Source organism: Oryx dammah, unplaced genomic scaffold, assembly GCF_014754425.2.
Source record: "Oryx dammah isolate SB20612 unplaced genomic scaffold, SCBI_Odam_1.1 HiC_scaffold_26, whole genome shotgun sequence".
NCBI lineage: Eukaryota > Metazoa > Chordata > Mammalia > Artiodactyla > Bovidae > Oryx > Oryx dammah.
In genome coordinates, this window is record NW_024070210.1 from 92,133,603 (window position 1) to 92,277,781 (window position 144,179).

Here is a 144,179-nt window from a genome sequence, read left to right on the forward strand (position 1 = left end):
GTTCATCTTACCATTGGCTCAAATATGAAATGCTTAAGACAGGCTTTACTTAATGTAGTTTCTTGCAGTTACCTGAGATTAAATCAGCTTCATCACCCCGTCAGCCTTAGCGTACGTACTCTTTCTCCCTTTTGGTACTAAAGGATAAAAACTAAAAAGTGTCCCATACATTAAAAAATGGGTGGTTTTAACTGTGGAGTTAAACTGCTGATGAAAGAATCCTACTGAAGTAACTACAAGGGGGCTGATGTGTTAGGACTGATACTTCTCAAAGAACACTTTCTGGGTTTATTCATCACACACACCCCTAACAGAATCCACAGACCCTAATGGAATCTTTGTAAAAAAAATTTTTTTACTAGTTTTACCTTTGACAGTTGCTTCCTTTATCAACTACCTGCAAAGTCTGGATGAGCTATGGTCATCCATGCCAGATGAGTGCCATAATACTTTTAAATGAGGAAGCTGAAGCCCAGTCAGGTAAGCCCTTGTAGTTAGTTAGCTCAATTCCCATTATCAGTGAACAGCTTTAAAAAAAATATATGAATGAGAGAGAAAGGCTTATATGGTCACCCCTTGAGCAAAACCAAGTAATGTTCACAATAATTGTTTTAATTCACAATGAAAACAGATTTATGGAGAAATATAAAATTTACATAACCTCCATTTTATAATAGAAAAATTAGCACTGCCTTTTAGCCAAGATCGTTATTATGGCATAATTGAGTGTTACACAGAGGTACCTCTAATCTCACCCTGAAGTTGGCACATGGGTAGGATTCGTAACCAAGCCAACATGCATTTTGGTCTGAGTGCATCAGATTATTGATCAGTCATTTTTAGGCTTTTTTCTCCATAGATGGACTTTACCCTATTACTAATTAGCTTTTTCTTTGGAGGGTCTACATTATTAGGTCATGAGTTTATAAACTTTTTGAATTGTATAAGATATTCAATGAATTATAAAGGAATTCATAGATTCTTAACTGCTTTTTCTGATTTGTTCTGGATTAAGTGACAGCAGTCTATTCACAAGGGATGTTAGAAATCCTAGGTAAGTTTGGGGAGCAAATAGCATAAGTAAGTACCACTGTGAGTCCCTCTGTTATTAAAATTTAGAGAAACTTGATGGTTTTGATTTCATGAATGCCCTAAGGTCAGAGACAGGCAGAAACAACGAGATGGGAGAATCTAGCAGGGACTCATACTTGATGGCTGTTCACTAGCTGTATGGAGACTACTGCTAAAAGTTGAACTTTCAGATTAGAAGAATACTGTAACTGACATCAATATATAGTATATGCATTTTTTCCACTTCCCTAGTTTAGCTTTCAGTGCTGTTATATTTGCAACACCAGATATAATATCTGTACACTGGGCCTTGTCATTTTTACTTAAAAATACCCTTATCACTTCATTCTCTGGCTTATTCACATAAGAGCCTAAACTTTAGGGACACTATTTATCTTTGTCAAGTAGAGTGGCTTCGGATTGAATAGATGAGGCATCCTAACTCTGAAGGCAAGCATAATTTTAAAATCTTAAATTGGAAGTAAAAAAATAACCTAATTAAATTATAGTGTTATTTTTGGTTTGGACAACAGTGTTTTATAACTTCTGGTTCAGTAGTAGTAGCAGTAATATGACCTCTCTCTAAATGAGATTTTATTTTCCTAAATTAATAAGGCTCCCCTCAACAGAGAATATTTTAGTAAATAGCTTATTTACTGATTAGTAAATAAGAGACAATAATTTATATCTATCTGATACACATACCATCTAAAAGACTTTCTTATAAACTATTTTTAGGAATGCACTATGTAATTACCAACTCAGTGAAAGATTACACCATAGTAAATTACACTGGTAAATTACGCCATAGTAAATTACACTGGTAAAGAGCAGAGGTATGCTAAAGCTTTAGCTTTAGCAGTGTTAATATGAAATTAATTTGAAACTGAGTCAGCTATAATGTTCATAGAGAAAAATGTCAGACATCCGATGAATGTCACTTACCAAATGTAACCAAAAGCGAGATGGTCAGGAAAAGATTGTTGTCTCAAGCAAGCTTCTGAAGCTTAGGCAAATTGTTTAGCTCCTTAAAATGGGATTCTGACATCCTGAATTTAATGTGTTCTGAAAACAAAGTGTGTGGCTCATGAAATAAAGAACACTTAACCAAAAATTTGAAATTATGAAAAATTTAGGCCAAAGAGTTAAAATAAAAACAGCTGTTAGGAATGAAAAATGGCTGTAGGAATTTAGTTACAAGTACTTCACAAAAACATTTTCATCACATTTACATAATGCAGCATTACAATACAAAGCTAGCTGTTCCCCTGACCAAGCAAGTTCTCTTAGCATCTAACAAAAATAATTTAGGTACATTTCTTTCTTTGCATGGAATTGTCATATATGTTTGCATTTTTTGGTACAAAACATAGAAAAAAGCATTGGCACATTTTGTAGTGATTAAGTCATTTTTTCCCCCATGTACTAGTTCCAAGTATGCTGCATTCAGATTTTCATTTGAAAAAAAGTAACTACTGGTTCAGTTAATTTAGTCTCTGTTTATACCTCTTAGGAATGCAGCATGGAGTACAGAGAATTTAAAAGAAGAACAAAGATTTTGTTTACTAAATCTCTAATATTTATAATACACAGAAGGGTTGGCTGGTAAAAGAGAAAGGAAAATCTCAAGACTAACTTGATGTAGATCACAGAAAGTTGTGAAAAGAGCTGTATAAAAATATGCACTTGTGCTTTATAAGCTTTTAGCATACAATTAATAGCTTAAAATAGCATTTACTGCTTCCCCATATGCCTGTTTTCTGATATATTTACACATCTTGCAGTCTTTTTTTTTTTACATCATTAAAGCAAAATGGCATGATCGTAAATATAGATAGGTTAAAAACATCTGAACCTTGAAACTTTCTCTCACTCCTTGGTAACATGGCACAACATACTCCATGGACTTAAACCCAGAAAATTTAGATTGCTCTAATAAAAAATTTTAAACAGCAAATGTATATAAATTGTTTTAAAAAACAATCTTGTCCAAGGGTAGTCAGGTTAATGGCTTGTATATAATACACACTGTAGTGCCTTGTGACTGCCTCTGCAAACCAGAAATAAAGCTCTTGGATTACCCCCAAACAAGATGTCACTTCCTTCCCTTTCATGGATGGCTTTCTGTTAGGATGAATCCCTTTTTTGGGAGAGACGGCTATGCAGGCTGCTGATACCAGTCTAAAGAAGGCACTCACTAGGCCAAGGCTATATTCTAATTTGAGTGTCACACCATTAGCCAGAAGAACCACCTAGCCATGGAGGCTCTGAAACTAGTTTATCAGCAGTTTGGTCCCAGCTGTTTTGCTTGTTTTATATAGGTTTTTAAAAATTAGATGTTCCTAGGCATCTTTTAGATTGACATTCTTGAGGAAAATAGTCAAGCCAAACAGTGATAGAGACTTACATGGTAAAGGATGAGCTAAATACTAGCAAAGCTTCATGGTCCATCATCCACAGAGATGGTGGGCACGTGGGCACCAAGTCTTTGCTGCAGGTGTCCTGCTAGTTACAGTGAATCAGCTGCATGGTTTGATGAGAGCACATAGGATTACAACAGGGCAATGGATTTTGCCATGTGTGTGTTCTGTCATTAAGTGATTGTTCAAAAGAACATATATTAATGTTTTTCTTCACAGAACATAGTTTTCTAAAAATGAAATTTGGGAAGTTGAATGATTCAAGGTCAGATATTAAACGTTAGCTCCTTAACCTACATCTGTCATTTTCATTATGAAGGAATGTCTCTTACACTACTGTGATTCACAGTGCCCTTTGCAGATCCAGAGGTCACCTCCTCTGTCCTGGCTTTAACTGTCAGATGGAAGCCTCAGACTTTTGCACTTTAGGTCATCTAATGTCTTCCAGTGTTTGTAGTTATCGGCCAAATGTTGCATCAGCGTTGGCAGGTGTGCAAAAGCTGCAAGGACATAAAAAAAAAAAAAAGAAGCCTGTTAAGTTAGATTCTAGGAGCATCTGTAAGGTTGAGGCCCTCTGGGACAAATTTGGGATCAGAATTGGAAGTGAGGTACCCTAGGTTAGGCCTAAGGTGAATACACAAGTGTGAGAAGGATAAATCACTAAATACTGGTTTCTATAATAGGAACAGGTCCTTTTAACTAAAAATTGCTAACAAAAGACCAGAAAGAGAAATTAAGGAAACAATCCTATTTATAATCACATCAAAAAGAATAAAATACCTTGGAATAAACCTACCTAAAGAAGCAAAAGACCTAGACCTATACTCTGAAAACTATAAGACATTGATGAAAGAAACTGAAGATGACACAGACAGCTGGAAAGATACTATATTCCTGGATTGGAAGACTCAATACTGTGAAAATGACTATACTACCCTAAGGCAATCCCTATCCCTATCAAAATACCAATAACATTTTTTCACAGAACTAGAAAAATACTTTAAAATTTGTAGGGAAACACAAAAGACCCCCAATACCCAAAGAAACCCAGAGAAAGAAAAACAGAGCTGGAGGAATCAGACTCTCTGACTTCAGACTATACTACAAAGCTACAATCATCAAAACAATATGGTCCTGACACAAAAACAGAAATAGAGATCAGTGCAAAAGAATGGAAAGCCCAGAGATAAACCCACACACTTATCGTCAATTAATTTACAACAAAGGAAACAAGAATATATGATGGAGAAAAGAGTGTCTACAATAAGTGGTGCTGGGAAAACTGACAACTCAGTGTAAAAGAACCCAATTAGAATGTTCTCTAACACAATACACAAAAATAAACTCAAAATGGATTAAACACCTAAATGTAAAGTCAGATACTATAAAATTTCTAGAGGAAAACAGGCAGAACACTAGTTGCCACAAGGCACACCAATATCTTCTTGGATCTACCTCCTACCTAGAGTAATGAAAAAAACAGACATAAATGGGACCGAGTTAAAAGCTTTTGTGCAGCAAAGGAATCCATAGACAAATCGAAAAGACAACCCGCAGAATGGGAGAAAATATTTGCAAGTGAAGTGACTGACAAGGGATCAATCTGAAATATACCAACAGCTCATGCAGCTCAACATCAAACAGCCCATTCAAAAAATGGACTGAAATAGATATTTCTTCAAAGAAGACATACAGATGGCCAAAAAGCTCAACATCACTAAAATGCAAATCAAACCTACAATGAGGTATCACCCTCACACCAGTCAGAATAGCCATCAAAAAGCCTATGAATAATAAATGCTGAAGAGAGAGTGAAGAGGAAGGAACCTACCTACACTGTTGGTGGGAATGTAAATTGGTGCAGCCACTATGGAGAACAGTGTTTAGTTTCAGAAAACTTAAAGTAGAATTACCATATGACCCAACAATCCCACTACTGGGCATATATCCAGAGAAGGCCATGATTCAAAAAGATACATGCACCCAAGTGTTCACTGTAGTACACTTTACAATAGCCAAGACATGAAAGCAACCTAAATGTCCACTGACAGATTAATGAAGAAGATGTGGCAGATATACACAATTGGTGAATTTAACTCAGATGACCATTATATCTACTACTGTGGGCAAGAATCCCTTAAAAGAAATGGAGTAGCCATCACAGTCAACAAAAGGGTCCCCCCCCCAAAAAAATGCAGTACTTGGATGCAGTCTCAAAAATGACAGAATGATCTCTGTTCATTTCCAAGGCAAACCATTCAATATCACAGTAATCCCAGTCTATGCCCTGACCAGTAATGCTAGAGAAGTAGAAGTTGAATGGTTCTGTGAAGACCTAGACCTTTTTAGAACTAACACCTAAAAAAGATGTCCTTTTCATTATAGGGGACTGGAATGCAAAAGTAAGAAGTCAAGAAATACTGGAGTAACAGGCAAATTTGGTCTTGGAGTACAGAATGAAGCAGGGCAAAGGCTAATAGAGTTTCGCCAAGAGAATGCACTGGTCATGGCGAACATCCTCTTCCAACAACACAAGAGAAGACTCTACACATGGACATCACCAGATGATCAATACTGAAACAGATTGATTATATTCTTTGCAGCCAAAGATGGAAAAGCTCTATACAGTCAGCAAAAACAAGATGGGGAGCTGACTGTGGCTCAGATCATGAACTCCTTATTGCCAAATTCAGAGTTAAAGAAAGTAGGGAAAACCATCAGACCATTTGGCTATGACCTAAATCAAATCCCTTACGAATATCAGTGGAAGTGACAAATAGATTCAAGAGATTAGATGTGATAGACAAGAGTGCCTGAAGAACTATGGACAGAGGTTAGTGACACTGTACAGGAGGCAGGGGTCAAGACCATCCCCAAGAAAAAGAAATGCAAAAAGACAAAATGGTTATCTGAGGAGCCTTACAAATAGTGAAAAGAAAAGCGAAAGGCAAAAGAGAAAAGGAAAGATACACCCATCTGAATGGAGAGTTCTGAAGAATAGCAAGGAGAGATAAGAAAGCCTTCCTCAGTGATCAGTGCAAAGAAATAGAGGAAAACAGTAGAATGGGAAAGACCAGGGATCTCTTCAAGAAAATTAGAGATACCAAGGGAACATTTCATGCAAAGATGGGCTCAATAAAGGACAGAAATGGTATGGATCAAACAGAAGCAGAAGATATTAAGAAGAGATGGCAAGAATACACAGAAGAACTATACAAAAAAGATCTTCACGACCCAGATAATCACTATGGTGTGATGACTCACCTAGAGCCAGACATCCTGGAGTGCAAAGTTGAGTGGGCCTTAGAGAGCATCACTACAAACAAAGCTAGTGGAGGTGATGGAATTTCAGTTGAGCTATTTCAAATCCCCAAAGATGATGCTGTGAAAGTACTGCACTCAATATGCCAGCAAATTTGGAAAATTCAGCAGTGGCCACAGGACTGGAAAAGGTCAGTTTTCATTCCAATCCCTAAGAATGGCAATGCCAAAAGAATGCTCAAACTACTGCACAATTGCACTCATCTCATACGCTAGTAAAGTAATGCTCAAAATTCTCCAAGCCAGGCTTCAACAGTATGTGAACTGTGAACTTCCAGATGTTCAAGCTGGTTTTAGAAAAGGCAGAGGAATCAGAGATCAAATTGCCGACATCCACTGGATCATAGAAAAGCAAGAGAGTTCCAGAAAAACATCTACTTCTGCTTTATTGACTATGCCAAAGTCTTTGCCTGTGTAGATCACAACAAACTGTGGGAAATTCTTCAAGAGATGGGAATACCAGACCACCTGACCTGCCTTTTGAGAAATCTGTATGCAGGTCAGGAAGCAACAGTTAGAACTGGACATGGAATAACAGATTGGTTCCAAATCGGGAAAGGAGTACATCCAGGCTGTATATAGTCACCCTGCTTATTTAACTTATATGCAGAGTACATCATGAGAAATGCTGTACTGGATGAAGCACAAGCTGGAATCAAGATTGCAGGGAGAAGTATCAATAACCTCAGATATGCAGATGACCCCACACTTATGGCAGAAAGCAAAGAAGAACTAAGCCTCTTGATGAAAGTGAAAGAGGAGAGTGAAAACGTTGGCTTAAAACTCCACGTTCAGAAAACTAAGATCATGGCATCCTGGTCCCATCTCTTTATGGCAAATAGATGGGGAAACAGTGGAAACAGTGACAGACTTAATGTTTTGGGGCTCCAAAATCACTTCAGATGGTGATTGCAGCCATGAAATTAAAAGATGCTTGCTCCTTGGAAGAAAAGTTATGACCAACCTAGACAGCATATTAAAAAGCTAAAGACATTACTTTGCCAACAAAGGTCCTTCTAGTGAAAGCTATGGTGTTTCCAGTAGTCATGTATGGATGTGAGAGTTGGACTTGAAGAAAGCTGAGCACTGAAGAATTGATGCTTTTGAACTGTGGTGTTGGAGAAGACTCTTGAGAGTCTCTTGGATGGCAAGGAGGTCCAACCAGTCCATCCTAAAGGAAATCAGTCCTGAATATTTATTGGAAGAACTGATGCGGAAGCTGAAACTCCAATACTTTGGCTATCTGATTCAAAGTACTGACTCATTGGAAAAGACCCTGATGCTGGGAGAGATTGAAGGTGGTAGGAGAAGGGAACAACAGGATGAAATGGTTGGATGGCATCACTGACTCAATGGACATGAGTTTGAGTAGGCTCTGGGAGTTGGTAATGGACAGGGAGGCCTGCCGTGCTGCAGTCCATGGGGTTGCAAGAGTTGTACAAGACTGAACGACTGAACTGAACTGAATGTTACTCAGCCATAAAAAAAAGAATGAAATAATGTTATTTGCAGGAACATGAATGGAGCTAGAGACTATCATACTAAATGAAGTAAGTCAGAGAAAGAACTATCACTTATATGTGGAATCTGAAAAAAAAAGGATGAAAATGAACATATTTATAAAACAAGCTCAGAAACTTTAGAAACAAACTTATGGTTACCAGAGGGGAAACGTGGAGGGAGGGATAAATTAGGAGTTTGAGATTACCATCTACACACTACTATGTAGACAATAATCAATAAGAACCTATTGTACAGCACAGAGAATTCTACTCAACAGTAGATAATACTCTATAATAACCTATATGGGTTAAGGATCTGAAAAAGAATGGATATATGTATATATGTAACTGAATCACCTAGCTGTATACCTGAAAGTAACACATTGAAAATCAACTATTATCCATCATAAAATAAAAATAAAAACAAATCTCAGTGAAAAGCTGTTTATCAAGTGACATTACCAAAAGAATCTGTGATTCAGAGTAGACTTATATTTTGTGTTCTCTAGAATTTCCTCCAACGATATAATAAAACTCCTTTAAGCTTTGGAAATACGTCCTTTGAAGAGTTAAACACGTGTTTATCCAGTTATCGGCCATCCATTGAGTCTTCCACACACATCGTCTGTGCTGAGGATGCAGAAAGTGTTCATGTGCTCCCACCATATCTGGCCACAAGCAGGTGACATTTTTTTTTTTAAAGTAACATTTAACACCTTTAGGCCTGGCCTCTGTCATTAAAGGTAATCATTATAAAGCATAACAAGATATTCTGTTTGTGGGTAACATCTTACCATCCCAAGCGTCAAACATGTCTGTTATGAAGTAGTCAATAAAGGAGATTTGGGACTTGGGGATGCTACAGGTATTCCGGTCAAACACTGGCATCACTACGGGTAGCCCCTGTCTCTTCTCTTCATCCGTCTGTAAGAAATAATACACACAGGGCTGTAGGGGACATGAGGAGGTGTCACAGTAGCATCGAGTTTGTGAGAACCACCCTTTGGAAAGGGGTCATAATCCAGTTGTATCGATCAAGAAATAGGCTCAGCATTTCTCAGGGCTTACATAACAACTACCTGATGAGCTGCAGTGACTGGATTCAGGTCTTCTGACTCAAATGTGTGAGATACTACCTTACAGCTACCCACCCCCCACCCCGACCCCACCGAAGCACTGATTTCTGGATTCATACCCTCTTTTCTAAGATCTGTTTTCATGATTGCAAGGTCGACCACTTTCAAAGTAGCACTACTAAATACTAAGTGGAGTTTACACTGAGGGTAGAGGAGCAATGGTGGGTTTAAAGCTGCAGACGTCTCAGCACAAATCGAAGAACTGGAACCAAGCTGTATCAACAGACATTGTATTATTCACTGTTATATGCTTGCAGTTTAAAAAGAAAGTCAGTTTCACTTAATGTCTAAATGAAAGCAGAATTATTAATCTTACTAAACTTGGCCTTTGAAAATACCTTTTTAAAATATTCTGTGTGACAAAACCCGAAGTATACAGAAAGCCCTTGCGCTGCACATCCAAGGGTGTGAAGGTTGTCTGGAGGAAAAGCAGGTGGGCAGTTGAGCTGAACTCGATTCTCTTTTTCATGGAATAACTATTTTTACCTGAAAAGAATGACTGACAAACTGTTTGGCTGTCTGTACTGGTAATGCATGCAATTCTGATGATACGTGTAAATTGAGCATTTTGCACATTGAAGTGTATGTTTATAATGCCTAAGGTCCTAATTCACAGGACTGAAGTTAAAATCCACACTTACTGGTGGTGTACTGAGCCAGAGACCGGCTGGCCAGAAGCCTCATCTGTAACTCGAGTTTTAGGTCACATTGTCGTGTGAACATGTCCTTTATGGGAAAAGGACGCCTACACAGGCAAATTACATTAAAGAACTTAAAAGTGGTTCTTTCCCATTCCCCATTCACAGACTTTGAGACTATCTAGGAGTAGGATTTTAAGTCTTCTCTGTGGGTCCTGGAAAGCCCCATTAACGGTCTCCTACCAGTTTCGGCTCAGCTTGCTCATTTCAGGTCAGTCGATCAGGCAGCCTTAAAATATCCACTGCTGTTCAAGGAGAGGTTTGGGGTTTTTTTTCCCCCTTCTCTTTCTGGCAAGCTCAGAGCTGGCTGTCCTAATTCCCATGGACTCTCTTCCTATCCTTGAAAGCTACAGCTAACTTCCTGCATCCTTAGCTGGTTTTTGCTCTGCCAGCCCTTCTAGACACCATTGGCTAGTCTTTACCCTGCCTCAGTAGTACATTCCAGTGATAGCGGCACTTCCCCTCCCCAAATAATTACTTGTAGCCACTTGGGATATGTTTGTCTTTCTGTCCCACATCATAAACATTAGTCCCTAAAGCCTCTTCTTTGGAAGTAGGCCTCTATTTCAAATGGCATCTTATGGTCTGCTACTTTTTAGGTTATTCTTCAACTCTTCACACTGCCAAAGTTCCTATTCTTATATAGAAATTCTATGTTTCCTCTTTACTAATTTTGGTCATAACACTTGGTTCTCTCAGAATGTCCTTTCTCATTTCTAAATTTTGAAATCCTTAAAAAAAAAAAAAAAAACCCAGCTCTAACACCTTTTCCACCTTTCTAGATAAAAGCCCTTCTTTTATCTAGGAAAAAAAAACCCAAAACCTTTCTGAACTCTTAGGACTTAACATATACCTTCTTTAGAAGTGTTTTCACTTAAAAAAATACATTGTGTGGACCTATTTATGGCTACATCCCCTACTGCATTATGAGGTACCCTCAGGCAGAGATGTATCTTATGTCTGTGTTTCCCACAATACAACATAGAGATGATAATCTGATGAATGAATGGATTTCCCAGTTTTTGTGGTAGTTCAGGATCTAAAAACTTGAGAATGAAAAGAATCCCAAAGGCTCAGTTTCTCTCCTTCCCCCTAGAGAGACTTTGAGTATGACCAGCCATACCAGTTAGTCTCTTGAGGACCAGAATTCTATTCCAGGCAGGGGTGAGCCATCTCTTTCTGAGGAAGAGTCATTTAACTTGTTCACTCATGGCGCTTCCCCAGAGAGGCAGCCCACCTGTGCAAAGTACTCCTCAGAGATCCTGCCAGCCCATTCAATGCACAGGTCCAAGGGGCGGCAGGGGTTGGCTACGTCCGCACACTTAATCATCATGCGTTTGATCAGGGTCTGGTTCTCAGGGAAGTTCTTCCCGGGAGGGCTGCACTCGCAGTCGCTGCTGTCAATCTGGAAAGCAGACAAGGGTTGGTTCAATACAATGGTGAAGCCCACAAGAGTCAACTGGCTAGATACTAGACGGCGGTCACCCAGGCCACCTCAGGCATGAGACGTGATTGAAGGAGGTGTTCCCAAATTTAATTCCATATATGGTACGCTGACATATTCAAGCAATACAAACACATAGGGCTTAAAAGTTCAGTGTTCCTATCACCACCCACCTTGTGGTTTTGTTTGCAACCAGTCACTCCCAATTTACCTGTCTACAGTCTTCAGATACTGATAGACATTTAATGAAAATCAACAGGAATATAATTCTTTAAAGCATCTAATTTTGAGGTCTCCCGAGAGCCCAAAGAACAGAGAACTAGAAGGGCTTTGAATCCTCTAAAACGCCACCATTTATTCCAGTCTCAGCTGTCTGCAGGGTCCTCTCATCGTCGTCTTTGGGCCTACTTCCTTTTGTCACCACTGGCTTTATTTCAGGGCTCTTCTTTCAGGGAGTTCAGAGTTGCTATGGACACTCAATCTGTTCTTGTTGCCAGGGGAAACAAGTGGCCAACACTTTCAGCCCTTCCCTACCAACTCCAAGTAAGTAGCCATCTTGTATTCAAGACGGAGAGAAAATGCTTTGAGGCCAGAGTATAGGGTTTAACGGAAATACACTCTGATGTGTATTATTACATGTGAAATGCTTACCTCAGCTGCCATTGGCTTGTTGATGCTGTTCACAAACTTGTTCACATGTTCAAAGTGTTTTGTCATCTCTGTTGCTAAAACCATGTCAATAATAGCTTGGCGCAGTGTTCGATAATGGTTCCTAAAATAACCAGAGGACAAAGGGCCTTTGTTCAAATCATGCCCCCTGAATTAGGACTGTTCTGCCATTTCACCACACTTCCCACAATCCAGGAGGAAGCTAGGGGCACTGAAGAAATGAGCGAAGACCACAAAAGAGTTTCCCTGCTCATCTTCCTACCAAACCAGGACTTGGTGACACTATACCATCTTTCCAAAGATAGCCGACCCTCATATGACTGTGAGTATTAAAAGAGGCACCACCTGTCACGTGGGCACTTATTTTACAAGGTGATGCCCTTCTGTCTGCCCTTGGCAACATCAGAACAGCAAGGCAGGAGGAAATGACGAGTTCTTCCCTGTGAGGCTGGCGCAGCAACCTGATGAACTGTCCCCTGGCTTTCACTGCAGACACAGTGATTCTTATTACAGAGAAGTCTTGTCATTTCCTTTGATGACAGCATTGGAAGAGTTTTCCGATTAACGAGCAATTGTCTACATTGCAGTTACACAGAAGTTGTAATGGGAGGAGCAGCAACCCTGCTCAGTCACGCCCAGTTCCTGTCATCTTTTTCTAAGTCCAGGAGCCAGAATGAGGAACTGAATCAAACTGGCTATCGGCAACAATTCCTCCTCTGAAAGTTTTAAAAACGGAACCTGATACTGACGAAGCCCTCAGCTGAAGGTGGAATAACTGAATATTTTCATATTATAATAACGAGATTTCCTCAGGTTTCTAGAGACCAAGATGATCGGTTCGGGTTCATGGTGACAAGTGATCACTGAGGCCCGAGCGAGCTCTGCACTCTCCTTGCACTGCCCTCTCCCGGGGGGGGGGGGGTCTTCTCTCCAGCCTGGCTGCTACTGTGTTGGAAGTATTCAGTCTGACTGCAGGGCCGTGTCAGGTGAGAAGAATGTCTCCTATCTGCTCACATGTGGCAAACTCACCAGAGGAGAGAGTATAACAGTGAGGGGGGAAGCCGCCCCCCCACCGCCCCCCGTGGACTCCAGGAGCTCTGCTGGGACTGGGGAACACCGTCTCCTCCTGAGTTAGGATTTTAAGTGCCCAAAAACTGAGCTGGGGAAAGCTGGGGAAGGATACATTTCCTCGAGTTACACCAAAGACAGGATGTCCTTTTGAGAGAGTAGAAATATCTGTTACATTTATCATTAGCAATAATCTATAGAAATCTTTGCAGTATATAAAGCATTTTTATGAACTCACTGGAGACCAAATGGAGTTTAAGAAGATGAAAACAGTCTAAAAAGTACAGTTAAGATGAGAAGGGCAAGGCTATTATTTTACTGTCTGATACAATGGGAAAACTATCATTATTTCCTCTTCCTCACCAAGAGGAAGCTAAGTACTTGGAGAAGTCAGGGAAAACTGAGTTTCCGCCTTACATTTTACAAACCCAATCACAAGAGCCTTAGCACACAAACCTGTCGATATTCTTGAAAATGTTGCATTTGCTGTCCTTGACCGTGAGCTGGAAGGCCAGGGCTGTGTGGTGACTCTCCAAGACAGCGGTGTCATTATAGAGCACAGCGAGCTCACTGCCCGCGTTGCACAGGAAAGAGTTGGTCCTTCCCGGGTGGTCCACGTCGTGGACTGTGGCAGCGATCAGGGCGGCCACCTCATCCAGCTGATCGAGGCTTCCCTGGGGCCCGGGGGAGGCAAGGTTGAGTGTTACCCACTGGATAATGGAGACCTACACTCATCCCTGTCTCCCAGGAGGGCATACGCCAGGGGATCCTTCTCTGACTTCCTAGAAGTTAAGAGGCCACCTAGGATACATCACATCACCTTGCTGTACCGTGGATTATCTGGAGGGAAACAGAAATCTGAGTTGCGGTTATAATGGATACCTAAATTCTTTCTCCAGAGTCCATTTACTCTAGTTGTCCTGCAGGAAAGTGACAAACAGGAGTGCGTGCAGTGTGGTCTAGTGCCCTGACTCTTCCATAAGCGGACGGAGAGGAAAGTGGCCTAGCATCACGAGTGTTACTTTACTTGCCTACTTCTGAACAGACTGAGAGTGTGGCAGCAAACAGCACAGATGAAACAACAGATAACACTCTCCACACACAGATAAAAGGAGTAGAGCCAAGTAACATAAGGGGATCAAGGGCAAGAAGAATTTTCCCAGGAAAACTGACGCTAACGGGGCTCTCACAGTCAAGAAACACAATTTCACTCTGGGCCAGCAGGTGGCAAAGGCAAAAAGGGAGACCCCTCTTCTTAACGCACTCATTATATAATTAAAGAACACAACCCAGAACATCACCCACAGGTTTTCTCAGCTCACAGCTAGAGGAAGAAGTTATCCAATGGCCTGCTGTTGTAGAAGACATTGTACTTTATGAATTCTTTCCTTCAGCCACCATTTATTGGAGGCTTGCTGAGCGCCAGCTGTCTTGCAGGCTGCAGGAGTTACGGTGGTGAATTACTCTGGCATGGTGTCTGTGCTAACACAGCTGGCCACTTACTGGGGAAAGCATAAGTAACTTACTGGAAGGTGGGCTAAGGAGGTACGTGCAGGTGCTTTGTGAGTGTAGCCATGAGGCCTGGTCTCGTTTAGGGCAGTGCTGTCCTTTCAGCTTTCTGTGCTGATGGAGAAGTCTGCATGTGGGCTCTCTAATACAGTAACCCCCCATCCCTCACGGCTCCTGGATGCTTGAAATGTGCCAGTGCACCCAGGGAATGCAATGTCTCATTCTGTTTTAATTAAATGTGGCTTCTGGCTACTCTGGATGATGCAGAGGGTGGGCAAGAATGGGGTCTCTGAGGGAGCGATTTTTATGCTGGAAACGGAAGGATAAGCAGGAGTGAGCCAGGCAAAAAATGGCAAGGGAGAGAAATCCAGGCAGATCAGTCAACATGATGCTTCTGATGCGAAACAAAGTGATTTACGAAGAGGGACCTTAAAAGAGCATCATTGTGACTGAAGGGTAGTGAGCGAGAGGAAAAGTGGTTCCCAAGATGAGGCTCAGGGTAGGGGGTGGCGTGGGCATAACTTTTGGTTTTCCCGAGTTGCTTTCCTAGGCTGTTGGAGGAAAACCCTGCAAACTGCTTCTCAGATGTGAACCGGTAAGAAACAGTGATTCTGAAGCTCAGCCCTGAAAACTTTTCTGAAAACTGTCCCTTCCAGAAGGAAGACATTTCCATTTTCAGACTGACCTCCTGGAGCTGGGGGACAGTCCTGGCTTGGCCTTGGTCCATATGAATCACCCTCTCAAGTGGGCAGAGCAGTCAAGGCCATTCTTGGTTCTTCCCAGAGACTGATGCTGTGATGCCCAGGGTGAGCAAACATGCCTAGCCCCCTTTTGATGCTGGTTCGGAGAGGCCATGGTAACCCGCAGGGACAGTCAGGGGCCCAGGCTGCCCCTGCTTGGCCTCCATGCTCACTGATTCTCCCTGTGCAGTGAGGCCTGTGAGGCCCAAACTTTGGGCCTCCAGCCAGTGCTCTTGGAGTGTGTTCTATCTTGCTTGGAGTACGGGGATGATTTATTTTAACATTCTTCAATGACATAGATTCAAGCGACTAGAGTAGACAACAAATAGCATTAGAGGAGACATGCCCTTCCAGCTTGCGCTGATTCGGACCCTGCCCTTTACAGTGCTATCAGGGCCATGCCCTGAGTTTTGGTGGGCACTGTCTATTAAGGCAGTGTCTGATAAATGCAAGGGAGGCAGGGAAAGAAGGCCAGGCTGCTCACTAGCAGATGGGAGGAGCGAGGCTCTTCCCACAACAGGGACGACTGTCTGTGGAAGAAACCCCCTGCCAAACCCACAGGAGGAGGAATGCAGACATATCTGCAGTGCTGTCTTCCTTCAGCCAGCAGGGTCAGAATGGACTCCATCCTAGATCAGCCTTTGCAACAGCTCGTTTACTAGGATAAACAGTCACACACAGTCAATAACAAAAGAACGCTGGCTATCCTGACCTCTCCGCTAAGAGTGGGTCGTAGGAACAGGTAAGGTGGGGAGGGGGCAGGGTCTGTAAGGCGCTGAAGGACAATGCCGGCTCTGCACACGATCTGGCTGAGGACGTGGAGCTGTCAGTGACGTTAAGAGCTTTCGCCTTCTAAAGAAGTTAGGGGTGACCGATGACATGGGGATTTGGTAAGATCATTTTTCTGACTCTTGAGCAGCGGAAGCAGGTCTGGTGGAAGAGGCCTCAGGAAGCGCTTCATAGTGGACTAACCAGTGATCTTGGGCTGCTACTAAACCTTTGAGCTCAGGAGTCCCTTCCAGCCCAATTCTCCAGGGTTCCTTGCCACTCTAAATTATTTGATTCTTTGGCCTCTTAGAAAATGTCTTTTGGATTACAAGCATTGTATCTAGTCTTAGACTTATTTGTATTGCTATTTGGGCATTTAATTAGACTCTGAATGCTCTAGCAGAACAAATAATTTAAAGAAAATTTCTTATTTTAGGGGAGGGAGAGTAAAGGAGATAATAAAGTGATTAAGCATTCCCTAATCGATCAAGCATTTAATCTATATTTTTTCTAGAGTGATTCTGTTTAAGAAGACTTCATCTTGAACTCAAGGCTGCAGTGCCTACAGGTCAGTTTGGTCTCAGTGTTAATGCCCAAGCTCCTGTCCTCGTTTGACCGTGTGCAAACTCTGCTGTATCATCTCTCATGTGGAAAATGGAGGGATGTGAAACTGGAGAGGAATCTGGAAGTGTTTTAGCTCCTCACAGAAGGAGAAGCCTGCATGTTGTGGCTGCAGAAGCCCAGGAGTGCCGCACTTAGGGAAAGCCTGTGCACCGCAACGGAAAGCCCATGCAGCCAAAAACAGTGCCATAGAAACAGGCTGTTATCACCTGTAATACCACCTTTTTAAAAAGAGAGAAAAACCTTACAAAAGCATCGTCCTTGAACCTCCCTATTTGCTTTCTTGCTGATGAAAATTAATGCCAGGGTCAGTCTTTGACAACACTGAGAAGGCAACACCGCCCCCTCCGTGTGTCAGTGCTTTTTCTGCCCCTTTTGCCTGCTCTCCTTGAGCACCTAGGGTCTAAGACTAAGTAAGGGAACGACTGCACGGTAAGCATCTGCAGGTTGATGTCAGTCTGTCTCTATAGCACTTGTTCCAAGGGTATGAACTTTCTAAGCTTCACTTCTAATTGTAGCAGCAAAGAATTACAAGCTGCACTGAAAGTGATGATAGCTGGAAAAGAGGGGAGCCGGGGATCTCTTGCAGCCACATGTGGGGTATACACAGAGCTGCCCTGCAAACCAGCACCTTCAACAATAGTGCTGACTTCTCGGACTAAGGAACTCGGAACTCTTCCAGAAGTATAGAAATCATTAGCATACAGATGAACACAATTCACACCTATACAGAACACATACATACGTATATAAATCAGAAGGACGCTGAACGGTTCATAGCTATCTGGACTATAACATACTAATGACAAAACTCTGATCTTAAAAATGTAATCTCTAGACCTAGTAACCATTTGCTCTAATAATTAAGTTCTGTCCTCTAAGCTGGTATCATGAAGGGCTCCTAGTGAACATTTGGAGAATGGGTTTATGGATCAGCCAGACATGTAAAGGAGTCCCTACGGCAGCATAAATTATTATTTTAGGCATTTGGGGGAAGGGAGGACTAGGAGAAAAGGCAGTGTCTTTACAACACTGAAAGGATCAGTCACTTTGGTAGTTCAAAGACTCTGTCAAATTGGGTCCAAAATAGCTGTTTGCTTAATATATTATGAAGGTCGAGTTCTGAGTTCTCCAAAAGCTGTGCAGGTAACTAGATTGCGCTATCAAAATTCTACCTTCACTCTCTCCTTGCCGAGGAAGAAGGCTGTGGCGTGCAGGACGTCAGCGGCATGGGTGGAGTTGTGGTAAGCATTGGAAGAGTGGTAGTTGGCTTCAATCACCTGGAGCCAGGCCCGAAGAGTAGTTTCAGAACAGTGTAGAAATTCACATACTCCAAACCGGGAGAAAACTTTCAAGCCCAGGTAAACCAATGGCCTGAAAAACAGGAACATACACTCTGATTCATTGTATTAACTGCTCCAGAAACTGCTTTCTTTGAAGATACTGGGCAATTGGTTCACCTCCCTCCGATGCTTACTCCACAAGCACAGGGGCATAAAAATCGTCCTGTCCAAATTAGAAGGTGATAGATAGAGCCTCTCCTCCTCACCCGTCACTTCTTTAAAACTAGGTGCCTCGTGGTGGCTAATCCAAATGACTTCTAGACTGTCTCCAAGTCATCTGCCCTTCACTGGCTCTACAGCCAAGAAAGGCCTCTTACAGTCCCTCCCTCTGCTTCTATGTAAGCTCCACACTTCTGTGTTCCCTGAGGAAGTTACTGAGCCTGGGGACAAAAGATGTGGCTTGTGTGGGCTCAGCAGAGTCATGTCAGAGAGTCACTTATTTACAGGTGAGTTTCATTCATATCCAACACCCTTGGAAGAAATGAACTTATGTAATAGGAGAGGACTTTCTGAGTTATCGGGTCTTTCTCCTGCCTATAGGGTGAATCCAAGGAAGAGGCTACAGTGCTCTCAGACTCATGCTGTAAGCTGGAACTTTAACAAGTTCAGGGCTGAGAATGCTTAGAACTCTTGGCTCACTGGCAGAAAGGATGACCTGGCTAGATCTGAAGAAGACACTCAGTATTTCTTCATCCCGGGTTGCCACCAGGCTGATCCCAGCTCTTACCCGCTGATACTCCCTGCTCCATAGGGAGCTCACTCCAGGGACCATGGCCTCTCTGCATGATTGAAACTCCTCCAGCATGGCATGAAAAGCAGAGCCTGGGTGGTCACCTGTGGCAAGGACTCATCTCCCTCACAGTTTCCAGATGTGAAAGCCTAGAGTATGTCCATCAACCCTCCCCTGCCGGCAGCCAGAGAAGCCACGTACCTTTTGTGCGTCACAGCTTCCAGTTCAAAGATGTTGAACTCCCAGCTTTCCTCATTATCAAGTAATTGGGCGATGGAAGGGGGGACATCATTGATGGTTACTGGCATCGCAAGGTGACTATGACTCTGGTGCACGTCTGAGCAAACAGATGGGGCAAGAAGGGTGGGTAACTGGGGACTCCTGAGCGCTGCTGAGCACCTGTCATCTTCATGGGTGCTGCTAGAAAGTAAGTCTTGAACTTCCAGGGGCAGAAAGATTTTCACCTCAGGGTTCTCTTATACTTCTGAACTTCAAGATCCCCCAATAGAAAAATAATTCAGCTTAACTGAATTAACTGTTTAAATATAGACAGATACTCTGACAGTGCACAGAGAAGTAATTTGTATTAGGAGACCTGGTTTCAAATGTAGACCATAGAGATGTTTAAACTCCAATGAGACCAACAGCAAGTATCACAAACACCCTCCCCAAACAATAATCACAACACCGAGGGAGACAGAAGGCCAGAGACAGGTTACCAGCCACAGGTGGAGAGAGGACAACTTACTCTTGGTGAACACGTACTCGTTTCCTGACAGCCTTCTCAAGCCATCCTGGAATAAAGACAGATGCTATGAGAAGCATGCTTTCTATGCCATTATCATTATTCTCTCAGTTCTTTAATTAGCCAAAGGGATGTGAATCCTGAATAACTCAGTCAATCTGAAACTCCAGGTTGAAGCTCAAAACTGGATCAGAACAACAGCTACAGAACAGGGGATACTCCTTTTCTTGGCTATTAGCTGCAGGAGATGCAGAACCGAGAATTAAGTGGCTCTGGCTGCATTCAGGTCTCTTACCTGAGCTGTGAGCTAGCTCTGTTCTCATGCCATCTTTCTTTTGTGACATTGTGAAGCCACATCGATGAAATCACAAAAGTAATCTTGTTTTGGGTGCGTGTTCATTTGAAAGGACCCCAGGCATCCTCATGAAAGTGAGAGTAAAAGTCGCTCAGTCATGTCCAAGTCTTTGTGACCCCAAGGACTATACAGTCCATGGAATTCCCCAGGCCAAAATACTGGAGTGGGTAGCCGTTCCCTTCTCCAGGGGATCTTCCCAACCCAGGGATCAAACCCAGGTCTCCCGCATTGCAGGCGGATTCTTTACCAGCTGAGCCACAAGGGAACCCCAAGAATACTGGCGTGCATAGCCTATCCCCTCTCCAGGGGATCTTCCCAACCCAGGAATCACAGGCGGATTCTTTACCAACTGAGCTATCAGGGAAGCCCTAGGGACTGTTACTTTGGTGTCCTTAGACTTACATCCTGGGGAGCCAAATCCATGGGCCACATTTGGGGTATGATTTAACGTAACGCCTTTAGCGTGCTCAGTTGCTCAGTTGTATCGACTCTTTGTGACCCTGTAGACTGTAGCCCACCAGGCTCCTCTGTCCATGGGATTCTCCAGATGAGAATACTGGAATAGGTTGTCATACCCTCCTCCAGGGGATCTTCCTGACCCAGGGATCAAACCCACATCTCCTATACTGCTGAGCAGATTCTCTACTACTGAGCCGCTGCGGAAGCCCCAAAGCTTTTAAAGGTTGGGTTAACTTTTGACTAACATCTAAATTAACTTTTTTCCAGTTATAGTCTCTATCTTCTAACATGAGCTTTGCTGTTAGCCTTCAAAGGAAGTTTCTGGACTTGAGGTCTTGGGAAGGGCAGCACAGGGAGTGAACAGAATGCCCATGTCCCCCCATTTAACAGGCTCTTGAACTTTAGTCCCCAGATGTTCTTCAGTGTCAGTTCCTATCCTCTACCTTCTACCCGAGTACCTAATTAACTAGATCTTTGCTTAAAAGTCATTTATAATTGCTTAAATTATAACTGCTTATTTGTCATCCTGCGAAAGTATGTGCTAAGGTTTAAAGTGTTAATGAAGGGCTCTCCTGAAGTCACACTTAGAATCTTCAGGCCAAGAGCTTAAACTTTCAGAACCAGATAAACAGATGAGGCATTACGGCCATAGCTCTCCTGCCTCTAGGGCGGACATCGCAAGGGGCTCCTCTGTCGTGGTTTTTATGTTTTCCTTCTGCTTCTAATTTGCCTTTGTCTCTTCTCTTTCCTAACACTTCCTAAGAATAGGTGGAAGCTTGCACTGGTTCCTCACTGCCTGACCTGGAGAGGAAGCCCATGGTCTAGCAGCAGGGAAAGGACAGCAGGTCACTTGTTCTGGGAACCAGAATCTCCCCACAGCAGCTCTGCAGTGGCCGGCCTCCTAATAGACCCTTGCCAGTCTTCCTTTGTTTTTTTAACAGAAGTATTGTTGACCCTCAATGTTGAGATAGTTTCAGGTGCGTGGCAAAGTGGTTATACATATATGTGTGTGTGTGTGTGTGTATTCTTTTTCAGTTTCTTTTATATTATAGATTATTATAAGATATTGACTATAGTTCCCTGAGCTATTCAGTAGGTTCTTGTTGCTTATCTGTTTTATATATAGTAGTTTGAATCTGCTAACCCTAATCTCCTAATTTATCTCCTCTACCACCCCTTTCCCCTTTGGTGACCCTAAATTTGTTTTCTATATCTGTGAGTCTATTTCATAAATAAGTTCCTTTGTATCATGATTTTAAATTTTACATATAAGGGATGCCATGTGATATTTGTCTTTCTCTGTCTGGCTTACTTCACTTAGCTTGATCATCTGTAGGCCCATCCATGTTGCTGCAGATGGTATTATTTCATTCTTTTTTACTGGCTGAATAATATTCCAGTGTGGTGTGTGTTTCCTTTAGAAACAGAGTCTACACTGCATTGGGATGGGGGACCAAGGCCAACCCAGGGCCTTGAAAGGAACAGGAGGGTACTCAAATCACGGGGGCATCAGGGACCTTTGGTAAGAACAAGGACAATGGACCAGAAAGCCAGGCAACATTCAGCATCTGGTGGCAGGGCTGGACAGAAAACTTGAAAGTAAAACTCTTTGGTGCCCCAGACTTTGTTCTCCCGAAGAATTCTTCCAGCTTCAGTCTCCAATAAGAAGCACAAATGAATAATTTGAACTTTCTTATTTTTCTTCACTTGCTGATAGATGATGACTACAGACAGACAGATCACGGCAACACCAATAGGCCAGGACAAGGTCCTTAGAAGTCAGCCACTTCTAGTGGCTACAGACGGTGGCCCCTCCCCTCCTCCCTGTACTGAGCCACAGCAGCACTACTCTGTTTTTATTGATTATAAAAGGAACGCCATGTAAAGCTTTTATTTAAAGAAAGGATTCTACAGATAAGATTTTGGAAACTAGTGCTGTCATCTAAGTACCAACCCTTTCATTATATAAAGAGCCTGAGGTCCGAGGAAGCCAAGGTCTCAATGGATAACCGTGCCAGGTCAAGGGGAAGAAGTTAACAAGGGCCCCACTGTGATAGCTAGCCTTCAATCAACTGTCCATTTACTCATTACTGCAACATGAATTCTGAAGGACAAATTATTCATTTGTGTTCCTGCCACTGCTTCTAGTTAGCTCGCACAGCAGGTATTTCTACACCTGCCGGTAATAGTTTATCTGTCACATGTACTCGGGAGTACATTTAATGTCATCTGCCATGCATTTCCGGTTTTTTCTCATCACTCACAGTCATCAGCCCACCCACGAGATCACTGGTGTGGGGATCTTCATCTTTGGTACCCAGCTGAGGGGAGTACAGTTCCGTAGTTCGTAAAATTTCTAAAACTCTGTCCAAGGCTTCTGCCACTGTGACAGGACTGTTTTCTTGGGCTGCGTTGATTATATTTATAACCTAAGGAAGGAAAGAGAGAGAAAGAATAAATTTGAAGAAATTAGGGTTCTGCTTCCCAAAAGTCACTCGTGAGCCCAGAATCTAAAAGCAATTAGATGATAACACATCTTATTGTCAAAATGCCCGGTGTCTTCACGGCGGCACCTCGTCGCACTGAGGCAAGCTTCTCTCGCCACCCTCTCTGGTGCTTCTCTCACTTCGGCAGCTACACCTTCTCAGGCTCCTCTGCTGATCTGTCTCCTCTAGCTCTCTGCTGCGAGCTGCAGTCCCTTGGAGACTAATGCTGGGCCTCCCTCTAGCTCTACAGTTCTCTCAGAGATGAGCTCTTTCCTTTCCACGACTCTGGACACATATGACCTGCGTGCTGAGGACTCTCCAAAATTACACCCCAGCCCTGAACTCCATTTTGACCTTCAGATTTATATATCCAGTTCCCTGCCTGACCTCTCTACTGGATTATCTTATTTACATGTCAAAAACTAAAGTCATGACCTTGCTCCCCTCTTCCCAAAGCAAGCAAGTAAACATTAAAAAAAAAAAAAAAAGACAAGAGCTGCACTCCTTTGGTTTCTACATTGCTGTGGGAAAAAACCCCACTTCTATTAATCTTGTGCTCAAACCAAAACCTGGGAGGCCCTGGTTGACATATCACTTTCCCTCAATTCTCGCCCTACCTGACAGTATAATTCATCATCAAGAGAAACTGAAGTTACTCCCCAATATTTCTTGATCTACTCATTTCTCTCCACCTCGACTGCTGTAATTCCAGTGCAGCTGGCACCGTTCCTTGCTTAGGATTCTGGAATAGGTCCATAAGTGGCTTCTTCTCTTTCACTCTTGTCATCTCCAGTCCATCCTCTGCATGGCAGCTGGGGGTTCTTTTCAGTAAACATACCAGGCCATGTCACTTCCCTCCTTTAAACTCTTCCGTGGTTTCTGCTGCACATAAACCAGAACATACACTTCCTCTGGCTCAGCTGGTCAGAACACACTGAGCCTAGCACATCGCTGTCACCGAGACTCCCCGCTGCTCGCCAAGATCCAGTCACGCTACTTCCCTTCCCGTCCTCTGTTGCTCCGTCCCCTCCTCCCACCTCGGTGCTCGTCCCCTGCCGCGCCTGCTAGACTCCTCTTCTCCTAACATTTCTGCATCCTCCAGGTCTTACTGCAAATGTTACTTCCTCTACAGAGACCCTCCTTGACCACCCCTTTCACCCAACCAAAACAGGGCCCTAACCTAATTCTCCCTCACAGACACCTGTTGTTTTCCTTTATGACAGCGGTTGCCATTTATAACTATGTATTTAGGATGTGTTTATTTGTTTAATGTGTTTCCTTTACTGTAAACTCCATGATATTGGAAGTACGCCATTCGTCACTTTATCTCCAGAATACAGCGAGGGCTCGGTGGGCCTGGCTGCAGAGCAGAGGCCGCAGCTGCCACTCACCTTCGTGATGGGAGCCTCGATGGTCATGGAGTGGATCCGCGCCATGGATGGGTAGCGACGGTTCTGCAGACTTGGTGCTGGAGAGAAGTCAAGAAAGCTGAATCTGTTGCTGGTGGCTCAGCTGGGTTTCAGTGCAGCAAAGGAACCCTTCATGGACCGGGGGCCTGATTCTCACAGGACTACTGTCCTCCATTGCACCCCACAAAGCAGTGAATTCACCCATCTCTTAAACTGCTGAGGGCTCAGCCACTACTTGCCAGGGACTGCAAAGGCTGCTCTGGCCTAGAACTTTGATGACAGGAAGGTTTCATGAGTCTCAGGCCCACAGGGGGATTTCAGAGAGGGTTGATGGGATCCGGAAACCTCATTTCAAGAGCCTGACGATGCCCCAGGATTCACTTTCCCTAAGTCACTAAAGCCCAACTTGGGCAGGTCCATCACTTTCAGCCTTCAGCCACAGATCATGTAGCCAAATAACTGCCGTGTAGGCGGGGAGGTGTGATCCGTGACTAGGGTGGGGATAGGTAGGAGAATGAGGCCCCCTCATTCTGAGTCTTCAGGGTCTTAACACCAAAAACTGATGGTGGGTCTGGCTCTCATCTATAAAAACTGAGCTAGTCCAGCTGAAATCCCCTCATCCATTATCCTCTCCATCTATCTTCACCCGCAACCCACTGGGGAAAATGTCAGTCCATTTTTGTTATTTCATTTTTGGTCCCGATCTCTTGCATGCTGTGTGCTTTAGCCATCTTTCTCAATGAATTATCCATCTTATTTCTTTGGTCCGTGTTAGGTCAGCCGCTTCCTTCATGCTCACGTTTCCCACTGTGACCTGAAGGATAGCCGCTAAGAGGAACTCAGCTATTGAGACTGAGCTGCTCCGGTGGTTATGTGTCCTAACACATACTAGGACAGAAAGGAACAAGCCTAGCGTCATTTCGTAGGGAAGACAAACACTATAAAAAGTAAAAAAGAGTAAAAAGGCCTAAAATTTTTCTGCCTACAGGAAAAAAAGCCGGTTTAGTCAAAATCTACTCTTTGGGATTTAGTTTATATGCTGACGAATTCTTGAATATATTCCTATGTCATTTCCTACACTTTAAAGTCAAGGAAATATGAACTTCTTACCATCACTGCCTCGAGATGATATTGATTTCACATCAACGGACTCTTTCCTCCTGTTCTTGTATCTGAATGAATGAGACTCTAAGGATTTCAGATTAGTAATAGAGAGTGATTAGTTTATAGCTTATTCACAGCAAAGTTTACACATATTTTTTCCCTCATTCTCCAAAGAAAACAAGGTTACTTTTTAAGCACTGTAAAAATATTTTTAAAGAAATAGCGGACCACTCTGCCTTTAAATCCTCAGCACACACAGTATTATCAATAATGTTAATTGTAAAAAGATGCCCTTTTCTTGCGGTACCATATTACATTGTAGTGCAGCTTATTATTAAGGGTTATTTAGTTCCATTAATAAATATCTTCTTGAAAATAGACATTAAAACATGGGGAGAATTTTGAGGAGTTGTTTTTGACTTGAAGGATAAAGGACGGGAAAGGCTTCTGTGGGGTTATCTGAGGAAATAAACTGCTAGTCAAATCCATAGAGAGTTGAATTTATTTGAGAAATCAATTTGGACCAGTGTTAGGTCCCTCTGAAAAGTCAGACCTCTAGATGGTTTTCTAAGTTCTCCTGAGAATATGCTTTCATCAAATGATGCAGATCCCGGGAATGAAGACAGGAAAACGCAATTTTATAATCCCAACAATTTCCAACCATTTAACTTTCACTTTCATCACTGTTTTCTGGTGGAAAAAAAATACTTTAAAAATTCTGTGTCTTTGCTGACTTTGAATTTAACCCTCAAAATGTGCTGTCACATTAATGTGAAATCTAATTAAACAGTGCTACCGATGCTACCAATGAGGACCAAAGGGTGAACATGTCAGAGGGGGGGCTTCAGAAAGATACATTTTCAGGGCACCTGCTGCTTGTACGAGTAACCCATGAGCAAGGAGAAAAACTTAACCATAACACAGAGTTTTCCCTCGCTGCACAAATGTGCAGGTTTCAGCAGGGGAAATGCTTTTCTCAGACACCAATAAGTGACCATATTTCAAGAGAGAAAAAGAGACGCAGTGAGTTTTACAGAATTGTCTAGTGACACCAAAAAAGTACAACAGAACACAGTAATTAACAGAACCAGTTTCAGAGCCAAACTGCTGAAATTCCAATCTCCACTGCGCCATCTGAAAGCAGTGTAACCTTGGGAATGTTCCTTCTGTGTCTCGGTATCCACAAAATGGGGATGATTACAGCATCTCACTCACAGATTGTTGTGAGATGTAAACGAGTTAATTCATACATAGCACTTGGGACAGCCAGTGCCTGCTACGTAGTAAGTATACAGCTCATGTCCGTTATTATGAATCACATCTGTTCATCTGCATGTATAACTTCTTTTCAAGCACACATGGGATCATATTACAATATTATTTTACTACTTGTTATTACTTTGTAATATGTCTTCAATAAGTCTCTAGGTCACCTTTTTAACTATTTACTTTAATGTTCTTAAATATCTGATTCAATTTTAAACAGTTTAAATCAGCAACTATAGATAGCACTTTAAAAAATCTGATTCAAGTTTTAAAAGTTTAAATCAGTAATAACTAAATCTGACATATTTATATAGCTTAAAGTGGAAGGTGCGTGTGTGCTAAGGCACTTCAGTCGTGTCCGACTCTTTGTGATCCTATAGACCATAGCCCACCAGACTCCTCTGTCCATGGGATTCTCCAGGCAAGAATACTGGAGTGAGTTGCCCTGCCCTCCTCTAGGGGATCTTCCCGACCCAGGGATTGAACCCAGGTCTCTTATGTCTCCTGCACTGGCAGGGGGGTTCTTTACCTCTAGCGCTACATGGGACGCCCAGAGTGGAGGGCAGAAGTATTACAAAGTTAATCTGAACAACAAAGCCTTAGGATCTTGCCTTAAATCGCCTAACTTGAAATATTTTACTATCCTTTTGTGTATTTTTCTTTCAGATCCTGCCTTAATAATTTTCCTGGCCTTGGATTTGCGCTTCAGTATTTCTTTAAAAGGTATCTAGAGTAGGCGGTACTTCAAGTGATATTGTTAGGATCATATTGCATCTTTCAAACCTGAGAAACTGATGGTTATTTGCAAGACACTGGTTTTGAGCCTATTCTGGAGCTTAATAATCATATACACCCATAACATTTGTTTATCAGATAACAAATTAAACCTGGCATTAAATATTTAAGATTAAATTCAGGATTAAAGAGCACAAGAGTTCCTCAAAGTGCAGTTTCCAAATAAAGCTAAACTAGAGAGACTATATACAGCCCAGGGTGGCTGGTTGAATTCTAAATCATCCATTAGAATTATTCAAAGATGGGAAATGCTTATTCTTTCAGACTTCATTTCAGCTAAAATTAAGAAAATCTTTAACAACAGAAAAGATCAAGGGTTTGCAGAAATTATTTCTTCAATAAAGGCCATTTAAATCAAAGAATTCATTTATTCCTTCAATCAACAGATGTTGTGGAATTTGAATTTAAAAAGACAGAGAAATGAAGGATGAGAGATTCAAGCAGCCATACTCAATGGCAAAAAAGGATATAGTGTCATCAATTTAAAAAAACAACAACCAGCTACCATATACTGAGCACCTACTATGCATCAAACATTGTGCTTTACTATTTACTTAACAATAGTAATTATATAATCATTACAACAGTTCTACAAGCTACTAAGTACAATCTCCATTTTACTGATGAGGAAATTTAAACTTGGAGAAATTGTGTGGGTAGCTCAAGGTCAAAGAGTTAATAAGTGGCAGAACTTCTGCTTTCCAAGATGGGATGGTTCCAGTTTATCATCAGTGTTCTGTATTTGTTGAGTGTCTATTATATGCAAGGCAATACTGGGCACCATAAAGGACATGAAAATGCTTGTAACAGTTTTTAGCTGGTAGGTTAGTTAAAACAATACTCTCACTAGGTTAAGGAAATAAACTAAACCATCTGTGAAAGAAACAGAGTGTGGAGGGAAGAGGAGAAAGATACCAAACAGTTAATTCATTTGACAAATGAAGAAACTGAAGGTCAGATCAGATGAAATCTTGCTGAGTCGGTGAAAAACACAGTCCACTCCAGAACGGAGATGGCAGAAAGAGGAACTAAAAAGCCTCTTGATAAAAGTGAAAGAGGAGAGTGAAAAAGTTGTCTTAAAGCTCAACATTCAGAAAACGAAGATCATGGCATCTGGACCCATCACTTCATGGGAAATAGATGGGGAAACAGTGGAAACAGTGTCAGACTTTATTTTGGGGGTCTCCAAAATCACTGCAGATGGTGATTGCAGCCATGAAATTAAAAGATGCTTACTTCTTAGAAGGAAAGTTATGACCAACCTAGATAGCATATTCAAAAGCAGAGATATTACTTGGCCAACAAAGGTCCGTCTAGTCAAGGATATGGTTTTTCCAGTAGTCATGTACGGATGTGAGAATTGGACTGTGAAGAAGGCTGAGCGCCGAAGAATTAATGCTTTTGAAGTGTGGTGTTGGAGAAGACTCTTGAGAGTCCCTTGGATTGCAAAGATATCCAACCAGTCCCTTCTAAAGGAGATCAGCCCTGGGATTTCTTTGGAAGGAATGATGCTAAAGCTGAAACTCCAGTACTTTGGCCACCTCATGTGAAGAGTTGACTCATTGGAAAAGACTCTGATGCTGGGAGGCATCGGGGGCAGGAGGAGAAGGGGACGACAGAGGATGAGATGGCTGGATGGCATCACTGACTCGATGGATGTGAGTTTGAGTGACCTCCGGGAGTTGGTGATGGACAGGGAGGCCTGACGTGCTGCGATTCATGGGGTCGCAAAGAGTCGGACACGACTGAGCGACTGAAATGAACTGAATTGAAGTAGGCCAGGGCCCACTATGTACTACGTAAGTACGCCTAAGCGGCTGGGAAGCCCCCAGCAGCGGGGAGAAGGTGCTGTCTGTACAGGAATGAGAGTTGTACATTGTTGGTGGCAGACTGATTTTTCCCTCTAATGATCAAAGAATTCCAGACCTTTCTGATGTAGAGGTCATTAGTTCAGCCCCCTCTTTTCATGGCAGAGGAAATCAGGAGTCAGTGAGTCTTGCTCAAGGTATGACGTGTGGGTGTGGGCAGCTGAAATGGTGACTCGCTGCCCCTGAGTCCCAGGAGGGCCTATTCACGTTTCACTGACTACTGCAGAGAAGGGGAGCCTGACTGTGGTGTGATGACAGTGTACTCTCTGGACCTCCAGGCCACGCTCTGTTTTGAGTTTATCTGCTCTCCATGGTTTCCAGGCAGCAAAAGAAGCCAGGATGGGGAAGGCATTCAGGAGAAAACCTTGCCAAGAATGAAGATTCAAAGCCTTTTAAGGGATCCTGCTTTTAACCTGGCTCTCAAACCTTTCATTATCAGCACTGAGGTATCAGTAATTCAAGTTTCTGGGGTGGTGAAACTGTCAATCCAGGCTTCTTCAGACTGATTCATAGACTTGAGCCCACAAATCCCACCCGACCGTGTAAGAGTGAAATTGCAGTATTCTCACCTGTCTGAGAATTGTCTCCTGAATCACGATGAATCTTGAGAATCTAAAGTTGTTCAGAAGTTTGGTAAAGCAAGAAAGAGAGATTTAAAATATGGTATTAGTTACATTTCCAACCAATTTCATTAAAAACTCTGACGAGTTCAAGAAAGGAAGACGTTGCACAGATAATATGAACAGATGAAAGATGTACACAGATGATAACACTGCAAATTCTCTGTTACATCCAGACACTTATAAAATGCCTGCATCTGAGAACAGGAAGACATCCAAGGGATGCTCTTGCTAAGCAAGACATCTAGATCTCCAGTCAGCTGTTTTCATTTTTGACAGTCTACAGAAATGCAAAAAGACAAAAAAAATTTTAAACAAGATTAAATATTTTTATCAGGCCATCATATGTACCCTGTTTTTATTTCAGACATGCTGTATATTTTTCCTGTAATATAAAAGCAGTCTGAATTTAAGCCTAGAATTAAAAATAAAAACCTTTCAAAAAAGCTCTTCAAACATACATCAATTATAGACAGAGTCAATTTACTAAACATTTCTTCACAAGGTCTTAACTTTAGATTCAGTTTGGCACCTATTTCTTTCTCAGTATCAATTTTTTGTGCTAATGCTCGGTAAATATCTGTCAAACGCTGAGTGAAGTCATAGCAGTAGAAATAATAACTATGCTTTCTTTGGGGGGTCCTGCATTTCTTATGTCGATAACTCAGACATTGATTCTGGGGCACATCTAGCTGTCATGATTATAATCAGGCTGCTTTGCTGCTAAATCCACCTATTTCTGGTTTCTAAAACCACGATACGCTTGTAGGCACTGAATGAATGGAGTGAGTTAACCTGAAGAGCAAGACAGACGAGTGTGTAGGACTGTTTATGGAGGAAGATAGTACGGTTTAGCAACATCAGCTGTAACAGCCAGAAGTCCCATATATTAATATATTAGATACGGGCAAAAATGTTCCAGCTTGATTGACCCATTGAAAAATAATCACATAAAACTGAAGTTTTGTACGAATTGTTCTGCACAGTTCATTCCATGTAACTACAAAAACAGTTTCATGGCCAGCCTGTGTGAGATCTTGGTCTTACAGGTGACCAAAGGGCTCTGACTCATTTATCCCACAATTATGGGATCTTTTTATTTCTTCTGTCTTTTTCTTGTTCTCCTTACATTTTATTTGGCTTCATTGGGTTTTAGAAGGAGCATGTAGGATCTAATTCCCCACCCAGGAATAGAACCCTTTGCATTAGCAGTGCAGTCTTAGCCACTGGGCCGCCAGAGAATTCCCTGTTTTGTTTTTTTCTTTACAAATGAAGACCATTTTCTCAAAGCTACTGAGTGCAATATGAATTTTTGATATACCAAATGAGTACAGCTTTTTCTCAGTCAACTTTTTAGCTCAAAAGCAAGTCATTGTTAAATGAAAGCTTTTCTCTCTGAATCACAATCCACCTTTCCTTAAGGACCAAAGTCCCGTGGCTCCCCAGATCACACACCAAAAACCCTTTCTTGTCTTTCACTGACCTCCCCAGGCCCGCTGATTGGACTGTGGCCCTCCTGGGAGGGCAACACAGGCTTTGTATTCAGTCTAATGGAACTCGAGTAAGCCCAAGGTCTAAGCGAGGCCCAGGCCAGCCCTGCCTTTAGCATGATGGGCTCCATGTTACGGACAGCAGCGAGACTGGAAACACTCCTCAACCGGCCGACCATCAGCGGCTTCACGAGCAGAGCTTCTGAGTGCCATGTCAGGCCAGGACTCACTTCACAGTCCTCTGTGGTCAGAACTGTGCCCGGCGGCAGCTGACCCCTCACACCTCAGCAGGGCTAGGTTTTTACTGAAGCTTCTGACTCACAATCCATGTGCCTCTCCCAGACACCTCCTTTTACAACCAAAGGTTCACTTGAATGAAAAAAATCTTACAGAATTGCAATTTTCTTGGAAGGCTACACCCACCCATCATTTATAACTTGGTATGAATGCTTCCACTACAATTATTTCCCCATAGTTCTCAGTCACTCAGTGAGAGCGGGCCTCCCTGGTGGCTCAGTGGTAGTGAATCCGCCTGCAAGGCAGGAGACGTGGGTTCGATCCCTAGGTCGCGAAGATGCCCTGGAGGAGGAAATGACAACCTACTCCAGTCATCTTGTCTGGGAAATCTCATGCACAGAGGAGCCTGGCCGGCTACAGTCCAGGGGGTTACCAAGGGTCTGACGTGACTGAAGTGACTGAGCAGAGAGGAAACACACAGAAAGTGAGCGGTTGTGTGCTTGGGCATTCACTGCTGGGCGGGCGGAGGAGGCTCGCGGGCAGCAGGAGAGGGGCCACTGCTCCCGTGACTACAGCAGCCTTCCCTTCCGTGTCTGCACAGTGCTAGCATTGGAGAAGGAAATGGCAGCCCACTCCAGTGCTCTTGCCTGGAGAATCCCAGGGACGGGGGAGCCTGGTGGGCTGCCGTCGATGGGGTCGCACAGGGTCAGACACGACTGAAGCGACTTAGCAGCAGCAGCAGTTCTACACCAGCAGCCTGCTCATTACAATGTCCCTGCAAGGGAGGGAAGGTCATCATTCCTTCTGACAGATGGAGAAGTTGAGGGACTTCCCTGAACCACGCAGCCAGCCCTTGGCAGATCTCAATTCCAAACCCGGCTCTCTCTAGATCTAAAGCCGCTTCTGTATGTCACGTTGCTCTCTACGGTTAGGCCCCAGAAGGGCAGCCTGGGGTTCAGGCTTGTTAAACTGGGGTCTGAGGACACAGTGCTCTGGTTCGGTGAAGGGCCTGTTTGAATATAATTCCCTTTGTAACTCTGGAGAAGACAAGACTCCGCTATGGGTAGATTCTGTCGTGCGCACGCTAAAGCGAAGCAAAGAATCCTAATTTAAAGGCCACGTGACAGCCAATCTCTCCAGAGTATGGTGTTTTGTTCCCCTTCTTGCAATGGAAATGCATCTATAAATGACTAAGAATTCTGGTTTCCTGTGTCCCACAGGATGCAGCACTAAGGTGCTGCAATATGAATGCTGCTGGCCCGGCCGGTGCCACGCCTGCCAGAGCTCAGAACTGGAATTTCTTATTAATAGCAAGGCCTTGGAAGCTTACAGCCTATTTGGGGGAAAAAAATTCATAATTCCAATGTTTTAGTTACCTAACATACAATAGGGTCCTGCAAGTGTTGCTGTCCTTGTGCTAAATGCTCTGTGTACAGACACTGGATTATGCTTGGCTCCTAAAAACAATGCAGGTTCTACATGTGTGTGTCCATGCACGTCAAGGTCATTTGACTGTTTTCCTCTTAAAGAATAACTGTTTAAAAAAAAAAAAGAATAACTGTTTAACAGTGATATTCTTGGGACTTCCCTGGTGGTCCTGTGGTTAGGAATCCACCTTCCAATGCAGGGGATGCAAGTTTGATCCCCGGTCAGAGAACTAAGATCCCAAATGCTGCAGGGCAGCTCAGCCGACTGAAGCCCACATGACTCACCCAGAGAGCCTGCATCCGGCAGTTACTGAGCCTGCACGCTCTGGAGCCTGTGTGCCACAACTCAGACCCAACGCAGCCAAATAAATAAGCATCTAAATAAATAAAATTGTAAAAAGACATTTTCTCTGCACATCCACCCGAACGCTTAAAACTAAAAAGAAATTCTGTCAAGTATGTGGAACAACTGCAACTCTTACACACTAGAGGGTGTATAAAGTTGTACAGTCACTATGAAAAAGGTCTGGCAGTTTCTTATAAAATTAAATGCATGCCTACCCTGTGACCCAGCTCTTCTGTGTTCAGTTCTACTCCTGAGTTATCTACCCAAGATAAATGAGAGCATATATTCAGAAAAAGACTTGTCTAAGAATGTTCCAAGGAATCCAAATGGAAAGCAGCTTACAAGTCTGTCAACAAGAGAAATAAACTGTGGTAGAAATAAAAAGAAAAAAAAATACTGATACATACAACATACATTCATGCTGAGTCACGTGTCTGACTCTTTGTGACCCCCTGGACTGTAGCCCGCCAGGCTCCTCTGTCCATGGAATTTCCCAGGCCAGAATACTGGAGCAGATTGTCATTTCCTTCTCCAGGGGATCTTCCTGACCCAGGAATCAAACCCACTTATCCTGTGGTTCCTGAACTGCAGGCGGCAGGTGGATTCTTTACCACTGAGCCGCCTAGGAAGCCCACGGACAACATAAGTGAATCTCAGAACATCGATGACGAATGAGAAAAGCCGACACAGAAGAAGAGACGCTCCAGGAAGCTCTGGAACAAGCGAAACTAACCTATGGTCACAGAAGTCAGAACAGCGTTACCTCCGGGGTGGGAAGGGAGGGAGTGGAGGCAGGGATAACTGGGAAGCGGGTGTAAGGGAATGTCTGGGGCGGGCGGGTTTGAAATCTTGAGGGGTCTGCATTACAGAGGCATATGCATTTGTCAAAATACAAGGACTGTCATACTTAGGGCTTGTACATTTCACCATATGTAACCTTTACTAAGAAATGAAAAAACTCTCAACCACATATTAAATTCAAATTAATAATATGCATGCCAAACTGCCAAGGGGTGAAATGTCCCGATGTCTGCAACTTAATTTGAAATCTATCAAAGAACAAGATGGAGTGATGGATGAATCGAGGGAGGGATAGATGGATTGATAGCACACAGATGATTGAACAAAGTGTTACAGAACCTAGGTGGTATGTATATGTGTATTTACTTACAATTTTTCTCTTCTGTGTTTGAAAAATTTCATAACAAAATATTGAGAAAATTGTATGTTCAACTGAGAATATAGATTGATAGCTAAAAATTGGAAGTCTGAAACAATTTCAAAATCAGTGAAAATAAATAAGATGAAGAAAATTGAGAACAGCCTGAAACTAAACGAGGTGAGTGACATGTCCCCATCCTGGGGACTCTGCTATGAACCTGGGCATGAAAAGGACGTTCCACTTCAAACCACAGCTATGGAACTGTAGACAGCAGCTGCCAATCTTAGAAGCATAAGATTTACCTAGGTAACTATTTAATACACTGATTTTAATAATTTTATTGATTGATTTTGTGTATTATGGAGTTATAAATGAACCTAAATCCTGATGTCTCTTCTGGGAGAAAAACTCTGAAATAACTTTTTTTAAAAATGGACAATCACAAGACTTTTTAGCAGTTAAAATGAGTCAAGGCCAGGATGACTACAATGACAAGCTACTAAGCAAAGAAATACTAGATACCTCCTTCAGTGTGCCTTTCAGAATCGCCTTGGGAGAGTGTGAACAGACCTTGGGTAGAAATGTCTAATCTGCTTTTGTCTCCATGGAATGACAGAGTTTTACGAGACAGCCGTTGTAATTAAAACCACCAGACTGCCCAGTATGTGAGCTGGGTATGTGTGTGTAGGGGGGGTGGTCATCCTTGAGGCTTCCTTTTCTCTCATCTTCACATCTAGTCCGTCATCAAATCTTGTAAAATCTCATTTCTAAACCCTTCTGGGATTACCCACTTCTCTCCATTGTCAGAGTACAGGCTACCATCAGTTCTCATCTGATCTCTGACCTCAACAATAACCTTCCCAGCTTAATCCATTTTCAACTTTTGAATCAGGATCCTGCAAAACTGTACATCTAATCCTGCCACTTTCCTGCTTAAAACTCATACTTCCCACCTGGCGTTGGGGTCAGCCCCATGTGACGACCTGGCTATGAGAGGCTGCAGTGTGGCCTGGCCCTGCCGTTCCCCAGAGGCACCCTTGACCCCTGCCACTCTGCCCTGGGCTCTCAGTTTGTGGGCTGCACTGCCATCCCCATCTCTCTGATTTTCCCATGCTCTTTGCTACCACACATATACAAGCCCGGAAGCTTCCCAGTCCACTCTCTTCCTTTTGCCCATCTGTCCTCCAAATCTGAGCTGAGGGTGGTTTCTCAGGGAAGCCTTCCCAGGTATTTCCTGCCCATCCCAGTCCCTCATTAGTTAGGTTCTAGTTTCACGGGTTCTCAATGGGCTTAGCCTTTATTGCATTTTATACAGTTCATAACGCTGGACTTATTTCATTGTCTGTTATCCTTTGCAACTACAAGTCCCACTTATAGCAGGAGCAGTGTCTCCCTTGATCACCCTTGTAAACTTGACTACCCCAATACTGACTGCTAACACAGCAACTGCATGCAGAAGCACACTAAATATCAGTGCACACAAGAGTGAGATTAATCAGGTTCTTCACCTTATAGCTTGTGGTGAACACACTATTAATGATTTGCCCATCATACTGGTTTTTGTTGATTATACTTAATACTGATGTCTCTAAAGTGCTTCATGGTACGGTTCAGTTCAGTTCAGTTGCTCAGTTGTGTCCGACTCTTCGCAACCCCATGGACTGCAGGACGGTGTGGCTTCCCTGTCCATAAACACCTCCCAGAGCTTGCTCAAACTCATGTCCATCAAGTCAGTGATGCCATGCAGCCATCTTATCCTGTCGTCCCCTTCTGCTTCCGCCTTCAATCTTCCCCAGCATCAGAGTCTTTTCCAATGAGTCAGTTCTTCACATCAGGTGGCCAAAGTATTGGAGCTTTAGCTTCAGCATCAGTCCTTTCAATGAGTATTCAGCTGATTTCCTTTAGGATGGACCTGTTGGATTGCGTTGCAGTCCAGGAGACTCTCAAGAGTCTTCTCCAACACCACCATTCAAAAGCATCAATTCTTCAGCACTCAACTTTCTTTATGGTCCAACTCTCACATCCATACATGACTACTGGAAAAACCATAGCCTCGACTAGATGGACCTTGGTCAGTAATGTCTCTGCTTTTTAATATGCTGTCTAGATTTGTCATTGCTTTTCTTCCAAGGAGCAAATGTCTTAATTTCACGGCTGCAGTCACTGTCTGCAGTGATTTTGGAGCCCAAGAAAATAAAATCTCTCAATGTTTCCATTGTTTCCCCATCTATTTGCCATGAAGTGATGGGACCAGATGCCATGATCTTCGTTTTTTGAATGTTGTTTTAAGCCAGCTTTTTCACTCTTCTCTTTCACTTTCATCAAGAGGCTCTTTAGTTCCTCTTCACTTTCTGCCATAAGGATGGTGTCATCTGCATATCTGAGGTTATTGATATTTCTCCCGGCAATCTTGATTCCAGCTTGTGCTTCTTCCAGCCCAGCGTATCTCATGATGTACTCTGCATATGTCAAATAGGCACAGTAACAGCCTTGATGTATCCCTTTCCCAATTTTGAACCAGTCTGTTGTCCCATGTCTGGTTCTAACTGTTGCTTCTTGACCTGCAGACAGGTTTCTCAGGAGGCAGGTAAGGTGGTCTGCTATTTCCATCTCTTTAAGAATTTTCCACAGTTTGTTGTGATCCACAGTCAAAGGCTTTGGCATAGTCAATAAAGCAGAGGTAGATGTTTTTCTGGAATTCTCTTGCTTTTTTTATGATCCATTGGATGTTGGCAATTTGATCTCTGGTTCCTCTGCCTTTGCTCAATCCAGCTTGAACATCCGGAAGTTCTCGGTTCACGTACTGTTGAAGCCTAGCTTGGAGGATTTTGAGCATTATTTTGCCAGCGTGTGAGATGAGTGCAATTGTGCAACTGAACAGTCTTTGGCATTGTTCAATTGGCATTGAACATTCTTTGGCATTCTTTGGCACTGGAATGAAAACTGACCTTTTCCAGTCCTGTGGCCACTGCTGAGTTTTCCAAATTTGCTGGCATATTGAGTGCAGCACTTTTACAGCATCATCTTTGAGGATTTGAAATAGCTCAGCTGGAATTCCATCACCTCCACTAGCTTTGTTCACAGTGATGCTTCCTAAGATCCGTTTGACCTCGCACTCCAGGATGTCTAGCTCTCGGTGAGTGATCACACCATTGTGATTATCTGGGTCATGAAGCTCTTTTTTGTATAGTTCTTCTGTGTATTCTTGCCACTTCTTCTTAATACCTTCTGCTTCTGTTAGGTCCAGACCATTTCTGTCCTTTATTGTGCCTATCTTTGCATGAATGTTCCCTTGATAGCTCTAATTGTGTTGAACAGACCTCTAGTCTTCCCCATTCTATTGTTTTCCTCTATTTCTTTGCATGGTAGTGTACTGATTGGGAATTTTCCCAATAAATGTGCTCCTATAGCGCCAAAACTGTGACCGCAGAACTGGTGGGATGGTGGGAAGTCAAACACCTGGGCGCACCCTCACCCCTGAACTAGCTGCTGCCCCTCTGAATCACTGCTGCTCCTCGTCATAATCTATGCACTTACAAAAGCAGTGGCTACTAGACATTCATTCATAAAGGAATGATGAGTGACTCTGAAAGATGTCTTGATCACACAGAAGAGTGCTGGCTTTGATCAGTTTTCAACCTCAGGCTTGGAAAAGGCAATGGCACCCCACTCCAGTACTGTTGCCTGGAGATTCCCATGGATTGAGGAGCCTGGTGGGCTGCAGCCCATGGGGTCGCGAAGAGTCGGACATGACTGAGCAACTTCACTTTCACCTTTCACTTTCATGCACTGGAGAAGGAAATGGCAACCCACTCCAGTGTTCTTGCCTGGAGAATCCCAGGGACGGGGGAGCCTGGTGGGCTGCCGTCTATGGGGTTGCACAGAGTTGGACACGACTGACGTGACTTAGCAGCAGCAGCTCAGCAACCTCAGGCTTTACATTATTTTCTTGTGTTCTGCATCTTCCCCTAACCCAAATATTATGAGAAACTGTACAAACCTGGTTAAGATGAAGAAAAGTACTATTCTCTTAAATACTCAGTGTAAGCAGTCTTTGAGTGAACATTCTTGCTCAGTGACTTCATGACAAAACCGAGTGCTTTGATGTACTTGACAAGACTTCAGTAATAGTGGAGGTTGAATGCTGGCTGAGAGATTTGATTATGGGAACTGAGTCATTCAAGACCCTCCCTTCATTAACATGCAGCGAAACTGACAGAGTAAGTGGTATAATACAGAACTTCTTTGATCATCTTTCTTTACTGAAAATACTTTGATGAGTTTTTCCTTGGAAGGTATGAATATCTGATGTAGAGATCAAATATCCTTTCTGTCTACTCTATTAAAAAAAAAAAAAGCCACTTGAAGATACACTTCTCAAACTTCCCAAACAGCAAAACAAATACCAAACAATAAACCCCAAAACACCAAAAGGAAATTCATGCAACATCCCCATCCTCAATGGTTACCTTTACATAAGCTCCCAAAGTCAGGGCCGAGTTGTTGCCATTGTTTTCATGCACTGAGTCTGGTTTCTCAAGATACTACAGCACCAAGACAGAGAAGTTGCATGGATGCCAGCCTTGATGCCTGCTGTCAGATCTCCTCACTTGAGGTAATTTCATGAGTATAACAGACTCAACATGACATTCTCTCTCCTCTTTTATCTTGATGGTAATTGAAAATGCTACTTATATCAAAGCTACATGCATTGGCTTGATATAAATGAAAATGCATACAAATATTTAAGATTACAGAAGATTAAAAACAAAGATCTCAAGCTGCTTTTTTTTTTCCAGGTCATCTGCTATATTCAAGACAAATGCAGAAATAAATATCTCCAGTTCTGGGAGGTAATTTTCTTGGGAAAATTTAAACACCCTTCTGTGCAATGTCTGATCTAGCATGTTCAGATATCACTGATATCCCTTGGTTAAAATTTCTTTTACTTCAGTCCTAGTATCCACTGGCCCTACATTCAACATGCACTTGCAGGAACCTTTACACAGAGAAAGACTCTCATTACGCAGCCCAGTGATAATCATTTCTGTATGCTTATCTCATGGGGAACACTTAATGCAAGCCCCTGTTCAGGTTTGGATGGTTTGTCTTTTTCCCCTTACCAGTTTCTCCTTTCAGTTCAGTTCAGTCGCTCAGCTGTGTCCGACTCTTTGCGACCCCATGAATCGCAGCACACCAGGCCTCCCTGTCCATCACCACCTCCCGAGGTTCATTCAGACTCACGTCCATCGAGTCTGTGATGCCATCCAGCCATCTCATCCTCTGTCGTCCCCTTCTCCTCCTGCCCCCAATCCCTCCCAGCATCAGAGTCTTTTCCAATGAGTCAACTCTTCGCATCAGGTGGCCAAAGTACTGGAGCTTCAGCTTTAGCATCATTCCTTCCAAAGAAATCCCAGGGTTGATCTCCTTCAGAATGGACTGGTTGGATCTCCTTGCAGTCCAAGGGACTCTCAAGAGTCTTCTCCAACACCACAGTTCAAAAGCATCAATTCTTCGGCGCTCAGCCTTCTTCACAGTCCGACTCTCACATCCATACATGACCACAAGAAAAACCATAGCCTTGACTAGACGGACCTTAGTTGGCAAAGTAATGTCTCTGCTTTTGAATATGCTATCTAGGTTGGTCATAACTTTCCTTTCAAGGAGTAAGCGTCTTTTAATTTCATGGCTGCAGTCAACATCTGCAGTGATTTTGGAGCCCCCCAAAATAGTCTGACACTGTTTCCACTGTTTCCCCATCTATTTCCCATGAAGTGATGGGACCAGATGCCATGATCTTCTTTTTCTGAATGTTGAGCTTTAGGCCAACTTTTTCGCTCTCCTCTTTCACTTTCATCAAGAGGCTTTTTAGCTCCTCTTCACATTCTGCCATAAGGGAGGTGTCATCTGCATATCTGAGGTTATTGATATTTCTCCCGCCAATCTTGATTCCAGCTTGTGTTTCTTCCAGTCCAGTGTTTCTCATGATGTACTCTGCATATAAGTTAAATAAGCAGGATGACAATATACAGCCTTGACGTACTCCTTTTCCTATTTGGAACCAGTCTGTTGTTCCATGTCCAGTTCTAACTGTTGCTTCCTGATCTACATACAGATTTCTTAAGAGGCAGGTCAGGTGGTCTGGTATTCCCATCTCTTTCAGAATTTTCCACAGTTTCTTGTGATCCACACAGTCAAAGGCTTTGGCATAGTCAATAAAGCAGAAATAGATGTTTTTCTGGAACTCTCTTGCTTTTTCTATGATCCAGCAGATGTTGGCAATTTGATCTCTGGTTCCTCTGCCTTTTCGAAAACCAGCTTGAACGTCAGGGAGTTCACGGTTCACATATTGCTGAAGCCTGGCTTGAAGAATTTCAAGCATTACTTTACTAGCGTGTGAGATGAGTGCAATTGTGCAGTAGTTTGAGCATTCTTTGGCATTGCCTTTCTTTGGGATTGGAATGAAAACTGACCTTTTCCAGTCCTGTGGCCACTGCTGAGTTTTCCAAATTTGCTGGCATATTGAGTGCAACACTTTCACAGCATCATCTTTCAGGATTTGAAACAGCTCAATTGGAATTCCATCACTGCCACTAGCTTTGTTCGTAGTGATGCTTTCTAAGGCCCACTTGACTTCACATTCCAGGATGTCTGGTTCTAGATTAGTGATCACATCATCATGACTATCTGGGTCGTGACGATCTTTTTTGTATAGTTCTTCCATGTATTCTTGCCACCTCTTCCTAATATCTTCTGCTTCTGTTAGCTCCATACCATTTCTCCTTTAATTGCTATCACATACCTACAGTGTAAGCACCACCTTGCTGCATACCTGGACAACACTGGGTTTTCTAATACGGAAATAGGATAGTGATTGTCAAACGTCCTCCCAGAACTGGATCTCTAACAACTTCCCCAGTGAGCTGGGGCCGCAAGTCTGGGGATGGCAGAGCAGTTCCTGAGGCCGCCCTCTTCAGAATGCTCTGCGCACCAGCAGATGGGAACACCCAGGAGCTTGTTAACTCTGCTCTCAGGCTCACGCTGAACAGAATCTGCATTCTAACGTGTCATCTCTAAGTGAACTGATTATAAGTACAGTTTGAGAAACACTGATTCAAGTGGAAAAATCATAGGCTCACCGACAGATTTTTTTTAAAAAATCTCCACTCGTAGCTGTGTAAACTTATGAGCTTCACTGAGTCTCAGTTTCCTTATGGGTAAACGGGGCCAATGCCTACTTTTTAGGATCTAGGAGGATCAAACGAGATAACATGCACAAAAGGCCTGGCCCACTAGCTCTCAGGCTGGTCTGTTATGTTGCAATCCCACAGAAGGCTGGGAAACCACACAGCTGTGCCCGCCCCCATGATGTCAGTAGGTTGAGGCCAGGGCCCCAGAACTTGTTTGAAATGCAAGGTCTGTGAGGCTGAGGCTGCTGAGTCAGTGGCCCTACTTTGAGAACCACTGGCCTGGCAAATAGTGGATGCCCAGATAAGGCTGGATCCCTCTGCCTGCTCTTGCACAGAGGTATCCTGTTTCCTGAGAATCTGGCTGCAGTGCCGCTCACTATGCCAGGGCTGATCTTAGTTTACGGAAATCATTTCCTTTAAGGCAGACACATAAGCAGCACATGTGTGTTTTTCCCTTTCATGCCATCATTTCTCTAGCCTCTGTCCCGTCACTGCTAGGGACAAAGAGAAACTTACAGATAAATCACCCCAGAAAAAATTTCATTGTGCTTAAAGCTTCTTGCTCTCAAGGAACTGTCCATGACTAATGGCACTGTTGCTAAATATTCCCTTGTGTGAACTCAGATGACTGCTAGATTTTGTCAGGGGAGGGAGGGAACTGCAACAATCTAACATTTTCCCCACTCCTGTTATTCCAGCACTGGACAGAATCATTAAACTGCTTAATGACACCCAGGCTTTGCTGGCACTGTGATTAGCAAAAGATAGAAGCCACCAGCAGGCCCCTTGCTTAATAAATCAGGCCCTTTGGAAGCTACCCAGAGGCGGGGACAGCACCAAAGGAAGAATAAGCAATAATGAGAGGACAGAATGGTGAAACAGCTTTATCACTGTGCCCTGAGGTTCTGAAAATGCTGTTCATCAGAATCTTTGCTTACATTTTGTGAAAAATTGCCCCTGGGAGGGAAAAAAGGGCATCTCTAATGGATACCGCTTCTTCTAACTTCAGCTGAAGAATCATTTACTGGTTCTGTGAGACAAAGATGTTTAGGACCTGCTCTCAAGGGGTTTACTGATAGGGGACAAAAACCAAGTACTGTCACAATGAATTTATTCATTCCATGTTTGATGAGCGTGTACTATGTGTCAGGCAATGTTCTAGACACCAGGAATGTGACAGAAAACAAAACATAGTTTTAGGAAGCTGGTTTGAGTGTCAAGATGGCATTTCACAAACGGTGTGATGCTGAGGGGTTAAAATTTAAGTTTGGGGCATTTCAAAACTTGATGCTAAATAGCCTGGACTCTCCTATTCAATTCATCTGTCCTCTAATGTTTTTCCAAGCCTTCTGGGTTTATCAAGGAGAAAGCCTCGGGTGGGTCCCAGTCTCCGAAATTTCAACCAACAGCTGTGGTGTCCGGATTTGCTAACACCGCGGGGTTTTTTCTACTCTGATCTGTTTTACTGTTACCTTCCATATGACTAGCCATTATGGCATTCCATTTTATGGTGGTGACTACCATGATGATACAAAGTATTGCAAGTGACTGCTTCAAGGAAGAGGAAGAACTTTCCCTACATGCAGATGAGATGATACTATACCTAGAAAATCCTGAGGACTCCAGACAAAAACTACTAATAAGCTAACAAGTGGATTCAGCAAAGTAGCAGGGTACAATATCAACAGGCACAATCAGTTGCACTTCTTTACACTAACAATGAAATATCAGAAAAGAAATGCAGAAAAATAATACCTTTTAAAATAGCACCAAAAAAAAAAAAAAATACCTAGGACTAAACTGACCAAGGAGGTAAAAGACGTATGCTGAGAACTATAAAACATTAATAAAGGAAACTGAAGATGATTCAAAAATGTTAAGATATCCCATGCTCTTGGATTGGAAGATAGTTAAAGGTATTGTTTAATATTGTTAAAATGGCAATTCTACCCAAAGCAATCTACAAATTTAATGTGATCCCTATCAAAATATCCATGACATTCTTCATTGAACTAGAACAAATAATCCCCAAATAAATAAAAGATCCAGAACTTCCAAAGCAATCCTTAAGGGAAAAAACAAAGCGAGAAAAATAACTCTCCCAGACTTCAGACAATATTACAAAGCTACAGTAATCAAAACAGTGTTAATGATACCAAGACAGACATATGGATCAGTGAAACAGAACAGAGCCCAGAAATAAACCTACACATTTACAGCCAATTAATCTTCAACAACGAAAGTAAGAATATAAAATGGGAAAAAGACAGTCTCTTCAGCAAGTGGTGTTGGGAAAGTTGGACAGTGCGTGTAAATCAATGCAGTTAGAACCATCCTCACACAATGTACAAAAATAAACTCAAAAGCCTTAAAGATTTAAACATACGACACCACAGAACTCCTATAAGAGAGCACAGGCAAACCATTCTCTGACATAAATCATACCAAAGTTTGCTTAGCTTAGTAGCCCAAGATAATAGCCACTCATTTGGAGCTGTTTCTTTGCTTTCTTTCCTCTTTTAAAAATTGTTTATATATTCATGGCTGTGCCGGGTCTTCAGTGCTGGGTGTGGGCTAGCCGCACTGAGTGGGGACTACTCTTCCTGCGGCACGCAAGCTTCTCTTGTGGTGGCTTCTCTGGTTGCGGAGTGTGGGCCCCGCAGTTGCAGCACTCAGGTTTAGCTGCCCTGGGGCCTGTGGAATCTTCCCAGACTAGGGATGGGCCCTCGCATTGGCAGGCGGATTCTCTACCACAGGACCACCATGGAACTCTCTTTGCTTTCCTTTCTATCTCAGCCCCATGATACCTCATTTGGCAGAAAATACGGATAATTCTTTGGTCAAAACAACTCTTCTGTGCATCTTTTCTTTTCCATGCATCTTTAAGATGAAGTCTATCCGTGCTCCTTTATTTCTCTGTTTTCCTATATCTGAGTATTGTCTATTTGACTTAAAACTAGAACAGAGGGTGTCTTTTTTCTTCTGGGCAGCTCATCAAGTCCTTTTCCAGTGATTAACTTGTAAGATATAATGCTGATAACTTAAGTATGAATTCAGATAAGCTAATTTAATCTGAGGGTTTCTCTGGTGGCTCAGTGGTAATGAATCTGTTAATGCAGGAGACACGGGTTCAATCCTTGATCTAGGAAGATCTCTTGGAGAGGGAAAGGGAAACCACTCCAGTATTTTTGCCTGGAAAATCCCATGGACAGAGGAGCCTGGTGGGCTACAGTCCCTGCCTCCTCTTCCCCTCCCCTTCCCCCACACAGAGAGTTGGACACAACGTCACAACTAAACCACCACAATTTAATATGAATGTGTCCACCACCTACCTTCTGCATAAGGCCCTTCAGGGAAGGGGCAGTCAACATGGAGAAGAAGCTGAAAGCTGCTTGGGGTGACAAGGGGAGGAGAAGAGAGCCTGGACAAGGCCTGTGTGATGCACCAGGAAGTACAGCCATGGCCTTCACAGTCCAGAGGTCACTCTGCAGGGGCCATGCAGCAGGACAATTCGATTCCTGTATCTGCCTTGTAATACATAACTGAGACTTTGGAACCAGAGTGAAGGAAGGTGCCAAAAAGCTGAGCTTTCTAGAGTGTAGGCTCCAGGGGGAGAGCGTGTCACAGGAGTGGCAGGGGCCAAGTTCTGGAACTATGTCACCTTGGCAGACCTTACAGGCAACAGAGAGCCAGTGGGAGTTTTTAAGGTAGAAATGAATGAGCTGAGTGGTGTCTGAGTTTGGCATCGTCCCAGATTCATCTCCTGGTGCAGGATGGACTGGGAGAGAAGGACTAGCTTCCACTCGGGAAGTGTGGAGAAAGGTCGTGTTCTCCTGGAGGAAGAAGAGAGTTGGATCTGAAAGACCATGCTGAACTTGCACTTGCTTCTCTAAATGCTGCTACTGAAAATGGGATGCTGAAGGTAGAGTTCTCTTGGGAATCAAATTATCTTCACACTGGAGGAACCCTATCCTCCCGTGGGGGAAGACTGGTCACAGGGGCCAGGCCATCTTCACTGGCTCCTGCCGATGGGCTGGAGGCGACAGTCGCATTCTAGGGGGACAGCCGTGGGAGCCAGCGCATGGACGAGAAGATGCGCAGATGACTCACCTAGGCCTGCGGCTCATTGTCATTACAGCCTCAGTGAAGTGCAAACTTCTCCAGGCTACAACTGGTATTTCCAGAATTAAAGGTCAGCGTGCTGCCAGCCAGACTAGCTGGACAGTGTGCTCTGGGCCAGAGATCACATCAGCCACAGAAGCCACAGCCCTGCTTCACGGTGCCCTCCACGAGGGGTGACGCCCTCGCTCTGTAGCCCTGAACCAGGAGGAATGCAGACCTCACCCCGGAGAGTGCATCAGGGCTCTGGCTCACCTTCAGCTGCAGAAGGACGAGATTCGTTCTGAACAAACCCAGACCAGTGGTTTTCCTTTCCTTTTTTCCGTTCCCTTTTTAGGAAAGATACTGTGTTTTCTCAGGAAACCAAATGTCAACACCCCCTCTTCTTTGTGCTTTTGAATTGTGGTGTTGGGTAAGACTCCTGACAGTCCCTTGGACTGCAAGGAGATCAAACCAGTCCATCCTAAAGGAAATCAATCCTGAATATTCATTGGAAGGACTGATGCTGAAGCTGAAACTCCAATACTTTGGCCACCTCATGTGAAGAACTGACTCATTGGAAAAGACCCTGATGCTGGGAAAGATTGAGGGCAGGAGGAGAAGGGGATGACAGAGGATGAGATGGTGGGATGGCATCACTGACTCAATGGACATGAGTCTGAGTGAACTCCAGGAGTTGGTGATGGACAGGGAGGCCTGGCGTGCAGCAGTCCATGGGGTCGAAAAGAGTTGGACATGACTGAGCAACTGAACTGAACTGAAATTGTGGGCTTTCGTACTGGCTCAGATAGTAAAGAATCTGCCTGCAATGCAGGAGACCTGGGTTTGATCCCTGCGTTGGGAAGATCCCCTGGAGAAGGGCCTGGCACCACTCCAGTATTCTTGCCTGGAGAACCCCCATGGACAGAGGAGCTTGGTGGGCCACCCTCCCTGGGGATCACACACAGATATGGCTGAGCAACTAACACGACTCTTCATAAGTTCACAAATAGCAGTAAATATTGTCTCAAACCTGCTTTTGAAAGGTCTTTTTTCCCCTATCAGTTTATTCTCCAGCTGCAAGGGAAGCTGATGAGTCGAGAGTCCCCCCACGGGCCTGGCCGCCCTGGTCCCCACCAGCCTCTGTCCTGCTCTGCTCCTGACACCCTCAGTCATGAGCAAATCCTCGAACCCTGAAGCCCCCACGAGTCCTGGTTAGGTTTTGTAAAGATGTTCTATTTTAATGCCGGCCAGAAAACAACTCTGGAACAGCCGCTGGAACAACTGCCCCTGAGCGCTCACTGATTTATCCAAAGGTAAGACAAGGCCCCGCATACAGGCCCAGGTCCGCCCCCGCCACGCCTCCGGTCAGCCGGCGGGCAGGGCCTGCATCCGCAGTAGCGCGGCCCCAAGCACGGGCGCTGCGGTTCTCAGGCCCAGAGGAAGAGCCGTGGCCACGGTGAGGGCTGATCTCCTCTGAAGAGGAAAGTTCCACTCCCCCAGAGCCTGGCCAGTGGGCACGGGTCAGTCCTGAGGTCAGCTCCGAGGCTCTGAGCTCCCAGGCCGGCTCCGCAGCATGGTCCTGGCTTCCCCCAGGGAAGCACCGTCCCCTCCGCACCACCGCGCGATCCTGGGACAGGAGCCAGGCCGCACCCTCTGACACAGACGCTTACACACGTTTGTGCTTCTGTGGCTAAAGGTGGCAGCCCCGGCAGGGGCACCACGGTGCCAGGGAAACAAGACCTGGCCTTTCCTCCCTGGAGAGCCATAAGGTGGATGATCTATGGAAAACACTTAAAAGAAGTCACTGTCAGGGCCTAAAGGGTACTGGGTGAATTTCCTTCATTTAAATGGAAACCGAAACCGAATCCCATGTACACCATTACTTCCCCAACCAGATCTCCTAGCCACGAAGTGTTCGTGTGGAAGAGAAATGGAAAAGAAGGATACTGCCAGTTAATATATAATAGGGCCTGGGATGCAGACCGTGGAACTAACTTCTGTTGCATGTGTCCCTAAGTCTCCCTGTGATCAGGAGGTCAGGTGCCTTTGGGGCAGCCCCTGAGGATACAGCAGCTCCTGTGCCTGGGACCAATCTGAATTCCAGGGACAAGTACGGGGAACATCACCCATCAGTTCTGGGGGCGTCCCTCACCCCGCCTGCGTGCCAGGCACCCTCTGAGAAGACAGGCAGGGTCTCCACCCCCACAGCCTCTGGAGCCAGCAGAGACAGCGCTTCCTCCAGCAGCCTTCTCTAGGGCCAGTGCCTGTCCGAGAAGCCCTTCCTGCCCACTTACTAGAACTCAATGTCAGTGCTGTGCCCTGGGCCTCCCGGTCCAGACGCCGCCTGTGGACGAGTCCCTGCAGAAACCTCCACTGCCACCCAAACCCCAAGGCTTCACTCCTGCAGGCTGCAAACACCCATTCCATGGACATTTTCTGTGTGCCCAGGCCCGGGGGGGACACGCAAAGATGAGGAAGGCTTGGCCTCACCCTTGGCAGTTCCATGGTGGCCTGGCCTCCCCTGTGTGAATTACACACAGGCCATCCTTCTGTTCGCTGACCTTTCCATAGTCCTCTAGTCAAACCACACTGCTACTGCTACTGCGACTGCTAAGTCGCTTCAGTTGTGTCTGACTCTGTGCAACCCCATAGATGGCAGCCCACCAGGCTCCCCCATCCCTGGGATTCTCCAGGCAAGAACAGTGAAGTGGGTTGCCAGTTCCTTCTCCAATGCATGAAAGTGGAAAGTGAAAAGTGAAAGTGAAGTTGCTCAGTCGTGTCTGACTCTTCGCGATCCCGTGGACTGCAGCCTACCAGGCTCCTCCATCCATGGGATTTTCCAGGCAAGAGTACTGGAGTGGGGTGCCATTGCCTTCTCCACAAACCACACTCCTCTCCCCTTATAAAACGTCCAGCAGAAAAGTCCCCAGACGAACCTAACCCGTCACACCAGATCCAAGCCACTCTGTAGCCTGGTGGTTCTCGACCTTGACAAGTACGTTAGAGTCTGCTGTGGAGCTCTTAGAAACCCCATGCCCAGTCTATATCCCAGCCCCTTCTATCAGAGCCCTGGGAGCTCAGGCATCACTGATTTTTTTTTTTTTTAATAACTCTCTAGGTAGTTCCAACATGCAGCCAAGACTCAGAACGACTGCATTCACCTAACCTGACCATCTTCCTCACCATTTAGCAAGAGTGCTCACAGGTGCAGCTGTTCACTCATGCTGGTGGGTGGCTGTAACATTCCTCCTGTAGGGACATCCGTGGTCCTGTGTTCCATATGGATTATCCTTGGCCTGTCCTCAACCTGCCTTCCTCTCCATTTGTAACTCCAGAGTCAACGCTGTGTGCTTAGGCCCTTAAATTCACTTTGATAGTTGTAATGCTCTGAAACTGGCTGACCAATCTCTCCTAGACTCAGAGACGCCTGAGAGCAGACTGCACCTGTGGTTTCTCTGCATTGTCCCATAGTTCTCATTCATCCTCAGGATATAGCAATTCAACCAGCACCCATGGAATAAATGGCACTGGGCTGAGATGGGCCGTTCATTTCTTCCCCTCTTGCCCCTGAGTACGTATCATACCTGTTCAGTTCTCTGCCCACAATCACCTTTCTTGACTAATAAGGAAAAGTATTATTTACCCTACTCCTTACACCGTGATGGGCTTCCCAGGTGGTGCAGTGGTCTAAAGAATCTGCCTCCCCAGGCAGGAGATGCAGGTTCGATCCCTGGGTCAGATCCCCTGGAGGAGAAAATGGCAACCCACTGCAGTATTCTTGCCTGGAAAATTCCATGAACAGAGGAGCCTGGTGGCCTACAGTCCATGGAGTCGCAGAGAGTTGTACATGACTGAGCAGGCACACGCGTTAGTTACACTGTGATTCTAAACTGAAGAATTGGGCAGACGTGAAGATAAAGAAGATGCTTTCTTCAGTGCCCTGGAGCCGGGCTCTGAAACCACAACCAGAAACTCAGCCTTCAGCAAACCCGAGTCAGATTTCTGCAGTAGTCAGATTTCTCCAAAATGGGGCAGAGCAAGTGTAATGGAAAACATGCCATTTACCATAATAATGGAAAAAAGCTTCCCCTTTCTTGCTCCTTTTTCTAGCAATGGTACTGGAAGAGAGCATACTTACTGGAATCTTCTTCTTAGAAATTATTTAAAAGAGACATCTTATCTGTGAAGGTCTACAAGCTGGAATAAAATCCTCAGAGACAAAACTCCACTCTGACCGTAGTTGAAACAAATGATCTCTTAGGCAAAGGACTTGGAGACACTGTGGTTGGGGTATTAAGCTTCGAGGCTGCGTATGTCCAAATATGACGGGAGGATGAATTCTGAAGCACCGCTTAGGTCTGACAACACTCAAAGGGCATTACTGCACACCTAATGAGTCCTGGCGCTTCAATAACCTTCACAAGCAGCGGACATACCAGGTGCCAGCTTTTCTCAAGCAGTTCCAGGCTCCTCTGTGGACACTTTGCTACCTTACCTTCTTATTCTACATGGGCCCCCAAAATGCCCTGATGTAACTTACTTTCATGGCACATCAAATGTACGCATAAACTCGATTTCATCGGTACGTGGAGGTTGGATTAGGGCATGGAGCACATAACATGATTTACTTTGATCTAAACACCCACCAGGATGTCCCGAGACCCTGATATGCCTGGGGGAGGGTACAGACTGTCAGAGGAGGGTATAGACAGGCAAAGGCGGCGGGGAGCTGAGAGGCTGGGCCCCAGCCTGACTCTCAGCTGCATCTCCTCTGGTCTACACGACACAGGAGGGCAGGGCCAAGCCACACCATTCCTGCTTATCCTGCCTCTGGTTATCTTTCTGCTCCTGGATGGGCTTCTTCTCCCCAAGGATGAATTCTATCCCACCTCAGTCAACACCTCCTCCATGAAGCTGTCCCCCAGCTTACCCAGTAAGAGTAGCCTTTCTCTTGTACGGTGGTGGTGGTGATTTAGTTGCTAAGTCGTGTCCAACTCTTGCAACCCCATGGACTGTAGCCCATCAGGCTCCTCTGTCTATGGGATTCTCCAGGCAAGAAGACTGGAGTGGGTTGCCATTTCTTCCCCAGCGGATCTTCCTGACCCAGGAATTGAACCCAGGTCTCCTGGATTGCAGACGGATTCTTTTACAAACTGAGCTATGAGGGAAACCCTTCTCTTGTGTAACTGCCCATAATATACACTTGTATTTATTTTATAACCTTAGTGGTAACTACTCTAAGATGTGCATTCTGGTTCTGTCACATAGCATCTACATGCCACCATTCCAGGCCTCAGTTTCCTCATCTGTAAAATGGGAGTCATTATATCTACCCTCACGGAGTTGCAGTGAGGATTATAGGAGTTAATATATGAAAAATGCCAGCAGAGTAAGGGATACAAAGTTTTCAATACATGATACACCTTATTGTGACTCAAAAACATAAGATCCTTGACAAGCTCCACTGATCAGAAGTTAGGACTGAAGGACATCCCTGGAGGTCCAGTGGTTAAGAATTCACCTTGCGACATAGGGAATACAGGTTCCAGCCCTGGTCAGGGACCTGAGATCCCACACGCTGTGGAGCAGCTACGCCCGGATGCTGCAACTACGGAAGCCTCACACCAGAGGCTGCGTGCCACAGTGAAAGAGCCTGCGCGACACAGCAGAGGTCCCACATGCTGCAGCTATGACCTGATGCAGCCAAATTAGTTAATTAAAAATGAAATTATCCACAAAGAATGTATTGAGTGAGTTCAGTAGCATCAGCAGGAAACGGGGAGGCAGGATGCTGGGACATGAGCAGGGTCTAGTGTGAAAAGGGAAGCCAAAGTATTAGCTGCTCAGTTGTGTCCAGCTCTTTGTGACCCCATGGGCTGCAGCCTGCAAATCTACAGGATAGACTGGCAGAGTGGGTGGCCGTTCTGGTCCACCGGGGCAGAGGGTTCAGAAGAGCTAAATGCACTCAGTAGGAGAGAGGAGGAGAGGGTGGCCAGGCAAACAGCACAGGGGGAAAACCTGACCTGGGTCAGGCAAGCAAGAGTCCCCCAGGAGGAAGGAAGAGTAGGTGGGGGGGAGGGGGGTGCGTAGGAGTAATGCCCAGACATGTGAAAAAGCTGGTGTGTTTAGGGAACTAGTAGAGCCTGGTGTGGCTGGAACAAAGTGCAGTGAAAGTGGTGGGGAGCAGGAGCACAGAGGACTTTGTTTGCTCCAGAAAGATGCCTGATGATTGCTTTTCAGACCATGAGGAGCCACTGGGGACACTTTAGAATGAGGACTATGGACTGGATGGGATGATGATCTATGTGTGTGGGTGAAGACTTAACAACTGGCTGAAAAATGCATACATATCCATAGCCACCTTTATCACACCTTCTACTGATGGAGAGCAGACAAAAGAAAAGTATGGCCCGGGGCCAGCCATCTGGTTTTGTAGATATAATATTATAGCAAAGCCTTGACCACTCACTTACACATCACCTATGGCTGCTTTCCTACCATAAGAGCAGAGTTGTGATGGGCAGAGGCAACTGAGACTGTAGGATCTAAAATATTTACCACCTGGTCCTTTAAGGGAAAAAAATGCCAACTTTCTAAAAAGATGTGTAGCACAGAGTTTCCAAATAATACTAGAATATAAAATACCCTTTACCATAAATTCCCTATAGTCAACTGATTCTCACAAAATACTTTTGTTGATTTTTCTCTGAGCTCTTGTCTGAGTGGCCTAAGTATGGTTGCAACTGATTAATGCGTGGATTTTCAACCCGAACATGAGCTGATACTTTGATGTGCAGTGAGCAGTAAGATGGAAGCAAGACACCAGCTGCACAGAACCCCACTTCCTCATCAACGATGCGAGAGACTTCTTTGTTGATTCACATAATTTTCGAATACTGGAGGGATATCTTTCTTTAATTTTTTGCACTATTCACAATGAAACTGCTACAGACTTGATGCCTATTTAAATTTAATCTGCATGATTAACATTCTCTCCACCACTTTCTTAAATCTAGAAAATCAACCACAAAATAAATCCTGGAAATTTTTAGGTTCAAGATGGTGACATAGGAGGGTCTTCAACTCATGGACACACTGAATCTACAACCACATAGGGGACAATTCCCCCTGGAAAAAATCTGGAAACGAGCTGAGCAACTCCTACACAAGCGAATGAGAAAAACTGCACACTGAAGCTGTGGAGAGAGGCTGGGCAACCATCTTATCACAAACCCTACTCCCAGCACAGCAACACAGAATCATGTGGAAGCCCCCAGCTTCTCCTGAGAAGCAAAGAGTTTGGATGCCACAGCTGGCCACTCCCTCCTGAGATATGGGACCCCAAACGTCTAGCTTTGAAAGCCAACAGTGCTATGGGAAACTAATGGTTCTCAAAGGGCCCATGTGAACTCATCATGGCTAAACCCCAGGGCCCAGAGCAGACAGCAAACAGACATTCACTCAGACTTTCTGTGTAAGTGGTCTATTTCTTTATCTTGAAGCTTTGATCTAAAGGGCAGGCTTCAAATTTAACATACATCTTGGGACCAACTGCAATACTATCCAGGGACTGGGAGGCCAGCAGAGGCCATTTTTGCACTCTCCCTCTGCTTCATGCTGCCAGCATCTTCCTGAAGTTAAAAGATGACTGGTCCTTGGAAAGAAAGCTATGACAAACCTAGACAGCATATTAAAAAGCAGAAACATCACTTTTCTGACAAAGGTCCATCTAGTCAAAGCTATGGATTTTCCAATAGTCACATACGTATGTGCGAGTTGGACCATAAAAAAGGCTGAGAGCCGAAGAATTGATGCTTTTGAACCGGGGTGTGGAGGAAGACTCTTGAGAGTCCCTTGGACTGCAAGGAGATCAAACCAGTCAATACTAAAGGAAATCAGTCCTGAATACTCATTGGAAGAACTGATATTGAAGCTCCAATACTTTGGCCACCTGAAGTGAAGAGCCAACTCATAGGAAAAGACTCTGATGCTGATAAAGGCTGAAGGCAAGAGAAGAGGGTGACAGAGGATGAGATGGTTGGCTGGCATCACTGACTCAATGGACTTGAGTTTGAGCAAACTCCAGGAGGTGGTGAAGAACAGGGAAGCCTGGCGTCCTGCAGCCCATGGGGTCTCAAAGGGTTGGACACGACTGAGCGACTGAACACCAGCAACAATCTCCTGGAAAGGAGCTTGTGCACATACACGGCACCTTGGTTTTTGTGGCTGCCAGCCAGGAGACACCCCTTGATTGCCTGGCTCTGGTAGCCAGCAGGGCTCTTTCAGAGGTTCCACAGGACTGCAACAATGGAAAAATAGTTCTTAACAGGCAGTCCCCCAAGGGCACAGCACAGAGGCAGCACAGAGAAACGCCCAGTCTCACCTGTAAGAGCGATGGTGATTTAGCCATTCAGTCGTGTCCAACTCTTCGTGACCCCATGAGCTGTGGCCCGCCAGGCTCCTCTGTCCAAGGGATTCTCCAGGCAAGAGTACTGGAGTGGCTTGCCATTTCCATCTCCAACTTAAAGAGCTGCTGCCTGAGGGTCCCGTTTCCAATCAGCCTCCATCTGGTTCTGACTAGATCCTCTCCATTGAGACACTGACAGGTCTTGGCACACCTTCAACTCTAGAAACCACTAACTCAAAGCAGGCTGCCCAGACAATCACACAGGCATGAGGGCCAACCAAGAGTTTGGGCAGGGTAGAGCATTAAGTTTTATCAAGCTGTTTTTTCTAACACATAGAAACCAATACGGAGAATCATTAAAACGAAGACACAGAGAAACATGTTCCAAATGAAAGTACAAGATAAAAAACCTCAGAAAAAGGCCTTAATTAAGTAGAGATAAGTAATTTACCTAATGAAGATTTCAAAATAACAGTCATAAATGTGTTTACTGAGGTCAGGAAAACAATGCCTGAACAAAGCGAGAATTTCAATAAAGAAAGAATATAAATAAGTACGAAGCATAAATCCCAGAGCTGAACAATATAATAACTGCAGTGAAAACTCCAAAAGAGGAGTTTCAACGGCAGACTAGATCAAGCAGAAGAAAGGATCAGTGAATGCAAAAGACAGGGTAATGGGCCCACTCCAAGCAGCAAAAAGAAAAAAGGCATGAAAAGGAGTGAAGGGCACAACCAATATTTGCATTACAGGAATTCCAGGAAGAGAAGAGAGAAAGGGATAGAAAGCTTAGTTAAGAAATAATGGCTGAAAACTTCACTAACCTAGGGAAGGAAACAGTAATCCAGATTCATGAAGCTGCAAAGGTTTCAAATAAGATGAATCCAAACAGACCCACACCAACACACATTATAATTAAATCCTCAAAAGTCAAAGACAAGGGCTCAATCTTAAAAGCAGCAAGAAAAAAAACAATGTTATGCACAAGGTAACTTCTATACGACCGTGAGCATATTTTTCAGCAGAAACTTTGCAGGCCAAAAAAGAATGGCGTGATATATTCAGAGTGCTGAAAAAAACAAACCAAAGCAAAACAAAACAAAAACTGTCAACCAGAATTCTTCAGAACTGAAGGAGATAAAGAGTTTTACACATAAGGAAACACTGAAGGAGCTCGTAACAACTAGACTGGCCCTGGGCTTCCCTGGTAGCTCAGCTGGTAAAGAACCTGTCTGCAATGCAGGAGACCCTGGTTTGATTCCTGGGTTGGGAAGATCCCCTGGAGAAGGGATAGGCTACCCATCCAGTATTCTTAGGCTTCCCAGATGGCTCAGATGGTAAAGAATCCACCTGCAATGTGGGAGACCTGGGTTCGATCCTGGGTTGCAAAGACATGGGTTGGGAAGATTTGCTGGAAGAGGGCAGGGCAACCCATTCAGTATTCTTGCCTGGAGAATCCTCACAGACAGAGGTGCCTGGTGGGCTACAGTCCTTGGGGTTGCAAAGAGTCACACACAACTGAATGACTAAGCACAGCACAGCACAAACTGGCCCTAGAAGAAATGTTAAAGACAGTCTTTAAGGTGAAACTAATTAGGAGAACTAATTAGTAGGAACACAAAGTATAAATCTCACTGTTGAGAGTAATATACAAAAAACAATCTAATGTTGTAAAGGTGATAGATTGTCAAAAGACAAAAGTAATAAAAATAACTATAACTAAAATAATTTGCTAATAAATACGTAAGATAAAAGGATGCTGAACAACAACATCCGAAAGAATAAAAACTGACCACTATTTTACGTTCCACAAAAAGTAAACTTGGAATGGATTGAGGACTTGAATTTAAGTCCTGAAGGCATGAAACTCCTAGAAGAAAACATAGGAAGTAGGCTCCTTAACACTGGCCTTGGGGATAGTCTGACACCAAAGCAAAAGCAACAGAAGCATAAATAGTCAAGATGGACTGCGTCACACGAAAAGCTCCTGCACAGCAAAGGAAACCATCAACCAGATAAAAAGGCAGCCTACAGTATGGGAGAGAACACTGAATATCTGATAAAGGGCTAATATACAAAATAAAGAACACATAGAACTTAATAGCAAAAAATAATCATCCAATTAAAAAATGGGCAGAGGATCTCTCTAGATATTTTTGTAAAAAAGATATACAGATGGCCAACAGGTACACAAATAGGTGCTCGATAACACTAATCGTCAGGTAAATGCAAATCAAAGCCACAACAAGATATCAACTCATATCTGTTAGAATGGCTATTATCAGAAAAGATAAGAAATAGCAAGTGTTGGCAGGGATATAGAGGAAAGGGAACCCTTGTGCGCTGTTGGTGAGAATGCAAATTGGTCCAATCACTTTGGAGAGCAGTATGAAGATTCCTCAAGATAGCAAAAATGAAAGTATCATATAATCCAGAATCCCACTTCAGGGTATTTATTCTGAGGAAACAAAATCACTGTCTTGCAGAGATACCTGCACCTTCATGTTCACTGCGGCATTACTTACAACAGGCAAGATGTGGAAGCAACCTCTGTGTCCCCTAATGAATGAACGAATAAAGAAAATCTGGGAATTAATACAGACAATCCAGGGAAGCCCAAGAATGCTAGAGTGGGTAGTCTATCCCTTCTCCAGGGGATCTTCCCGATCCAGGAATCAAACCAGGATCTCCTGCATTTATATATACAATGGAATATTACTCAGCTATAATAAAGAAGGAAATTCTGCCATTTGCAATAACTGGACCTTGAAGCATTATGATAGGTGAAATAATTCAGAGGAGGACAAATACTATGACATCTCTTATATGTGGGATCTAAAAACAAAAAGCCTGATCTCATAGTTGCAGAGACCAGACTGGTGGTTGCCAGAGGTCGGGGGTTGAGAGGTGGGTGAAATGAGTGAAGGCGATCCAAAGATACCAGCTTTTAGTTATGAGGTAAGCAAGTTCTGGGGATACATGTATAGCATACATTAATAATACTGTATTGTGTATTTGAAATTTGCTAAGAGAGTATTAAATTTTCTCATCAAAAGAAAAAAATTTCTAACTGGGTGGTGATGATGTTAACTTACTGTGTTGATAATTTTGCAATATATGTCTATCAAATCATTATACTGTTCACTTAAAACTAATACAGTGTTATTTATCAGTAATGTCTCAGTTTTAAAAAATCTGAGCCAATGCAGATAAAACTGTGATCTACACTAAGTCATATATGTAAAGTTTTTATATTTTTATCCATATGAACCGTGTCTTTCCTGAGCATTTTTCCTGCAGTGAGTTTCTCTGTTCAGAATTTCCCAAGGGCATATGATCCTGTAGAAAGATTTTTAAGATGTGAGTAGTTAGCAAATACTTAAATACAAATTAAAACATTCTTTGGAGGGAGGGGGAGCTCTCTGTTTGAACACTTAAAATAACAAACTGTGCTTTTTCTTTTTTTTAAAGTCCTGATTTATAGCATTCACTGATTTCCTTGGTCTAAAAATATTCCCACCATTGCTGTTTGAGGCTACCAACATGATGTCACTGAACATGGGTTGGGGAGATGTGAGCCACTTTCTATTGCACTTCCCCCATGAAGGTAAAAGAAATGTAAGTAACCTCAAGACCACAGACAATAGTAAAATGTAGTAACACCCAATAAGTTGTAGATTTTTGAGTACTTATTACCTGTTTTAAAAATTTATTTAACATCGTGATTCTATAATTTAATTTTAATAATGGCTCACAGAACTTCAGAAAATTAAACGGTCAGCTCTCATGAGCCTGTATGAGGCGGTCCCTGCACACCGCTAAGTGGAGACAGAGAGCAGCCAGGCCACTCCTGCAAGACAGCCAGAGGCCGCCATGGGATGGGATGAGTGGGGCCGCGGGGCAGAAGGGGGCGAGACACCGAGAGCTGCGAGGAAGACACCACCTTCAGAACTTGTGGCTTCACGAATGCAGGGAGAGGAGGAAAGTGAAGGTGCTCTGAAGTTGATTCCCAGGTTGGGGGTGGTGGGCCTGAGTGGAAGGGGTGGTCCCGTGAGCTAAGCCAAGGATTTCAGCAGATACGAGGTAGAACGTGGTGACTGAATTCTCACCCATCCTGTCTCTTCTACAGGCCACAGTGCTGGAAGGCCGTTGCTGCTTACGGAACACAGGAATGAATGCCCTGCTTAGGCTGAGCACACGTCCCCGAATGAAAAGTTCTCAGTGTAAAGTGAATTAATTCCTTCAGAGGAGGCAACCACCAACTGTTGCTCTGGAAAAAGAATAATTTCCTATCAATTGCTAATACTCATAAATTGCATAAAAACAGGTTAAGTAAAACTTGAACCTAAATCAGGTCTCAGTTCAGTTCAGTCGCTCAGTCGTGTCCTAGAGTGAAGTCAGGTCTAAGGTAATGCAAAAACCTCTTGTGCTGAATGATTTTAAGTCTCCACAGTGAGCAGATATTGCTCACTTAGATAATATACTTCTATCATTAGTGTGAATGACACCAATCATCCAAAAAGGCAGCCTTGGGAATTTTAGCTAGACTTTGAAAGGAAAGCCCTTCTTCTCAAAGACCAACAGAGACTTTCCTCTTTCAATCCTAGTTGTCTTAAATGTGTCAGAGATCAAGAGGCAACATCAATGTTTAAGAAATAGCTCAGCTATGTCAGTTTGCCATTCATCAGCAAACCTCTAGGCAAGGGTATCTTACTTTCCTTAAGCCAGACGAATCTGTCTTCCTGTTTAGGCCTCGGTATTGACTATGCCAAAGCCTTTGACTGTGTGGATCACAAGAAACTGGAAAATTCTGAAAGAGATGGGAATACCAGATCACCTGACCTGCCTCTTGAGAAATCTGTATGCAGGTCAGGAAGCAACAGTTAGAACTGGACATGGAACAACAGACTGGTTCCAAATAGGAAAAGGAGTACGTCAAGGCTGTATATTGTCACCCTGCTTATTTAACTTATATGCAGAGTACATCATGAGAACACTGGACTGGAAGAAACACAAGCTGGAATCAAGATTGCCAGGAGAAATATCAATAACCTCAGATATGCAGATGACACCACCCTTATGGCAGAAAGTGAAGAGGAACTAAAAAGCCTCCTGATGAAAGTGAAAGAGGAGAGTGAAAAAGTTGGCTTAAAGCACAACATTCAGAAAACGAAGATCATGGCATCTGGTCCCATCACTTCATGGGAAATAGATGGGGAAACAGTGGAAACAGTGTCAGACTTTATTTTTCTGGGCTCCAAAATCACTGCAGATGGTGACTGCAGCCATGAAATTAAAAGATGCTTACTCCTTGGAAGAAAAGTTATGATCAACCTAGATAGCATATTCAAAAGCAGAGACATTACTTTACCGACTAAGGTCCGTCTAGTCAAGGCTATGGTTTTTCCAGTGGTCATGTATGGATGTGAGAGTTGGACTGTGAAGAAGGCTGAGTGCTGAAGAATTGATGCTTTTGAACTGTGGTGTTGGAGAAGACTCTTGAGAGTCCCTTGGACTGCAAGGAGATCCAACCAGTCCATTCTGAAGGAGATCAGCCCTGGGTGTTCTTTGGAAGGAATGATGCTAAAGCTGAAACTCCAGTACTTTGGCTACCTCATGTGAAGAGTTGACTCACTGGAAAAGACTTTGATGCTGGGAGGGATTGGGGGCAGGAGGAGAAGGGGACGACAGAGGATGAGATGGCTGGATGGCATCACGGACTCGATGGACGTGAGTCTCAGTGAACTCCGGGAGTTAGTGATGGACAGGGAGGCCTGGCGGGCTGCGATTCATGGGGTCGCAAAGAGTCAGACATGACTGAGCAACTGAACTGAACTGAACTGAGGCCCCACAGGACGGGGCGGGCTGTTACAGGTGAGTGGGCGTGGGCTCTCACACAGAGGGAAACCAGATTCCCGGCTTGGCCTTAGGAACTCCTCCCCCTCTGTTTTTCCCATCCTCTGCCTCCTGGCTGTCCCCACCACAGGGTAGCCTGCTCGTGCTAAGTCACTCAGTCGCGTCTGACTCTGTGCGACCCCGTGGCCTGCAGCCCGCCAGGCTCCTCTGTCCACGGGGCTCTCCAGGCAAGAACACTGGAGTGGGCTGCTCTGCCCTCCTCGAGGGGATCTTCCCCACCCAGGGATCAAACCCCAGTCGCTTATCTCTCCTGCACTGGCAAGTGGGTTTTTTGACCACTGGCGCCACCTGGGAAGACCCATAAATACCTCCTGCTGTGGAGAAGGAAATGGCAACCCACTCCAGTGTTCTTGCCTGGAGAATCCCAGGGACGGGGGAGCCTGGTGGGCTTCCATCTATGGGGTCGCACAGAGTCGGACACGACTGACGCAACTTAGCAGCAGCAGCAGCAGCAGTGGAAGAGAGAACTGGATAAGGAGCAGCCAGGGCAAAGGTGCCCCATTCCAGTGGAGGGCAGACAGCCCCGGGCCTGCTGCCCTGCTGCCCACAAGGGACGGAGCGCCTGCGTCTACCTGAAACGAGGCAGCCTCCTTTCCCACGGTGCTCAGCGCAGGTACACGTGCCCAGAATATTCTCGGTCACTCCTCCCCCTTGTCAGCCAGATGACTCTCTCCGCTTCAGCCTCTGGGGTCTCATGAAGCTCGCTGTGCCCAGTGCCAGGCCTAAGGCCCCCTCTCTCTCCTGCGAGCCAAAGCTTTCCCACACACATGACCCACGGCTGCATCCTCAGCACCCTGGCCTGTTCCCTGTTGGGAGCTCAGGGCTGTCTTACCCTCAGACACCCCACAGATGCGCACCCCTCTCTGCTCAGGGTTTTGGCTGCTCCAATGTGGTTTCTCAGGAAAAGCTGTGGTTTTGCAACACCAGAGGCCTTTATTTAAATAGCTCCACGTAAATATGTACTAAAGCTAAATGGAAAAATTTTGTTTATTTAGTGGCTTTACCAAATCTATCGACAAACATTTGGGGCACCCACTGTGAGTCAAGGGCATCTGTACAGACGCGGTAGTGTGGTGAGGCACTGATGACATAAAGGACATCTCTAAACGTGAGCAGCCACGTTCAGGGACAACTCGAGCTGTGTCCTCAGCGGCAGTGTCCTTCTCTCACTTCCCCTTAAGAAGTCACCCTTGGATGCGCGCCATGGGAAAACACAGCAGATATTCTTCGTAGCAGCGTGTGATATGTGTACAGATCAAAACTCTGCATGCCATAATAACTTGGGACTAGACAAGGCTGTCCCTTTGATTTCCTATGCCTTCTGAATGGTACTGTACTAGGGAGTGAAAGTTAGCTTTCAAAATACTTCCCTGATATCTACTGGGCACGCACAGTGGCCCAGGGTGAGAATTGACCCAAAGCATACGGATGATACAGAAACACAGATTCACCATCACCCTCACCGTGGGGACAGAGGAGACAGGCAGGTTCAGGAAGGTTCTTGGAGGGGAGAGAACCTGGGTTGAAGGAAGCTGCAAAGGGTCTGCGTCATTCAAAAATGGGTGACTCAGACAACCCAGACAATACGCACTCAAAGAGGACATATTACATATCTGGGGGAGAGAAATGGGCCGGACGACCTTCCCAACGACTCGGTGATTCTGTGTTCTTATGGGCAGGAGAAGTGCATCTTGGATATATTTGCCACCAAAGGCAACAGTATAGAAAGTGAGGATAACATCAACACACTAATAAAATCCAAGTAGAATTAGTTGGATGCTGAGGTCCTCGACAGAGCAGAAACTTGAAGAATGTATTTTTAGGGTGCAGAAGTAGAATGGTGTTATAAATACAAAGAGGCATCAGTAATAAAGGCACTAAGGCGACGGAAAAAATTCTCCCCACCTTGTTTCCATGGATACATTTTCTATGTTAACACAGGAAATAGAAAACAAAAAATCCCCATGCGACACACCTCAAGTAGGGGGGATTGAGGATGCACTGAAAATGTGTTTTATCACCGGAGATCAGCAGTGACTAGAAACGAACAAGTGATTCTTCCCGTCTTTCCCTCCTGGGTCCCTGCACCCGCCACACTCTTCCGGTCTTGCAGAGAAGGCGGGTGAGGCTGTCTGAGCATTAAGCCTGTTTCGAGCACGCTGGGGGTAAGCACCCGAATCATGAGACATCTCTCAGCCGGGCCACGTGCCTGGAGGGGCAGGATGTGGGGAGACTAGAGGTCAGGGCAGCAAGAGGCGAGGCACACCCAGAGAAGCCGACCTGAGGGTGGGAACTCCAGGCCCATCGGGGGAGGGGGTTGGGGGAAGGGGGGGCCCCTTGCTCCCCACTGTCTACCCTACAGCTTTGGAAAGTGACAGCTAGATTTCTGCGGCAGTTTGAGAACGAACGAAAGGTGACCTTTACATCATCCCAAACAAAAGTCTGGAAGTCTGCTTCAGCACCCGTCACGTCCCGGGAAAGCATTCCTGGGAGGCTCAGTGAGTCTGCGCTGACTCTGGCAGGGGCTGGACTGTGTGCACAGCCACATGGGCCCCTCTATCGCCTGTGAGAGGGCGCGGGGAGCTAGCTCTGGGGTACGATTCAGCAGGGGAGAGGAGGGCCAGACCTCCAACAGAAATACTGGGAGAGCCTCACATGCAGGTCACATATATAATTTTACGTTTTCTAGTAGCTGCACTAAAAAATAAACAGGTGAAATTAGTTTAGTATTTTAAGCACAGTATGTGCAAGATGTTATCATTTCAACATGGAATCAACATGCGACTGAGATATCTTTAATGAGCTAATCTATGTTCTTTTTCATACGAAGTTCCTGGAATCTCATAATGGTTCACAATGGTTCACACTTGGAGAACGTTACCACTGGAGGAATTGCACTTCAGTCTGGGACCGGCAGGCATAAGCTGGGCAAACACAGAGCATGCTGGGGGTCGTCTGCCACACAGGATTCTGAGCCACCTGGGTCAGGGGCCTCAAGCTCAGGAGGGGACAGCTGGAGGGCCAGAAGTGAAAACCAGCTCCTGACTCTATCAAATCCAGAACAGCCTCTGCTCATCAACCTGTGATTGGAGTTCACATAACAGAATCTTGAACCATTCCTCTTAGCCAGTAGCACTTAAACTTCAGGTTGATTAGAAGGTTGATTAGAACAGGTTGGCAGGGGCTTCCCTGGTGATCCAGCGGGTAAGAATCTGCCTGCCAGTACCGGGAACACGGCTTCCGATCCCTGGACCAGGAGGATCCCACGTGCTACAGGAGAATGAAGCCCAGATGCCATAAGCACTGAAGGCCGCACGCCTAGAACCTGTGCTCCTCAACAAGAGAAGACACCGCGGGAAAGTCCACACACTGCAACTAGAGAGGGCAGCCCTCACTCACCACAACTAGAGAAAGCCCACACGCAGTAAAGAAGAGCCGGCAGAGCCACAAACAAACGAACAGGCTGCCCGGGCCCACCCGCTGAATTTCTGATCCTGCAGTTGAGCTGTGTCAGTCTGACAAATTCCTGGGGCCACGACTGCTCCTGGGAACCACATTTAGAGAACCACTGCTCTAGTCTAACCTCTGGCCAATGCATGACCTTCCTAGACAGCTTTTCCCACTGAAGGCTCAGTGTACTTCTATTTGATTACCTCCCATGGGAGTGAACGCACTACCCACAAAGGCTACCAATTCCACTTCCATTCTAATATTTTCAATTCTAATTCTTTCCCATGTTGAGCCTAGTATGATACCTTAAAACTTTCCACTGCTTCTGCCTTCAGGGCTGCATTTCTCCTTCCTCACTCAAAGTCTTTACAAAACTGAAGATCTGTTCCACTCCTTTTTCTCACTCCCTGGCACTCCACATCCTATGTATCTTGTTTTAGGCCATTATGACAGGCTTAGTATTATGCATTTTTACTACAGCAAAGTTCTATCCTCCCCTAATCTTTACAACAATTTCAAGGTTAAATAGTTTACTATAAAACAAAATACAGTCGTCCCTTGGCATCCATGGGACCCACCCCCCAGTCGTCCTCCACCCCCATGGATATCAAAATCCACAGATACTCAAGTCTCTTGTATACAATGGCATGGTAGCATGAACCCTGAAAAGCTTGTCTCAAAGCAAGGTTTCATAACTGCAAACTTGGCCAATTCAGTCCCTATTTCTGCCTCTACTATCCCCAAAGTAGGTCACGTGTGTGAAAGTGCTTTTAAAGCAGGCACTTCCAAATGCCTGTCCCCATACTGATGTTAGTCTGTGATGATGACTGCATCCGTTTTCACTGATAGAAACAAAGATTCCACTAAGCCAAATGGATCCACATTAAATAGCTCTCCTGCATTCAGAGATTATGTCCTTCCTATTTTCCAGGGCTGAAACAACCTTCCTGTCATGAGGGTGAGGAGGTGCTCAGTGAAATTCCAAAGGCAGGAACTTCTCTCATCTAGCTCTGGAAAGCCCTGTGCAAAGTCCAGGTCAAATTGGTCTCAGGCTGCTCGCAACCAGCCTATGTCCTGTAATGTTAATTAGTCAGAAAGCAGACCATCTCCTCTGAGGCCGGCCATGATTTTCTCCTGCTATACCCGGGGAACAATGGAGTCTTTTTGGGAGCTGCTCATTGGGTGGGCTGTGCTTTCTGACTTCACAACAAAACCACTTCCTCTTACTGGACATGAGACACGTGCCTCTCCCAGAGGCTTTGCTATGGCTGCGTGTCCCCCTCCTCCATGAAAACAGGGATAGGTGATGCAGTCTGACAGACCTCAGCAGCTGCAGCCCCGCACTCGTCCCAGGGCTCCAAGCCTGCTACGGATGCCTGGTGTTTGAGAGCACTATGCTCCCCAGCAAGAATACACAGAAGAACTACACAAAAAAGATCTTCACAACCCAGATAATCAGGATGGTGTGATCACTCACCTAGAGCCAGACATCCTGCAATGCAAAGTCAAGTGGGCCTTAGAAAGCATCACTACGAACAAAGCTAGTGGAGGTGATAGAATTCCAGTTGAGCTATTTCAAATCCTAAAATATGCCAGCAAATTTGCAAAACTCAGCACGACTGGAAAAGGTCAGTTTTCATTCTAATCCCAAAGAAAGGCAAAGCCAAAGAATGCTTAAACTACTGTATAATTGCACTCATCTCATATGCTACTAAAGTAATGCTCAAAATTCACCAAGCCAGGTTTTAGCAATACGTGAACCGTGAACTTCCAGATGATCAAGCTGTATTTAGAAAAGAGGAACCAGAGATCAAATTGCCAACATCCATTGTATCATCAAAAAAGCAAGAGAGTTCCAGAAAAACATCTACTTCTGCCTCATTAACTATGCCAAAGCCTTTGACTGTGTGGATCACAACAAACAGTGGAAAATTCTGAAAGAGATGGGACTATCAGACCACCTGACCTGCCTCCTGAGAAATCTGTATGCAGGTCAAGAAGTAACAGTTAGAACCGGACATGGAACAACAGACTGGCTCCTAATTAGGAAAGGAGTATGTCAAGGCTGTATATTGTCACCCTGCTTATTTAACATATATGCAGAGTATATCATGAGAAACGCTGGACGAGATGAAGCACAAGCTGGTATCAAAATTGCTGGTAGAAATATCAATAACCTCAGATATGCAGATGACACCACCCTTATGGCAGAAAGCGAAGAACAACTACAGAGCCTCTTTTTTTTTTTTTTTTAATATGGTCCCAACTACTTTACTTTTCAAAGTAGGCTTCTCTTCTCTTCCGTAGCTCTTCTGAAGTAGGATGTGAACCTGATGTCTGTGGGGTATCTTGACATCTATTTCTGGAAGTACCTTGCATACTGAGCTGAATGGCCCTGCGGAGATCGGCCTCTTCATCGTCCATGTCAATTTCTTGGCAACTTAGTGCCAGAGCCCTCTGAAAGTCCTCCTCATCCTCGTCTAACATTCCTGTCCCATCATTTACTTCTAAGACACGTTCTAGATCTGTTTTCTGGACTCTCTGTTCTTTAAGTTGTGCTAATTCTTCTCCAATAAGTTTTGGTCGATGCATCTGTTGGACCCTGATCATCTGTAGAAGTTGGTCAGCTTCACAATCTGGCAGATCACCCTTAACAACAAATATAGAGTAACCTTCCTGTTGTAACTGAGCCAAGAAAAGTGCAAGGTATGTGTCTGATATTAATTCTGGACCCGTCAAAAGAGAATTCAAGTTGAACCACTGTTTTCCTAATTTTCTAACTGTAAACCAGTGTTCTTTATAGTTGCATATAAATGATCTTTCATTTATGGGATCAATCCTGAGCCTCTGGTACTCTGGACTGTTAAACAGGATTAGTTCTAAACCCCAAACTTTCAAGGCATTGCTTATAACTTGAATAGAGAAAAAGCCACTGTCATCCATATTTCCAGAAGGCTGCTGCAAAAATGTGCGATAGTCTTCACTAGTAACTCCTCCTTCTGCCATTCTCATCCTCTCTTCCTCATCCAGCTGATGTGCAATTGAAGATAATTCCACAGGGCTGAAGTATTCTCCTTGTAGTAGGTTATTCAAGCAATGTTGAGCACAAAGTGAGCCTTCTTGTTTTTCGTGGAAGATGGACTCCATGTTTATTTGTCTGGAGCCAACGGCCCCCGCCTACAGAGCCTCTTGATGAAAGTGAAAGAGGAGAGTGAAAAAGTTGGCTTAAAACTCAGCATTCAGAAAACTAAGATCATGGCATCTGGTCCCATCACTTCATAGCAAATAGATGGGGAAACAGTGGAAACAGTGACAGACTTAATTTTGGGGGGCTCCAAAATCAGTGCAGATGTGACTGCAGCCATGAAATTAAAAGACGCTTACTCCTTGGAAGGAAAGTTATGAGCAACCTAGATAGTATATTCAAAAGCCAGAGACATTACTTCGCCGACTAAGGTCCATCTAGTCAAGGCTATGGTTTTCCCAATAGTCATGTATGGATGTGAGAGTTGGATTCTAAAGAAAGCTGAGCACCAAAGAATTGATGCTTTTGAACTGTGGCATTGGAGAAGACTCTTGAGAGTCCCTTGGACTGAAAGGAGATCCAACCAATCCATCCTAAAGGAGATCAATCTTGAATATTCAGTGGAAGGACTGATGCTGAAGCTGAAACTCCAATACTTTGGCCACCTCATGTGAAGAACTGACTCACTGGAAAAGACCCTGATGCTGGGAAAAATTGAAGGCGGGAGGAGAAGGGGATGACAGAGGATGAGATGGTTGGATGGCATCGCTGACTCAATGGACATGAATTTGGGTAAACTCTGGGAGTTGGTGATGGACAGGGAGGCCTGGTGTGCTGCAGTCCATGGGGTCGCAAAGAGTCGGACATGACTGAGCAACTGAACGGACTGATGCTCCCCGTATTCTAATGGCCAAGGCTTGCAGGAATGAGGATGTGGGCTGCGCTGAAACTGGGCTGGGGGTAGGCACTATGGGGGAGGCAATGTTGACACCCCCTCTGCTTTGACCAGGCCAGCTTAGGAAGAGCGGGTGTAAAGCTGGGATCCCGGAAGCCTCCTTCCAGTATACATGTCTGACCCCTGGACTGTGCTTTGCAGATCCCTGAAATCCCACAGGCATGGAGGGGGGCCTTTCAGGGGACTGGCAGATGGTCCCTGACCTCAGAAAGTAGGAGATCCAAGAAAGAAAATCACCTTTCAGAAATGAGGCAGGCCAATGTTTTTCTGTAAAGGGCCAGAGAGCACTTATTTTAGGGTTTGCTGGGCACACGGCCCCCACTGTACCTGCTCGACCCTGCTGTTGAGTAAAAGCAGCCACAGGTGCTATGTAACCAAGAGTGAGGCTGTGAGCCAATAAAACTTTATTTACAAAGCAGGCCACGTTTGGCCCGTAGCTTGTAGCCCTCTGTCCTAGAGGACACCTAAAAAATCCTAGGCAGCCTCAGTCGGTCCTGTGTTTTGTGCTTCTCCAGCACCCGGTTCACACCTCCCCACGCTGTGCTCTAGGAACATGTCCTGTTTATCTGTCTGTGGACCCCATGGCTTCTGGAGCAGAGACTGTGTCCCTGGAACCAGACAGAACAGCTGTTTAATATTAATACTTTATCTGGGGAGAAAGTGTGAGAGTGCTGCTGGGGGAGCTGATGTTGACAGCAGACAAACCTCTCGGCATTTCCAGCCTTTTGGCAAAAACCTACAGGAACAAGGGAATCTTTTCAGGAGATGCTTATTAGGTGGGCTGTGCTTCTAGGAAAGATCCAGGGAAAAAAAAAGATCTTTGCTGATGTCAAGCACCACCAGCAGACAGCAGCCTGGCTTCCAGTTTCATCCTGTGTTAAAATGCAGACCCATGGGGGGATTCTGACGTCAGGGCTAAACCCCAGAAAGCAGTGCTCCCGAAGCTGCCTGTAGACGGGCTGCTCCCACCCCCCAGGGAGCCTTCCTGTCACAGACCCATCACTATTCACTGCTGCCTCCTTTGATGAAGAGGAAAAACACCATGGCTGGCCAGAGATATAAAAATCCTTTGTTATCAGAAAGTCTAAAGTGTCCCTCCCGGCCAGTGCAGCACCATTAAGTGACGTCAATGGCTCAGGACATCTGAGCCCCGCGTTTTCACCCTTCTCAGAACAGCAGCTAATTTATGGCAGTAAAGACATTTCTATTTCGAGCCTCAGAAAAGAGGAGGTGGCCCCTCTTCTTCTGCATCCCTAAATCCTGTGCGAAGGGCTCGCCTCCACCCCGAGAGGCAAGAAGAGCTTACAGGTGGCAAGAAGCCAGGACCCGGACACTCAAGTCCATCCCAGCTCACCGACAGCTTAGGAACCCACTAAGGGCCAGGCAGCACAGGCACACAAAGACAAGCACAGCCCAAGGACCCTGCTGGAGAGAAGAGGGCAGGGAGGCACAGGGGTGGCATCATAAGGGTGGGCGTGACGCACAGCAAAGAAGGCACTTCAGGGGCTTGAGGTCGGAGCTGGAACTTGATGTTCTGGGGCTGGACCGTGGATGTCTGGCAGAATTTGGGTACATGGAGCTGCAGGGAGAATGATAACAGGAGACAGGGTCCCATTCACTAAAGGAGAAAGTGGCAAAGGAGAAGGAGCAGGGCCTGGCTAGCGGCAGAGGCTGCGCTGGTTTTGGATCTGGGCTGACTTGACGCGTTCCTGCAAAGGCGTGAATGAGCCCAGTGGGCCTGTGTCCTGCACTCTGGTGTACGGCCCCTGCGCTGGCTTGCCCCACCTGGGGTCACTCGTGTGTCTCCAAAAAGCCACCAGGATGTCCTACGGTTCTCCCTGCACCCATCTCCCCTCTCACGTAGACCGCATCCTTCTGCCTTCAATGTCTAAACTTGGAGGCTGAATTTTTTTTTTTTTTACCTATGAAAGTCAGTTCCCCTCCTTCCTCAGAGGTCTCCAAGGACTTGCTTCTCTGCATAGACTTACGGTATTAACACGTAACTGACTGGAGACGCAGTAACACCACAGATATCAGTTTCTACAAAAATCCCCCAGTCAATAATGTGTTTAGTGAAAACCGCTTGATTCCAGATGAAACTATGCTGATGGAGGCATTTTTATGGTGAACTAAATCTTTCCAAAAAGTACATGGTTGCTTTTGCTATTCTGGAATGCTTTCCTAATATTCTTAAGAAAGAAGAACAAAGCTGGAGGTATCACACTTTGTTATTCCAAACTATGCTACAAAGTCATAGTAGTCAAGACAGTATGGTACTGGCATAAAAACAGACACACAGATCAATGTACCTACTGATGCAGATCAACAGAGAGTCCAGATGTAACCCACATATTTATACGGTCAATTAATTTATGACAAAGAAGCCAAGAACATACAAAGAGGAAAGAACAGTCTCTTTAGTAAATGATGTTGGAAATTAAATACCCACATGGGAAAGAATGAAACGGAACCACTATCTTACACCATACACAAAAATCTACTCAAAATTGATTACAGTTTTGAACATAAGAAATCATGAAAATCCTAGAAGAAACCATAGGAGATAAGCTCCTTGGACGTTGGTCTTGGCAGTGATTTTTTTTGACAGCAAAAGCAAGGGCAAAAAAAGACCCCAAAAATAATTAACTGGGACTACACAAAGTCATCAAGAAAATGAAAGGATATCATACCAAATGGGAGAAAATATTTGTAAATCACAGAGCTGATAAGGGAGTTAGCATCTAAAAAATATAAAGAAATCATACAACTCAATAGCAATAGCAAACAAACAATCCAATTTTTAAAATGCGTGGAGGATTTAAACAGACATTTTTCTAAAGAAGACTTCCAGGTACACAAATAAGTTTTCAACATCATTAATTATCAGGGAAATACAAATCAAAACCATAATGAGATATAAACTCACACTCATTAAGATGGCTATTACCAAAAAGTAAATAAAAAACAAATAACAAGAGTTGTCCAGGATGTCAAGAAAAGGGAATCCTTGTGCACTGCTGGTGAGAATGTAAATTGGTGCAGCCAGTATAGGAAACAGCAGAGGAGTTCTTAAAAAAATTAAAAATGGGATTACCATATGATCCAGAAATTCCACTCCTGGGTATTTATCCAAAGGAAATAAAATCACTAGCTCTAAAAGATATATACAGCCCATGTTTACTGCAGCGTTACTTACAATAGCTAAGACATGGAAACAACCCAAGTGCCCATGGATGGCTGAATGGATAAAGAAAATGTGGTTTCTACACACACAATGAAATATTATTTAGCCACAAGAAAGAAGGAAATCTTGCCATTTGAAACAACACGGATAGACCTTGAGGGCACCATGGTAAGTGAAGTAAGTCAGGTAGAGAAAGACAGATACAATATATTATCGTTTATACCTGGAGTCTAAAACAAAAACTCAGACTCATACAGACAATAGTTTGGTAGTTGCCAGAGGTGGGGGTGGGGTGGGTGAAAGGGATGCAGGAGGTCAAAAAGTACAAGCTTCCAGTTATAACAAGTAAGTCCTGAGGATGGGGTGTATAACGTGGGCTACGGTTAGTAATGCCACGTTGCATATTTGAAATTTGCTAAGAGCTGGTATTCCACATTTTCATTAAAAGAATAAACTTGTAACCATGTATGGTGATAGATGTTAACTAGAATTACTTATATATATCACTTCACAATATATACAAATACTGAATCATTAGTTTCTAAAGAAGCATGGGCATGGATACCTTCCAAGGGTTTACATACCAGCTGGAAGCTCACTGTACTCAGCCTGTGTCCTTGGAAGCCACCTTCTCAGTGGGAAGAGCCCAGAAATCTTTAGTCTGCAGTTCTCTAGTTTACCTCCTTGCCTGGCCAGGCTTCTTCCTAACCCCAGTCACCTCCCAGGTCTCCGACATGCTACCCGAAAGGGATTATGCCCTGAAGCCCTTCATATCCTTGACAGACACTGTCCCTTCAATTAAAATCTTCATCTAGGTCAAAGGCCATGTTTGAAAGGTTTTAAAAAATAGATCACACACACACACACCCACACACAGTGGAATAGTATTCAGCCATAAAAAAGAATGAAATCTTGCCATTTGCAACAACATGGATGCACTTGGAGGGTATTATGTGAAGCGAAATAAGGCAGAGAAAGACCGTATGATATCACTTATATGTGGAATATAAAAAATAAAATGAATGAACAAAAAAGAAAGACTCAGGGATAGAGAACTAGTGGTTACCAGTGGGAAAAAGGAAAGGAGGAGAGGAAAACTGGGCAGGGAATTAAGAGGCATAAACTACCAGGTATCAAATAAATAAGCTAAATGGATATACAGGGATTATAGGCAATATTTTATAATAACTATAAATGGACTATAACTTTTTAAAAATTGTGAATCACTATGTTGTACTGAAATTTACATAATATTGCACATCTAGTATATCTAAATAAATAGATTTTTATTAAAAAATAGACCATTGGTAATTATGTTTGTTGAATAGCTTTTAATCAATAAACTTTAACGCATAAAGTGAAAATACACACAATCCAGTACTAAAGTATAAATCAAAAAGAAAAAATGACACACCATTGCTGTTCTCTATGATAAAACTACCTAAATAAAGTTCCTAAATATGGCAACTTATTACAATTCTGTTACTTCAGAAAACACTCAAATATATTGCTCTGCATGCTGCTGCTGCTGCTAAGTTGCATCAGTCGTGTCCGACTCTGTGCAACCCCATGGACGGCAGCCCACCAGGCTCCACCATCCCTGGGACTCTCCAGGCAAGAACACTGGAGTGGGTTGCCATTTCCTTCTCCAATGCATGAAAGTGAAAAGTGAAAGTGAAGTCGCTCAGTCGTGTCCGACTCTTCGAAACCCCATGGACTGAGGCTCCTCCGTCCATGGGATTTTCCAGGCAAGAGTACTGGAGTGGGGCGCCAGTGCCTTCTCCGATTGTTCTGCATGACATAATGGTTAAAGAAAATCGCAGTACTAATTGGAAATGATTTCTGGTTTTGACATGAATTCATAGGGGTGAAATGCTCAAATAAATCTATACTTTTCATATAAGAAATTAAGGTAGAAAATTAGAGCAGCTTTTATTTGGAAGAAAAAACATTTTATGATCTCATTAAATATATTGGTCCTGCGCTGTTCAGTCACAAGCTAAATCATAACCTATGTAGCATTACTAATAAAGTGCATAGGCTTGCTGGAGAGTCTTTTCTTTTACTATTTGTCTAAGGGCGTCATTTTGCCCCAAAGCCTCTAAATTGGCAACTACCGTAGATACAGAGAAAGACAGACAGAGAGCAGTGGTGAGAGGGTAACGGATGCACGGTCACGCCGACAAAGCACGTGGAGCAAACTGAACGCCTTACCTGCTTGTTTTTGTCAGTGGTACAACACAGTTTCTTGAGGGAGACGAAATGCCTGATTTTCCTAATAACATAAATAATCCATGATTAGTGAGTCAGATATGAGACAATTCAACAAGTCAGCAAACGAAAACATCCACAGAATCTTCAAGTAAAACTCCAGGGTCCATTCTGGGGCAGGTTTTAAATTCCAATAAAACACAATCGATAAAAGATGCATCTTATTTTATACACACCATCTATACCTGCCTTCAAAAACTGGGCTCTCCTTTTAATCATAGCTGGCTCAGAAACACTCCCTTAATGGATACTTCATTTCTAACTGACTCCTGAGGGCTGGCTCCTAGACAGCCTTGGTGACAGGATGAAATGCTACTCCAAACAAAATGGGTTTTAATTCTGCAGACATGAACACTTTTATAGCTTATATAGAAGGCCAAGACTCATCTGGACACTGACCAAACTCCGTGGTTGCTATTTTTATATTTAAGATTCCACATTCTCTCACAGCCCGGTCATCGTGCATGATGGCATTTTTCAGGGCAGAGAAAAGTCCTCTTATTTTCAGGTCATGGACAGAATCCCAAGACAGCCTGTGGTCTTGGTCATCACCACAAGGAGACGGAAAAGACAGCAGGTGCCTTAGCGCTATACAAAGATCAGCTCCAGGCAGACTTTTCTCGAGAGCAGCTAGAATTTCACAGGCCACGTTAGGTTTCACAGTAAGGAACCTCTTCTCTGTTTCTCTCTCTCTTTGATTCTGTTTTCTCTGGAGGACTCTGAAGAGAGAATCGAATATGCTGGTTATTCTGTATTGAGCTTCAGTAAATAGGAAGAGGTAAAAATGTCCCTACCCTTAATAAGACTTTCTTCTGATAGTTCACTGGGGGTAAATATTGGTGGTGGGGGCTGGAAATAACACTCCCTCTGGACAACAGAACTTCTTGTTCTTACCCGTAAAATCAGAAAGATCAGAAAAACTCATCCTGGCAGAAATCACCGAACAGTAACATGGTCTCCTCTGCTTTGTAAGCTAAGAATTCTGGTCACACACAACACACAAGTGTTTCTTAGGTTGAAAACACAGTCCCCGGAAGAAGTCGCAAACAATGACCGATGGCCAGCGTGGCCCTGAGTTCTGACCGCTGCTGGGAATGCCCCACGGAGGCCTGCGGGGGCGGGGGGGGGGGCCCTCGGGGGCCTTTCTCTGCAAGCTCGTGAGCCCCGCTCAGGGCCTGCTGGTGCCTCCGCCACCTGGAGGGAAGCAGAGCGGCAGGAAACATGGGACAGTGGCCTCTGAACTGAGCAGGAACAGTTTCAAAACTACCCAATAAGTGAAATCGGAGGGGAAGCACCCTATGGACACTTTGCTGGCTACAAAATGCTCTCCAACCTTCCCCAGTGGCTCAGACGGTAAAGAAGCTGCCCGCAATGCTGGAACCTGGGGTCCATCCCTGGGTCAGGAGGATCCCCTGGAGGAGGAAACGGCAACCCACTCCAGTATTCTGGTCTAGAGAGTTCCTTGGACAGAGGAGTCTGGTGGGCTTCAGTCCATGTGGTTGTGAAGAGTCGGACACGACTGAGTGATTAACACACACACAGTAAGTCACGGACAGGGCTCTCCTTCCTGGTTATTCACACCGTAACTGCTCTTTGTCCAAAACGTCACTCAGCAGCGTGTGTACCTTGTACACCTATACTAAGAGGCTGGTTGGTTGACTCTAGGCGCCTGTACAAAGTCTCCTCGGTGGGGTACTGTTAAGGGGGTCCTGTTTGGCTCCATAAACCTTCTCACCAAACAACTGGGAGAAGGAAAAGAAATTGCATATTTTCTTTGTTTCTCTGCAAATGAATAGGCTCCTCTGGTAAGCTGAAGTTACATGGAATCAGCTGCCTCAGCTTCTAGTCAGACACCTTTCTCTCCTAAGCATGACCCTCATGCTCCCTCCCCTTGTGAATGAGCCCCGAGGCCTGGAGAGAATCATCACAGAGCCGGTACCCCAAGGAGAGGAGCTCAGCTCCCAGGCGGGGCTGAGGCAGGGAGCCTCGAAGTTCTGTAGCCGCAGTGATGACAAGGGAAGGTCTAGAAATTGGCCCCTTGGGGCGTGGGGACAACCACAGACAACCAGGCGGAGGTGGACAGTTGGGCTGAGGCTTCAGAAGGCCCACAGGCAGGAGAAGAGGGGTGATTTGTTCAGTGGCTGCGTGGAGGCGGCCTCGGCATGCGTTATGCACACACCCAATCCTGTTGTATTGGTGGGTTTAACCCACGTGCATTTCCCATATACGAACCCGATGCCCACAGGGGCCCCTCAAGCAGCAGAGGCTAAGAGTTGGCGCTCACCCTCCTTGGCCGATCACCGGCGTGATCGTCACGTGCTGCTGGATGCTGTCACCGGATTTCCGTCTGGCGTAGTAGACCCCTTGCCACTCCTACACGGACAAAGAGAGCTCTCAAGATCCCTCCGTCCAGGTACTCAGCGGCTCCTACAGAGGGTCTCATCACGTTCAGCAGTGAAATTCCCACGTGCTTTTCCTACACCCCACAGGACACCGCTCTCCAGCTGCGCCCACCGTGGTGCTGACTACACAAGGCTTAGACTCACGGGGCACAAGGCCCACAAGGATCGAGCCCCGCCACTGCCAGGCTGCCCCTGCCAGGCTCTGGGCTCTCAGCCCCATGGGTGTGGTGGCACCAGGTCAGGGAGTTCCTTAAGGTCTCTCTTGAGGTCTTTATGACAACCTGCGAGCCTGGTATTCATCACCCTTCAGTTGCAGACCGAGGCTCAGTGACGCGAACTAATCTGCCCACATGAGGATGTAGAAAACGTGGTTATAAATCTATCTCAACTTCCCTGCTACTATCCTCTGGGGTCTCCAGTCAAGCCTTCTCTGGGCTTAGTCTGGCTCCTGGTAGGTTCCATGGATGAGGCAAAGGGGAGTATGAGGTTCCTCCCGCATCCAGACCCCGGGGAACTGGGCAGGACGAAGAGCCTGGCGGCCTCCAGGGGGAGCCTGCGGCACCTCCACTGCTTCTGGGAGGAAGTGGCTGAATCAGGACGTGAGATGCTCTGCCGCCTCTCCTCACCCAAATACTCACGCGGGAAGGCCACCTGGTATGCAGGCCGGGGCCACCGGGGTGGCAGCACTCTTCCAGCAGTATTCTTGCTTCCTTTTTGGTCTCTCTCCCCTAATATTCTTCTATTAATTCTGGCCATCATTTATAACCTAAACTTATTGTACTCCCATAAAATGGTCCCCCAGTAAATAAATGCAAAGCTATCGAACTCCTTCACATCAGAGAAAGCATCTGAGTGCTTCCAAGAAAATGCCCAGGCAGTTCCGGATCCAAGGGCCGCGGTCTGGAAGGAAGGGCTTGTGGTAAATGCCCACTGCATCCACACCACTGCCTTCATCTGCTGGGATGCAGAGGAGGCTGCCGGACAGATGCCGAGGTAGGGACGAGGGAGCTGTATGTCTCTACTCAACTGTGATGAGTAAAAAGAATAGGAAAAAAATGCTTGAAAAGTGGGCCTATGAAACATGTAAATACTGATACTAAATCCTAGTCCTTCAAACACTGGATAAACTAAACCCTGGGAGGAACCCTGCTTGGAGATAGGTATGAATTTCCAGCCATCCTAGGTGAGACATAATCACAGGAAGGAAGAAACTTCCTTGTACAAAATTTTCAGATTCTACATCATAGTGATAAGCACCAGACTTGCCTGCTATCCAAAATTAACTCAGATTTTAACTCATCTTACAAACAAAGAGATTTTTCACTTAACTGTAATATTATTAAACAAGCTCATGTGAAAGAGATGACATATTAGTTGGGCGGGGTCTGTGGATGGGTCTGGTTTCACTCACCTTGCCCTTCTTGATGCAGGTATTGATGGTGTCGAGAAGGTCTGCCCGGTTCTTGTCGCTTTTGGGCAGCTCGGCGAGTTCTTTCCCCAGCAGTTCACCTTTGTGGTAGCCCATCATCCTTTCGAAGGCTGGGTTGACATACTGTGAATGGGAAGTGGGTATGGGTCAGGACAGGATGCTGTGTGCCCACAGAACACTTGTCAGGGCACAGAAAACGTGCCCTGGGCCAGCGTTCTCTGATACGGGTCTAGACGAGTCCCCCGGCCCCAGTGGGTGGGCTCCCTCCTGACCAGTAATGCGCTTACTTTGCCATCCCAGCACCCTGGGCCCTCTGGAAACTGGAAGAAATTCTTCAGCAGTAAAAACAGCAAGAAACCTTTATCTACTAGTGCCAGCTTGCAATGGGCCTTATTCATCACCCACTGCCCATGAAATAAGGAAAAACGCAGAAAAAAAAGAACCCATAGAAATTAACTAGAGGGATGTCCCTGTTGACCCAGTGGTTAAGACTTTACCTTCCAATGCAGGGGATGTGGGTTCGATCCCACATGCCTTACAGCCAAAAAACCAAAACATGAAACAGAAGCAATATTGTGACAAATCCAATAAAGACTTGAAAATGGTCCACATCAGAAAAAAGTCTTAAAAAAAAAACTAACTAGAACTCCATTCAACAGGTCATGCCTTCTATCAGTCACATTTCTACAAGGAAGCAATTGGCTCTCTCATGTCTAGATAATATCAATAGATAATTGCCACTGTCTATTAACCAATGCTATGCCTTGGGGCCACTTCTGGTCTAACTGAAGCATAAATTCAGTTAAAAACCTTGGGCAGGAGGGAGTCCTTTTGCAGCTGGGCACAGCGCAGGCCTGAGGCATTGTCCCCACCGAGCACATGTTGGGATGGGCAGACTCAGAAGCTTCTTTCCAAAATTCTGTCCAGGGCCCTGGAATTTAGAGCTATCACCTTGGCTGCCTCCCAGCGCCCTGTCCACAGCCTCCCATTTCTTCTCAAAGAACAGAATCACCAGATGAGCAGCTGAGTGGAGGGGACAAGCAACAGGACTGTGGGGAGAAGGTCAGCACACCGCATCTAGGCCACGGGTTTCTTTGGGCATAACTAACATCCACGTGCTGCTTCAGAAACGGTCTTGCACATGGAATCACTTTTGCCCTCCACGGGGATGACAGCAGCGGGGAACACAGGGATGCAGGGACACGTGGGGAGCTGCTCCCTGGGGAAGCTGGCTTCTACTGGCACCGTCTGCCCTGGGAGGAGGGGCTGGGAGGTGGCTCTCGGGACTTCCAGGGGTCACTGAAGAGGAAGGGGCAGTGACACTGTCTTCACTGATCTTCTATCACTTTCCTGTGGTGGTCGCCGCCCTCCCTGGGCGGGCAGCAGGACCCCTGCTCATCAGGTCAGGCTCACAGTCCCCCAGCCCAGCCCTGCCTGCAGCTAGATGGCCTGGGCTTGTCTCCCAACCTGTGAGACTCTGCCCACCTGCTCTCTGCCTAGAGGCCCTTCCCCACCCTCCTGGTCATGTCAACTCTGAATTCCACCCGCCCCCAGCAAGCTGTCCTTAAGCCCCTACCCAGCTGGAGCCTGTGCCTCTCCGAAGACTCCCACCCTATCCTGTGCAGGCTTCTGATGCCTTATTACACTGGACCTAAATTCTTTTCTTTCTCTCTCCCAGACTAGACATGAACATCCTCAAGGGCAAAAGTTACTTCAGATTTGTCTTTGGATATTCAGGACTGTTCAGTAAAATAGCTGAGGAATGGATAATACTTGATAACGTATTGTTCTCCTTATTTGTTGGCCAAATGCTCATATTTCCCTATGTGTTTACCCTGCTTTTGCTACTAGGCTGTAAATACAGGTAGAAGTCATAGGCCTTCATTCGTGCCAGGAGACCTCACAATGCAACAGGTACTCCAGGACATGGACTGTGGAGCCAAGGCACTCAAGTTCACACCCTGGCTCTGGTCCATCACTAGCACCACGGGCGGCTTACTGATCCTCTCTGGACCTCAGTTTCCTCATCTGTAAAACGGCTCGGACAGTAGTACCTGCTTCACAGAATTGTTTTAAGAGATAAACGAGTATGTGGAAAATGCTAAGTACTGCGTCTGGCACATGGTAAGCACCACTTAAGTGTTTTGAAGCAAACATTTCAATGGATGGAAAGGGAGAGAGAGAATATTTACGAATGTCAAGTGCTTCTGCCACCTCACTAAGAGACACATGCCCTGAGAAGCGGAACTGCCCCGAGAAGGACTCTGGTACTGAAAAAGAACATATATGATGTAACTCACTCATGATGACACCTTTTAAAATCTATGGCACAAAGGCCTTTTAAATTTCCCCCTTATATTTAATATCTTCTCTTCAACTTCGTCCTTGTGCTTGAGTTTTATGTTTAGGATGCTGGCAGGCTTGTGAAGGGGCCTGGGAGGGTGCCTAAAGGGAAACTCTGCAATCAGTACAGTTTCCCTTTTAATACAAGGATTCCCCTAACCAGGCACCCACCGGACCCAGCCCCTGCTCCTTCCTCTTTCAGGTAAAGGCTGCCAGTGATTCATAGCTTGTGACACCATCGGCCTATCACCTCTCCCAGAGATGCAGATTTCCTGACCATCAGGAGCTAACTGGAGAAGGAAGGACTTGTCCATCTGTGAAAGGACTACCTGCAACACGACAGCTGGTAGAGAGCAGAAAGCCCCTTCTCCTCATCAGTAAAACCACACCCTGGCTTCCCTGTAAAAGCTGGAGGTGTGAGTTCACTCCCTTTCCCTGGATATCTCCTTGGTACCCAAGTATATATGAAGAAACTTCTGCTTTTCTCTTGTAAAGAAAGAAAAAAAGAGGGAGGTGCAAAACAAATGTGTTTCATGAACAGAACTGACTGAGTCCAGGTGGAAGTAGGTCTGTGCTCGGTCTATAGCAGAAACATGTCTGATTTCTCTAGTTCAGGGCAGGTCCGCGGGCAGGTGGGCCAGTGACAGGCAGCATCATGAGGAAGACTATAGACCCACATCATGGGACAGCCAGCAAAACAAAGTCCAAAAACACAGCCAAACAGGGAACCAGGTGGGAAGGCTCCGGAGTCAAAAAGACACGGGTGGATGTTTTGGTTCCAGTATTTATTACCAGGGTTTTCCTTGGAGGAATTCCTTGGCTTTCCTGGGCCTTGGTTTCCCCATCTGTGTTACTGTATGTCTCCTTCATGGGGTTCCTGAAGGGAAACGAGATAACTTCCTGAGCGTATGGGTGACCGGGCCCACACACAGTGGGTGACTGCTACCACTGACCCCAGGTGGGAGCGGGGTGTCTGTGTGGGCAGCAGGCTGTTTCACAGGAAAGCACATGAGAGGCTGTCGTGGGCGCTGTGCTGGGCACAGTCTTTATCTCTACCAAGGGCAGCGAGGCTCTCACACTCAGTGCCACGATGCAGACCAAGGGCGGCAGGCCAGTGCCCATCCGTGCAGAGTCTACGCTGCAGAATATTTTCTAAGTGTAAATGTCTTGTAGTGTTAGTTGCTCTGTAGTGTCTGACTCTTTGTGATCCCATGGATTTATTATAGCTTGCCAGACTCCTCTGTCCATGGGATTTCCTACCTTTCCAAAATAATAAGACAACTTTATTTCCACAAAGGTTTGTCTGCCAAATACATTTTCTTAGGAAGATGACTTTAAATATTATCTAAGCATACATGCCAAGTCACTTGAGTCGTGTCTGACTCTTTGGGACCCTATGGACTGTAGCCCACCAGGCTCCTCTGTCCATGGAATGCTCCAGATGAGAATACTGGAGTGGGTGGCCGTGCCCTCCAGGGGATCTTCCCAGCCCAGGGATCGAACCCCAGTATCCTGGATTGCAGGAGGATTCTTTACCACTAGTGCCACCTGGGAAGCCCGTGTATTATATAAGAATGCTTTATAACTGGAATACCAACTGTAGGCAAATCAATGAGGACCACTGATAATATTCTGTTCCCAAGGCATTTATAAATATTTACGGTTCTGACATACTTTGGTATAAACAATGTCTTTCCACAAAGTCTAAAGAATTTACCCCATCTCTGTCAGAGAAATCGCAGGTTCTGATCTGAACTAATTTTTATTCCCACTGAGTATCTAATTCTCAGCCGAAGAGTATCAGTTTTCTTTGCATACTTTGATGTTCCTTTCTCCAAAGAAAATGTGCTGAAATGTGAGAATTACAGCAAAGTGCTCAGAAAAGGGTGGCTCAGACTTGAAAGGCTCTCTTTTGATGTCTAAAGATAAAAAGTGCTCCCGTACCTGGATCACATGGTTGTCGCTTGTGATCTCTATGGCTTCGTGACAGTGGTCTAATGCTGTAAACACTGAATTACAGGCCCTGAAAGTTGCAAAAGATTCATGTTAGTCCTGCGAGAAAACCATGAGCATTTCATCTGTTACCTTATCAAAGTAGACAGTTCCTCAGATTCATTAAAACCAAGTACCTTTTGATATTCTGTTTTGGAGGGGAAAAAAAAGAAACCTAGCCTTTCAAATGAAATAAACAAACAATAGCAGATACTTCTACGTATATCACACAAAGAGAAGAAATCTATCCAGCCACTTGTCACGGGTCATGGAATGACCTCTGTGCGTGCTGGATGAAACTTTCATACTGACACAAGGAAAGAGACACGCAGAAGCCGGCCTCAGAGGCGCCTGTGTTCTACGTCAATGACATTCTGCCGTTCCATTCACAGCAATGTCACGGAGAAGTCCCGTCCCCATCAGCTTGGAAAACCTAATTAAACCCATATTGGATCTGAGGTATTCTGGCCTTTTGCAACAGGCACAGAAACTTTTTTTTTTTTCTTTTCTTACTTTGATGACCTTAGTTAAGAAGCCTTTATGGTACTTTGCTTTCAACTATACCCACTGTCTGATGAAAGGCAAAGAGGGAAGAATTCCTCTTGCCTGGTTCATTTTACAGGTCTCCAGGTGGGCACTATTCTTGATGACCTTCCTTGTATATCTGGAATATTTAAAATCATTTCAATTTCTCACGTAACATTCTAGCTACCTTAAAACCTAGAGCAACTCCAGATACAATAAGCTACTTACCATCTAACTCAGGAAGGATGTGCCTAGTTTCCAGAGCTTTCTTATTCATGCTGGCTGTTAAAACAAGTCCAGTGAAGGCTTTCTTACACATTACCCCCACAAAAATGTTAATTTACGAGACAGATGTTTCTTCTCATAAACTCTTAAAACATTATTCTTTTTTCTCTCATAAAGCATCTAACTTTGCCATTTTACTTTGAACTGTTTACAAGGCAGAGAGTAGAAAAAAACTGGGTGAAACTTGGTTCGGTATCTTGCCAGTTATGGGGCCCTGGGCAATATTTTCTCTTTGCTGTGTCCCAGTTTCCTCATCCATAAAATGAAGTGAGGTGTTAGTTGACCAGTCATGTCTGATTCTTTGTGACCCCAGGGACTGTAGCCCACTGGGCTCCTCTGTTCATGGAATTCTCTAGGCAAGAATACTGGAGTGGGTTGCCATGCCCTCCTCCAGGGGATCTTCCGAACCCAGGGATCGAACTTGGGTCTCCTACATTGCTGGCAGATTCTTTAATTTTGTTGTAAGACTCAACATAGATAGTTTATGTGACCTATGTCTCAAAGTACTTGGGACAATATAAGATTTCAAGACATAGTACTTAATATTATTTGCAAGATCTCAGAATAATTCTTTGTTCTCTAAAGCTTTCAAAGGCTGTTGGTGAGAAGAAAAGTTAATCCTAACCTATACTTTCTCATGAGTGTATCTGGAACATCAAACCAAGAACTGCTTTTAATAGTAGCAAGGCAACCTGCATGGAAAATGAAGGATTTCAGTCCACTGATGGGTGGTGTTCCTGTCACTGCAGAGATGAAGACACCGGTGTGGGAGGGTAGGTACAGTAAGTAATCATGATGGAGGTGAGAGGAGGAGAACATAAACCCCAATCAACTAAGATGCCCAATAGGGTAAGGCGTTTTCTTATTTAAATTGCTCCAAACTATATTTCTCAAAAAACTGGAGACAGAACTACCATATGATATAGAACCATCATATGACCCAGCAATTCCACTCCCAGGTATACATCCTTAAAAAACAAGCACACTAATTCAAAAACATACATATGCCCCAATATTCGTAACAGCATTATTCACAATAACCAAGATATGGAGGCAACGTAAGTATCCATTGACAGATGAATGGATAAAGATGTGGTGTAGACATACAATGGAATATTACTCAGCCACAAAAAGAACAAAATTTTGCCATTTGCAGCAACATGGATGTACTTGGCGGGCATTAGGCTAAGTAAGATAAGTCAGAAAAAGACAAATACTATATGATATCACTTATATGTGGAATCTAAAAAAATCAAGAAACCAGTGAATATAACAAAAAGCAATTTCACAGATATAGAGTACAAACTGGGAGAGAGGGGAGAAAGAAATACAAATTATTAGGTATAAAATAAGCTATCGGGATATACAGTATAATATTTTATTATAACTATAAATGGAACATAACCTTTCAAAATTATGAATCACTATATTGTAACACAGGGGCTTCCCTGGTAGCTCGGTTGGTAGAGAATCCACCTGCAATGCAGGAGACCCCAGTCCGATTCCTGGGTCAGGAAGATCCCCTGGAGAAAGGAGAGGCTACCCACTTCAGTATTCTTGGGCTTCCCTGGTGGCTCAGATGGTAAAGAATCTGCCTGCAATGTGGGAGACCTGGGTTTGACCCCTGGGTTGGGAGGATCCCCTGGAGGAGGACACAGCCTGGAGAATCCCATGGACAGAGCCTTCACAAAGAGTTGGACATGACTGCGCAACTAAACACAGCACATATTGTAACATACGGTACAGCAGCTGTACTCCAATTAAAGCCAAAAATAAAGTAAGTTGCTACAGCCTACCTAATATGAGCTGTATACTGTCCTGTTAGCAATGCTGTATTTGTAAACATGATCATTTAAAATGTGGAAAAGAATCAAGGAGGACTTTAAAATTGGTACCAAAGTCATTACTGCACCGCGTCTCAGGAAGAAGCAAGCTAGTCTCATCGCGAGTGTGCTCAGGGCTTTGGGTCCAGTCCCCAGCCCAGCACCACAGGGAAGCAAGCCCGGTCTCCAGCAGTCCCACACGGAAAGGCAAGTCTATGTGGGCCAGTTCCTTAGCGTTGGGAGCTGGATAAGGAAGCGCCAACACGTCTGATCAGATGATACATTCCCCTCGCACCCACGCATTTTCTTAAAGTACCTGTGTGGCTCAATTAAGTATGTAAACAACTCCCTCCGAGTATGACTGTTTCTGTCAATTCAAGAGGCTGCTTTCGTACAAGATCTTAGCTCCAGCTGCCAAAATGGATCTATCAGATGTTCACTACAAAGTGAGAGTGATACTCTCTGATGAGTATCATGCCCCATGGAACAAAGCAGATCTTTATCAACAGTTAAAGTGAAAGTATACTGGCAGGACCAGCAGATTACTGTCCCCGGCGACGAATGGTATGGGACGGCCATGTGTAAATCTAGGCTTTAAATCAATTTGGCTGATGGTTCTGTTTAAATAAACCTGTAGCAAAATGAAGTAATTACTTTGAATCATGTTCCTAGAGTTTGAGAATTAAATTTCCTCCATTAATTATTAATATTCTTCACATAGAAGAAATTTAGCTTAATTTTTCTGTTTTTATGAGCCATATAACACAGCAATGCGAATGTGGTTTTGTAGTCTTCAGGTTGAGAAGTTGAAAAATTAGAAAAAGCTCCAGAGAAACAGAATATTGTTGTGAAAAGCCAAGAAGTGCTGGTAATGTAACCATTTCCCCTTCATTATCTTAGTTGTCCATGAAGATCCACGTGAAGCAGGTAAATATCACAAAGCTATGATAAACCTAGACAGTGTATTAAAAAGCAGAGGCATTACTTTGCCTGCAAAGGCCCGTATATCAAAGCTATGATTATTCCAGTAGTCGTGTATGGATGTGAGACTATGGATGGAACATAAAGAAGGCTGAGTGCTAAAGAACTCATGGGGATGATCCAGAGAGATGATATGGGGTGGGAGGTGGGAGGGGGATTCAGGATTAGGAGCTTGTATACACCCGTGGTGGATTCATGTCAATGTATGGCAAAACCAATACAGTATTGTAAAGTAAAATAAAGTAAAAGTAAAATTAAAAAAAAAAAATAAAGAACTGATGCTTTCAAACTGTGATGTTGGAGGAGACTCTTGAGAGTTCCTTGGACTGCAAGGAGATCAAACAAGTCAGTCCTAAAGGAAATCAACCCTGAATGTTCATTGAAAGGACTGATGCTGAAGCTCTTCGGCCACCTGATGCAAAGAGCTGACTCATGGGAAAAGACCCTGATGCTGGGAAAGAGTGAGGGCAGGAGGAGAAGGGGACAACAGAGGATGAGATGGTTGGGTGGCATCACCGATTCAATGGACATGGTTTGAGCAAACTCTGGGAGATGGTGAAGGAGAGGGAAGCCTGGCGTGCTGCAGTCCATGGGGTCACAAAGAGTCTGACACGACTGAGCGACTGAAACAACACAACAGGTGGAAAGTCTACAGGGAACACGGTGCTACAATGGTGTGCAGAGTGCGTCTGACTTAACCCAGGGTGCCTGCACTCTGCTCCATCACTAGCACCTACATATCAGGCACCTGCAACCGTGCCAAGAGTCTCTCTGGCTCTCAGTGTTTCCTCCGTCAGCTGTGCTGGGGTGGTTGGGTTACACGATCTCTTGTGTTCCTAACAAAGGGACTCTAGAATCTACTCCAACGAAACATGCACACCCCTCTGAGACACACACACCGAGGCTGTAGAACCAGGGTACGATGGATTGCGCAAGGTGGTGGCGTGAAGGGTGAAGGTTCTGGAGACAAACTCACATCCCAGCAGGAGTGTGGAAGTGGCAGGGAGGGAGTGATGGGCGTGTTACCAGCCAGCACCGCTCCTGGGCAGCAATGCAGCACAGGCTGGTTACCTTAAGCCATCACAGCTCGGTTTCCACTCCTGTAACACACGACTGTCACGCAGAGCCCACGTGAGGATAAAGTGCTCTAAAAACATCCGTTGGTAATGAGAGGTGTAGTGTTCTACAGAATACCAAGGTTTGCGCATCAGGAATTGATTCTTTCTAAAATGGAGGACTGCTATTGTCTTAAGACTTGGAGTAAAATAAACTGATCCAGGTGTGAGCCTTAGATAATGGGTATCAGATTGCCTAATGACGAAACAATAGCTCATCCTTCATTCATGTAAACTCACAGTCCATAGGGTCGGGCATGACTGAAGCGATTTATCAGCTTAAACTCCCAAACTGATATTTTGGTTAACATAGTTCTTTTCATGATAAAGAAGCACAAGAACGTAAGTGATAAACGGTCATCAGTTCTTCCTTGTCTCCCTAGCCATTTCCCCTTTCATGAATTCTTCTGTTCAATAAAGCGATCCGCCACATGTACACAGAAGTATGATTCTGTTCTATCTTTGAAAGTTATTCTCATATAATGGAATTTCTAGATTAGGTAGCTTACGTTTGATTACATGATCTTTTTTCTTGGTTAAGTAAATATGGTCACCATCCACGAAGACTGGACAGAAGTGTTTGCCTTCAACACCCAGTATTATCCATGCAGTACAGCATGTCCTTGCTGAATGCTAGTAATGTCACATATTTAGCTGCAGCTGGGGGTGGAATTGCAGGGGAAAGTATTATATAATTAGACTATAATTATTCTGGCATTGTATAACACAGAGCCTCGCTTCCCCTATCAACAGCAAGTCACAGAGTTGCCTGTCAGCCCCTGGGGTGCAGGTAGATGGTTTAGATGTCCTGAAGTACCCTAAGGAGCTGGAGAGACCATGAAGGGGCACCGTCTCTCCCATCCACTAGGCCTAGAGAGAATCAAACCACACACCCCACCACTACTTCTCCAAAAAACAAGAAGGGAGCTGAAGATAGTTGAGGTACAACCAGCCAAACAGCATCAGAAGGACCTGACCACTTAGTCCTTCCACCCCTGTCTTCTCTTGCAGAGAATTTGCCTCCCTTCCCCCCTGCAGGGGCTCCTCCCAAGCAGGTTGCTTCTGGCTGGGAAGGGAGGCTTCCTATCAGCCAAGCTGAAGCTGGTGCAGAAGATGAGGGGGTTAGGGTTCTGAGTAAACCCACCTTCCTGGGACTGCAGCTGCTGGGCCAGGTCCGTTCACCAGCATGACGCAGATTTGGACTAAGAACCCAAGGCATTTCACTACGACCTTTACAATGAACCCAACTCTGCCAACCAGCTCAAGCCACTGATGGGTGAGAAGTTATGGGACTTGCACAGTGTTAGGTGCTTAGAACCTTGCCGAGTTCTGAATCTCTGAGTCCTTGAGAAGTTCTCAGTCCCCTGGCTCTGAGCAGATTTCATCAGCACGATAACCTAAAGCCCTTTCCTTTTTAGCTCCAGTGCTGCCTGCGGATGTTTATTTCAAATTGCCAGACTTGCCTTCGCCCCACTCCCCCTTGACAAGGTACCTTCTGACCTCTGACCTGTGCCGTCATACTTCCTGCTGCCTAGGAAAACTCAGGCAGTCATTTAAAATAAAATGAGGGAATTACCGATAAAAGCAGTAAGGCGTCTGCAGTTCACTTTTGTGGTAGATCATATAACTGTTGAAGAATTAAACCACAATGAAATCTCTCTTTTCCTAATCCTATTTATTGTGAAAACATCTAAAATAAAAATACAAAGTCTTTTTCACTCTCCATAAAAACAGAAGAGACCCCCAGGAATAAAAACAATTAAAGTACAATTAAAAATCATAAATTGCTGTAGTAAAGGCAATGTGGTTTCCCTAAGAAATTCTATGAAGTTCCCAGCTGCTAATAAATATATGGATACAAAGAAACCAAGGGATTTTTCTTCCTTATCAAAGAACTCCCACTGCTTTGAGATTCTCAATTGTTTAAGACTGCAAAAGGGACTGTTTACCCCCACACTTCTTAGTGCTCTCTAGCCGCCAAATAGTTGACTTCCCTGAGCAGGGTGAACCACAGAAGAGCCCGTCTCTGGGGGTTCAGGCCCATCCATTTTTCTTTCAAGGGACAGAGGATGGCCCAGAAAAGTTGTTTAGAAAGGGTTTTGTTCTCTTTGAAAGCAAATTCAGTAATCAAGGTAAGAAATAGAGCCATTTCAAAGAGATGCTATCTTATTTATTTTTCGCTGAGTCTGAAAGCCTGGCAGGCTACAGTCCATATGGCTACACAGAGTTGGACATGACTGAAGCACCTTAGCATGCACGCACACACTGAAAGCCAGGTGACCCCTCAGTCTGCCGGAGAGAGGAGCCAGGGCCCTTCTGGCATCCTGTAGCCTGCAGCCCCTTGAGACTGGCCTCCCAGGGGCTGCAAGCTGCCCTGAGCCTCTTCTTTCCCCTGCTGTCTCTGCTCATAGGGACAGGTTGAAGAAATCAGGGTCCTGAGAGTGTGCCAGAGCAGAGCCTGAGCAAAAGCAGGCATGAGCTAGAACTCAGCTGTTTCAAGAAGCCCCAGAAGCAGAGCATCCTGCCACCCAGACAGCGAGAGAATCCATTTATCTCAGAAGTGAGCACCAGAGAAGCTACGAGCACCAGATATGCACACAGAGACTCAAAACGCTCTTGGAGATACCTCATGCATACTGAGGCCACAAGCAGGCCTCAGGCAAGTGCTATCACAAATAGGTAACAATTACTGTAGTTAGCATAAAAGATACCCCTGGGTGCATCTATACCAATCCAAGTAAGAATTCATAAATGTTGCAAGTACTAAGTACTAATCCTCAAAGGCTATTCTTAATCTCCATATAATTGTACAGAAGTTAAACAGTACTTTTCCTAGGGTATAATTTTAAAACTGCTGTAAATAGTGGAAAATACTGTCAAAAGAAGAAACGCTTCCAATTTATTTCATTATACCAAAGGGCTCCCAGTTTAGACTCTCTCTTTTAGCAGCTACCATCACTTGTTCAATAGCTTCAGAATCTCTGGGGTTCTACTGTGACCCTCAAGCCTGAGGATAGACAAGCTTGGCCACAGAATGGTGAACCTCATGTTCATCCTATTTTGCTACATACCTTAATTTGAACTGTGAGAGAACTTCCCCATGTTCTATTTGAATCAGTTCATTGTAGCAAGCGATTATGCTGCTGTTCTCCATAAATCTCTGGGGGAAAAAGCAAAGATAATACATAAGACAAATACAATTACTTCTTAAACAGTTAAAAAAAGGCTTGTTTTTCCAACCTCAGGTAACTTTGCTATATAAGACAACTAGTAAGTAAGGTGAGATGAAATAAAACAGCTGTCAGGGTGTTTGAAATGCCTGTTTAAATGTATACAAGAAAGCAGATAATATTGTACAGTTAACTATGACAAAGGTGGGGAAAAGTTCATTATGAACATTCACAGGAAAATAAACATGCAAGGGTTAGAACACCTCCTCAGCCTTAGCTAATTACTGAAGCATCTGGGCTGCTGCTGCACGAAGGGAAGTCTTCTGAAACCTGAGCCTGGACGCCTTCACCGTGTGCATTGGGAGTGATGTCTCCTGGACGGAAGGGAAGGTCTTTGCTTCCTTCCTCATTTGAGGGCCTCACAACTGCTCCCTCTCCCGTGTCTGTCTCTTTCACACACATGCGCGTGTGCACACACAACCGGCAAAGCCCCCCGACTCTCCCTGTGCCTCTGGTCCCACTATCCCAGGAAGAAGCTGGGAAGGGCTAAGAACAGAAGGGGAACCATGAAGACACACGGAGGGAAACACTTTCTACTTGCAAAGCAAAGTCAAACATGGTGAAGTTTTGGTTGAGCTTCTGGGCAGCTGGAGATTACGTGTCAGTCTGTATCCAAGCTCTGAGGAGTATCAGATGACGCTTCATACGGCACAAAAAAAGATCATCATAAAATAAGTTCTTGAAAAGGATGAGATAAAGTTACATTTCTTTTTAATAACATTAATTTTAAAGTGTATAAAATGTAGAAAAATCTCCAAATCACTGATTATATCATAAGGCTGGAGATATCATTAATTTTGGTTTATTTATCTTAGACTTTTATCATATCTCCGTGTATATGGATATATATGTATAATCATATACATATGCTTATACATATAAAATATAAAATGATGTTATATTTTCACTTTCATAGCCAAGTAGTAATTTTTTATGATTCTTATTTTCCTTTCGGTCTCCTTAGAACTTTCAGTGTGGTAAAGGTCAGCCTTCTGGTGGGTGACAGTTTCTAAACACTGGAGTGCTTTGTTTGCATGTAAGTGACACTCAGTGAGTGTTTTATAGACTAAAGGCAGTAGGAAAATCTTTGGGGAATTTTAAGACTATAGTTAGTTAATGCAAAAATCTGAAATAAACTGAGTGAACCAAGAACAGTGCTCCTCAAACTTCAACACGCTAAGAATACCGTGGGTGTTTGGTTAAAATGCAGATTCCTGGGCCCTGCTTCCAGAAATGTAGGCATATGTCTTTAGCACGGGATTTTTCTACACTCTCGGGTGTGATACTGCCAACAGACACTGTACGTTCTCAGGACAGGAGGAGGAGCAGCAGAGTCTTCACTGATTTTTCACACTTACTTGACCACAGCAGCCTTTTGTCATGGACACCTCGTAAGAGCTTTGGGCCACTAGCATTCCTTGAAACAGTTTGGGAAATATGACTCTGATAGACCAGGCAAGGAGTTGGCAGTTACACACCATAGATTTGCATCTTGACTTGTTCTGAGTATGAGCTCTGCAAGCTAGTCATTTTGAGTCTGTTTCCTCTTCCACAAAAACAGAGAAAATACCAAACCTCTCATCTGTAGATGAGGATCAGGTCAATCACCTAGAATGGAGTCTGACAAATAGTAAGTCTTAGTTCCCCACTTCTTCCTCCATAAGACACCTCTGCAGGGAGGAACTGTCTGATCACTGTATCCTTGACACGCCAAGCCCACTGCCTCACACAGAGCCTGTGCTCCCTGAACACCTGCTGAATGAACTCGTAATGATGTCCCTTGGAATGATTCCACTTGGAATGATGTCATGTCAACGTCATTCCAAGTAGAAAAAGTGGTACACAAAGGTTGATACAAACACCAGCTGCAATGGCCCTCTGCTGAGACGCTCTTTCTAAAAGGCTCAGAGTAGACCAAGCGCCACGCAGCTGGCAACTCGCTCACACAGAGCTACCGAGGCTTCGGGCAGAGCTGCTGCAGGATACCTGATGGTGCAATGTGTTCCTGGATCCCCATTCAAGACCCATCGACTGAAGGAAGCCAACTAGCTAGTAACACAGAGCTGAGTTTCAGCAGATGATTTAACATAAGCAAGATAACTCAGAGGTGGGAAACAACTTCACGGAAGGCAAGAAGAATAGCTGGCATATTTGGAAGGGTGCTTGGGTAGAAAGTTGCCAGAGACAAGATTTTGCCCCAAAAAAGGAGACCGGCCACCTGGAGAGCAGCCTCAGCCGATTCTGTGCCATGAAAACTCGGGATGGAAAACCTGGAAGGTGTGGTGTGCTTCTCTGGGAAAGAGCCTCAACTATTTGGGGGCACCCTGACCTGGCTGGCAAATGGCCTTGATCAGGCCCAGGACTAAAGAATACCAGGTGGCCCCGACGGTTACTGTCTTTCATGCTTTCACAAAGGGCTTCATTCACCATGGCTGCCTGCAGAAAGTAGTACTATATCCAGATAGAGAAGTGAAACCTTCCAGAGCAGCACAGACAGGTTACGAAAAGAATAAAAAAGGAACAACTGTATCATCCCTCTTAAATTTACTCAGTAGCATTTGCACCCAAAGCGGACAGATGTTTCTCCTGAGCTTTTCTGAGTAGACGGGCAATCTCAGCCCTCCAGGCAAGACGCACCACTCCAAACACCATCAGTCTCCACACCAGCTGGTTGGAAGCGGGATCAGTGAACTAAAAGCTGAATGGAAGGGGGTTCAGGATTGGAAAAACGTGTACACCCGTGGCGGATTCATGTTGATGTATGGCAAAATGAATGTAAACTAAAAAAAAAAATAATAATAATAAATAAATAAACCTAAAAAAAAAAAGCTGAATTCAAAGGGACCCTCAACAGCACACACGGCAATCGGGGCTCATTGCTGTACCCATGGTGTGTCGCGCCTTCCCCAACCTGCTCCTGGGCAATGGAGAGGACCTCCACACTCATATTCTGAGACGGCCTGCCTCAGATGTGAAGGGCAGAGGTGGGCTGGGGTGCAGAGGTGGTCAACGTTCCACAGCAGATTTATGAACACCCGTCATTTCTCAGAAAATGAGTAAGTAAAGGTGTTCCCACAACATGACTTCTTAGATGACTTTCCTTGTGCAACTCTCCATTTGGAAGCTCAGAAGCACCGTCTCATTAAGATAGAGCGGCACACAAGAAGAGCGTCCAGAAGTGAGTGCCAGCCTTTGAAGGTGTGATGACGGACAGGAGGCAGGTGTCAGGGGTGAGAGATGGGGCTGACCAGAACCGCTCAACCCTGTCACGTGGGAACCGTGGCACCCCCTTTGATGTTTTACACAGCACTGTTACTCCCCCACGGAAGCACACTGAAGCCCAAAAGAATGGCATCCCATGGGCAATTTCTGCTTCTCTGGGATTGACAATGAAGGAGGGATTCTTTTTTTTGAACCTAGGAGGGTGAAACACCAGTTGCTACCCACAGGACCTCTCATAATTCACAAGGCTCTGGCAGTCTCCTATTTTTGCAGGAAAAGGATGCATCCCACTCAGATTCAGATTACCCCGATCACGGGACTCCAAGAAGCCAGGTAAACCTAGTTACCTAGTTTGGTGGTGAGTCTCCTTAATCAATCTTAATCTTCTAGTTGAGCATCAGTGTTATTCATGTAGTTGTCACAGAATTTTTCTTTGCTGTTGTTTTTGGTTTAAAGCAGCAGCTCACAAGCTGCCTAAGTCAGCTGTGGATCTCTACTCTATTTTTTTTTCCAAAGGGTAATCTTTTATTTTCTAATAGAAGAAATAGATGCTTGTTATTAAAAAAAAAAAATCAAGTTGTGTATAAAGTGAGGTCCTCCACAATTTCTCTGTAAGGATCTGTAATACCTTAATCTTATGAGATATATTCCCTTTAAGCAGCCATATTTTGATGCTCTTTCTCCACCCCTTTTTCTTCTCTCTCAGACTGATTCCATCATGTGGCCTTCCATTTGTATGCACAAGGCCTCACCTCCAATCAAGCCTTCAGACTGCCCCTACCCTGAGCTACTAGTAAGCCTCTGGAGCTTGTTAAGTTTTCTTGAGCTTGTTAAGTTTCCTTGAGTAAGCAGTCTTCATCTTCAAACTGAGTATCAGGGTTACTCACGGAGCCATCACTCAGAATTCTTCTTTGCTGACAAGTATGGTTTCAACGAGGAGTTTCTCAGATGCTGTTGGAATCAAGGGCCTGTGTCTGAGGTGTAAGCTCTGGCTGGGCCCTGAAGACCATGGAACCCTGTGCACTGATCTAGGGACTACTGATAATCCCATACACATATGCTAACTGGTTTAAGTGGGGTTACTTTGAGACTATGGAATTTTAACCTGATATCATAAGACAGATTTTTAGCTATTACATATCCGTTGCTAAGATAAATGAAGTTATGAGAGAAAAAGGGAAAAAGCCTGGCCATCAGACACTTGTCACCCCCCATGAGAACAGTTTTCCCTCCCAGTCCTGGGGCCAAATGTCTGCGACAAGACGCACAGCCGCACCTGCGGGAGGTGCCAGGTCATCCTTTACGTACCCGGTTGAAGCCCGCGTGCAGAAGGGGGAGCACAGAGGCCTCTTCATAGTTGCCGGATCTGCCACAGAGCAGAAAACGTGATCACTCAACAGATACAACCAGGGCTCCTCACACTGAAATGCAGAGACAATGTGGAGGAAGCAGGGAGCTGGCTCCAAGAGTGGCTTCCTGGCCAGCACACGCCTGCAGCAGCACCTGTCTTGCAGGAAGCGAGACTCCCACATCTGCCTTTGGATGCAAAAAGAGCAGAGACGGTAGCGGGAACTCCAACAGTGTGGGTGAGAACTGTAGCACAGGTACGTACAAGAGGCTCCCTCAGAGTTGGAGCAAGTGTACAGGAGCAGCGCGTCGAGGGACGACATAACGTGCAACACTCGCCCCGCAGAGCACTGTGCCCTTTGACACCTCCAGACATTCTGGAAGCATGACGCCCCCACCCTAGACCTAGCTGGGTCCAACTCTCAGGAGGACAACTGGCATCAGAGGCTGCAGCGCCCTGAGCCAACAGGAGAGGAGAGCCAAGTCAGAGGGAAGGAGACAAAACTCACTGGCTCTCATTTCAAGGGGCGGCTTCCTGCATCGAGCCTGCCTCCAGGTCTCAGAGCTGCAGTTTAAGTACAAGGTGGGGATGGGGTCAGCTGATCGTGAAGTCGTCCTGAAGCTCTGCTGCCATCTTTATAAGAGAGGGTACCCCCAAGACAGCCTGCAAGTAACATGGAGCATGCGCCATAGAAATGGGGGTGAAAAACGGGACGCTAGGGATTGGCCAGAGAAGCAGACAGCTCTGCCTGCCCAGAAATCCCAGGGCATGTCTGCCTCGTCACCTGTGGCTGAATCCCACCTGACAGGGAAAAGCTCTTCTGCCTCCCTCTTCAGGAGCTCAAGGTTCTACCCTGTCTGGTCAATCAATAAGTAGGGGCACCAAATGGGCTCCAGAGGTATGAATCGTGTCATACTTCATAAGCCGGCTGGCACAAGCAGCATTGATTTTATCACCGTGTGTGCCGAGTTCCTTCAGTCATGTTCGACCCTTTGTGACCCCATGGACTAGAACCTGCCAGGCTCCTCTGTCCATGGGATTTCCCAGCCAAGAATACTGGAGTCGGTTGCCATTTCCTCCTCCAGGGGACTCTTCCTGACCCAGGGACCGAACCCACGTTTCTTATGTCTCCTGCACTGGCAGGTGGGTTCTTTACCACTACCCGCCACCTGGGAAGCATCATTAACTTCCTCTATAAATGAAATATTTTTAAAAACAGGGAAAAAAGTGAAAACTCATAACGAGACACAACAAACCACTACTTGTCAAGGACAAGTACACATTTTTGCTATATGAGCAGGAAAAAAGATGAATGTTTTGTTTTTGGGCCCATGGAATCAGCCAGCCAGGCTTGGGCAAATGCTGTGTGGTCTGGTACCCATGTCAAGGCTCTAAGACCCTGTTAAGAGTTCCCAGTCCCCAGAAGATAAAATATAAGCAAGGAGGCTGAAGAAGGCTAGTCCCCTCACTCTTTCCCTTGAGATCCTGTCACCACTAGGATGGCAAGATGCTGAGGCCAGTGGGACAGTTTCTTTACGTTCCTTGGCTCAGACCCTGTGGTAGGTGTCAAAGTGAAGAGACACAGCTCCTAACAAGACACTCAAGGCGTCACAGGTCAGGAGGAGTCTTTGTTTAGGGCAAGACTTGGAGGCCAGGATTTCTTACTGTCCCAATATGGCCTTGGAATGGATATTTTCAATCTCCCCCTGGGTGGGGCCTGTCTGAGGGAGACTGATACTCTGAGCTGCTGGCCTGTGAGCTCCTCCAGGGCAAAATCTGTCCCAACTCTCAGAACAGGGCCAAGTCCAGTCAGTCCCGGGCTCAGATTAAGGCCTTATGCTCTCCAAAGCTAGTGATGGCCATTAGTGGCTAGGACACATTTTGGTACCGGCAAAGGCTCTCATCATGCTAGCTGTACACGCAGCTTTTCTCCTTCCTGGCCTCTCATTCCAAGTGTGGGCCATGTCCTCCACGCAGCACAGGGGTTTCTCATTCCACAGTCTCCGACCTACAGCTCAAGCACCCTTTTCCCTTCCAGCACTGGCATTCATCCTTTCGTCCTGCTTCTAGCCACATAACAGTCCTAATAGAGCCTGCACATTCCTTTTCTGGCAGGGGCTTTGGTGCCAGTTCTCATGGTATAATTTATTTTTTCCTAAGTGGAAAAACAAGCGTTTCCCTATCTCTTTTCTGAAAAGAAAAAAGGTAAGCTGGAACAACATTCTCTTCAGACCTCCTCCTCCTGAGATTTTCCACCCATTTCTAGCATACAGTGAGTAACCATTCTTTTTTTGAGGTGCTAACAGAAATCAGAGAGGATAAAGAGAAAGGCCTACATACTTCTAGAAACTTGCAAAAAAAAGGGAAATTGCAAGTGAGATCGAAGGTTGCTGGTGTCAGGCCAAAGACCTCCCCCCAGCTTCGCTAGCTCCGAGAACGTGTTATGTCAGAGAAGGTTTCAGGAGCAACAGCGGTGCTCCCAGCAGGGGGGCTGGGGGTGAGCTTACGTTTGTGAGACCACGGCGAGGATCACTGCGTGCTCCGAGGGGTTCGTGGCTCGGATTGACCTGCAATGAGAAAGCGCCATGTCAGACCCGGCGATGTGGCCTCGTTCCGGTGCCTGACTGTGGGACTTCTTCACAGGGAAAACGGAAGAAAATCAAACGTCCCTCCAAAGAAGGAGTCTGAAAACACGTGGAAGACAGCAAAGGAAGATGCTCTTATGGATCAGGACAATCTTTGTTTTACTAAAAAAAAAAAAAAACCCAAAGAACAAACAAAAAAAAAAACACCCCCCACACACATCTAAAAGAAATTCCCGGGCAATTCTCCAGTAGATCAGATCTGCCAATGTTCCACTTCAAAAACTGGCAAATTCCACTTAAATTTCATGTTTTCTGATTGAAATTCCACTCTGCAAGAAAACTGGCAGTCCAACAATTCTCTAGTTATCAGTTTGTGCTTGGGGAGCTAATTAAGTTGGACCTGTTTTTCTTTTAAAATAATAGATAGTTGATAGAAATAATAGATAGAAAGTTGATCTTAAAAGAAGGATTGCTGGCAGCTGGATACACAGGTGCAGGTGAAGGTCTTTTAATCATTGTATAAAGAACCACTCCAATTTTTTGGTTGTACTATTATTTTTGTTCAAATACTTTAAGCAGCTGAGTCATCAACTGGGGCTGAGAAACGATCGATGCAGTACCTGTCACTATAATGATGTCTTGTCGTACCATGACCACCTGTCTATCATTTGTTTATTCCCTAGGAACTTAACAGGGTTAAAATACAGAAGAATTCTGAAGTCCAAGAATCTTCCTGGAAGCTGTGCTATGCTACAGTGTAGATTCTGGTTTAGACCCCTGGTCAGGGGTCATGAGTCTGATGAATTCTTAAGAAAGGGCCAGATACTGGAACCTTCATACAAATAAGCATGTCTGTTTTGACCCATCCCCATGGTCTGGCCTCTCCTTATTTCGAGATCCCTCACAAGGGAACCATCCGCTCTGAGAAGTGAAAGCTCAAGGCTGCTCCTGAGGAATCAGTGAAGCCGCTTATAGTTGTTTCTTTCTAGCTCCTGGCATTTCTGCTCCTCTCCATTTTAATGTGTTTGCACCAATGCTCCCCCAGGGACAGCCAGCTCATACCGCTTTACCCTTGTGACTAAATGTCCTCACCTTCCTCTAAAAATGTACCTTCCCATGGTCTGTTCCTTGAGACCTCACTCCATGTGAGGAGAAGGCTCAAGACAATGGCCAGCTGCTGTCTTTCTGGGAAGTACAGGTCCCCTTGTGGATAAATGGTATTTGAATGAACTCCTTTGAAGAGAGGCCTGAACTCACTGTGGACAGCAGATTACTTCCTGTGCGTGCGTGCTATGCTGCTTCAGTTGTGTCCAACGTTGCGGCCACATGGACTGTAGCCCTCTAGGCTCCTCTGTCCATGGAATTCTCCTAGCAAGAATACTGGAGTGGGTTGCTATGCCCTCCTCCAGGGATCTTCTCGACACAGGGATCAAAACCACATCTCTTCCATCTCCTGCACTGGCAGGCAGGTTCTTTACCACTAGCGCCACCTGGGAAGCCCCTGTCCCTAACACGGATTGGTCATGTGAAACTACGCTTATCTCCTACTTAGGAGTCTCCTACTGAATTCTCAGCAGAAATACCAGAAGCACCTAATGAAAAAAATGGACAGCATCTCAGAGGTGTACGCTCATCTCCAGGGAGCTGCTGCGCACTCCTCACTTTCCTTCAGCCTCTTCCACCCCCTCAAGGTGTCTGGGTGTCTGTTGGGCTGCATTCTAAGGGGTGGGGCTTAGGCAAGAGGAAACATGTTATAACTGAGCTGGAGCTCACGCTCACTCAGCTTCTTTTGAGACTGGTTTCTGTGTTTTGAGTCCCTTCCTGCCACTGATCTCTTCTCTCTCATTCCTCCAAAGAAGGAACAGGTGTGGCCAAAGGGATCTGGACCTCTTTCTGCTTGAGAGGACTAAAGGGGATCCGGGGACTGGTGAGGCCGAGGTCCAAAGAAGCACACTAAGGTCCAGTCCAGCTCAAAAGCCAGGGGTCCTGGACCGCTGACGACAATGAATAACGCACATCTGCTGGGAACGCATCTTCTCTCATTTTAGGGAGGACGTGCTCACAATCCAGCGTTCAGGAATCTCTCCATCAACATGAGCAGTAACTGGAAACGCACCAGCAGAGACGTAACCTGGCTTTCGAACTGCACAGATGCTTCAGTGTTTTTCTGTGCAGCTAAGACAAAAAGTTCCCTCAACAGGAAACAAAACCACCTTCCTGTATATTCAAGGAAGATTATAAAGTTTATCTACTAAATTGGGCCTTTGCCTGAATTAAAAGAATTCTTCCTATTCATTTCTTCTTTTTATAGCTGAAGACTGACTTATATCATTCTATATATGTACAAAGGATTGTGCTATTTCTACTAAAAAATCGTGTAACCATAAGTGGAGATCAAGTTCTAGCCTGACAATCATTTTACAGACACAACATACATATATATCCACACATGTACATATCTATTTCTTAATACTTCCCTGGTGGCTTCCCTGGTAATTCAGACAGTAGAGAGTCTGCCTGCAATGCAGGAAACCCGAGTTTGATCCCTGAATCAGGAAGATTCCCTGCAGAAGAGAATGGCAACCCACTCCAGTATTCTTGCCTGGAGAATTCCATGGACTGAGGAGCCTGCCAAGCTAAAGTCCATGGGGTCACAAAGAGTTGGACATGGCTGAACAACTCTTTCTTCCCTTAATACTAAAAATACCCAAATATTTTGTGATATACTTTATTATAGAGTTAAACAGGCAAATGTTTCTATGCAGGAAGATAGGATTATTTGAGACCTGTAAGACATTTTAAAACAGGTTCCTTAAGAAAGTTTCTTCTTTGGGAAACTGAAAATGGTCAAAGAATAGCAAGGTGATGCCTATGAGGAGAAACTTCTCTTAAATGCACTCATTTCTTGTCAGGGTACCAACAGGTCTAAGAAGCCATTTCCTTGCCTTTCATTTCACTTGCTAATATTCAAGACAATTCCCATTCTGTCTGTAACTAGAGTCTGTCCTGGTCTAGCATTTAATTAGTGACCTCTTCCCACTGAGCTTCAAAGCATTCCACTTGTGCCAAATGGACGGGTTCATCCAGAGCTAACTCTGATGACTGTATTTATTTATGAACAGTCAAGCGTTTCCTCCCCAGAGTGCAAGCATTTCTGTAAACAAGCAGGGGCTTTGGATCCTTGGGAGATTCTTCTGCTGCTGAAAAGTGGCTGCCTTTCCTCCCCGACTGCTGCAAAATCCACCCATCTGTTGCCAGGCAGGCAGAAATGGTCTATTTCACACATTTCTGATGTTCATTTTGGGACAGAATAATTAGGATTAAAATATCTGGTTTAAATCCAAACCATATCTGTGTAATAAGAACTGTGTGAACCTCATTTTTTTTTTTTTTAGTGCAACATGAACAACACTCAAGGGGAAAAAATGCCCTAAAGTTTTCAGAGGAGCCCAGCTCACACCTCTAAATTCTTTGGAACGCAAATGTGGGAAAATAGAAAAGGCCATAGGAGGAGCTATAGCATTCATCGTAGAGATCTATATATACTGCTTAGAAACATCAACACATACTTTAGAGACATTTGGGCTGGAACTAAAGACATATATACATGAATTTCATTTTAAGCTGTTAGGTAGACATTTGCTAATATATTAACATAAGTATGGTACCTGCATACTGCTTCTGCATCGAAGTTTCGAGTCTGTCTGTGATCGATTACAATAATCTCATGATGTTTATCTAGAAAGCATTCCAGGGCTGACTCTGGAGTCCGAGCAATATTGCAGCTATAACCGGCTCTGTCACAGGCCCACCAGAACCCATCACTCTGACTATCTTCCTTTGCAAAGATGAGCAAAACCTGAAACAACAGAAAAGAGGATTTTGACAGGAGTCATCATCCTTAGAGACGACTGAAAGCACACATAGATGGTACTGGTTGAGGGTGCAGCCTCTGGAGAGAAGCCACCTGGGTTCAAATCCCAGCTGGTCCCCTGGTTCCTGGGGGTCTCTGAACGAGGCAGAGCATCTCCAGCCTACAGCTTCTCCAATATCAGATGTGCTAAAAACAGTGCCATGTAAGCTAGCTGGGAGGCCTGAGTGAGCACAGAAGACAAGCTCCACCACTGTTGCTGGTTGCTACCCATTTATGATTTCCTAAGTGGCTCTGTCTTCAAATGGACTGATCAGTAAAATGGTAACAGGCTCATCCACATAGGTTAGCCTGTGGTTCACACGTACATGTATTTGGGGTCAGGGCAGTTGGGGTTTGCCTGAGGTACCTAGAGGCCGCCTCTCCGAACTTAGCATGTAAATCTTTATCCAGACGCAAAAAGGATGGGAACTCAAAACATCCTCAAAATCTAGTTGCAACACCCAGCACTTGCTGAATCCGGAAAGAACAATCATGAAATGTGAAGCTACTGGAGCGAAGGTGAGGAAGCAGGGCTCTTTTTTGCTTCACGGGAAAGTGCAGCCCCACTCCCTGGAAAGAAGACGGCAGTGCTTACCACCACCCACGTGTCCTCATCATTCCCTGGGCGCTGGAACCCAGATCCCCTGGGGGCCACAATGCCAGAGATGGCTACACCAGCACCTGAGCTTGTTCATTTGTTTGTTTACAGCCTCTCTTCCCGACTAGAATTGAGTTTGGGGCAGGGAAGACCTGCCTGACTTGCTCCTGCTGTGACCCTCTGCCGGGCAGCACCTGGTACCTGAGTGACCGCATGACTGTGCACAGGGTTTCTGTAAAACGCCAGAGGGCTTTTACTGTCAACTGGAGTAAGACTATGTCACGGCAACAGACCAAATAAGAAGTACGTATATTAATATTCTCAGGATACTGATAAGCATTAATATTCTCAGGATACTGATAAGTACGTATATTAATATTCTCAGGATACTGATAAGCATTTAACATTCTTCACCATTCAGTTCTCATTTAAACAATTACGAACAGAAGGGAAGTTTCTGGTCCTTTAAGCCCATAGTCAATACCAATCTTCATGATGAAAGGGTGAATGTGTTTCACTTAAAATCAGAAAGAAGACAAATTGGTCAATAATTACCACTACATTTTAAAAAATCCTTCACTAACTGAAAATGACAATATACAGAATAACAAAAGTAACAGTATGATGACTCTCATGGACCCATCACCCAGTTTCAGCAGTAAGCAACTCCTGGCCAATTGACCTCAATGCTTTCCCTACCCACGTTCCAACTCTTGTATTAGTTTACAGCAAATCCCACATATTTCACCTGTATGCATCTATTAAAGGAAAAAAACAAAACTCTTTTTACCTAAGCCTCTCCAATAATCCTTTATCATTTAACATCTGAATGCATCATAAATGTCAGTTGTTCTACACTGCTTGAATCATTTCCTGTTTACTCAAATACCATGATTCCAGAAGAGAAATCATGTTTTTCAGCATGATTTTGATATTTTCTTTTAGCACATGGCTTGAAATCACATGCCAGTAACACATGAGGCAGCTACTCTTCTTCATAGCTCACTGTGGGCAAGGGTCTGTCAGTCCTCAGGCCAGGCTATCCCCCAGAACCTTCGCTACAGACCTACCCCTGGAAAGAAGCGGGAGGCAGCTCTTCCAAGGGAAGCGAGGGACGCAGCCTTCCGGATCTTGATAGTGAAAAGAAAGCCTTCAAATGGAACTATTAACAATGGAGCTACAGTGAAAAAAATCAGGTAGAATAAATTGGTTTGTACAAAAAGTCACCAGCCTTTAACTTGGTGTAGCTGTGGTATTAGCATGAGAAATTCAATATGCAAAGGCTAAACGTCAGGGAAGGTGACAGAACCTCTTGTCCCATCTGTCTGGCTGAATAATGATTGCTAAGCAAGAATCTCAACACTTTATATTTCCTTTATACATTTATGCCTCAATATTTGACTAATGCTTCCCTGGTGGCTCAGTGGTAAAGAGTCCACCCGCAATGCAGGAGACATGAGTTTGACCCCTGGGTCAGGAAGATTCCCCAGAGAAGGAAATGGCTACCCACTCCAATATTCTTGCCTGGGAAATCTCATGGACAGAGGAGACTGACGGTCTATAGTCTACAGGGTTGCAAAAGAGTCGAACATGACTTAGTAACTAAACAACAACATTTGACTAATGCAGTAAGACCCTAACTGTATTCCCATATTGGCCACTGATACAGGTACTAATCTCTGATGTCTTATGTGTCCTTAAAAGACTGGAGTGCTCCACTTTTGGAAAAATAATGTCATTATTCAAATATTCTTGAGCACCTACTATGTGTAGACATGATTTCTTATTGCTTAGAGTATGCTAACAAAATAAGTATGACCTCTTGACCTCAAACAACAGGCATAATTTAACAAATAATATGGAATGCTGAAAGTGCTAAGTGAAACAGTAGAGGCTGCTGGGAGCAGTATTAAGTAGGGTGCTTAGGGTAAGCCTCACTGAGGAAGTGACGTATGAGCAGATGCCCAAAGAAAATGGAAAAGTCAAAATGACCACTAAAGATAAATCATCCCACAAGGAGGGAACAGACCCACTGGTCTGTTCAGACCCATGGTCCCTTCAGTGGGATGCATGGCTGATGCATTCAAGAACTGCAAGGAAGCCAGTGTGCCAGAGGGGAGGGCAAGAGAGAGGGACAGGAAGCAGAGGTCACAGCAGAGGGCTCCGTTGTGTAATGCCTTGTAGCCACTTCGGGAAGTTATGCTGGATTTCACATGGAAACTTACAAACCAACTGAACATGTAGGGACTTGTATTAATCACGCCTTAATTTTTTTTATTTATTTGGCTGTGTTGGGTCTTAGTTGCGGCACTCAGGATCTTAAGTGGCGGCATGTGAACTCTTAGCTCTGGCAGGTGGGATCTAGTTCCCTGACCAGGGGTCAAACCTGAGCCCCCCCCCACCCCCATTGGGAGTGCATAGACTCAGCCAGGTTAGCTTCTGCATTTCTAGTGCTTTGATGTCTGGAGCCTTGCTGACTCTGGAGAGATGCCCCTGAGGGCTAGCCAATTCTCCGATGCCTAGAGAAAGACACGGACTTGCCTAGGAATGCATTTTCCATATGCAAACCAATCCAGAGTCAGCTCCTACCACCTCTACCACTCGCTAACCCTCTGGACCACTATCCACCTGTCCTAAGTCACTCCAGGGCCAGGTACCAGGCAACTAGGGACAGTCCTTCTGCCCAACATGTCTCATGAGTGATTCAGCCAGTCAAACCTGTCTACCCTGCCATCCCTGCCTCACCGCTTCGCATAGAGAGCATAACCACAGCCCCTGCCCACGCTTTGGCCCTCATGCTCCCTGCCTCCAGCCGGCCTCTGTGCTTCCCTCTGTGGTCCCGTGTGGCCTGCCTCCTCCTCCCAGGAACTGTGAGGAATAAACTCTGTTTCAATGACAGTAGCTCCTGCTCTGTTGGCTTCACCCTGCCTGATTAAAAACTAAAGTCTACACACTGAAACAAGAATACTTATAAAAGTACTCACTAGAAACATCTCTCTAGGTGCTATTCAAAATCTTTCCATTTATAAAAGATTAATTCAGAAAGTACTTTTCGATGATTCAATTCCTAAGCAAAGTGAAAATCTATGGCAATTAAAAAAAATATATATATATATATATTTTAAAGTACTATAGCCATGACATTGTTGTTAAGGTCTGCCTATTTGGAAAATTCTATTTTCTCTAGGAAGACAGCATACCCAAGTAACCAAAGTTATACTCTCTGCCCCTATCTCCTAGGCCACAGCTGGGCTAATAATGTTGTTTTTGGGAATTTGAAATTTGAACAGAGAGACACAGAGGCTGAGAATTAGGACCCATGGGCCATTAATATAGAGAGATTGAAGGAAGAACCTCAAATTCCTTCTGTCAAAATACTCAGAAATGGCTCACTGCCACCCCTTCTAAACCATGGCTTTCAACTCTTCCTTGGATTCTGGGGAAAAAAAATACACTAATATATTTCTTATTCATTTACTATTTTGTGAAAGGCAACTGTTACTCCAAACCAAAGACAGCAACCCCTAAAAACCTTATGTGATATAGTCCCTCTTCAAACTTATCATTTTATGTATCAGTATTTAGTTTCTTGTTAAACATGTCAAAGTGTAAATGTTTACCGACCATTCATTGAGGCAAATCCCTTAAAGTGATTTTTAAAGGGCTGATTATTAAATGATTTTTATGATTAAAATGATTTTTACAAAATAACTAACGAAAGCATATAGCCAAACTTGGGACTTCCTGGCGGTCCTCTGCCTTTCCAATGCAGAGGGCCCAGGTTCAATCCCTGATCAGGGAACTAAGATCCCACACGCTGCACAGTGTGGCCAAAAAATGAAAATAAAAAAAAGCATATTGCTTTTTATTTATAGAGTAAAAGTAAACTCACTCTCACCTGCTCTAAATAGTATGTGGAACATTCCTCTGAAGAATACTTTTGTTGATCTCTCGCATAAGATATAAGAACTGGGAGTAAGAAGCTGACAGAGACAACCAGAGTCCAGTGTCCACCCCCAGGCCCAGGCAGGGGCCACGTTCAGGTAAGCAGATAAGCATGAGGGATGCACAGCTAGCCAGCGACCAAAGCCAGAGCATGGGCAGGGCCTCCAGGGAAGGAGTCCACACACAGCAGAACGGGGAGAAGGAAGCAGTTTTGTTACACCAACCTCATGCGCTATTGCAAACCCAGCAGAAGAGAAGACTAAAAGCGGCCCTGTGGTGAAGCCTGGGACAACGAGGAAACGCCTTCCTCTGGAGCAGGTCTTGGCCAACTTGGGTTTTGTCCAGGATCGGAACACATACACAGGCAGTACCCACTCTGCATGGTAGCGCCAGACCATACAAACGGCCATGCGAAGCAAACTGAATGAAAAATGGTCACAACTACTGTTCTATGACATTCAGAAATTTTGTCAAAACATACAAAAACTTTACCATTGGTTATAAGTGTCCAGGGAAATGAAAAATGTAAAACTAACACCTATCCAGTGCACTTTCTTTGAAACACTAGAAACTGAGACTCTGAAGTTTCTCCAGCTTACTGAGTAGTTTGCTCGCCTTCTTCCCGCTGTATAAACTATATGAGCCTCTTTATGCCTTGGTGAATTATAAACTCCTACGTCTGGATAAACTGCCAACATTTTATCCTCTGTACTTTCAATGTCATGAAATGTCCCAGAGTTCCTTTAATGATGTGCAGTTTCCTGTTGGCATCACTTCATCTGTGATATTTCATCCTTTTCATCACAACCACTTTCTTCACTTAGCTCTATAAACTTGCGCTGAGACTAACTTCCCCTGGCTACACCCTGGAATATCTCACTGGCAGCAGTGTGAGCCCTGCCAGCCAGCTTTCTCCTCTAACTCCATTTACCCTGCCGTTTCACTTCTAGCATTATCACCTTCCATTTCTTTACTATGCTTTCATTCTGGGTGGCTAACTTCCTCTTTCAATCATCAGCTTTTGTGTAATGTCACGTAGGTTATCACAGAGAAATAAAGGGGCACACTTTGCTTTAACAGAGACTGTGAAACAAGCCTTGAGATTGGCACTGTCCAGGCTGCACATCTGTCTCTGATCATGCTGCACGTTTGTAATTTATGTAATGACTTGTGGACTGAAGAACTATCAGAAAAGTTTGTAGCAACTTGATGCAATTATCACAGTTCAAACACCAATGTGACTGCAATCTTTGTGACCAGGCGTTAGTTAAACCTAGTCTGTGTATACTGAAACTGTGCAAAGTGAAGGTTGCTTGTGTGTGCTGCGTCCTCAATCGCTCAGTGATGTCTGACTCTTTGTGACCCCATGGACTGTACCCCGCCAGGCTCCTTTATCCATGGGGATTCTCCAGGCAAGAACACTGAAGTGGGTTGCCATGCCTTCCTCCAGGGGATCTTCCTAACCCTGGGACTGAACCTACGTCTCTTGTGTCTCCTGCACTGCAGGCCGATTTTTTTATCTGCTGTGCCACTGGGGTATGGCTTTTCAAATGTAGCAATGAAAACCTCAAAATGTCAGGCTGGGCCTCCCTCAATTTCTACCTACATTTTTTGGAATTGCGAAGTTTAAATCATCTTTCAACCCAAGCCCGATTGATGAAGTAATGGATAACACAGGGCAGGGTCCAGAGAATAAGTGCGGGGGTCTGGTGTAAGAGGTTGCAGAGGGGTAGCAGCCAGACAACAGATGACCTGGGGGATGTCTTAGAGGCAATGACAGGAACAGGGAATATGACTCTCAGGAGTTTTCAGGACAGGAAGGGACTCTGGGGGTGACCCACCATCATCCATGGTGAGGGCAGCAACTTCCCTGGGCAAAGCAGTCGCAGAACTGGACCCATAATCCCCAGCTCCTCCTTCAGTGATCTTTCTGATGTCCCTGGGCTGTGTTGGAGGTATTATAACCATTCCTTTGACATGTTTTATCAAGAAGGTCCGAAAAACTATCTTTCTGAGGACAGCAATAAGCTGTCTTTGACAGTTAAATGAGAATGAAACGATATAATCATGAAAAAGATGAAGAAGAAAACTCTTTTTCCTTAACTTGAAGACAGTGTACATGTTCATCATTATTAGTGTTCTTTCTAGAAAGGATATGCCTACATGTCTCCAAATGGATTGTCAATGTCCACAATTAAACATCTAATTTTCAGAACACTTGGTTTGGCTTTAAGCAAAAGCCAGGGAACAAGGAGCTCCTAAGAGTAGACCACGTGTAAAAGTGGTCACTGAACAAGTGGCCAATGTTATCACAGGTGGGGTCGATTCATTTGGAGAAAACAGTTTGGGAGCTTTCCTTAAATATCCCTAGGAAAGTGATGCTCATATACCTTGTTTAATACATCTTTTTGGTTATCTGATGTTGACTAAACTCTGAAATTTGTGTATACTGGCACTATGCAAAGTGAGGGCTTTTTCAAGTAGCTATAGTTTGATGAGAATTTAAGGGCCAGCCATGATACTGAAAGGACTTTAAATAGACTACCTCATTTAGTAACCCTTTCACAAATCTTTCTTTGGAGGTGGGCATCATCCCCACTTACAGATGTGGGAACTGAGGTATGGAATGGTTAAGAGACACACCCAAGTCATCACCTAACAAGATCTGAACTGTGGTTGACCTGAGCCTCAAGCTTGTATAATCATAAGTAACATGCTCTGTTTTTACCCCTAAAATGCTGGACCCTAACAACTAAAATCCCTAACAACTCTGTGGTTCCATGAAACTGGCTGGGTAGAGGATACTCCTGGTGCCAGCAATCAGGACAGACAGGAGAGAAGACGCTGACCACAGGGAGTTATTGAAGCTGAACATTTCCATCACCCCATCACTTAATGTGTCAAGACCAGCTTCCCACAAGGCCAAAGGATTGCCAGATAAAGTCTCCAATATATAACGGTTCCGGGGGGAAAAATAAAATCCATGTCCTCACAATATGGAAGTATAAGTTTTAAAGGAAACTGCTGTCTTGCTGGGAGAATGCTCAGGTCACAGCAGTCAGGATCTGTTTCCAAGGCCAGCTGGAAGGCTCAGTCTGAGGGGTGGGGGCGGCAGCAGTCTAAGAAGAAATAATTCCACACACTGGAAAGTGAATACGCTCCAGGCATTGACGAAGGAAGGGCCTCTTGGTTTCCAGATGGCATCATGTTGATAAAAATCTATTGCCTCATAATATTCCCCCTACTTTTCTTTTTTGCTAAGACTGGAAAACATGCCCTGCCGTGAGTCACAGGCACTCACCCAGGAGAGCTGTCCTCTACAACTCTGCAAGGCACATCCGCCCACTCCACCCCAACAGTGCTCCACCAGCCCACGTCACACTGCCTGGCCACCACATGGGAGCAAATTCCCCCCAGTAACCTCAGAAACGCACCCTCCAAAGCAACCACATCCTGGAATATGCCAGTCAAGTAAGTTCCTCCCAAGTTCTACGGGCTCCGGCTGACACAGTTAACATTTTCAGCAAGGCAGTGAAATTACATAGCAGGTATTTTTTTTCTCCAAGAAATAAAATGTAAAAACTAAGATTCTAGGCCCTTTCAAAGACGGTTGCAATGACAGCATCAGAAGCACAAGAACACTTGATTAGATATCACTGCCCTTCCAGTGAGAATGTAAAAGACAATTAAAAAACCAGCCAGAGTCCCTGGGCGGTCAGGGGTCAACCTGTGGCTCCTTTCCTCCCGACAACACCTGCTGTGGAGTCTTGAGTGTATGGACTTGAACTGGTTGGATCAGTGCCTAAAATTACGCTTGAATGAGACCCAGGAGTAAAAGCATCCTTGGTTCTAAGTTGAGCTTATTTTTTAAAAAAGAGTTTTCTTAATTATTCCGCCCCTCATTCAGAGAGGGACTCTTGACTACTTTTAGCTGCTGTCACAGGACCCAAACTCAGGGGACAGGAATCAGGCAGGTACATGGTACCACTGGAACCATCCCACCTCTTATGCTGGCTGATGGATTCGTGGCATTAATTTTTTTTAGCTACTATATTTCATAGCTTATGAGCACAAATTTAAAATGTTTTATTATGCTTTAACATACCAAATGAAAGTCCAAAATTACAGACAACTGAGGCTATTATAGAATATTTAAATACTGCAAAGGACTACATCATACTTCAGAGGACAGAAATATAGTATACTTGAGACTTTGTTACAAAATTTGCCTGCTAAGCAAACATATTAAAAATAATTTAAGGTAAATCACTAAAGTAGGAGCCTAACTTAAGCCTTCCAAAACAGAGAAAGTAAAAAGGTAATTTTGCAAACCATTTTAACAAAGAGTAGAAACAAGAGGAAAAGGGTAATAAAATAGAAAATACAAAAGAAGACTAATTATATCAGTAATCACACTCAAGATAACCAGATTAAACTTACTTATTAGTTTATCAGAATAGGTTTTAGAAAAATAAAACTATGTCTTCCGTATAGGAGGGATATTTAACATAAAGTTATAAATAAAACTGATAGTGAAAAGATAGAAAAAGATATATCAGGAAAATATTAACTAAAGAAAGCTGGTCCAACCATATTACCAACAAATAAAATATAAATTAAGGTAGAAATTTAAAGAGGGACAATATATAAAAGCATCAGTTACCAAGAACATACACAAATCTAGAACTTGGATACAGATTAACATGGCAGATTCGAAACATCAGAAAATATTTTAAAAAATATTGAGGCTACTGACATATCCATTACAATAGAAACTGACACAACACAAAAAGTTAAGATAGAAGTGGTCTGAATAGCATCATTAATAAAGGTGAATTAATTTCACAGATATAGAAGCCTGTCTTCCAGAAACAGGAATATATCTTCTTAAAAGTTTTGTGTGGAAAATTTAATAACTGGCTACATTACTTACTGGCTGCCAAACAAGTTGCAACAAGTATCAAAAGAATCAGTAACAAAGGCATCAAGTGATAATTCAGTGGAGCAAGGAATAGTCATTTCCACAAAGAGAGCTAGAATAATGGGGCTTCCCCGGTGGCTCAGTGGTAAAGAATCTGTCTGCAATACAGGAGACCCAGGTTTGATCCCTGGGTTGGGAAGATCCCCTGGAGGAGGAAATGGCTACTCACTCCAGTATTCTTGCCTGGAGAACCCCCTGGACAGAGGAGCCTGCAGGGCTACAGTCCATGAGGTCCCAAGAGTTGGACGTGACTTAGCGACTAAACCACCACCACCACCCGGTATGGAGAGGGAAGGAGCCTTAACCTCTTTACTACACCATACCTAAAAGGGAACTTGAGTTATAGATCTAAATTAAAATTTAACAACAAAGTTTCCAGAAGAAAACAAGTAATCTTCAACCTGGGATTAAAGATTCTCAGAACACAGAACCGTAAAAGGAGTGAGAAATTAGACTACATCAAAACTAATATTTTTGTTCAAAATCCAAATTTATGAAAATGAAGACAAGAGCCATGGTTTAGAAGAAAATATTCTCAAAATCTGACAGAGGACTTGGACAAGAATATGTAAAGAATTCCCACAATGCAGTAATTTTTAAAAACTCAACCCAACTAAAAAGGAGCCGAAGACTTAACTAAACATTCATAGAAGATTTTTCAAATGGCCAAGCAGCAAATTAAGAATTGGCCCAACAGTATTAGTCATGGAGAAATGCAAATTATGTTACCATAAGTCAGTGCTACTCACCTAGTAGATGAGCTGAAATTAGAAGACTGAGACATATATTACCAAGGATTTGGAGTAATCAGAACTCACATTGCTTATAGGAGTGCAAAATGGTAGAGCTTTAAGAAAAGATCTGGATATATCTTATAAAACTAAACACAGATCTGGATATATTTTATAAAGATAAATACACTTGTTTTGAAGGTTCAAGAGGACATTAGGCAAATAAAGTAAAAGGCATTCAGATTGGGAAGAAAGTAGTAATGATGTGATTTTGTATATAGAAAATCTTAAAAAAATTTCACAAAAATATAAAAGCTAATAAGCTCAGCAAGATTGCAAGGTACAAGATCAACATACAAAAATAAATTTTGTTTCTATACATTAACAATGAGCAACCCAAAATGAAAGTAAGGAAACAATTCCATTTGCCATAGTACCGAGTAAATAAAATATTTCAGGAATAAATGTAACAAAAATAGGAAACACATTCACTAAAAACTACATGACAGTGATGAAAAAATTAAAGAAAATCTAAATAAATGGAAAAACATATTAATGGATTAGAAGACAAAATGGTTAATATAGCAATAGTCCCCAAACTGATCTACAGATTTATTGCAATCACTATCAAAATCCCAGCTGGTCCTCCTCTCCCCAAATTAACAAGTTGGTCTTGAAAATGGTATGAGGATGCAAGGGACTCAGCAAAAACAATCTTAAAAAATAAGAAAGGGGATTCACACTGCAAAGCTACAGGAATCAAGGCAGTGTGTACAGACATATTATCAATGAAACAGACTTGAGAATCCAGAAATAAACCTTCACAATTAAAGCCATATGATTTTAGGAAAAGGTACCAAGACAACTCCATGGTGGAAGGAACATTCTTTTTAACAAATGCTGCTGCACAACCAGACATCCATATGCAAAAGAATGAAGCCTTACCTCACACCATATACAAAAATTAAGTCAAAATGGATCATAGAGCTAACTCGTAAAACTACAAAACTCTTGGAAGAAAACAAAGGAGTAAATCTTTGTTACCTTAGATTAGGTGATAGATTCTTAGGTATCACACTAAATGATGAAAAAAAAAATTCAAAATGATGACTACTGCACGATAATTTCAAATAAAATTTAAGTTATTCAAAACAAAGTGTTAATGGATACATAGATATGCAGAAGAAATACACAAATACCTATCATAATCAATCTCTAAATAGTGGTTACTTTTAAGGAAGAGAGAGAAGGGCAAAGGGAAAAAATAGAGTTTATAAAGTATCTGTAATCTCTTGTTTCTAAAATGAGCTCAAACAAATAGGACATCCTTGATAAAATAAATTTATCATACTTGATAAAATTTGCATATTTGATAAAAGTGGGTATGGGGATACACGTGTACTTTTATGAATATTTGAAACACTTTACATTTTAACAAACATAACAAAAATAACAGTATTTTAAAAGAATGAGATGTCCTTATCATGAGCATTCATTGCCAGTACAGCACAGGGTGAAAAATGAAGGTAAATTAAATTAACTGATCTGAAACCACACGAATTCCAAGAAAGAGTCTGGATATTACTTTGGGAATAAATACTGATATCAGAACCTTTTCACTGCCTTTATTAAAAATGGACTACAAAGTCCCATGCCCCTAGGATGAATACTGGAATTTTCCACTTGTTTGTATTCTATCTAAATAGTTGGGGCTTATGTTTATTTTAATAAATTCTCACTCCCTCTCTCTCTGCTCCTAAATTTGTTTCATCCAATTTTCCCAAACTTAAATCTCTTGTTTCACTCCCCCTGCCCCAGATTTGCATTTCCTTTTCCAAGAAACACTAAGTTGTTTTCTTTTCCAATCACTCATAAATCAAACAGTGCATTTCTCTGGTCGGCTTTTCACTTTCATCTACATGTTAACTGGTTTGTTTACATGTTTCCTGCATGTTTACGTGTCGGAAGTGCAGAACAAACTGGTGCTAAAAAGCGACAGTTTCACAAGGAGAAAGGTGGCCCACGTAGGCCTTAGCAGGAAGATGCAGACGTAGATGAGGACCTAACACAGCCCTCTCAGACCTGTTTCCCACAGGGCGCCCGTGAAGCTGGAGGGGCTGTGGGGAGGACACAGTCGCTGTCAGTTAGAGGGAAGTTAGTGCGCAGGTGCTGGCCCTTCTCTCCCTGTAGATGGTAGCCTTGGTGTCTAAGAGCCCAACAGGCTGCCTGGCCCAAGACACACGGGACAACAGTTATCATCCCTGAGCACCTTCCGCTGCCAGGCAGGGTCCCAAGCACTTGATGGTTATTTCATTGAACTTAGGAAATTCATAATTTCCTAAGAGGGAGGCATCACCATCTCCACTTTACAGACTTCTTTACTGGGTAGAGAAGTGAAGCAATACATCCAAGGTCACACAGCTGGAAAGGGCAGATCCAGGGTTCCCATCCAGCTGCGGCTCATGGCAAAGCCTGCCCTTTACCGCTCATGGCTTCTTCTCTTTCCAGCTGCGGGAGCGCCATGTAGAACAGACACTTTTTTTTGGTGAAGCATTGTAGTTCCTTACAACCCACCATGCCATCAATTTGCCTATTATATTATACTCCAAATGGGGTAGTGTTTTCTTCAAGAAACCAATCTGATATGTCAAGGAGGACATTAATAAAAACAAGTGTTTGCACACAGATACACACACACACACAGACACACACACACACACACCCCAAGTATGGATGCCTGGGTGTGCATCTCAGAGCAAGGGTGGCATCTGCCGTAGATGAGGCAAGCCCCTCAGATGGGGCTCCTATAACTACTTGCTCTGCAAACCGAGCCCCTAAGAGGAACAGAGGTGTACCTGGATAGGATCCTGTGTCAATCTCATGGGCCCGATGCGTACCTCCGCAGAAGAAACCTGCTAAAAAAAAAAAAGAAAAAAGCACGTGAGATGTGTTGAGTCACAAGCTACAGGAATTGACACATTCTTCCTGACACCAGATATTATATTATGCTCCTTTGCCGCTAAATAAAAGGATCCAATTTAATGACATGGAGACAGTTGCTAAAACATCCTGTACAATACAGTTCTGATTTTGTAAAAGTACACATACATTTATATGCCTTGAAATGTCTGGGAGGATATATCCCCAAATGCTAACTGGTGGGATTTCAGGTTATTTTTCTTTTAAGTGTATGGCTTTTTACAATAAGCACTTATTATTCTTTACTCTCTCTATGGGAGAAAAAATGGATTATTTACTGAGCACCTACTATGCTGCACATGATGCCAGGTTGTTACTCCTCTGAAATTTCTAAAGAGTAAAAATTTCTCTCATATGTGGAAGCTAAAGCATTTCGATGGTTTTAACAGCTTTTCCCATATTTAGATCTTATTTTTTATCTTCACGTTTTAATATAAGGAATAAACAGCTCACTCTTATCTGTGTGGATCATGACTAAATTATCCATTTCAGTTGCACTTCCTCAAATGAACTGAGTAACGCCACACCACAACTACAAGAAGCTGAACTCTGCCCCACGACGCCAGGAACGAGCCTGGGTGTCACTGGCCCACACCATCCAACTGCCTCTGGCTGCAAGCAGAGAGCAGATACGTATCTTCATCCTCCCCTCCATGGATCCAGATTTGTTCTTCTCTAAGAGGCTGCAGTTGTTCTGCCTCTGCTTAGCAGCTTTTCTTGCAATCAACACACTAGGGTGGCCCCCGTGAGTCGGATGGGACACCTTCAGAGTTCACAGGACTAGAGACACCACAGGGACCCAGGGGTCAGAGGAGGCTTTGTCAGGTAAACGATAAGGCAGAACTTTCTTTAAATTCGACTTTGAAGACTAAATACTTCCCTTTCTCGCCCTCTAACTTTCGGTGGGCATGGTGTGAATCTTCTCCAACGCCTGACCGTGAACTGCCAACATTTGGCAGTCAATGGGGTCGCGAAGAGTCGGACATGGTTGAGTGACTGAACTGAACTGAGGCAAAGCTACATCCTACAAGGTATCTATACTGATACCCGTGCCCAGCATACGTGTGCAGCCCCAGAATTCCACTGGAAGAGGAGCGTCACCAGGCTTTCTGCATCACTGGGACTCTGGCCCCCCATGCAGCTTCACCCTAAGAGCAGTTTTGCTTGTTTTTGGTCTAAAACAGACACGCCTCTTCAAAAATAGTGCAACTGCCAGAATCCTACTAAAAAGTTAATGATTAAGAAGTGAAACCAACTTGGTACAGACAGATAGATCTGATTGATAACCTAAGCTATCTCTGCACTCTCTGTGATGTCTGCTGGGTAGACTACCTCTACCACACACAGGAACCCCCCTCCCAACAAGGCCTCCTGTGGTTGTTCCAGCAAAACTGGCCCTGAAGAGGGACGCCCAGGGACAGAAGATAGATAAAGTGAGAAATCAACAAGAGTTTAAAAGGAATAAAATAAAAAGTGACTCACATTGGAAGGCTAAGGGATTGAGGGAAGAACAGAGACTGCCCCCTAAATGGACACACGCCTTCATACTCTGAAGGAACCAAGGTGTGCATGAGGTCATTAAATGGGCCATCTTCAACTCTGCCAGGAAAGCACGTGATGACTTTGGGAGCCCCATGGCCCCCAGCCTTGAGCTGAGCCCTTTCATGCGAGCAACCTTGGCAGGAGGCAGGCCACAGCCACTGAGCAACTGCACAGAGATTCAGGAGCAACCCTCAACCTAGAAGATCTTTTTCTTGCTGTCAGATAGGAAAGTCCCTCCAGCTTTTTCCAGAGCCACAAGAGTTCCCTGCCTGCATCCAGCATGGTAACCTCTACCTAACCCAGGTTGGCTGGAGGCTGGCACCTGAGGCCGAGCCTGGCAGAGGCCTGGCAGCATTGCTGAGCCCCCTCCAAGGCGTCTCTCTCCCATCTCCACCCAGCCGCACCCCCAGCCCCACGTCCCTGGGCCGCCTCCCTGGGAACACAGGTCGCCCTTGGCACCAGCCTGGGGGCCTCTGCTTCTGTAGCCGATGTCTGTGTAGCTGAGCCAAGATTCTCTACTTGGGAGATTGAACTGTGAGCGACTGCAGATACACAGATCCTCAATTAGCATATTAGCTCTGATTCCAGGAAGTCACCACATTTGCCAAGGACACAGAAGCAAGAAGGAGGTGGGGTCATGGGTATTACAATTCCAGCTCTGGAGAGGAGAGGAGAGGAGAGACACACTTCCTAGCCACCTCAACCACAAGCTCTCCCCTCAGCCTCATGAGGAAGCTCTGCTGGCCAACGGTGCACTCCTAACGGTCCAGTGTTAACAGTGTGTCAAATATGCGTGTGCACACATGTGAGTGCACAGTCACCTACACACATACGTGTAGACACGTAGCAGGGTCACCGGTTCACACTCAGATGAGTTGGCTCTTCAGGAAAATAGAAAAGTCCTATTTTTTAGCATTTGCTGATTCTATGGTGTAAATACTTTCACCTTGGCTGAAATCAAGCCAGTAACCTAGGTCCCTGAATGTGCAACTGGGAATATGCCTTTTCATTCCGAGAGGGTCTGTGAGAGAGACACTCTTTCAGACTTGGCTGATGTGCCCATTTCTATCATTGGCTTTTGTTGGAAAGTTTGGTGAGATACAGAATTCTGATTGGTAGACATTGCGCCTCAGGCTTTGAGGTTGAGAGAAACGAGATCATCTTTCTGGTTTTGAAGGTAGAGAGACCAAAGACTCTGATGCTGGGAAAGATTGACGGCAGGAGAAGGGGATGACAGAGGATGAGATGGTTGGATGGCATCACTGACTTGATGGAGATGAGTTTGAGCAAGCTCCGGGAGTTGGTGAGGGACAGGGGAGCCCGGCGTGCTGCAGTCCATGGGGTCGCAAAGACTCGGACATGACTGAGCAACTGAACGACAACAGCAAAGATCAAAGAAGGATGAAAACAAGTGGGTCATGGATGGGAAGAAGAGACCAGGGTTGGGAGAGGAAATTCCAGACACGGGAACACCGAAAGCAGGCACAGAAGCAAGAATGCAAAGATGCTTGTGGGGAAGACGACACGGGTCTACAGAAGCTGGATTACAGAGCGTGATGGGGAAGACTATGTTGGGGTCAGATCCTTAAAAGGATTTTGGAAAGGAAATCCCTTTTGATTCTGTAGGCACCAACCACACAGCAGGCTTTTGAGGGGAGAATTACCAGGATCAGATTTATGAATTGGGAGGAAAAAAGAAAAGTTTGGTCTTCCCACTTTCTGAATAGTCAAGAACAGAGATTTAGCAAACGTGAAACAAAGACACTGCTATGAGTAGGAATTACAGCAGTGGAAACAAATGGGGAAAATGCACCACAATGATTAAGAAAAAAAAATTACCCCCAGTCCCCACACGGCTTGGACTCATTTCAAAGGAGAGGGAACTCCCAAGAAGAAAACCAGCTGGTGCAGGGCAAACAGACGAGAGACTGAGTCTGGGAAGAAATCAAGGCCGTTCACGTGGCTGGGCCATCACCACAGCACACTCTCTGCCACGGGCATCCACAGTTCTCGGCAGCTTCAGGAATAGTGTTAAAGAACTTGGATTCTGATTTTAGAGCTCCCCTCCAACAAGAAGGAGGAGAGAATTCAGGCCAAATGGTTGACCTGGAAAGGCCTTCTTCCCACATCTGCTCAGCTGACGCCTGCTCAGGGGCCACTCACGTGCCCCCAACTCCCGGGAGGCCGTGGAGGCCCAGCTGCACCCCTGCAGGACTCAACACTCTCTGCTCAGCTCCTCCCATGCTTCAGGGCACTAATCTTACTACCGGTTTAAATATCTTTCTCCTGGGAAAGGTTGTGAGTGTCTTGAAGGACAGAGACATTGTTTTTTTCCCACAGTTTTTGTCCCCAGCATCTAGAAAGTGCTCAGTCAAGGCTGGTGCTCAATAAATTAGTGGTCCTTACCTAAACTGCCTAAGATCACATAGATTTGAAGTAACAGAGTCAGGACTGAGACTCCATTTTTCCTGACTCCCAGTGTGCTGCTCTTTGTGCTCCAAACTGTAAAGGCTCAGTTCTGACTGCACTCCCCATATTTCTCCTATGGGTTTCTGGACTCTGTTCCAGTTTTGCAGATGGATCCAGCACCTGATGATTCCCTGCTCACACCCTAGGAGCCTGAGCTGCTGCTAACAGGGCTGCCACCAGGATGAAGAAGCAAAAGCAGTGTGTTGTGTGTCTGTCTGGGGCGGGTATGGATCTTCCCATAGCTTCTGTCTTCCAAAACAAGCTCAGAGCCTGAATCCTCCCCACTTCAACAACTCCTGGGGAATCCCATCCTCCCCACCACCTGCAGGACTGAGGGTTCATGCGCAGGTGAACACACACACACAGCTCAGGGCCAAACCAACTTCATTTCACAAAAAGGGGGCTTCATTGTAAAGATCATTTTTATTTTTCAGTGCCCTTAATCAATTCTGCCTGCTGCCCTGTTGGCTCTAATTTTAAAATAGTATTTACATCTCTAAAGGGGTCTTCTTTCTTCATTTTTTTGGGCTCTAAAATCACTGCAGATGGTGACTACAGACATGAAATTAAAAGACACTTACTCCTTGGAAGAAAAGTTATGACCAACCTAGACAGCAGACATTACTTTGCCAACGAAAGTCCATCTAGTCAAAGCTATGGTTTTTCCAGTAGTCATGTATGAATGTGAGAGTTGGACTCTAAAGAAAGCTGAGCACCAAAGAATTGATGCTTTTGAACTGTGGTGTTGGAGAATTCTTGAGAGTCCCTTGGACTGCAAAGAGATCCAACTAGTCCATCCTAAAGGAAGTCAACCCTGAATATTCATTGGAAGGACTGATGCTGAAGCTGAAGCTCCAATACTTTGGCCACCTGATGCAAAGAGCTGACTCATTGGAAAAGACCCTGATGCTGGGAAAGACTGAAGGCAGGATGGGAAGGGGACGACAGAGGATGAGATGGTTGGATGGCATCATCTACACGATGGACATGAGTTTGAGAAAATTCAGGGAGTTGGCGATGGACAGGGAGGCCTGGCGTGCTGCAGTCCATGGGGTCGCAAAGAGTCTGATACAACTGAGCGACTGAACTGAACTGATCTAAAAGGGAAGTCCTGTCTTCACTCCACTCCCAGGCCAAACGTCTTTCTTTACTCCTCTGCCCCATGGGAAGCCAAAGGTTGCATTTGACTTGTACCTTTTAAATGAACTGAGGCCTGCCCTCTGGCTTCTGGTCAGAAAGGCACCAGCATGGCAGGGCCCACAGGCCCAGCCCTGCCCCAGCCTGGGAAACCCTGGCTTGTCCTACCTCCCTTCCCTGGCCCAATGTCCTCCAAACATCCAGAATGCTTCTTTGCTCCTTCTGTCTCTTTTCAGCCACAGGCCCCGATGATCAGCCTGACCTCACACCGACCTCCAGCCTTCACTGTGCTTTGATTTGAGCCACGTTCCACTGCCTTGTGGACCTTTCTGAGTCCAGTAGGTGGTCTCAGTCCTCCCTTGCCCTTTCTGCCTCCAGTTCTCTGACCTGAAGTTCTCAACCTGGACTTACTAGTGGAAGTATCTGAAGAACTTTTAAAACATATTAGTGCCTGGGTCCTCCTTCAAACCAAGAGACTTAGCATCTCCCCATGCATGGATGGGGCCCGTGCATTAATCTCAATGGCAACCAGATTTGAGAACCACTATTCTATTCTTCCAAGCAGACACATCTGTTGTTAACTTCAGATGCTCTTACATATTCATTATGCAACAGATATCAACGGAGTACTTAGCTGGCGGAAGGCTCCAAAGTCTACCTGGACTCAGCCATCATGCTTGAACCCAGACACCCACAGGGTTTTTTCCAGATAACCCACTCCAAAAATACATGACCACTTAGGTAAGAGGAAGATACAGTCCTTCACATTTGATGATTCTGCCACCCTAATAGTATCCCTGGACATCCCTGGTGGCTCCGTGGTAAAGAATCCACCTGTCAAGCAGCAGATGAGGGTTCGATCCCTGGGTCAGGAAGATCCCCTGGAGAAGGAAATGGCAGCCCACTCCAGTATTCTTGCCTGGGAAATCCCATGGACAGGGGATCCTGGTGGGCTGCCGTCCACAGGGCTGTAAATGGTCGGACACGACTTAGTGACTGAACACCAACAGGATCCCTAAGTTAGAATCAAAATAAAAAAATGTCATAGTCTTTTTTTGTTACACACACACACACATTATATATATGGAAGATTACTCATAGTCATGAGATACTCACAGTCAGTGACAGATCTACCAACTTTGTACTTTATGCTCTGCTGTTTGGAATATTAATTTGGCAGTGTAAGGTTTTATCACAAAAATACAGACATATAAATGTCTACTATCAAAATATACAGCCATAAAAGAAAAGATCCATCTGGCTTTAAAATTTAAACCTCCTATTCACCAAAAGTAAAAGCAAAAAACTTTAATAAAACAGAAAAAAAGATAGGTGCTAGTTTGAGAAGTCGCTTCAGTCGTGTCTGACTCTGTGCGACCCCATGGACTGCACCCCACCAGGTTCCTCCATCCCTGGGATTCTCCAGGCAAGAACACTGGAGTGGATTGCCATTTCCTTCCCCAATGCAGGAAAGTGAAAAGTGAAAGTGAAGTCGCTCAGTCGTGCCCGACTCGTAGCGACCCCATGGACCGCAGCCCACCAGGCTCCTCCGTCCATGGGGTCGCACAGAGTCGGACATGACTGAAGCAACTTAGCAGCAGCAGCAGCAGCAGTTTGAGAAATGACATCTACAATATAGGAAACCAACAAGTATTAGTAACCGGAACATAACAAAATCCTTAAAAACAATAAAAACACAAACAGAAACAAAGTTGGGCAAAAGATTCGAAACAGAAAGGTGCAAAACAGGAAATACAAGTATGAAGAGACGCTCAACATTTAGTAATTAGGAAAACAAAAATTTCAAACTACAATGAGATAACCATGTCACAATCAGCTGCTGTTTTGATCAACAGAACAGTAGAATTAAGAAGTCAAACACGGTCGAGCAATGGCAAGAAGGAGACCCACAGGAGCTCAAACATTGTTGCCGGGAGAGTAAAACGGTTCAGCCACTCTGAAAAACATTCTGGAGATTTCTAGTAAAGGTGAAGCTAACACGTGACCTATCACCCTCCTACTACATGAATGGATCTCTAGGCTCAATGAAGGACACTTGCAAGAACATTTGGAGCAGATTTAGAACCAGTTTTTGGAAACAGCCTAATCCACATTCATTAACATCCATCACCAAAAAACTTCTGTTGAGAAATATTCATACACTGGAAATTATATAACAGTGAAAATGAAACAGCTAAAGCTACCCATTCAAAATGAAGGGATCTCACAAATATCAAGTAAGAAAATGTCGTAGAAGAATACAGACCATAGAATCCTGCTTAAGGTTTTAAAATATTTAAAACAATACTGAGTATAAGCTTAACAGTGTAACAGGACAAAGAAATGCTCCTAAATTCCCAGTTGAAAAGTGGCCCTGCTAGTGAAGAAGGGGTATATTCAGGGACTTCAAGTATTATTCATCATTCATTTTTTTTTAAGCAGTGAATATTGAGTACATAGGTGTTTACTGAATTATACTTTCTGGTTTGTTGCTATCTTAAATACCAAAAAATAAATTTAAAATACATTTAATTTTATGGGAAAAGCCTGTTTTGGGGTTAATTGAGCAAGTAGTCACTATGCAAATAAGAACACACATACTTTTTCCCCCTAGTAAAGTCTTTATTTGGGAAAATAAGATGTTGTATTTAAAATTCCTCAGAATATGGATAGAGTTTTCCTGAAACTTGGTAAAATGCAATGCTAGGAAATGAGTCTGGAACTCGGGGGAACTTGCTCAAGATAAATAACTGCTCCGTGCCGCTAAGACAAAAGGGGACTGAGGGCCCGCTCGCGATGGACATCATTCCCTGTAACAGCCATAGCAATCTCGTTTCCTTTAAGCTAGAGAAACGCAAGCTCCAGTCAGGTCTCTCAGCTCACCTGAGGGCTGGATTTGAGACTAACGCCCATACCCGCCTTTTGTGGAAGGAAGGTTATGGTCTTATTTACATGTTCAATTATATCTAGATGCAGTGATGGGCTCCCCAGCCCTGGGTCTTACGACTCCGCCACCCCCATCCCTGCCCTGTCCATTCTCCACTGTCCCTGTTCCGGACAAGGCTCCTCTTAAGAAGAATTGCTACTACACTCAGTGAGCCTTCATGGCAAGGGGAGAGAGGAGGACACATCCTACCATGCCTGGAAAACACCGCAGTGACAAAGGACAGAACCACCCTCTGGCTAGCACTGGAACGGTGCTTCAGAGAAACTTAAAAATACAGGCAGAAGGGATCCCAAATGCCAAGAGATACAACCCATAGAAAATGTGGCCAGCATAGTCTGATGGAGAAACCACTGCACTCCCCAGAAATACCAGATGAAAGACAGAAATTAAACAATGGAGTCATTTGATCTACAGCCATCAGAACTCAGTTTGAAACAGACTATGCATTAAAGGCTGGGTGGGGCGTGTAGAGAAAGGTCTAGAATACAATTCATGAAATGGTGAGGACAGGAAGGAAGCTAGCATAGCACAATGAAGCCTTAGAGAGAATTGGGCTTAGAGGGAAAAAATCCTAATTACACTTCAATATCATGTTTACATCAAAAGGCTTTGCATCATACATGCCGTGCAAGAATCAAGGCACCAGACTTTTTATTAAGCTAGCAATTCAGCCGCAGCGTCACAGGCCCAGCCTGTGTGTCAACATAACACCATTCCCAGATTCCAAAGGTCAAACTCAGGGCCTGACTCAGAGAACAGAGGAATTTTAAGGCAACCACAAAACGTGACATCCCTCAACCAACTTCCTTCCTTTTATTAGAGATATTACTGATAATAGAAACAGCCAGATGACTTCAAGCATTTAAAATCACATGCGTAACAGAGGACGAGCAGAGACCGTTGATCTCTGATTGTTCAGAAGGCAGTTACTCGGACTGTGGAAAAACCCAAGCCTTTCTGAGGCCCTTCCATCCCGCTATATGCCTTCTCCTTAACATTCAATGAAGGTGGGGGACACTGGGGAGGGACGGAATTCAAATCAGTCAGTTCTGCTACGTGGTCAGTGGTTCTGGTAAATAGATTTGATGGCAAGAAAACAGAAACCATCTGCTAAATATGCATTTCAGAGATATCCTGTGGATTTCAATTATGCAGGCCGCCTCTGTCCTCAGTTTCATCACTGAAAAGCTAGAACCACCTTAAAGAACCAGGAGCCTCCCTGCTTGGCTCCAGAAGACTCTCACACTAGGCCCCCCAGGGCCCATGAAACAAAACTGGATTTTCAGCCACCTCTGGCACCACACCAGAACTAAACCATGCCCATTCTCCTGACTCTGGTGTGTCAGGGCCCCTCATGCTGGATGAACCATCACAGTCAGACCCTCAGTCCATGGCCCGCACGGTTGTTGGGGGTGATCGATCTGCATGGAGTGCTGCTGCTGCTGCTAAGTCGCTTCAGTCGTGTCCGACTCTGTGCGACCCCATAGACGGCAGCCCACCAGGCTCCACCATCCCTGGGATTCAGGCAAGAACACTGGAGTGGGTGCCATTGCCTTCTCCGCATGGAGTGCTGACTCCCATTTAAAAGCTTATCCCACATCAACAAATCCCACTTAAATGTAACAAACTCATGAGAAGCCACCCACAAAATGTCCACTTTTGTTCAGAAAGAAATTTACTTTGTTGGCAAAAAACAATGATTTCCAAATAGTTATTCATCATATGCACAGTTCACATCCTAGGTGAAGCACTATACGATGAGAAACTCAACGTTTTTAGGAGCTCAGCATATGGACAGTTGACCCCAAGTTCAGCAGAGCAAACCTTGAAAACGCCCCCAGCCTCCACCCCCAGCCCTTCGCTCCTCCCTTTAACTAATGAAAGTACACACGTCAAGGGCAGGGGCAGGTCCCTACGGGTCCACACTGGCTTCCATCAGAAGTCAAGATGCCAACACCCACAACCTTACTTCTTTTTAAAAAGCAGTGCTTTTTAAGATTGAGAGAGGACAACAGGGGAACACTGTGAGGGTGGGGGTGACCTCTTTATGGGCATGTGGCTGAGCTGAGGAAGGGCGTCCAGGGCAGCACTCTCCTCCTCCCAGAAACCCAGAATGGGAAATGGGCAGAAAATGACTGTGTTCTCTGGGGGAGGAAAAACCAGAAAACTCCCAAGCACAGCAAAAGATAAGTCTCCAAAGACCATTTTCTACTCAACCAAAGTACATTTCTTTAAAAAGGTGGTTTGAACTCACAGCCTATCTTGGATTCCCACACATCTTCCTCTTCTTTGGCTGGAGACCAGGCTGAAGAACACACGGCTGTCCGACAGAGGAAAGGAAGCGCTAGGCCCCTCTCTTGTTCTTGCTCTGAAGCTCTACCCACTTGCGCCTTCTGCCCTGGGGCTCTCACCTCTCGGTACTCATTAAGTACCTTCATCTGAGAGCACAGCACTCGGCAAACAATTCAATAATGGTGATAAGAAATAAGCCAGAGGTACCTGGGGGTGCTATGGGAACTCAGGCAAGATGCATTAAGCTCCTGCTGGGAATTTAGGCAGAATTCCAGGAAATCACAGGAGAGCTCAGTGAAAAAGGTGGTGTGAGGATGAGATGGGTGAAAACCTTGGAAGGGGCATTTCAGGCCTATGGAGGACCAAAAGGAATGGCAAAGAACGGACTTCCCATGGGCAATCACAGGCATTGTAGGCCTGCGGGTGGGGATGGTGTCTGACCAGGGAGGAAGGAGTCCCAGCCTTGCGATGGTGAGCAACTTGGACTTACGACCCCTTTGGGTAGCACTGTTGGGTTAGTATTTAGCTGCCTCCCTGGTGGCTCAGATGGTAAAGAACCTGCCTGTAATGTAGGCGACCCAGGTTTGATCCCTGGGTTGGGGAGATCCCCTGGAGAAGGGAATGGCTACCCACCCCAGTACTTTTGCCTGGAGAATTCCATGGACAGAGAAGCCTGGCGGGCTACAGTCCATGGGATCACAAAGACCTGGTGGACATGACTGAGCAATTAACATTAGTTTTTTTCTGGCTGAAGTGTGGATAGAGTAAGGGCATCAAGGCCAGAGGACCGGAAACCAGAAAGCAGCTGCTGCAATGATCCAGCCCTGTGGTTCTCAAAGTGTGGTTCCTGAACCACCAGCAGCAGCCTCACCTGGACTTACTAGAAATGGACCCCCTCAGGCCACTCCAGACCTGCTGAGTCAGAAACTGTGGGGGTGGGCCCAGCAATGCGTGAACTGACCGGCTCTCCAGGTGACTGTGATGCTCACTAAAGTCTGAGAACGACTCATGCAGACAAGGGGGATAGGTGCCTGCACTAGGGGCAGGCTGGGGGACAGAGGGGGGGGATGCAAGGCTGGCAGATTGTAAAATCAGCTGAGACATGCGTGTGTAAGGGAGGGTCAAGAGAAGAGGTTCAAGGACTTTGGTGTGAGTGACTGATTGGAGCTGTCAAGAATACAAGACGCCAAGCAGGCTTTGATGAGTTCTGTGCTGGGCGTGGGGAGCTGGAGCTGTCTCTGGGCCATGCAGCTGCTCAGCCTGTGGGATACACGAGTAGGAATCTCAGAGGGGAGCTTCCACGTGACCACTCAGAGCAGGAGGCCAGAGGCAGAAGTCTGAGGACACCAGTATCAGAGGGCCAAGGAGACAGAGAAGCCCACAACAGTGCCAAACACGGAAAAAGAGAAGCAAAAGGAAAACAAGCGGGTTCCCGCAAAACCTCTGGTCCTTCCGCAGGGCATAGCTAAGCAGGTTTTGATCCACCCTAACACTGTGCTGTGCTAAGTAAGTCGCTTCAGTTGTGTCTGACTCTTTGCGAGCCTATGGACTGTAGCCCACCAGGCTCCTCTATCCATGGGATTCTCTAGGCAAGAATACTGGAGTGGGTTGCCACGCCCTCCCCTCCAGGGGATCTTCCCGACCCAGAGATCGAACTCGCACCTCTTGTGTCTCCTGCCCTGGTGGGCAGGTTCTTTACCACGAGTGTCACCTGGGAAGCACCCTTACTATTAGGGTATCTATTTATGTAACCCACCATCACCAATAAGATAAAATCAATACATGGTCATCTCAAGAGATGCCTAGATGGCATTTTGATCAAGTTCAACATTCCTTTTTAAAGTTTCTTTTGACAGCCTCTCCAACATCCACTTCCACCCACTCCTTCTTTCTTCCCAGGGGCCACTGACTCCTGTTTGGGGAGCTAAGTAGTTCTAAAAAAAAAAAAATGTGGATTTATATGAATATGGCTAAACATTTGGCTTCCTTGGCTATGGTGACTGGTTAGAGGTGGTCAAGTGACTTAGTCTGGTCCAATCAGAGTTCTATCATGGGATTTTGCTAGGAATGCTGAGAAAAGACAGTTCTCTCTCTTCTCACTGCTTCACCCTCTGCCCCTCTCTCATGTTTAATTCTCCCTGGCTGGCAAAAGAAACATTTCTTCAACAACTGCTGACCACCCAAGATATTACAGTCACTGGGAAAAACAATTGCTCATTATCATGCAAGTTAATACATGGCTCAATTTGGATTTGAACTTGAACTCCTTGACTTCAGAACCTGTGCTCTACCTGAGCGTCATCAAAGAAGACTGAAATAAATGGAATGATATATGCCTTCCTGGATGGGAAGTCACCATTAAAAAAGCGTCATCTCCCCTAAGCCAATCAATATATTAATTACTATAAATATCCTGGTGGTGATTTAGTCGCTAAGTCATGTCCAGCTCTTGAGACCACATGCACTGTATAGCCCTCCAGGCTCCTCTGTCCAGAGGCTTCTCCTAGGCAAGAACACTGGAGTGGGTTGGCGTACCCTCCTCTAAGGGATCCTCCCAACCCAGGGATTGAACCTGTGTCTCTTATGTCTCCTGCATTGGCAGGTGGGTTCTTTACCACTAGCGCCTTCCGGGGTGTGGGTACCTTAAATGATTAGAACCCTGGAATGTATTTAAGACTCTTTAAATTGCTGTTCTCTTTCTTCTGCTTATATATCTACCACAACACAGGCATACCTCATTTTACTGCACTTCACTTTACTGTGCTTCTCAGATACTGATTTGCTTCACTTTTTTTTACAAATTGAAGGTTTGTGCCAACCCTGGGCATTGTCAGATAATGATTACTACTTTTTTTTTTAGCAATAAAGTATTTTTGAATAAGTTATGTATTTTGTTTTTAAAGTCATAATGCTATTGCACACTTAACAGACTATAGTAATCATAACTTTAATAGGCGCTGGGAAAGAAACAAATTCGAGTGACTCCCATTACTGCGGTATTTGCTTTATTGCAGTGATCTGGACAGGAATCCACAATGTCTCAGAGGTATGCCTGTATTTATCATGCAATAATTTTGTCACCATCACCACAAACTGTTGGGGGCAAGAGGACCCTAGGAGACAAATGGCAACTCCATCCAACCAGTCAGAGAAACAGTAAATGATCAGTTGTAACAGGATGCATCCAGCACCCAACACCCAAACCCATCTGCCACAACCAAGACTCACAGATATTTGGTGAGTGGGTGTTTAATTTAATACATCATTAAAAAGCTGAAAAAGCCCTTGGTAAATGGAAGATTACTCTGCTCCTTGGCACAAAATGCAGGCTGCTGGAGAGCAAAGGCTGCCAATGTTGATTCGGTTTTGCATGTAAAACCAAATCTGGAATTCCTTTTCCCCATGTGTAATAAGGGGTAATAAGACATGCCCCTTGGGGAGGGCTGATGCTGGCTGTGCATTATTCATGGCTGTACCTCCAGGGCTTGGCACATCAGGCAGTTGATAAATGATATGTATTATTATGCTGATCTCTCATTCATTCTTTTGGAAAAACCCTTACTAATCCCCACAGTAAGCCAGAAACCAAACGTTAGTAATCTAACTTAATAAACTGGATCATCATAACATAAGCTCTTTCTTTATTTTGCATCAAAATGTAGTCCTAAAATATCTGACATACTTACATGAAAACACAAATGTCACCTTCTGTATCAGGTAAATTTACCACCTTTCTTCCCCCCAGTATCACAGAAAACCAAGGACTGCTTTACATTTTCACTTTCATTATTACAACCAAGTCTTCAAGGCATTGACTTCATGGTGAAGGATGATTTCCAACAATTTGGGAACTGGAATGCTTCCAAGGGGTCATCTTCTTTAACCCTTTCATTTTATAGATCACCAAGTAAGGCCTAAGAGGGTACTGCTATATTCAAGGTTGTATTCAAATAAGATGTCACAGTGGAATAAAATCAAAGTCTTCAAGTTGCCAGGCTAATGATACTTCCACTCTGCCCCCACTGTTTCATGGTAACCACCAAAATGCTCTCCCGTTAAAAACAGAAGCACAGAACACCACATCTGCAAGCCTTTTAAAGAGAAGATGGTGGAATACATTAACTTGTGGTTAACTTTATCTCCTATTCCCTACCTCACAATTCTGCGTATAGTTTAACATAAGGACCTGTAAATATATACCATGTGCTTGAGAGAATGGCAGCTAAACCAGAAAAGTTATAAGCCTTTGTTAGAAATTCTGAGATTGTGAGTTATTTTTAAACAAAGAGGCTAATCAAGAGTTTACAAATTCCTCAAATGCCTCATTTTATCATTTTCCTCTATATCTTATTCTCCAAAGCCTCCTTCAGAATCTAACATAATATATTTAGCCATGAAAGGAGACCAAACTAATTAAGCAGTCTCTGTAGGCCCTCTATTAGAAGATGTGTCTTTCAGTGTGGACTTACCTGTTAGTCAAAGACAAGATAAAAGTGGCAATGTGAGAGACTAAAGCAGTGAGGGAGAGTAGGAGGAAGGGGCAAGACATCACTCTTGTATGTTGCTAACTCGTGTCCAACTTTTTGGCAACCTCATGGACTATAGCCTACTGGGCCTCTCTGTCCATGGGACTTTCCAGGCAAGAATACTGGAGTGAGATGCTATTTCCTTCTCTAGACTCTTGTATATGGTTAGGTAAATCAAGGACAACTTCCATAAACTAGAAGGATCTTCCTGGACGACTATGATGTCTTACTAAAGCAGAGACAGAGGTCTGAGTCCTTGAGTAATAATAAAAAATAATAGAAGGCATCAAGGTGCAGTAGGAGAAAACTGACTGAAGATGAAAGCTCTATATTCTGTCCCAACTTATACATTAACAAGCTGATCATGGACAGACACACTATTATTCTGGGTAACCAGTTTTATAACATGACAGGTAAACGCATAGCTTCTAATATTTATCCACAGACATACCCCATTGATGATGGTTGGAAATGTAGGCTGCTTGAAACCCCAGATTTCTTTGGTCTTGCGTCTCCTATTTAAAAATATTTCAAGGACAATCTCACTTCCAGGACCTGTATGTCCCTGAGCAACTTATTTTATCCTCTGTGAACAACAGGTTTTTTTTTTTTTTTAATCAACCCTTTTATAAGAATAACTAGAATATTTGGGAAGAATATTTTTTAAAAACATCCATTAGAAAGCATTAGTGTGATCACAAGGCAGTGAGACATTGTCAGGTCAAGATATGGGAGAGAAAGAAAGGTGAGAGGCACGAACATGGTTTTTGGTGCCCACATCCTCTCAAGGCCATTGACAACTCAAAAGTAGCAGATGACAAGCTGAGCAGAGCTTCTATACATCTCACAGAAGTGGAAGGACAAAATTGGGAGCTTGGGGCCCACTAGGGAGTAAGGATCTTGGTAACCACCTTAGGTTTTCAGTTGAGCAGCAACCTATGACATTTCAGTGAGCTACAACCTACAAAAATAGGGTTGACCTGGAAACAGAATAGCCTTCATATGAAATGAAATCTTTGTTTGAATCATCTCTATCATTGACTGAAGTATTATCCTCTCTCCCTTGTCCAGCTGCCATCTAAAAGCAAAAGAATATTCTATCTGAAGGAATATGCCATCATCTAGAGTCTCAATTTATCTCTAAAACTGCTCAAATATAATGTCCAACATACAATAAAAAATAACTGGGTTACAATGAAAATAAGATTGACTAAAGGGAGATAATAATTAAGTATACACATAGAAAATCCAGATAATGGAGTTATCATACACAGACTTTAAGATAACCATGGTTAATAGGTTCAAAGAATAAAAAGACAAGATGTAAAATTTTGGTAAAGAACTAAAAATTATTAAAAAAAAAAAGATGGAAAACTTCATTTTTCATTAATGTACTGAAAAATAGAATAATTAAAAATAGTCACAAATGGGTGGGTTTATAAGAATATGAGACACAATGGAAAAAGAATTAAAATAAATGTCAGAAGAAAAGATCCAGGTTAAGGCACAGAGAGACAAAAGGATGGAAAACTGTGTGGAGTATATGAGCCATCTGATACACAGAGAAAAGGTGTCACGTATATGTAATTTCAACCCCAGTAGGGCTGGAAAGAGAATGGGGCAGAAATGATATTTGAAGAGGAAATGGCTGAGAATTTTTCAATAGTGAAGAAGTGAATCAAATCACAAATTCAAGAAGTACTATGGACCCTAAGAAGAAAAAATACAAAGAAAATCACATGTACTCACACTATGAAAGCATTGTTGAAAGCAAAGTGAAAAGGTTTAAAAATAGCCAAAGAAAAAGACACATTGCTTTAGCAGAGCAATAGTCAAGACTGACAGCAAACTTCTCAACAGAAACAATGTGAGGTGGAATACAATGAAATGATATCTTCAAAGTGCTGAAATAAAATACATGACAACCTATAATTCTACACAAATAATAACAAAATAGATGTTTCAGACAAACAAAAACTGAGAGAATTGTTCAGTAGAGGAAATACTAATAGACCTTTAGTCATTCAAAGACAAATGATCTCAGATGGAAGCTCACAGATTGGAAAAAATAAAGAAAAGATATATGTGTGAGTAAGTCCAAATCAATTTTGTGTTTAGATAACAATGACAATGTCTTCTTGAATTTAAAAATATAGAGTGTTAAAATACATGACAACAGGAGAATAAAATGAGTAGAGAAATAACAAGAGGATAGAACTCTAACAAAGAGCTGACCACCAATCTTGTCTAAGGGACCAGAAGATGGAGCTTGAGGCAATGAGTGTTGCTAGGCAGCAACAGGAGAATTTCAGCAAGAGGGAACCAGAAAAGGGGGATTCTAAACTCTTCCCAAAGCTCTGGCTGACTCTTGAACCACAGAAGAACAGGGAAAACTCCAAGGAGTCCAGCTAAAGATAAAAAAACTTAATTGAGATTTGAGCTTCTATACACCTTAGAGGACAGAGTGTTTACACTTTGAGTCTAATCAAATTAAACTGCCTGCAAAAATAAACCAAAAAGTCAACATTCTTCAGACTAAAACAGAATTCAGAGTCTCAATGTATCATTTTCAATGTCCATGATATAAACAATGGCAACCCAGAGATAACCCAGATATTGAAATTATCAGACAAGACTTTAAAGCTGCTATTATAATTATACTTAATGGGGTAAAGAAAAATATGTACATAACAAGTGAAAAGAGAAGATATCTCAGCCCAAAATAAAAAAGGAAAAAAAGAACAAGTGAAAATATTAGAACTGAAAAATACAATATCAGAAGTATTCACTGGATGGGATTAATATCAGAAGAGAGATTTCAGAAGAAAGTTCATAAACATGAAAGTACATCAATAGAAGTTATCCAATCTGAATAAAAGAGAAAAAGGTTGGAAAAAAAGAAACAGAGACCTAGGGATCTATGGGCAATATCAGAAAGTTCTAACATATTGATAATTAGAGTTCCAGGTAGAGAAAAGAGATAAAGAATGGGAGATTTAAATATTCAGAAAAAATACAATAAAATTTTCCAAATTTTCTGAAAGCCATATGTTTACAAGTTTAAGAAGTCAAAATCACAAATGAGATAGAGATGAAGAAAGTTACTCTGTATAAACAATCTGCTGAAACCCTAAGAAGAAAGTAGCCAGAGAAAAGCAACACGTTACACACAGTGGGACAATGACTCAAAAGTCTACTGCATTTTCATGAGAAACTGTGGACAGAGGAGCAACAGCATTAAAGTTAAGACATTTCTGAACAGAGGAAAATTAAGACAATTCATTGCCCACAGACCTGCAGTCTAAGAAATGCTAACATAACTATTTCAGGACTAAAGAAACGATAAGAGAAGGAAACATGACTGCTGAGTGAATAGAGAGTATCAGATACAGTAAACGTGAAAGGTTACTTCATCCGGGTTAACATAAAGAATAAATATAAAAGATAAAATACTAAGGGTTTTAAAAGCTAATGTAGGAGACTATCTTCATGACCTTGAGGTAGGGAAAGATTTCTTAGACTATATTAAACTTCTACTCATCAAAAGACATATTTTTTATTGCCCAAACTGGGATGATTCTTAGAAGGAAAGAGAACATAATTAGTGATTACTCTGGAAGACTTGGAGAAGGGAACAGATACCTACTCCAGGATTCTGGAGAATTCCATGGATGGTCTAGTCCATGGGGTGCCAAAGAGTTGGACATGACTGAGTGACTTTCACTGGAAGACTAGGCATATACTAGGATAGTTAGGTACAAATTGGAAATATGGTGACATTACTTATCTATTCACAGGTAAATGCCCAACAGGAATGTGTCATATGTGAATCAAAAGAAATGTACAAGAAAGTTCATGGTAGCATTATTTATAATAGTCATAAATGGTAACATCCCAAATGTTCATTACCAATAGATTGAATAGTGGTATAATCATGCAATGGAATACTATGCAGCAATGAAAATGTATTAAACACAGCAAAATACAACATGAATTCATCTCTGAAATATAATATTAAGCAAAAGAAAACAGACATAAAATAACATATAAGGTTCAAAAATGAGCAACACTACTGCATGATTTTATAAATCAAAATAGTAAAAGAGAGTAATGATTAAGAAGGGTTTCTGGGGGTACTGGTTCTATTTCTTAACCTGTGTGATAGTTACAAAAATGTCGACTTTGTGATAATTTATCACATGGTATACTTAGGATTTTCAAACTCTGTTTGGATATTGTTCTTCAATTTAAAAGGTTATAAAAACGAAACCTAGACCTGAATGTAAAATGCAAAACTACAAAAGTCCTAGAAGATAAAATAGGTTAGATGACTTTTTAGATGGAACACCAAAGCCACAACCCATGAAAGGAGTAATTGATATGCTGGGCTTCAGTGAGATGAAAAACATCTACTCTGCAAAAGACTATATCAAGAGGATGAGAAGAGAAGCCTCGGAGAAAATATCTGCAAAAGACACGTTTGATATAGAACTGTTAATCAAAATATAAAAATAGCTCTTAAAACTCAACAATATAAAAACCAATCTGATTAAAAATGGGTGAAAGACTTTAGCAGACATCTCACCAAAGTAGATGGTGTCAAACACGTCCATGAAAATATGCTCCATATCATATGCCATTAGGAAATTGCTAATTAAAACAATGACATACATGCATCCATTAGAATGCTGAAGATATAAAATATGACCAGTGTGAAATGCTGATCAGGCTGTGGAGTAACATGAACTGTCATTGCTGGTAAGAATGCAAAATGATATAGCCCCTGTGAAAGACAGTTTGGTGGTTTCTTACAAAGCTAGAGAAACTTTTATAGCAATCATGGTTTTTACACTGACCTGAAGGAGTTGAAAGGGGTTTCCCTGGTGGTTCAGTGGTAAAGAACCCCTGCCCCTGCCAGTGCAGGTTCAGTCCCTGGGTCAGGAAGATCCCCTGAAGAAGGAAATGGCAGCCCACTCCAATATTCTCGCCTGGGAAATTCCATGGACAGAGGAGCCTGGTGGGTTACAGTCCATGGGGTCACAAAGAGTCAGACACGACTTAGTGACTAACAACAAAGGAGTTGTACATTTACAGAAAAGTATGCACCTGAACCTCGAGAACAGCTTTGTTCACAACTGCCAAGGCTTGAAGGCCACCAAGATGTCCTTCAGTAGGTAAAGGCGTGAATAAACTGTGGTACATCTCATCAATGAAACATTATTCAGTGGTTTAAAAAAAAAAAAAAAGACATGAACTCTCAAGCCATGAACATGCAAGGAAGACCCTTAAATGTGAATCAGCATGTGAAGGGAGCCAATCTGAAAAGACTCCATACTGTATATTCCCAACTACAGGACTATGGAAAAGAAAAAACAATGGAGACAGGAAGAGCAGTGGTTACCAGGGGTTAGTGAAGGAGAATGAGTAGGTGAGAAGAGGATTTTTAGGGCAACACGTGATATTATAATGGTGGATCTACGGCATGATAGCTTGTCTAAATCCATTGAATGTACTCCACCAAGACTGAACCTTCATGTCACCTGTGGACTCTGGGTGACAATGATGTATCAGTACAGGTTCATCAATGTTCAACAAACACAGCACTCGGGCGGAGGAGGCTGATGGAGGGTGGCTGTGCACGTGTGGGGATTTGGCGGGGGTTGGTATCTGGAAACCCTCTGTACTTTCTACTTAGTTTTGCTGTGAATCTAAACTGCTCCAAAAATAAACTCTATTTAAAAAGAAACTATTTCAGGACCCTTCCCTGCTGGTCCAGTGGTTGGGAGTCCAACTGCCAATGCAGTGGACACGGGTTCGACCCCTGTTGCAGGAAGATGCCACATGCTGAAGGGCAGCTAAGCCTGTATACCTAGGACCTGTGCTCCACGAGAGGGGCCATCGCAGTGAGCAGCCGGCACACCCCAACTAGAGAGTAGCCCCTGCTCACTGCAACTAGAGAACGCCTGCAGGAAGCAAGCGGCAACAGAGACCCAGGGCAGCCGAAAATGAATGAAGAAATCAGTAAAATTAATTCATGCTAAGTTTGACAGAAAACAATAAAAATCTGTAAAGCAATTATCCTCCAATTCAAAAAATAAATTAAAAAACAATAAACCACTTCAGTTCTTACTTACATAACGTAGAGGATACACAAATAACTTGTATTCTCATCAATAATCTATCCACGCTGATATAAAAACACTTAAATTCCATGGAATTTCATAAACTCCTAGTCTGGGAGAAGGCAGGGTTCACCTGTGGATTCCACCTGCGGGCCCAGCGTGGACAGCCTTGGGGCATGTCCCTCTCACAAAGGAGCCCTCACTGAGCACTTTCTAAGGTCGGCCTGCAGTTTAGGTCCTAATTCTTGTGACATATCCCTTTGCTTGGCATTTTATGGTTCCACTGATTGGGGATTCAGAACAGGCTGACCCGGGAAGCCATCTGAGGGAGCTTGGCGCTCTGCCACATCTGGCTTCTGCCTCTGGCTACCAGGCAGGGTTCTCAATTTCTAAGTTTTCCTGAGTCGGCTGTACATTGCACCACCAGAGCTCAGAATGTGCTGTCAGGGGGAGGATGACTCACAGCCTAACAGCCTTTCCCAAAACCCCAGCTGCTGCGGTACTAGCGAGTGTTGCCAGCACCGCCTCCTAAATGGAAGCAGAAGGCCCCAGAGGGCCCCAGGGCTGCCAGAAGCCAAGGCAGGTTCCCAGGAGCACAGGATGGGAGAACGCCCTCCGGTGCCCTCTCCTGTCTGACTTCTAGCCAGGGATGCTTAACGACACACCATGACAGGACCAGGACTGGCGGATGGCCAGCTTTTCCTGTCCAAACGCTGCCTGGAAGAGTAGGGGCTCTTCTCACAGTCACTCGCTTTGGTTCAGGAGCTCTTCTGGGAGAGAGTGGAAGTGTTCTTCCTGGCTTCTTGGGGAGGTGCATCCCACAGGCCAGATGGGAAAGGAAGGGAGCTGAACCAGGCTGGGCACTAGCTCTGGCCTGTGACTGGTGCTTGGGGTAGGAGACATGCTTGCAGGTCACCTCTCAGGGGCTGCCTCTGTCCAAGGGCAGCCTGGTGTGGAGGCGAGACCTACAGCATGGGGCCAGACTGCTTGGCACTGCATGCAGCTGGACACCTACCTGCCAGGGGGCCTTGGGCAACTATCTAATCTCCTGAACATGCCATTTCTTCATCTCCAAGTTGGAAGCCATAGTACCCCTTGGGTGATTTTGAGTATTAAATGGCTAATCCACAAAGTCTTTAGTAGAGTGTCTAAAATGCACATTACTCAATAACTATTAGCTGCCACACCACTGCCCCCAGACTCTGACACCCTCAGACCCAACAAATGACTCCACCTGGCAGATGGCCGTGTGTGTGTGTGTGTGTGTGTGTGTGTGTGAGTGCACACAGCAGAAGCAACACCTACAGTGGGTCAGATGATAATGACCAGAATCCCCAAATCTGGAGATGGTAGGTGGAATACTGTCCTCCAAAGAGGTCCAGCTCTTCTTCCCCAAAACTTGTGTTAGGTACACAGCAAAAGGGTCTTTGCAATTGTGACTGAGTTAAGGATATAGAGACGGGGAGATTATTTTGGATCAGAACGGGCCATAATTGTAAATACAAATGTTTTTGTAACAGGCAGATGTGACCATGGAAAAAGGCAATGTGACATGAAAGCAGGGATTAATGTGACATGAAAGCAGAGATTAATGTGGCCACAAGCTAAAGAATGCTGGTAGTCAACAGAAGCTGGAAAAGGCAAGACTGAACTCTCCCCTACAGCTTCATGAAGAAACCAGCTTTGTCAAGGCCTAGATTTTACTCCATAAGACTCATTTCAGACTTCTGGCTTCTAGAACACTAAAAGAATCAGGTGTGTCTGACTTGGCAACCCTGCACACTGTAGCCAGCCAGGCTCCTCCGTCCATGGGATTCTCCAGGCAAGAATACTAGAGTGGGTTGCCATTTCCTTCTCCAGGGGATCTTCCCTACTCAGGGTTTAAACCCAGGTCTTCCGCATTGCAGGGAGATTCTTTACCATCTGAGCCACCAGAGGAGAGAATAAAGTTCTGTTGTTTTAAACCACTCAATGAGTAGTCATTTGTTACAGCAGCAGTAAGAAACTGATACGTTATCTCGGAATCCTGCCAACGACCATGCGTCCAGACAGAAGAATGGAGGTCTGGAGGGAGAATGCTGGCAGGACCCTCTCCGTGTCACAGCACATCAGTCAGGATTCCAGGCTGAGTTCTAGGACCCGGGGAAACCGGCACGGAGCTGAGGCAGGGACTGAGCCTCAAGGGCAGAGCGCTGATGGACAACAGTAAGGGACTGGCACTACTCCATGCCCAAGCATTCCACACGTAAGCTGATGGCAGTGAGCGCCCCTCCAGGCCTTGGCAGGAGGGCCTGCACCCACACACGTACTACCAGCTTCTGTCAGGGTGAGCGCTGGGCCAGCTTGTCAAAGTGTCCTCTGCAGGCTGGTACTAGCCTGGAAACTCTTCTCCAGCAGCAATGAGATAAGGATGAACATTGAGAATAAACTGCTTAGAAACAGAGCAATTTGGATTGCCTTGATATTTTTGGAAATGTAATTTTACTGCTGCTGAATCTTCTGATAAAATATTTCAGCTTGGGTTTTATATGTCTTCTATAAAAAGTAATTTTTCTAGTAATCCATTTTGATTGTATTTTATGAATACTTGTTTGTAATAAATTGGAAATTACACACACATACACACTCACAACATTGGTCTTCTACCACCAACAGGGCTCCTGAGAACCACACTGCAGGTGGAAGGGAGGAGGCTTCTGGACAGCCAGGTGTGATCAGCCAGTGGTTCCAGCAGAGGGCTGGCATACAACTGCCTGAAAGATGAAGGCCAGGTGCCCAGAAGACAATACAATGCCCAGGCTCCATGATGGGCTCTTTGGTACACAGCATAACACCCAACCACCTGCCCTGCATGGCCTTAGGGATGGTCCTATCTCTCAGATGATAAAGGGAATAAAGGATAAGGCTCTCAAGGGCATACCTTTCCTTATCACCACCTTCCCGCCTAATTAGGCACTTCCAAATTACCTGCACTTCCTCGGTGCACACGACCAGAGCTGGGGAGCATGGTGGGTGGCAGGATGAGTGCATCCAGCAGGAGATATTGCTACCCATAACCAAGAAAGGGGCAGCTTACTCCCACATTGTTCAAGTAGCGCCACGCCACTCACGCACAGGACACGAGGCTGTTCTTTTCTCACCCGTGCCTCCGGATAACCCTGAGAGACTAATACTGCCACTCTCACTTTAAAGAAAACCCAAAGCTGGCTCAGAGAAGCATGTACAGGGTAGTAAGTCAAGTGCAGGCTTTGGAAGGAAGACCTGTCTTCAATTCTCATCACTAACCAGTAGGGTAACCTTACAGTTATCTAACAGTTCTGGACTTGAGTTTGCATATGTATAAAACATGGATACTAATACCTTCATCACAGAGTTCTTATAATTAAGTAGTTAAAGCAATGTCTGGAAAACACTTAACATTTAGCACCTGGCCTGAAGTTTCCAATAAATACTGACCTTAAAAAGGGAGGGAGGGGAAGATGGGAGCCACAACTAAGGTGTGAAAAAGCTCTAAGGACAGAGATGAAAAGAACACAACAATGAGAACATCAAGATGGAAAAACACAGAGCAAAATAAAAGTAACTAGCATGAGACTAGCAACTGCAGCTCAAGTCATGCACCACATTTTGTAAATACAATTTAAAAAATTATCCTGTTTACAATCACGTCATCAAAGAACTGGAAATTCAGAATTAAGCAAGTTTATGTTTCTGACCCTCCTGAATCCAAAGTCCTCTCTTCTTATTACATATACACACTCATCAGAGCTCCACATAATCAACAGTATTTAGCAAAATGTGACGTTAAAATATAATTGTGGATGGAACAAAAACACGTTAAGAAAGCAGTTAAAATGATTTCGCAAGCTGGGGCACATCTGTTTGATCTCAGATGTTTACAGCGATTGAAGTGCGTCACTGACCACCGCCACAGTCAGGGGAAACAGGCGCCACACACGTCCTACCCTCACGTCATGCATCTCGTATCCTGGACGAATGGCGAACTGTCTGAAGTGCCAGGTTATACTAAGCAGGTATTTGCTGGGAAGAGAGAAATTAAAATGAAGATTGATTCTATACTGTTTTCAGTATTAGCGTTAACATGCCAACCTGTCCACTCAAATATCTGAAAAGTTTTTCTCTCTTTAAAGTAAGATGGCATCTTGTGATGATCTCAAGTAGAAGTCTTCAAAGACACTTGGGCCCATGATTTTCATCTCAGAGGAACACAGGAGATGAAAAAACTAAAATGGACAGTCCTGAGCAAGACCATTATTAAGGGTTAAGAGATGTGTTATGACAACTTAGCGTGACAGCACCTTCTCTTCTTAGGCTGAGGTCAGGAAATTGGGTTCCTACCTACCAGAACATCAGAAGGGCAAGACAATAGCCCAAGTTCTGAACAGAGGGTCACACAAGGGACGTTCTCTATAGAAAAGCAACAGTCAATTTGGGCCTTAACTCAGCCAACCGCGTATACAAGCAGGGAAAAATCCGAAGCCACACAGACTCAGTGGTCATCCTAGAAAATGAGCCAGAGCAGTAACCTGAGACGGAAAGAAACGTGAGAACATCCGGTGCCCAGGCAAGCAGCTCTGGTGGCCGCAGCAGCCTCCGAGCTATGGCTTTGCAGCCGTGCTCAGCAACAGAGCTCACCAGGCCAGCCTTGACCCAATATGGACAGATATGTGTTCTGCATGGTCCGAGTAACAGATAAGCTCTTCAGAAGAACTCTACCAACAAATGAAGTGGAGGTCTGAGATAACCACTTAAGCAATTTAGGCCATTAATCATACAGTTACTATACTCATATTCTGAACTTCACTCTTTTACATAATTAATTCAGCACAAAGGATAACAAAGCACATACTACCTGCTTCAGTTCAAAAGATGATAGTATAGGTACTTATACTACAGTTTATATCATTTTTAAGTACCTTCTGGTGTGTACACAGGATAATGATTACTTTTAAGATGTTTAGTCTTGGTGGTTAGATTCTTTTTTTTTCTTTGTTGAGATACTTAAATTCAACATTTTATAAATTATCTTGGAAGCACTTTGTATTTGGGACACAAAGACTTGTAATCCTCAAAACAATTCTCACAATGTGTCAGATCTGGCTTTCCCTGTGGGTGGGTTCTTACAAGTTCACAGAGTAACTACGGAGAATGAGGCAGCATTGAAAGCAATTAAAAGCAGGTGCCCAACTTTTTCTGCAGAGTCATGGTAGTATTTCACTCAAGATACCTTTCTTTTACTCCCAGGCTTCACATACTGAAGAATGTTACCCTCAAACTGACCAGAAGACCACCTTCCCAGTCTTTCCTACAATTTGCTGTAACTCAATGGTGTTTGCACCCTCGTGGGAGGAACTGCTACATGTTCTCTTAGAAGTCAAAGATAAGATCATTAATGGGCCTGAAGTTACCTTAAATTTAAAAAGGGAAAATGGCAGAAAAGAAAAACAGGAATGGTCTTGCTTTGGTAAAAAGCTAACATGGGGATTGTATGTGGAAATTAAAATGGATCTTCACTATGGGTAAGGAGGAAGTACAAAGCATTAATTGCGAAGGATAGATTTCAAACTGCTAATAGTGATTACCTCCAGGGTGGGGCTGGAGGAGTAGGTCTTCAGGGAGAGCGACTTCATAGACATGTATGTATGGGACACACGGGAAACAAGTGTGTATGTGCGTTTACATGTTATATACACATATATATATACATTCATATGCTTTTAAACTGGTGATAGTATAGGTGACTTTTACTTTTTGCATTTCTCAGTTTTTTCAAAAGATTTTGTTTAAAAGTAGGCCAATAGATGAAATTTCTGAGCACATAGTTTCATTTGGTTCTCAACAAAACCTCGCTATCTCTACCCTCACCTTTTTCCCTCGCCACACCCCTACTACTTAATGCTGACATGGGCTTTTATTGGTATCACACTCTGTATGGCTTAGGTGAGGTATGCTCTTGGGCACTCAGGGATATCAACTGCTAAAACCCTAAACTACTGGGACTTCCGTGGTGGTTCTGTGGCACCAGTTCAATCCCTGGTCAAGAAAACAGATTTCATATGCTGCAACTAAGGCCCAGCGCAGCCAAATAAATTTAAAAAGAGAAAAAAATCCTAAAATACTGAAATTTCCAAGTTTTAAGTTGTAAATCTTCCAACATCAAATTACTCTTTATTTTTCCATCTATTATTTCTCATTGAGCACTGTGCCTTTCTAATTATTGGATGAAGGGAGAATACTTGATAAAATCAAATTAATCCTCTGAATTTATGCTGAATTGGAAATCTTAATGTCCCCGGAATGTCAGGGTGCTATTGGTTTCCCCACGTGTTCCATACAAGTCGCTATTGGTTTCCCCACGTGTTCCATACAAGTCGCAGGGGACCTGCCACAGCATTCCAGGTTCCTATATAATACTGTTCCTTACAGCATCAGACACTACTTTCACCATCAGACACATCCACAGCTGAGCGTCATTTCTGCTTTGGCCCAGATGATCCATTCTTTCTGGAACTATCAGTCAGCTGCCCTTTGCTCTTCCAGTGGCATATTGGACACCTTCTGACCTGGGGGGCTCACCTTCTGGTGGCGTATCTTTTTTGCCTTTTCATATTATTCATAGAGTTCTCGAGGCAAGAATACTGGAGTGGGTTGCCATTTCCTCCTCCAGTGGACAATGTTTTGTCAGAACTCTTCACTATGACCTCTCCATCTTGGGTGGACAGGCACAGCATGGCTCACAGCTTCATTGAGTTATGCAAGCCCTTTGCTATAACAAGGCTGTGGTCCATGAAGGGGAACGTAAAGAAAAATATGCACAGGGACCTGGAATGTTAGGTCCATAAATCAAGGTATATTGGAAGTGGTCAAACAGGAGATGGAAAGAGCCAACATCGACATCTTAGGAATCTGTAAACTAAAATGGACAGGAACGGGTGAACTGAATCTAGATGACCATTACATCTACTACTGTGGGCAGGAATTCCTTAAAAGAAATCTAGTAGCCCTCATAGTCAACAAGACAGTCTGAAATGTAGTACTTGGGTGCACTCTCATAAACGACAGAATGACCTTGGTTCATTTCCAAGGCAAACGATTCAGTACCACAATAATCCAAGTCTATGCCCCATCCACTAATGCAGAAGAAGCTGAAGTTGACCAGTTCTATGAAGACCTACAACACCTTCTAGAACTAATATCAAGAAAAGATGTTCTTTTCATCATAGGGAATGCAAAAGTAGAACATTAGAGAACAGGGAAGTATGGTCCTGGAGTACAAAATGAAGCAGGGTAAATGCTAACAGAGTGTTGTCAAGAGAATACGCTGATCGTAGCAAACACCTTTTTCCAACAGCCCAAGAGACAACTCTACACATGGATATAACCAGATGGTTAATACCAAAATCAGATTGATTATATTCTTTGCAGCTGAAGGTGGAGAAGCTCTATACAGTCAGCAAAAACAAGATCGAGAGCTGACTGTGGCTTAGATCATGAGCTCCTTATTGCAAAATTCAGAATGAAATTGAAGAAAGTAGGGAAAACCACTAGACCATTCAGGTATGGTCTAAACCAAATCCTTCATGATTACACAGTGGGAGTGACAAATAGATTCGAGGATTAGAGCTGATAGACAGAGTGCCTGGAGAACTATGGATGGAGGTTCATAGCACTGTTCAGGAGGCAGTGACTAAAACCATCCCAAAGAAAAAGAAATAAAAAGGGCAAAGTGATAGTCTGAGGAGGCCTTACAAATAGCTGAGAAAAGAAGAGAAGAGAAAGACAAGGGAGGAAACGGAAAGATATACCCAACTGAATGCAGAGTTCCAGAGAATAGCAAGGGGAGACAGGAAGGCCTTCTTAAATAATGCAAAGAAGCAATGGAAAACAACAGAATGGGAAAGACTAGAGATCTCTTCAAGAAAACTGGATATCAAGGGAAGATTTCATGTGAGAATGGGTACAATAAAGGACAGAAACAGCAAGAACCTAACAGAAACAGAGGAGACTCAGAAGAGATGGCAAGAATACACAGCACCATAAAAAAGAGGTCTTAATGACTCGAATAACAATGATGGTGTGGTCATCTACCTAGAGTCGGACACCCTGGAGTGTGCAGTCAAATGGGCCTTAAGAACCACTGTTATTAATACGAACAAAGCTAGTGGGTGTGACGAAATTCCAACTATTTCAAATCCTAAAAGATGATGCTGTGAAAGTGCTGCACTCAGTATGTCAGCAAATTTGGAAAACTCAGCAGTGGCCACAGGACTGGAGAAGATCAGTTTTCATCCCAAAGAAGGGCAATGCCAAAGAATGTTTAAGTTACTCTACAATTAGGCTCATTTCACATGCTAGAAAGGTCATGCTCAAAATCCTTCAAGCTAGGCTTCAAAAGTATGTAAACCGAGAACTTCCAGATGTACAAGTTAGGTTTAGAAAAGGCAGGAACCAGAGATCAAATTGCCAACATTTGCTGGATCATGAAGACAGTAAGAGAATTCCAGAAAAACAGCTATTTCTGCTTCACTGACTACACTAAAGCCTTTGACTATGTTCAGTTCAGTTCAGTCGCTCAGTCGTGTCCAACTCTTTGTGACCCCATGAACCACAGCATGCCAGGCTTCCCTGCCCATCACCAACTCCTGGAGTCCACCCAAACCCATGTCCATTGATTTGTTGATGCCATCCAACAATCTCATCCTCTGTCATCCCCTTCTCCTCCTGCCCGCAATCTTTCCCAGCCATCAGGGTCTTTTCCAGTGAGTCAGCTCTCTGCATCAGGTGGCCAAAGCATTGGAGTTTCAGCTTCAATGTCAGACCTTCCAATGAACACCCAGGACCGATCTGCTTTAGGATGGACTGGTTGGATCTCCTTGCAGTCCAGGGGACTCTCAAGAGTCTTCTCCAACACCACAGTTCAAAAGCATCAATTCTTTAGTGCTCAGCTTTCTTCATAGTACAACTTTCACATCCATACATGACTACTGGAAAAACCATAGCCTTGACTAGATGGACCTTTGTTGAAAAAGGAATGTCTCTACTTTTTAATATGCTGTCTAGGTTGGTCATAACTTTCCTTCCAAGGAGTAAGCATCTTTTAATTTCATGGCTGTGATCACCATCTGCAGTGATTTTGGAGCCCCCCAAAATAAAGTCTGACACTGTTTCCACTGTTTCCCCATCTATTTCCCATGAAGTGATGGGACTGGATGCCATGATCTTCGTTTTCTGAATGCTGAGCTTTAAACCAACATTTTCACTCTCCTCTTTCACTTTCATCAAGAGGCTCTTTAGTTCTTCACTTTCTGCCATAAGGGTGGTGTCATCTGCATATCTGAGGTTATTGATATTTCTCCTGGTAATCTTGATTCCAGTTTGTGCTTCCTCC

General features: G+C 44.2%; 2 protein-coding genes across 3 annotated transcripts; both read right to left on the reverse strand.

Annotated features, from left to right (window-relative positions):
* Positions 1 to 2,246: 2,246 nt before the first annotated feature.
* Positions 2,247 to 113,692, reverse strand: PDE8B (phosphodiesterase 8B). Its single transcript, XM_040225917.1, has 21 exons — positions 113,612 to 113,692; positions 100,257 to 100,447; positions 96,511 to 96,570; positions 93,964 to 94,021; positions 89,275 to 89,363; positions 81,427 to 81,505; positions 77,122 to 77,262; positions 75,593 to 75,681; positions 73,252 to 73,312; positions 30,097 to 30,139; positions 25,605 to 25,682; positions 24,477 to 24,553; positions 22,864 to 23,028; positions 19,789 to 19,834; positions 19,242 to 19,377; positions 18,143 to 18,341; positions 13,786 to 14,003; positions 12,244 to 12,364; positions 11,386 to 11,553; positions 9,109 to 9,238; positions 2,247 to 3,991 (listed from the first exon to the last, which is right to left on the reverse strand). Exons 1-21 carry the CDS (start codon positions 113,636 to 113,638, stop codon positions 3,882 to 3,884), a joined length of 2,286 nt encoding a protein of 761 aa, XP_040081851.1. The 5' UTR covers positions 113,639 to 113,692; the 3' UTR covers positions 2,247 to 3,881.
* Positions 66,139 to 67,040, reverse strand: LOC120852591 (ataxin-3). 2 transcript variants are annotated; one of them, XM_040225921.1, is made up of 2 exons: positions 66,787 to 67,020; positions 66,139 to 66,633 (listed from the first exon to the last, which is right to left on the reverse strand). In XM_040225921.1, exons 1-2 carry the CDS (start codon positions 67,018 to 67,020, stop codon positions 66,145 to 66,147), a joined length of 723 nt encoding a protein of 240 aa, XP_040081855.1. In that variant the 3' UTR covers positions 66,139 to 66,144. The 2 variants fall into 2 exon arrangements, with proteins under 2 accessions (XP_040081855.1, XP_040081854.1); XM_040225920.1 differs by having other exon boundaries at positions 66,139 to 67,040.
* Positions 113,693 to 144,179: the final 30,487 nt, after the last annotated feature.

What these genes read in the sequence shown, in the direction of transcription:
- PDE8B (XM_040225917.1), bottom strand. Translation starts at nt 113,638, where the DNA reads ATGAGATTGACACAGGATCCTATCCAG. An exon ending in TGACACAGGATCCTATCCAG is followed by an intron (nt 100,448 to 113,611) that starts GTACACCTCTGT and finishes CTGTTGTTTCAG; the next exon opens with GTTTTGCTCATCTTTGCAAA. An exon ending in AGGAGACAATTCTCAGACAG is followed by an intron (nt 25,683 to 30,096) that starts GTGAGAATACTG and finishes TGAAATCCTTAG; the next exon opens with AGTCTCATTCATTCAGATAC.
- LOC120852591 (XM_040225920.1), bottom strand. Translation starts at nt 67,020, where the DNA reads ATGGAGTCCATCTTCCACGAAAAACAAGAAGGCTCACTTTGTGCTCAA.